This window comes from Amblyomma mixtum, chromosome 3, assembly GCF_055824585.1.
Source record: "Amblyomma mixtum isolate Tamu chromosome 3, ASM5582458v1, whole genome shotgun sequence".
In the NCBI taxonomy this organism is placed as follows: domain Eukaryota; kingdom Metazoa; phylum Arthropoda; class Arachnida; order Ixodida; family Ixodidae; genus Amblyomma; species Amblyomma mixtum.
In genome coordinates, this window is record NC_143014.1 from 395,410,916 (window position 1) to 395,525,591 (window position 114,676).

The 114,676-nt window shown below is 47.2% G+C and overlaps 2 long non-coding RNA genes and 3 pseudogenes across 2 annotated transcripts; all 5 read left to right on the top strand.

The window, feature by feature from the left end:
* The first annotated feature begins 29,799 nt into the window (after positions 1–29,799).
* LOC149357255 (aurora kinase C pseudogene) lies at positions 29,800–30,882 on the top strand (annotated as a pseudogene).
* Positions 30,883–40,508: 9,626 nt separating this feature from the next.
* Positions 40,509–80,795, top strand: LOC149357256 (uncharacterized; annotated as a pseudogene).
* Positions 59,296–61,549, top strand: LOC149357257 (uncharacterized). Its single transcript, XR_016291798.1, has 3 exons — positions 59,296–59,908; positions 60,131–60,220; positions 61,305–61,549. It is a non-coding gene; the product is annotated as an uncharacterized LOC149357257 (long non-coding RNA).
* Positions 80,796–80,987: 192 nt separating the features above from the next.
* LOC149357258 (uncharacterized) lies at positions 80,988–82,905 on the top strand (annotated as a pseudogene).
* Positions 82,906–92,275: 9,370 nt separating this feature from the next.
* On the top strand, positions 92,276–93,837 carry LOC149357259 (uncharacterized). The gene is made up of 3 exons (XR_016289895.1): positions 92,276–92,732; positions 92,959–93,069; positions 93,657–93,837. It is a non-coding gene; the product is annotated as an uncharacterized LOC149357259 (long non-coding RNA).
* Positions 93,838–114,676: the final 20,839 nt, after the last annotated feature.

A 114,676-nucleotide genomic window follows, 5' to 3' on the forward strand; every position in this document is an offset into this window, starting at 1 on the left:
GACGAAAGGAAATTGAGACAGCTATAGACCTTAGTCTATATCGAGTCTATAGACCGTCTATAGACGAAAGGAAATTGAGGTAGTTATAGACCTAAGTCTATTGGGAGTCTATAGACTGTCTATAGACGAAAGGAAATTGAGACAGCTATAGACCTTCGTCTATAGATAGTCTATAGACCGTCTATAGACGAAAGGAAATTGAGACAGCTATAGACCTTCGTCTATAGATAGTCTATAGACCGTCTATAGACGAAAGGAAATTGAGGTATTTATAGACTTTAGTCTATAGAGAATCTATAGACCGTCTATAGACTAAAAGAAATTGAGGCTGCTATAGACTTTAGTCTATAGAGAGTCTATAGACAGTCTATAGACAAAAGGAAATTGAGACAGCTATAGACTTTAGTCTATAGATTTTCTATAGACTGTCTATAGACAAAAGTAAAGGTCTATAGGATGTCTATAGAGTCTATAAAAAGTCTATAGAAAGTCTATAGACCATTTTTATAAGGGGAGCGCGCCACTGCTACTGCGTAGGCAATAACCATCCTCGCAGGCCGGCGTAGTCGCTGACCTCATGAACGCTGCCGACAGCTTTGGGAGGCGAGGGTTCCGTTTCAAAACTCGCCTCGTCCCCAAGCGTGCACGCACACACAAAAAAATTCGAGCAAACGAATTATAGCGGGCTGACTTTGCCCGCCAAAAGGTCGGCCGTTTGAAGAGATAGCGTCGCTTTTCGCGGTGAAAACCAAGAGTGGGGCTTAAGCCGCAACGGAAGGATTATGGGTCGCAGCCCATATAGACGCGGACGCTTTATCAGCCCATTGGCCTTCGAAATCATCGGCTATACATAAACGAAAAGCGACGACGCTCTCCGGAAACGACGCAACTAAAGGAATTGTTTTACAGAGCACCACAGGAAAGAGCGTTCGTTTGAGAGCTTGGTGGCTTTCATTGACGCGTCATTCAGTGCAGTTGCCGACATGCAGAGGAGGCAGACGTACGCTGCTCGCTCATGCTCAGTGTAGTAAAATGATTATGATAGATAAAACTGGTTTCGCAACGATATGACACCATGTCCTTTGCAAACAAGAGTGTCTGGGAACTAGCGTATTCGTGCACTGACAGAGCGGATAGATGGTGTTGTATAGATTTTAAGCTGGGCGCTATAAATGGGAATGACAGCTCGTAGTGCGCAATATGTCATGGCATTGCCACGAACGGTAGTTGGCAGAACTCGTCCCGGCTGGTGTCAGGTGGTATCGCGATAGTTCGGAACGTGCTGTACACAGTGCAATGAAATTGTGCTAATGCATTGCAGTCGCGCATGTTGTAGAAGCATTCACTCTCACTGAAATATTAGGGCGACTTAGCACGCAAAGATTCCGTCATGCAGTTATGCCGACAGTCAGAAAGTAGCTAAAAACCCCAGTTCTTAATTAATAATGGTATACACGCATGTGGCCTACTGAAGTAAGCGACAGCGATGGCGCAGCACTTTCTGTCATCCGGCGAAGGTCGCGTGTCGAAGCCTTGAAGTCCTCTGCACGAAAATGCAGGGAGCATACAACGCTCCATTTCGTCGGTAACCAATTATCCGAACGTTGCAGAGCGCCAGTCCACCGTTTTCTGGCTGCAGGGCCATTCAAAAACCTGCCGGGCAATATTGAAAAAAAAAAAACCCATTCGGCTCTTTTCTATCAGCGCATGCTGTCACCGCTGGCACTATTGAACAAATATTCACTCACCGGTGGAACGAAACCTCCGAAGAAATGATTTCTGTGCGTCTCCTGCACCCGGGCACACAGCACTTCATAATGCGGCGCACGCCTGAGCGCGTTCAGCGTTTCGAGAGATGGTTTGTTTACAAGCGCTGGTCCGCGCATGCGCGCGCGCGGTGCTGATAATTATCACAGCACGCCATCACGTGATATGGTCACGAGGGGTGCGGGGGGGGGGGGACTGTCTTCTTTTTACATGCTTTTTACTTTTTATGACTAGGCTTCAAGGTTCTCGCGGACGCTTCTTCAGTTTTTTTTTTCTCGATGCGTGGGAGGGCCGCGTCTCCCATCGGGGTATGCTCGCGGTCTACAGGGCGCCGGGTGTAATCCCAGACAACCTTACGGCCCTCTTGTAGCTTCTGCTGTTCGAATTCCTTTCCATCGCGCTTTTACCGGAGTGGTAAGGGAAACTCTAGTGTCGTCCTATGATGTTTCACGGGCGACTCGCGCGTCTTTTTCCTTCGACCGATGTAAAAGCGTGATGAAAAGAAATGCGCACAGCGGTGCGCCTAGGCTCCGCTCTGTTCACGTTTCTTTCCATCGCCCCTGTGCGTGAGATTCGGATTTTTGCGTTGCGTTCTTTGCATTGCTTGAGTACTATCGCGCTCAATATGACTTGCAACCTTAAGCAGCGTGGCCGGAACGCTCACCGGAATCATGGTGAAGCCGACAAGCGACGTGCTTGAAAACAAAACGAAAATAATTTTGCTGTTCCACAACTTAGTCTTCTCCTCTGTGCCGTCTGGTCTTGGCCGTATTGATTTTGTTTCATTCATTTTGCCTTCACCTGTCATGCCCGATAAAACCGTGGCCCAAATCGCGCTTCAATCACAGTACGGCTGGAGCGGTTTTGACGATTTCTGCCGGCGTTGGAGGAGCAGTGCACATTGCAGTTGCAAAACTCGGTGCTTCAGCTCATGTGTACGCCCCGGCCTTAGCATAAAGACGTCGGCCCCAGCATGAAACAACGCCTGCGCAAGGCTACACGCAAAGGCGCCTGTGAGTATTAAGCAGCTCAGATTTCGATGAGCAGACGACGCGGGGGATGCGCCTGGCTGCTGGAACAGCAGAATCCTTTCCACTTAGCTTTCAGGCGCGCCGCTTGTCGGCCCCATCATGCTTCCGAAAACCCTGCGGCCACACGCTCGCGGGTTGCAAGCCCTTTCGAGCGCGATAGTACGTAGCGCTGACGCTGACAACATGGCGGCGCCCTGCCCGCCCGCTTCACAGCGATAATAGCTTCGTCTCTAATCCCTCGATGCGATATCGCCCTTTAAACTGTTGTATTCGCCTTCATTTTGCCCATTCTTGCCCTCGCATAAAGTTTCAAGTGACAAATATATTTTGTTTTCAGATAGAAGGGCGATATTCCAGCTGTTAAGCCTGACAAAGTAGCGTTTTGTGCAAGTATAGCAGTGTTGTCGGTAACGCGTTACCAGTAACGGCGTTACCGGTAACGCGTTACTTTTTCGGTAACTTAGTAACGTACTCGTTACCTTTTCGGAATTGTAACGCGTAACGTACTTGCGTTAACATTTTCCGGTAACGTGAGGTGTCACGCTACTAGTTACTTTTTATTTCAATTGTCCCCCTTCGCCTCTTTTTCAGAAAAAAAAAATGCCGACACTGATGTTGAAAATAAACGAAACCTACGGGTGCTCTCGACGACCCTTGTTGCAGCTCGCATGAATGCCAGAAAACACCTGCCCTTGACGACGCACTCAACTAAAAAAAAAAAGCACGATCACGCATTCACACACTTGTCTTCACCCCCAAACCACACACACACACAACTCTCTAATCAGTGGACGCTTTCCCAGCCACCAATGGACCATTTGCAGAAATCTGTAAGTCAGTTTCTCGGTAAGCTTGTTTTCTAGCCAAAAGGTCTCGTTCCCAGGCGACACTCTCGCATTCTTTGTGGAAGAAGTTCCCTCTTCTGTGTAAACTCAGGAATGTCGTCACTTTACTTCAAGATGGCCCCAAGAGAGCCGTCGAAAGAGTACAATGGTACAGCACAGAAAAAGGGATTGCAGTCGACCGGCTGTAGCACCGAAGTAGAGGAAAAAAGGAAATGGGCCATTGTTAATTTCTGTGCCGGCAGCAGTGAGCTACCTCACACTAAACTTTCTAAAAATATTCTGCTGAACAACACTGTCGCTCCAACTTTCTCCCGTTATAGTAATACCCCCCCCCCCCCCCCCCCCTTTCTGCCCTAGCCAGAACAAGGAACAACGCACGCCCCACAGCACTGGGACTAAGGACGGCCTCCCTCCTTTTCCTGCCTAGACTCTGTTGCAAGCAGAGTGCGACCATCCGGAGTTTCCATTCGCTTGAAGAATATGAGCGTGTCGTCAGGGTTTGAGACCTTTTAGTTGGAAAACAAGCCTTGCAGAGAAGACGAGTTATAGGTTACAGTTACAGCGAAGACGCACTGATTAAAATTTATGGCCATGGAGTAACGGCAAAGTAACGTGCGATACTGTTTTTCGGTATCGGTAACGGTAACGTGTTACCTTTTTTGTAGGTAACGTAGGGCGGTAACGCGTTCTTTTTTTCTTAGCGTAACGAGTAACGTATTCAGTTACTTTTTTTTTGGTAACGCCTACAACACTGAATTATAGTGCCTAACAATGCGCTGACACCGTCCGACTGGCTTCGTTCTGACTCGTCTTGTATTAGAGTGGCTAAAGCAGCGTCTGTATCTGTTGGTAGGCGTCGCTAGGGAACAACGCGCGGCGTGCGTCGCGTACGTGTAACTAAAGGTTCCAAACGAGATGCGCGTTGGCTAGGTAGACTTCTCACGTTTGCGGACGTGAAGTCGTGAAACTAAAACAGCCTAATATTCGTGCGCGCCTCAGCGTGCGTGTGCTTGGTTTGGTTTATGGGGGTTTAACGTCCCAAAGCGACTCGGGCTATGAGGGACGCCGTAGTGGGGGGCTCCGCAAATTTTGATCACCTGGGGATCTTTAACGGGCACTGACATCGCACAGTACGCGGGCCTCTAGAATTGTGTGTGTGTCTGTGTGTGTGTGTGTGTGTGTGTGTGTGTGTGTGTTGTGTGTGTCTGTGTGTGTGTGTGTGCGCGTGCGTGCGTGCGTGTGTGTGCGCGCGCGCGTCCGTGTCTGCCAGAACTGGAAAGCTTTTTCGTCTGTGATGCTTCAAGTAGTCCCCTACTTTGTACGTTCGCCGTGTTAGCGGCTGTCTTATATCACATCTTTTTTGTACAATTCTACGTTCTACTGGTTCGTATTGTCGTGGTATCGAGGTCCTGCCGTGCTCCCACCGTTGTATTGCCGTAGCGCCGGCGCGGCGACGACGGCAGTGCATTCACCTGCGGTTGCTGTGGCCAGCAATCCTGTCAAGGCGGCAAGCAGCCAAACACTCAATCTTTACCCCACCTTGGAACACAGCTGCACCAGCGAGGGGATGAGCCCCGGTACTCGGCTTCTGACCCGAAAGACGCGGGTTAGACCCCGGCCGAGTCGGTCGAATTTCGATGAAGGCGAAACTCTATAGCGGCAGCAGGCGCTAGCAGTGAAATCGGCAAAGCGGACTTTCTGCGCTGCTATTAGCTTTCGTTAGTTGCTCTACCAGTCTCACCAGGTTCCACAAGTCAATATCTTGTGGGACCCATTAGGCGGCAGCGAGCGCATTTTTTCACCGCCATGCATCGAGTGCGAACGTCGGGCGATAATCGCCGACCTGCACTCATTGTTTTAGTGGCAGAAGCTGTGACTCTGATTCCCTGCAGTATCTTGGGGTTACTTTTATCAGGACCGGATTTATGGGTTTTACTGGGAGTCACAAATTCTCTGTGTGGGCCGCCAAACGCAGGGGTGAATGGGTCGGGAGCTCTCGAGTTTTGCTCGGGCACAAGTTTGCAACATATTGGTTGCAAAGCATGTCTGTGCTTTGCAAGAGATGCACTGTGCGAGGAACAAGCTACAAGCGCTGCACAGACTTTTCGCGACCTTTGCTTTTCGCTCTCAATAGGAGCCTATGCGTGGAGGCAATTCGTGTCTTTCGAGTCTGGAGGAGTTGACCTTGTTGACTTGTTTGTACAGCAGCTCGTTTCACAGTTTTCCTTCTTCAAAGCTTCAAGCCAACCCTTTCTGCTATGCTTAGAAGGCGACTCAGTTGTCGTCTGCCTTATCTGTTTGATTCGACTGGTCACGGCCGTGAGGCAGCTCTGTGGAGTTTCCCGTGGGTGGTTGCTGATACCTTTGATTTCCTGACTGTTCGCTACCCGTTGCAATATTTATTCCACCAGTCAAGAAGGCAGATGACAAAAGTGCTAATTGAATCTCTCTTCTCTGTGCTCGTATATCGGAAGCCTACCTTGGCTTTATGTATTCCTGTGCATTGAAGCAAGTTCAGCGAATGCATATTGAGTCAGTTGCAAAAACCTTTTTTTTTTCTTAAACACCATACTTCGACTCTACCCGTCAAGTCCTCGCTTCGCGCCAAGGGGACTTTTGTGCCGTGGTCGAAGAACTGCCGCCTGTGCGGCCAACCAGAGACGAACTATCGTTGCTTTGCGTGGTGGCGTTATGGAGTGTTACTCCGGGACATACTTCAACGGACAATCTAGAGGGACATTGAGATATCGCCTTACACTACAAGGTTCTTGGCTGTCCTGAGAGACTCCGGGATTAAGTGTGATCTGTTAATGCTGACTAGACTCAAGAACCACCTCGTTCATCTACGTCTCTGTTCACTGAACAATGCGCCCTGGTGCGGGGAGTTTATGCGGCGCATGGCCGGCCGCCTGAATGGTTGGTGGCTCTTGACGCAAGTGTATGTCTCCCACAGTTTTGATGTGCAGATGGAGTGCAGTGTGCGCTGACATGTGAATGTGCGTCTGCATTGTGGAATAGTATGTGCGTTCTTAAAGCATTTGCTAGCTCGGCGGGAATGGTTTCCGTTGCAATAAAGAAAAAAGGGGATGGTTTCCGTTGCAATAACGAAAGAAAAGTGTTGGCGTTGTGTAATGGTTGGCGCGGTGAGTTGGGGAGTTGAAGGTGTGCGGGTCGAATCGTCTGGCGTCTGGGAAATTATGTTTTTTTTTGCTTTTGCTTTACTTTATTTATTTGGGCTCTTACTAGGCACTACTGATTCCAATATTTGCGTTGGTTTTTGCAACGGGCAGTGCCACATCACAGAGTCAAGAACTCTCGTAAAAAAAAAACATTCACACAAGGACACAGAAAACACACAAGAACCACGCTGGCAAATTTGTTTCAGAAAGCCACTAGGAATGCATAAGGAAAGTCCACCAGAAAGTCATGAGAAAGGGATATTAGCCTAATATCGAAAGTCAGTTGAGTTTCTAAAAACAGTCGTTAGATGTCTTTTTAAGGGTGTGCCTCCAGAGCAGCTCAAAAAAGTGACCAACACAGTACACGTCGAGTTCAACGTCCGACGTCACGCTCGAATCAAAAATGTGGCAAGCAAATGCATCGCAAGAGGTAGTATGTTTCGTCCGCATGAGAGACGCCATACTGAAAACCGTGTCGGCCGGCCAAAAATCGCGGCAGCTCGAAAAAATTTTTTAACCGAAATGAAACATCCGTAATAAACTAATGACGATTTACATGAAATAGAACCGCGAATAAGATTCAACCCTCGGGGCCAGGGGAGCTCAAGCCTTGGAGAGGGCGCGCCTCCTATCCGGAAACCCGGGGCAGCAGTTTTGGGAAGTTGCCAGGACTAACCAGCGAACTGTATCGGAGGTTGTGAACTCAGCCGGTGGACACGTCCCCCGGTACCTCAGGGCCCATACGATCCGTGTTGCTGGTGAGGCGATTGTGGGCTCGTCCGAAACTAGTTTTTATTTATTTTTTTCAAGCGCGTTTACAGTGACAGATGTCTGCTCCCTTCCGATCACAACACTGATTTCAACAATGTTTCGAAGTATCGAATGTAGAGTGTCTAGTATGTGTATCAAAATCAGTTCCTGAAATGTGTCTTGCCTGCATTGCATTGTCAGGCTATTGGATGTCGGTACTGAACATACTTTTTTGAAGTATCGTGTCCATCCGTGCTCAGTGTGGACTTTAATGCCGAATGACGCGGCGCCCTGGTTTCATTTCCCACTCGCGCTTCTGCGGCTGTTCTTTGAGCGCGCGCTCCCGCCGTGTCGTCGTTCGTTGCTTCGTTTCGTTTCGTAACACGGCATGGCCGCTGTCTATGCACGTGACCATAGGAGATAAATAAAGAGGCGCACTTACAGCTGTGCTTGTTGCCACGTGTCATCAAAAATGAGTGTTGTGCCTTTTGTCTTTTGTTTTGTGCTGTGCATATACGTAAGCAGGCGGGAAATCCAACGCGCCCTGATTTTTTAAATCTCGCTCCGGTCATCCACGAAAATGGCCGTCCGAGATTCTGGCATTCTACTCTAAACAGGATATGCCCTCGCGATGCACGCCAACGTGTTCAGGCAGCCCTTCATGCCCCCGCCGCTCCTATCAGTGGTCGTAGTGTGTCGGGAACAGCAGGTGGAGCAGGCGACACGTGATCGCCGGCATGGAATGCATAAGCTTGTCTAACAATCGTAGCCGCGGGAACCCCGCACTTGACGTCACTCGCATCGCACTCTAGGCGGCGCTGTTTGTAGGGCGACTCATGTTCCTGTGTTCACAGTAGTGTCTTATGACTGTGCCATCTAATGATAGTGACTGGCGAGAAACGCAATGCTGCTGCTTACAAAGCAACATTGGCTAAATAACATCATTTTACGTGAAACATCATCAGGCCTGATGCCCTTTGAGCTGTAAATCCATTTTTATTGGTGAGTGGTGAATGCATGAACTTGACAATTTGATTTGGCTATTGGTTGCAGGATAATTTCACGGGAGGAGCTAATCCGCAACTCTTTGTCCATTGCTTCTCATAAATACCATGACTACACTTGATGCTGCTCCAATTTTTGCTGCACCTGTGTTGATGTATCGCAAGAAGGCTGGAATTGTGATAGTGTGTGCTTGTTACAACGAGAACACCACAATTACCCAAGAAATATAATGATGCAATATTAATTTATTTGTTATGTGCATTGCAAGAAAGTGTGGTAATTATGCATCATGAAGTCCACACAGTAGAAGTAAAGTTACCAGCGATTTAATTCTTAGTAGGTAAGAGATCAGGCCGATTGTGTTTAGATGTTGTATTTGATCTGCCCACCCACTCATCGCCACCCTCGATCCACCTTCCTACCCCTCTGCGCCCTCCAAAAGCTCCACCCGCCACTCATATAACCGCTTCCGCCCATTTTCGCTCTGCAGAACAATTCTCTCGTGTGTGTCAAGCCTCGGCTTAGAGTAAGCATTGATAAGAGTAAAAACATCAAAGTAACCATCCACGGAAAATCCAGCAGCTTTATAATTGTCGCATCATATGACGGGTCATGCCGCATTTTTTCCTTTTTTTTCCGTGTTGGTCACAGTGACAAAATAACTCTGCAAACATTTCAATAATTTTACAGAAAGTACACGTAAATCCAACCACAGGCTGGCTGTGGCTTCCGAACACAAGGCCTCCGTAAGTCCCGTATTAATCGCAACCACCAGTATTACACCAAAAGCGAAAAAAAAAACAAAAACAAATTCCCCTATGCTTTCCTTGGTTTGTATGACTTTTGGCTACCATATGTGCGATGTGACCAGTTCCTTGTTTCCCTCAGCATTTCTGCTCACTAGCACTTTTAGGCTCTCGATTCTGATAGTATTGGCACCTGTCTTGACAGGTGTAGCATGAGAGGGCCCTCACGCAGCTGTCCCCGACTGATGGTTCATTCGTTGTACATTCTCACTTTTTCAAGGTGCTTTGCAGTGTAAATGTGTGCCTAAAGGGAAACGGCCCAAACAACATAGCAGTTCTTGGTAATCATTGACGTGCTTGTTTCATTTCCTTCCCTTATGAAGTGAACTATGAGTAAATAAAGCCTGCACTTGAGTTTAAACAACTTCTTTAAACATGTAACCTTAGGAGCCGGTGGCAGCAATAGCAAAAGACGTCTATATTGGTTAAACAGTTTGATTTATTAAGAAACAACATTTTTTTGGGCCCCTAAATTCAAACGCGTGATGTCAAAAAGAAAACTCTGTGATGGCAGTTTGGAAGTGTGCGGAGAGTATGCGCCAGCCTCAGAAATCAGCGTTTAGTTTTTAAGGCGAAAGGCTTTAATCTCTCATCGTTGTAAGCAGAAGTTGTCGACAGAAATGTCGCGCTTTTCAGTTGGTCGAAACGGTCGTCACGTCACAGTGCGCCAATTTCAAACGGGGCCAATTGTACTTTGGCTAGTAACCATGCAACCAATTGATGGGATCATATAGTGCTGCTCCAGGTAAGTGGGACTAAGCTTAGTTAATTGCTTAATTACCAATTAGCCTAATTAACTTTTCTAGTCAGGCCATAAAAATAAATAAAACTCAGTAGGAAATTGGTCGAGCTCGGGAATCGAACCCCGGTCTTCGGAGTGCGAGACGAGCATGCTATCACTCCGCCATGCCAGCTCTTTTTTTTTCTTTCATGGTATTTATTTACATGGTTTTGTATACAAAGCATATAAATACATATGTGTGTGTGTATATACACACACAAAAACAACTATTTACAGAGCACCTAGGTAGGCGCTACGTGACAGAAACATAATAGTAACATATTATAACTAAAAGGCCGGTAAGGATATACAGCGCATCAGGAGAGGAAACCAATCCGGTACAAAGTCTAATTTTTTGTAAATGTCCGTTACCTGCAGCAACATTCGGCTAAAGTGAATTCTGGGCGAAACAACAGGTTCAACGTTGCGATCTTGCATGCGCGTTTTCCAAAGACTATGAAGTCCAATCAGAAGAATCATATCATAAGGATTCGAGTCAGGTTGGGAAACAACAAGGTAGCGCACACTGTAGGAATTTAGGAGAAAATCTTTCTGTAGCGTCCTTTGCAACACATCCCAAAACAAAATCGCGTCTTTGCAGTCTATAAAACAATGTTCAATTGTTTCAGGCACATTGCACAAGCGACAGTTTACAGAAGACACAAAAATGTTTTTCCTATCGAGCCACGTCTTGACAGGTAGAGTTTCAGCATGTAATTTATAGATAAATGTTTTGGTGCAAGGAGAAATTGGCATTTTACGCACTCGCTTTAAAACATCATGACCCATGAGCCCAACGTAGACGGAACGATACAGTGGGGGCGGAAAGAGCATGGATATCAAATCCCTGTACAGATTTTTGCGCGAAACAGAATATAAGTACTCATTTGAAAACAGAACTGTCAAAAAACGCACGGAGGCATAAACTTCCTGCATAAAGCCTAGTAAACGGGGTCGTTCAGTAAAATTGGAAGAAACTACTAAGTTCGGAAGTAGAGTCATGAAGTTAACCTGCAAGAATGCTCTAATAATCGGAAGGGAACAAGCACGAAAAAAGAAGAAACGGGCAACCAACTGTCTCACATACAGGTGCTCTAGACCCAGGCCTCCTGCACAAACAGGCCTGAAAAGGTTATCACGCCGCATGGGCTCAAATTTGGAGGACCAAATAAACGTCGCAAATATACGATGGAAACGCTGTATGTAATGTCTGGCGCAGTGAAGGACCTGGAGTACGTAATAAATCCTTGTTGCCAGAAAGGTGTTGCAAGCCTGGGCTCGACCAAAAATTGAGAGGCGATGCGGTACAAACGTCTGAGCATAACGCTCAACAGCCGGAACTCGCTCTCTCCAGTAATGGGCACTGGATTTGTAGGCATGAAGTGGAACGCCAAGATATTTAGGAGGCACACAAGACCATTCTATGCCAGCGTACAGAGGTGGAGTTGTGCCCCATGAACCAAACCATAGGCCAGAACTTTTGGAGCGATTCATTTGAGCACCAGAAACGATGCCGAATTGATGTATTGTGGACAACACGTCATCAATGCTGGGCTTGTCAATGCAGAAAAATGCAAGGTCGTCAGCATATGCCAGCAATTTGACTTCATTACCCAAAGTAGGGAACCCATGGATATTACTGTTACGCAAAACACTCAAACAAAGCGGTTCCAGGTAAAGAGCAAAAAGCAGAGGAGACATCGGACAGCCTTGCTTCACAGAAGAGCGGATTGGCACAGGGTTCGAGAGCTGGCCATTAATGATCAATCGTGTTGAACTGTTGCTGTAGCAAAGTTGCACCCCTTTAAGTACAGTAGAACCCACGTTTGCTCGCTCTAGAAGTGAAAACAGAAATGAATGGCGAACGCGGTCAAATGCTTTCGCAAGGTCAATCTGAAGGAGGGCAAGCTGCTCATGACAGCTGGAGGAATATTCAAGTATTGTCCGCGCAATGTGAACATTACTTTGAATGGAGCGGCCTCTCAAACCGCAAGTCTGGTGAGATCCAATGAGTACAGACATTGCAAATTGCAGGCGATTTGACAAGACTTTAGCAAAAATTTTGTAATCCACATTTGCCAATGTAATGGGCCGATAACCTTCTACGGAGCGCAGTTTTCCTTCATCAGTAGTTTTCGGAATTAGGACTGTGTGGCTTTTTGTAAAAGACTGAGGAAGGGCTCCTATATCGAGCCCCACTGTGAAGACCCGCAGCAGGACAGGAGTGAGAATAGATTTAAAATTAAGCCTTGTAAAATTCGCTTGAAATGCCGTCAGGACCAGGCGTTTTTGAGACAGGTAACTGATCAATTGCATGTTCCACCTCTTCCTGCGTGAAAGAGCCGCTAATAACAGAACAATCATCTTCTGATAAAGGGCTCACTAAAGTGCTGAAATACGCCAAAATTTCCGAATTATGCACATCAGGTGAAGCAATAAACAAGTCTGTGTAATAATCTACAAATACGGTCATCACCTCATTTGTACTGGACACTAGTGTGCCATTGGACATCATCCCCGAAATAAACTTTGCAGTCGCATGACGGCGCTCATCAAGCAAAGCCTGTCGTGTCGGGTGCTCACATTGCAGATCACGCTTGGTACGAGGTCGAGCACGGGCACCCCGGTAACATTCTGCATCAAATCGTTGTAACTCACTTTTGATACTAGCTAATTCATCCGTATATAAACCAGGTGCTTCGCATTCCATTTCATACAGATTGTACAAATTTTTCCGGTGTGTCTGCTCCTGATGTTTCCTGTGAAAGGACCGCACGGAACCAATTTCTATAGCTGTAGCACGCACGTCTTGCTTAAACATTTCCCAAGCGGCGAACAACGGCATCTTGCTCGAGAGACAGGATTCCAGTTGCGAGCGGACACGAATGACAAACTCTTCATCATTAATTACTGAAGAGTTCAGCTTCCAAAGTGCCCATTTCGGCCTAAATTTTGAACAAACACTGCCTCCGAGGCGAGCAACCACCACGCAGTGATCAGAGAACGAAACTGGTACAGTCTCACAGACCAATCCTCTGGAGACAAGTGAAAAAGATGCATAAATTCGATCTAGGCGAGCGTGAGAATGGCCCTGAATGCGTGTGAATAAGCGGAAACCAGGACATGAACTTCCGGTATCAATGAGCCCTGCATCTTCCGTAACAACAGACAAAAATTCACCGCTCCTATCCCTGGGTGTATCAGGACCGGCACGATCAGCTGGGTCGCACACACAATTAAAGTCACCCATTAGCACAACGTGCCGGTCACAGTCCAGTAAGCTGGCAATGCATTCAAAAAAAGTAATGCGCTGTGCCACAGTATTAAATGCATAGACATTCATTAGTCGCCATGGCTTTCCATAGAGAAGAAAATCGCAGCATATCAAACGGCCCTCATTATCGACATTATAGGTCAAGCCCGAACAGGGGAGTGTCTTGCGCAGAAACAACCAGCAACCCGCCGACAAGCCCACAGCATGCGTTACGAGAACATTATATTCTGATAAAAAGGGCTGCAAGGCCACCTCAGTATCCTCCTCACTTTCAATTTTCGTCTCCTGGACGGCGATAACATCAAGGTGCCTGCTGCAGAAGAGTCGGCGGAGTTGCACCTACCTCTGGCAACTAATTATGCCTACAGTTCCCTGCTCTTGTCGGTAGACGGCGATGCCGCCTGAGAACCACCGCCAGGCCTCCTGGACCGCGAACGTCGGCACTGCTCCTTGGGCCTTGACGCGCGACGCCGACGGCGATGAGTGCTGCGCACCGGGTCCTCATCGCCACTCGTTTCGGAAGCGCAGGACGCACGGCGCTTCTGAAGCGGCTCGTCTGCGGAACCAGGTTCAGCGTCCGCTGGAAGAAGGCCCTTATCCGAAAGCTGCTGGCCAGCATTGACAGGAGGAAGCGAAGTGTCCGCTGTGGTATCTGTAGTGGCCTCAAGGACGGCCACTGGTTCTCCACCAGCAGCAGAATCCGGCGCCTCACACCGAGGCGGCGTTGCATGGTCATCCGCCGGCTCTTTACACTCCGCGGCAGCACTTTGGGGAACAACCGGTGCACTGACACTCGAAGGCTCAGCTACAACGGCGGCTGGCAAGTCCCCAGTCGCGTCAAGTACTTCTGTAGCGTCCGTGATGTGCTCCTGTAGGGCGTCGTCGGGGGGCCGCACACGATGCCGCAGCTTGTCAGCATACGTCACGACGCACTCCTCCGTTGTGTGGCCGAAACGCCGGCAGTCGTCACACCGCGGCGTACGACAGTGCCGACGAATGTGGCCAACACGGTTGCAACGTAAACACAGAAGTGGTCTGCCCGGAATTAGAACAAGGCTCTGAACGCCGCACACAGTTAGCTGATGCGGAACGTCACTAACCCCGACTCCATCAGCAAGAGACGGGACGACATCACAGCTTAGAGTTCTCATCTGCTCCATGTCTGAAACTTTCCAATTTTCCGCCGAGATAGATGTCACCTTCCCGTACGCCTGAAGTGCCTCACGGATGAAGCAATCTTCCAAGCGCTCGGGAAGCCACAAAAGCTTAAGCTTCACCCCCTTCGGTTCCGGGTCAACAACAACGCAACGGCGGCTCTTCACCAAGAGATCGCCGCACGACACGAGCTTTTCTTTTGATTGCGCAGATTTGCAAGTCACCATCCAGATGTGAGACATCTGGAATTGTCCGATGGAGCTAATTTCTTTGAGGTCTATGACGTTTCGCAGCGAGTCTCTGAAATCCTGTGCCCTGTACGGGCGTCCGGCAAGATCTGCATGAAGGAAAACGGAGTCGGTCACAAGCTTACCGGTTGGGAGTCGGGGCAGAACGATACGGTAGTCATTACTGCCAGCAAAAGCCTGAGCAGTACCTCAGCCAGAGGCCGATTGAACCTTTTGTGCGGAGAACATCGAGGAACGCGTCCGCTTCGAACAACGTCTTCTTCTGGCATGGCGTCCGCCATGCCAGCTCGATGGTTTGGAATGAACAAAGGCGCGTCTAGTGAATACGGCGTCTTCGCTCACTGCCATCCTCCTCCCTTCTAGTTACGGCGAGGTTTAGATGTCCACCGAGATATGAGAGACAGATACGAGGTCTGTTAGAAAAGTATCCGAGTTTATTTTTTTTTGCGAACACCTGACGGATATGAAACAAGCGCGCTTACAGAAGCTGACCTTGAACCCTCGTGCGCATGTACGAATTTTTTCCCGCCTGCCGATAGCGTCAGTCGCTGGGAAGCAGCGTTTGAGTGAGGCAGTGCGCAGTGCTCTCGTCGGTTTTTTGTTGCAAGGAAAATGGCGGAGCGAGAGGAGTAGAGCTACTACCTCAAATTTTGCCAGAAACTTGGCGATAGCCGAGTGGAAACCATTCGAAATGTTCAGACGGCTTTCGGTGATGATGCTATGAGCAGCACACAGATTAAGCAGTGGTGCAACCGATTTAATGACGGCCGCAGATCCGCGGAGAGAAAGCCACGCTCCGGTCGGCCATCAACATGCCTAAATGACCAGGTAATTGCCGAAGTGAACGCTGTGGTGATGCGGGACTGCTGTGTGACTATCCGAGAAATTGCGGAAGAGGTGGACATCAGCAATATTTCTGCACATTCCATTATCCCCGAAGATTTGGCCATGGAGAGAGTTGCGTCGAAATTCGAGCCGAAGCTGCTGACGGTGGAGAAAAAGCAGCTTTGTGTTGAAGTCTCACAGGAGATGCTGAATTCCACAAACAGTTACCCTGACTTCACCGACGCCGTAATCACTAGTGACGAGTCTTGGGTGTACGGGTACTACCTGGAAACCAAATCCCAGTCGTCACAGAGGACGCATTCCACGTCACGAAGACCAAAGAAGGCCCGCCAAGTGCGCAGCAATGTCAAAGTGATGCTGACTGCTTTTTTGACTCCCTCTGTGTGGCACACCACGAGTACGCACCCCACAGGGTCAAAGAATGACTAAAGTACAACAGGGATGTCCTCAATCGCCTACGTGGTGCTGTGCGACGCAAGAGACCGGAATTGAGGTCAACAAGAAATTGGCGCATCCCTTGCTGCATTGCTCCTGCACATTCCTCGCATTTGATTCAGACTTTTCTGGCGAAAAACCAGACTCCTGTAGTTCAACAGGCTTCTTACTCTCCTGAGATGTCCCCCTACGACTTCTGGCTGTTTCCTAAAATCAAGAGGCCATTGAAAGGAGCGTGATTTCAGAAAAGAAAGGACATTATGGCTGCAACGACAGCAGAGCTAAATTCCATTCCGAAAAGGGCCTTTTCGGAATACTTCCAGCAACGGCAGCACCGCTGGGAGATGTATGTGGAGTCCCAAAGAGACTACTTTGAAGGTTATTAGGTTTCTAACGCTCCAGTTATGCGAGTTTTTTTTCTTCGGCCAAAGGTCGGATACTTTTCTAACAGACCTCGTACATTTCCTTTCCTCAAAAACCAATTTACCGACGAGCGAGGCGTAGAACCGAATGGGCGATGGCGTTCTATGGACTCCCTGGCAGCGTTGCAAGACGCTGTCGCGTTCCACTCAGAGGCGAAGCTTAACATCTTAACCACACATCACTGACCGCACTTTATGTCAAAAAAGTGCACCCCCCCCCCCTCCCTGAATTTTGACGGGTGTCCAGCGAGATATGTGAGACAGTTACTGCGTAATTTCCTTTCCTCAAATACAATTTTCATTTTCTTCATTACGGGCCATCTTTGTCTTTCTTCTTTCACTCCCACTTCCTCCCTTCCTCTACGGTGCGGTTGAGGTGTCCACCGAGATAACAGACAATTACTGCGCCATTTCCTTTCTTCAAAAAGCATTGCGTTCAAACGGCAAGGCATCGCGCCGAACGGGTGGTGGCGTTCCGTGGACTCCCTGGCAGCGCTATAACACGCTGTCGCGTTCCACTCGTAAAGGCGAAGATTAAGCGTCATTAATTAGCATTTAATTAGTATTCAGGCATTAATCAGTAATTAACCATTAATCAGTGATTTGTCATCACTTAGTGATTAGTACTCAATTTCATTTGACGCCACCAGTGCCACAGAAGCAGTCAAAGTGGTGCGGAAAACGCTTTCGCCTCTACGCACTTTAGACAGCAAAGTGCCCTGAATTTTTTGTTCCATAATCTATAATGTTCTATTTGTTTGTGAGAAAGGCCCTTGACGACGATATTTATTTGTTTATTTATTACCTCAAAGGCCCCGGTTTTGGGGCATTACATGAGGGATGGGCGGATTACATGCAGATTATATAAAGATTACAGAGTACATAAAGATTACAGGATACATAAAGATTACAGGATACATAAAGATTACTGATTACATAAAGATGGCCTCAATCTTTTTCTTGAAGTCGATGCAGTTGACGATAAGTACGGCTTCCGGCGGCAGATCGTTCCAGTCCCGAGATGATATGACAAAAAAAGAACGGAAATGAGATGTAGTTCTTGCAGCGGGTGGGTATACGGTCTTGATGTGGTTGTTGCGGCTAGAAGGACGATGAGCTGTTGATATGATAGATGATCCTAAAGGTGAATGATAGAACTTGTGGAATAGGCATAGTCGAGATATTTACCTAGTAAACTAGTAAACCTAGTAAACACTAGTAAACGTTGAAGAAGGTACCTTAATTTCTGGACTACTGTCCGCGGACTATACATGTTTAAAATGTTAAATTTTGCGTCACCGGTGCGGACTATGGTCTAGAAATTACGGTACTTTGTGCTCGCCCACCGTGCTGAATTAGAGCAGCTTCACCATTTCTTTTTTAGTTCATCATATCATCTTTTTGAATAAAATCTCCGCTATTAAATAACCTTTGCAAACAACGTTCGCCAATCGTGTCCATGGTTCAGTCCACGGAAAGGGATGGGACTGACCACCCTCCGTCAAACTTGCTCCTTGCTCTCGGCGTTGACCAAAAATCGTAGCCAGACGCATTTTGTCACTGCCTCATTTTACGCGACTCCTTTGAAATGATCCAAGCGTTCTCCAGCGAGCGGTGCAGTTTAAACGGAATTCGTCAAAAGTTTCCGCTTCCCTTGTGCAATCACTTAAGGTTCTTAGACCGCGAAGTGCGAGCTGAAGAAAAAAAAAATTGGCAGTGGTTTAGCTCTGCTTAAACCTGGAGGATTGCGAAAGCAACGAGGAGATAGAGAGAGAGGCGATGGAGAGCGCGCGGCGGCGGCGGCGGCACGCAACTCCACTGGCCTTGGCAGCCGCTCTAGCCTGCGCACTCGTTCCGCTGGCTAGAGCGGCTGCCAAGGCCAGTGGAGTATATTTCTCCTCGAGTCTTTTGTTTTCCTTGTCAATGAAGTCTTCTACTACTACGACCGGCATGCAAGCTATGCGCCGCTACTGCGCACGCGCAACTGGCGTGCGCGCCGGCGGCACCTCTGAGTCACCCGCGCAGCGACGGCGGCGGCGTGCCAGCTGTGCGCCGTGTGGCGTCACTGCTTCTCGCGCATGAGCAGTATGGCCTTGCCTCAGCTCCGCGAAATGCCTCGGCGACTCGCGTAGCGTTGCTTTCGCAAAAAAAATGGACGGTCGACGGTTGAGTCCGCCGCTTGGTTCTTCATCTGCATCCGACTATATTGTAAAATCATTCAATTCTGCAGCCGATGTTTCGATTCTCTTGTTCACGTTTCATTCGTCGGTGACAGGACGTTAAAGAACCCCAAGTAGCCGAAATTTTTCTTGAACCCTGCACTTCGACGCGTTTCTCTCTTCTTACATTCTCTCCTTGATTGCAGCCCTCACACAGCGGTTGAGGTGTCCACCGAACGCTTGGTGCTGAGTCCCAACTTCTACGCTGAGCAAGGAAAGACGCATAACTGCCTCAATTTGTAGGTGGACGGCACCGCCTAATCGCAGAGCGATTCTGGTGTCCACTGAACGGATTGGAGAAGCTTTACTGATCTCAAAGATCAATGGGGTGGGATTAATGTCACCCCTAACGGTGGGCGACCTTTCCCACCTAGTCCGCAAGTTTGGCTTGCGGGTTCCTGTACCGCTCCTTCAGGAGCCTAAGCCAGGCTTCCCAGAAGGGTGCCGGCAGAAGGTCTTTTGGAGGTGGATTTTACTCACAGTCCCATTGGATGCGTTCGTCTGTTGCTATATTGCCGCAATGTAAGCAGTTAGGATCGATGGGTTGTCTGGTAATTTTGGAGAGAAGATGGGGGTCGTGACTGTCTTAGCTTGAGCTGTACATAGGTTTCTGCGCTGTTGTCTGGTAAGGTCCGGGTGAGGTGCAGGGTAAAGTTTCCGCGCCTCACGGAGTTGATTGGTCATTTCCGGGTAAGTGAAATATTCGTTGATGTGGGACTCCGACACACTCCCGCGTCCCTCCCGGTTTGCTAGAGCTCGGGAATATCGGTTCACCTTCCCGTTTCCCGCATTTCCCTCGTTTGCAGGGACCAAATTATTTTCTGCGAGGCTTATCCTTCGCCTGTGTTTGATCAGTCCTGCGGCTGCAGAGCATATCAGGCCTTTGTTGTAATTTTGGGTCGCAATCTTAGACTTGTTAATTATTGTGTCTGCGCTTTCGTCCTTGAGAGCGAAGGCAGTGGCTACTTCTTCGGCCTATGTTGCTGAAGTTACTACTGGTCCAGTCATCCAGTTACAATTCCTAATCAGAGGCTTTGCGCAGACGGACACTGCTGAAATCCGAGGAGTGCGGCTAGATGTCCTATCGCACTAAAAGTTTAGCGCCTGGGAAGGAAATAGAGACGTCGGTTATTGACTCTTGCAAAAGCGCTCGTCACTCCTTGGATAGGAAAACCAACCGGTCTAGAATTTTGCCTGCCTAGTGCAGCTTTCCAGTTTATTTTGGTTGTCTTGTTCGCGTTTCATTTGACGCTTATAGTGCGTTGGTAATCGGAATTGATCCCGAGCTCTGCACTACGGCGCGCTTATCTCTTCTCTCATTCCTCCCTTCACTGCGATTGAGGTGTCCACCGAACGCTTTGTGCGGAGCCCTGACCACTGCTCATACATCGTGCATCTTCGCGTTAAGATCAAGGGATCAAAAGTGAAACATTTTGTACTTCGAAACGCTTTGTAGGGTTTGCACTCAAGAGATCTTTTTGCTGATAACTACTGAATAACCTGCTTTCATACGAGCTTTGTAAATCATACTAGTAAAATTAGCACATTAGTTTTTGTGCGCTTAATAAGCAAATTAATGAGTACCACGGAAAGCGCGTAAAGAAAAATTGTTCGCGCTTCCCTTCTTGACGATTAACTTTTAGGTTCCATCAAACTTTTAATTTATTGTATTCTCAGCTCTATAATTACAGAATAAAAAACGAGCATTTTTGTTCATTAATGACTGACCACATTCAAAGAGGGAGCACTCTTTTCAAAACCGACTAAGAATCCCCTATGACTGGCTACAAATCCAATCTTAGAGCCCTCCATCACACTGGCACAGAAGCGCTGAATTTCTCGAATAACTTTAACCCATTCAGCACGCGAAAATTTCTTCTGTGTTCTTCGTACATTGTTCCAGCGCTGCGATTAGCAATGTTGAACACTTAACAGACAAATCCTATCATGCCGCCGCAGCCAAGACGTGTTTACGTGCACAAAAACAACTGCACTTAATAACAGGCGCCTTCACGGCCGGAAAGGTCGTAATGGGAGTGAACGTTAATGCTGAAGATTCAAGCGGGGAATTCGACCTCTGTGTTGAAGTTAGGAGTGTCGTGAGTTTGACTCTGCGTTCCATCGCAAATCTCTACTCTATTCGCAGGAGAAATGCTTTCCGATTGCCCGTGGCTCCCGTAGCACCAGCAGTCACGAAAGTTGCATTCTAAATAAGAAAAAAAAATATTTATCGTGGTCCCTCTGTTTTAGAGGTGAGTAGCTATTTAGATTAATGAACAACATGATACATCTGCGGAGTGCCAGTGGTGAAGGCGCGAGCGGGGTGTTTTGAACTCTCCTAAACAGGCACTTTAGATATGCGGCTGTCTTTTTATTATTAATTTATTTTCAACACCTCAAATGGCCCCGTGCAGGGGTTTTACATGAGGGGTGGGCGTTCGTCATGAGAGATTAGTTTTCAATGAAACTCTTGAAGTGTAGCTTGGTAGCTTAGTAGATGTGCGAATTGACTGTCTTGGAATTTAGGTTCCCTACTATACTCTACACATTAAGTGTCTAACGTTCTTCCGATTTTTCCTCCCAAACTCCAAACTTATATGGTATGTATGAGCCATCACCTAGAATGTTTGAGTATTTCGCATACGATCACTACATGGGGTTATTCTACTCCAAGCCTCTGATCCACCTTACTCCCCTACGAAACCGATTTAGAGGGCAACAGCCGCGTTTTTTCTACCTTCTCTTATTTTGCTGAAACTTTTTCAGTCCGCTGTACGCAGTTTTCTGGTATTTGTGCGGAATTTCGCAGCGGGGACAACAAATTTTTAAATTTCCGGCTTCGTGGCCTCAACCGGGGAGATTTTGCGGGCAACCATGTGTGTGTGACGTCCCTGGATGGTGGTGGTGGTGGTGGTGGTGGTGGTGGTGGTAGTGGTTTATTTAAAAAAAAAATAAAAAATAAAAAGTGAAGCAAAAGAGTGTTGCCGGCCGCGGCAATTGCTATCTAATATCTTAAGCACCCGAGCTGCAGCCGGCGGAAACGAAACGGAAAGGGAGAGGATAGTGAGGAGAAGTATAGAGGGGAGCGACAGCAAGAAAGGACAGTCCTGGATGCATATGCTGGACAGAATTTCGAGCTGGTTTTTCGTCATTTCAGTCAACTAGTGATCTAACCACTCACCTACAGTCGCCAGTTTGGCCAATCAACGCGGACACGACAGGTTCTATGAAAGTATCACAGACGTTCATGCCACAGACAGTCGTGACGTAATCTTTTTTGGAAACTCAGTTCCGGTTTCGGTTTCCTGGATTTTGCTCTCTTTAACACTCCTACTTGCTATTTTGAAAAACCGTTTTCTCCACCAGAGTGAGGGCACCATATGGAATGGGCTGCGATTATCAATTTAGTTTATTAAAAACAACGGAGTTGACCTTTAACCTATTTTCTAGGGTTAGCTGACTTGAATACAACTTTCAAGTTTGGCTGCGCCCTGTGATTATTAGTCTATCCGTTAATTACGTCACGATTCTCTCGATCGCATTCATAGAACGCAGGGAGTCCTCATACCACTGCTTGCGCAGTGGTGCAGCGGTTAAGCGATTCGCCACCGCCCGGCAGGTGAGTGCTTCAAGCAAAGCCATTCGCCGGGCTTGAGAGACCCAGGTTGCTCTTTCCCAGATCCCGCACGGCTAATGCACAGGCCACACGAGCATTAGCCAATTGCATCGAATTTATTTCAATTTACTTCACAGCCACTTACCACGGGCGGCAGGTAACCCACAACCCAGCAGGAGGGTGCCACGTGCCATAGTGCCCAGGTTTCGATGACATCACAAGGTCACGGGACCTCTCTCGACCAATCGGAGAGTTTCGTGACAGAACTTCTTTGCGAGATGAGAACCTGAATGCTGTCGCATTAAGATTGGTTGTATTGTTTTGTTTTACTGGGGTTTAACGTCCCGAAGCAACTCAGGCTATGAGGGACGCTGTAGTGAAGGGCTCCGGAAATTCGATCACCTGGGATTGCTTAACATCCACTGACATCGCAGCACAATGCACGGGTCTCTGGAATTTCGCCTCCACCGAAATTCAAACGCCGCGGCAGGGATCGAATCCGCGGGTTTCGGGTCGGCAGCTGAGCGCCATAACCACTGAGCAACTGCGGCGGCCTCTAAGGGAAACTCTAGCAGCTACGGTAATCGGCCCAATATTGGAAATATATTGGCAAAGGCCGGTCTTGCAAAGGACGTGGGCGAAACCGTCCACTTTCAAATTCAAATTCGCTTTATTTCTGGTAGAAAGCAAGTGTACATCATGAGCAAGAGAGTTTAAAAGAGGATAAGTCTACCTAGGAAGACGAGGCAAATATTTTGGCAAATACTTTCAATATTGGGCCCATTACCTTGCATTTGCGAATGTAGTTTTTACTTGGGAATGCACATGGGAATAATGTAACGTTGCATAGCACAGGGAACTCCAGAAGGGCGTGTAGGACCCGAAAGGGAAGGTCCTCAATCTGCGGCTCTAGCACGAGTAGAAGGAGGTTCATGTACGTGCAATACGCATGGCCTATTCTCAGTCTTCAGAGTTTCCTCTCCATTCTGAGTCAGGCTAACAGGGCTTCCGCTTGTGCATGTGCATCACGAGTTTCCTGTATCTGTCCGTTCAGGTTCTCAAACGAAACATGTTCTATACCTACCGTGTCTGAAAGAGCAGCTGAACAGAGATGTTGCGATGATGAGAAGCCCTGCAGAGTGTTATTCAGTCCCTGCAAGTAAGTATAGCCAATTCAGTTGATTTAATTTGATTACATAAGCCGAGGCACCGCCGGAACGCATGAAACAATCATTTCGCGTTTCGTTTATTGCATTGCATTGTGTCTGAATATCCTTTCGTTTTCATGTTTATTTGAATGTTGCAACTTGGTGTGGTACGCGGTGGTGCGCAGGCGAGTCATGCCGAGAAGGGGAAGAATCTCATCAAAGGCAGATCACTTGAACAGCATGTCGAGCTCCCTGATGATTGTACACGGACATCCAATAAGGGCCACGAAGGTAGAAAGGAAGGCAGATGCGGCGGCGGAGGCAGCAATACCGCGGAGTGGTGTATATTCTGGCCTGCGGATGTACCTACGCAGGTAAGTAAATAACAGTGGCCTTGCAGGGCGCAAGTGGTGCGAGTAGATAGAGGCGGACGATATCAAGGCGTGCGCCGCGTGGAAGAAAGAAGTTGCTTTTATGCGAAGCATATTGCTAGAGCTACCACTCACGCCGTCGGCGTGGGACCCCTAGACGTCACACCACGTGACACCGTGACGTCACACTACGTGACATCGGATGAGAGAGGCGGCCTCATGGAGGAAAGAAGGAAAAGAGGAGAGGCTGCTACGTCACATTTTTTGAAGCCGGAAGCGAGGGCTCCGCCATGACACTTGGCCGTTTTCTCAGCCAATGGCATGCGAGCGCCGCGAAGATCACCGCGAGCGGCGCGAGCAGACGATTTCGCGCCGCGCCAGGCTGTCGGCAGCTGTCAGACACGGCGGAAAGTGAGACTTTGCTCCCATTGACAACAAAGACGCTGCGATGCCCAGCTGCTGCGTTCCTGGATGTTGGTCGCGCACGCCAGGACAAGAACCGGGCGTCACTTTCCACACGTAAGTATACTGCATTTTGTTTTCGTATTTAATTGACTGCGTAATGAGTAAAATGCATTCTCGCAGAACATAACGCACGACACGGCGTGAACGTGGTATTCGTACCGCCCCGGCCTTATTGGTGGCTCTTTGTCCGAGTGCAGTGAATAATTGTTTTCAAACAGGTTTCCGAAAGATCCAGAGCGAAGGAGGCAGTGGACTGAGGCCGTTAGACCAGGCCAAAGCGACTGGGAACCAGCAAAATGGACCTGCGTATGTTCAAAACATTTTCTGCCCCAGCACTTCGATCGGATGTCGCCGCTCGTAGTTCGTATACGTGCGGATGCCGTCCCCCTTCAGGTGAGGAACCACCTCGATACATTCTCAAGAGATTGGAAAGAAATGCTCTTATTGAGAAGGTGTATAGCTTGACTGCATGTATATATGCTTTCAATATGACGTTGTAGGTGTTCAAGAAATAGAATGATTTGCGAATAAATGGCTTTAGCTAGACGTTATGATCGAGTAGCGCGGCTACAGTATTCCCGCACTGATAAAAAGTAATTGTGTCATTACTGCTAAACTGGCTGCGGTTTATATATGGCTCTGATGAAATTCTGCTTACTGTACATGATTATTTATTTATTAGCTTACGCACTCCCTCATTAGAAGAAAATAAAAAGAGATACTTGTCATCTATAGCATCGAGCGCACCAGAGTTTCTTTGGGGCATCATTTCCATTTGATATTATTACTTGTTGTGTGAAAATGTTTGCGCCTAGCAGTAATTTGTATGGCGGTGCATTTTTTTGTTGTTATCTCGGCCATAGCGCCTGGGAAGTGTCACTGTTTTATAACTAAGAGAGCACTGTGATTCCTTAAAACTATAGTTCGTTTACAAAGGAGATCATAAAGAAGTTCCATAAGGCATAGAGCACCGTACGTATTTGCTCGCGTAATTTGCGCACGTTTTTTCTTTAATTAGGGCTCCAAAAAAAGGGTGCGCAATTTACGCGCAAGCGAGTCATCCGAACACGTCCTAAAAGAAAAAGGTTGGCACCCCTCGCTGGCAAACAAAAAGGTTGACTCGTCCGCCCGCCCACGCTATGTAGCTCCCCGCGGGGTGGCATGACGGCACGTGCTTAGCTCAAAGCAATAAACGCGCAAAGATTCAATCGCGAAGTCAGCAGTGGGAGGAGATAACGGGCAATAAAACGAAAACGGGGGCCCTTGCGTGTGGCCCGGCTGACTAGCGGCAAACCGTATAGCAAACGGTACGGTAGAGTTTTGGATTTGGGGTGCGCGCAGCTGTTCGTCCGGGATAGCGACCGCCAGCGCGAGCAAGCCGGGTAAACGGCGCAGAGTTCGCACCCGCGTATACATGCTGGTGGTCTGGCTCAGCATAGTGCGCAAAATGTGCGAGTATTTTTTTTTTAATCCGGTTAAATGTTTGAACTTTTTGGGGTGCACAATCTAAGTGCGGGCGCAAATTACACGAGTAAATACTGTAAATGTCTGACTTTGTCAAAATAAAATTCTATTCAAACGGCCGCTCACAATTTAGAGTACATTATAACCTGTCATACCGAGTATTGAAAAGAATAGCTTTGTAATGTGAATGCGTCATGTACACCACCGACTTAGGCTCATGCTTGATGGCAGTCACTGTCAGTTTTTTCAAGAGTAATCAGGGCTTTGATTTAGGTTGATTGCTACTGAATCAACCAGAAATTACCTGCTTCCTAAAATCAGATTTTTGTCTTTTGTGGTAAATGAACGATACGCACATTTTCAAAAAGAAGTCAGTTAAGTAACATCAGCAGTACATGTCCAGAGTGCAAATGCTAGTTCTTGTTCATGAATCTATATGCTGTAGCTTCACAGATGGACATGTACTATTGGTCACTGATGTTCAAGAATAAGGGCTGCAGTTAGCAGCCTCCTAGAGCTTTCTTTAGCGTGCCTGCACTACTGTCCTTTAGGGTACAGGGTGACTGAAGTATCGTATTTTGTAAAAATGTGGAGTGCATGTTTTTCATACTATAGAAGCCGGAATAATCAAGAGAGTAATTAGTGTACCATACTTACAATTTTAGTTCTAGATATTCAACACAACTGAAGGTGATTTTGGCCTTTCAAACTAGTAGTGTCAAAAGGGGGTGATCATCCCACTGCACGCAGCAACAGAGTAAGCACTAGCATATAAGTTCTAGCATATAAGGGGATTCTTTACCACCCAACATTTTTAAGAGCAAAGATTTTGTGAAAGGACTAGAAAGCCATATTTTGCATACTTAACATATCCTGTTTTCCTTCCAGAAGAGTTATTTGTCATGCATTTTGCATTCATGTCATACATGAGGTGTGTAGTTGCCATTTATTACCCAATGTTAGTTTTATCATATAGTTGTTCTTTTAAGAAATGTGTTGTTTCCCATGGGTTCTTCCTCGCATTGTATATGTTCTTCTTGTTGTATGCTACATTTGTATGCCCATCCTGCTTGGGCCAAAACATTGGCCTGCAGTATATGTAAATAAATAAAAAATATAAGTTTTGCAACCTGCAACAAATTCATGTTCTTAAATGATGAAAACGCTTTTCCACATGCACTTGGTACATATGCATACAGAGGAAAACCTTATCATTCTACCAGCCGCAATTTGTACACTATATTAATCATTCTTTAGCTGTCATCATGCCTTAGTTGTGCACAGCTCAAATGCCGGTCTTATGTGCAGACTATGTTGGTTGGCTCGTGGTTTTGACAAGTATAAAACAACATGTGCACACAAGTACCACATAGCACACAACAAACAGAACAGAAAACTATGCTATTTCTATACTGTTCCAGGCTAGGCTGATAAGAGTTGAATACAACAATGCAACAATAGAAATAGTGTCAGCAGGGTACTCTCTTTCTTTGCATATATTACAGAAAGGAATACATGAAGCAGAAGGGAGGGAAATGATTCACTTTTTCCACCAGCTGGGACAACTGTTACCAATTTTTCAAGTCACTTCCACACAGTGCTCCAAATACTTTGCATTTACATTGCTTAAATTTTATCAACTTTGTGATGCAGAAACAACTACTGAGAAATGAAAGCTTTCACACAATTTGGCAAGATCGGTCCACAAATATTTTTCTGTCTCAAAGCCCTCATTTACTGCCTTCCTATATGTTTTTACTCTCTCTGAGATTTTGCTTGCTTCACGTAGCAAGCTATGTTTTGTAATAAGTGTTATGCTGTATCAAACCTTTTTAAGGCTCATAATTTGATTTTCCAATAAACTACAAATATTGGACTTCACTAATGCGTTTAATCAGCTGAATGCAAGAAACTGCAACTCGGCGAGGTGGTCGCAGGTCGACTCGGCATCTCGGTAAACGGTAAGTTGCGAGGTACAGTCTTTGTAAAAAGTTTAGAGCACAGGGGGTTCACTTCCAAACTTTATAATGGGACTCCAGGAGCATTCATGGATGTCCTACCTATTGCAGGAGGCAGTAGCAGAAATCTTCTTATGCCCAGGAAATTTGGAGCGCTAGATATCCATTAAGAACGACAGAGTGTGGCTAAAAAGAAAACCCCCCTGAGCTCCAAACTTTTGACAAAGGCTGTACACTCAATCTTACAATGGCATGGCCTTACACTTCACCACCCTTACGCGCAAATGTTTTAAACCTAACACTGCGCATCCTAAACCCGGCTATGTGTCCTTACGCTCGCACAACAGCACTCGATCGACACAGCCGCGCGGATCGGTCGATCCACAGGGTCCATATCGGAGAAAACTTGCACGCAGTTGAGTATCGCTCGCACAGCGTACAGTAAACAGATATGGTACGCTTCAGACTGCTTCGCGTATCGCTTTGCTGACGGATACCATCGGGTGCGTCGCGGCTTTCTTGGCACTGCACGCTTCGGTGAGCGCAGCGCGGCCCACGCATATTGGTCACCAACAATGACCGTCATGCATAGGGGAATGTAGACGCAACGAGTATACTTACAAGGGCACGGTCTGGACGAGTTTGTATTTATTCGTGGTTAAAACAGCGCGGGAAAAATACACAAAAATTAAGGAACACGCAGAACACGTATACATACACAAAACAAGCGCCGACTCGCAAATGGCTTTTTCTTCCCTCGCTGCTGTAACCATATAAACCAGCGCGTCACCGTCGTCTATTGCTTTATGAGCCGTCGGCACTGTCAATTTCTCCTTGGAACAAGACTAGCAGCGTTGAGGGACGCAACCGCACAAAATGCGAAGCCGAAAAAGAATAGCGAAGCTGCAGCGCCAAGCCTTTTCAGAGAAAGCTGTCGCGGGCTTCCAAAACAACCGCTTTCGTCAAGACGGCATCCTGAATGAACTAAGCGCACAGCAATGAAGACCGGCACCGACTACAGGCCTCTGGAACTTTGTGTCTCCCGCGGACCACAACGATTGAATAAAAATGCGAATTTCCAACTCTACTCGACCGGCGCTGCCGACATGGGTGATGCGTGAAGCAGACGACGCCGCTGCGCCCAACGCTGCTATTGGCTGCGCCGTTGGCCAAGAAATCCCAGTAGGCCTTGCAAAACCACGTGACTTCCTGCACGTTTTTTGTCACGCGGCTCGGATAGCGAGGGCCTCTCCTATGGTTTCCTTCCTCCATGGGCGGCCTCCACCTCGCGCCGTCGCCGTGGGACCCCTAGCCGTCACGCCACGTGACACCGTGACGTCGTAGTGACGATGCCATCGCAAAGACGCCGGAATGTCATCGAGCGGCATTCCCGCGCATTTCGAATGCGCGTTCACACTCGGTGTAGGTGAAACGCTCGCTCCACCGGGCAGGCAGACGCGGCTCCCGTGGCAATCCAGGCGCTCACCCAACGCGCGTCTCGGGGTTAGTCGGCGTTCCGCTGTAGCCATGCCGTTGTCCTCCCCCACGACGAATGCTTCTAGTGGTTGTATTAAAATGACCAAGTATGCAACCAAGGAAAGCCATGTATTACCAAGCCTAGCCACCAATATGCTTCGCATCTGACTAGGCTTAACCTTAGCTAAGCCTCAGCCATAATTTTTTCATTCAGATCTCGAAACGACCCTTTCGCTTTACTTTCCTCTCAAATTTATATAGTTATGCTGATTTTTAAATATTTTATTTTACCCTCACCTTTTGTTTCCTCAATTTTCATTCCAATCCCCTCAAAATCTCTCAAAATTCGTTGTTCACTTCCCGAGTTTCTTCCATTTTTATTTACTAGCCGCTTCAGACAAACCTGAAGGAAATTTTTTCTTGTTTGGGCCTGCATTAAACCTCGGCCTATCCCCCACCATGGGTATGTGCTACCGCTTCAGGGGCAACAACAACAACAACAACCCGAAGACCGAGCCTTTCTTCCACGCGGCTCGGGATGCTTCCTCTTCATCGCGCGCTCCCATCGTCCAGAGGTGGCGCTGCTACGGAACATTCTGGGCCGCTGCTTGAATGCTCTGGTCAGGACGAGGAGACGACCGGCAAGCGCATCCTGACTCACCTCGAGGATCCACGCATCTTGCACCGCCTGCTGGCGGGAGCCCGGGGCGTGCAGATGCCCATCTCAGTGCTAGTGGCAGTGTGGCACGACGTGGCGGGCATGGTGTTCGACCACCTGCCGGTGCTGCTCCTCCTGCTGCGGTCCGGGGTGCTCCCAGACCACCGGGTGAGCGACGGCTGCCTGGCCTACCCGTACACCGCCCTCCACAACTTCGAGTTTGGGACACCCTTAGGCAAAGGAAAGTTTGGAAACATATACCTGGCGCAAGAGGAGAAAAGTAAATACGTCATTGAATTGAAGATTACGTTCAAGTCCCAGCTGAAGAGCAAGAATGGTGAGCACCAGCTTCGAAGAGAGATCGAATTTCGGTCACATGTCAGTCATCCTCATGTCCTGAGGCTATATTGTTACTTCCACGATGAGACTAGGGTTTACCTTATTCTAGGTTGCGCACCTAAAGGAGATCTATACAAGGAGCTCACCAAAGGAAACATGTTTGACAGCAAAAAATTCGCGACTTAAATCCACCAAGTTTGGAAGGCACTCCAGTCCTTCCACACCGAGAAAATCATGCACCTTGACATAAAACCAGAGAATATCCTGGTAGGTTACAACGGTGTGCTCAAGACAGCAGACTTTGGCTGGTCCGTCCATGCTCCATCTTCAAGGCGTGAAACCCTGTGCGGTACCATGGATTCCTTGCCACCCGAAATGCTTGAGAACAGCGTCTACGACGAGAAAGTGGATCTCTGGGCTCTAGGTGTTCTAATCTATGGGTTCCTAGTCGGAAAGCCTCCTTTTGAATCGATCTGCGCAAAAACTACCTATGACAGGATCCGACGTCTGGACCTCCAGTTCCCTGCTCATGTCTCCAATGAAGCTAAGGATCTCATTTCTAGGCTGCTGCGGAACGAGCCTAAAGAAAGGGCAAGCCTAGAGGAAGTGATGTCATACCCATGAATCACAAAGAATGTTGAGTGTAGTGCCTTATAGATGAACCTTTCTAGTGGACTTGTACATGAGTGCTTGCCCAGAAGACTCCTATATGCTGCATGCGCCTGGGGATAAGGCATCTGGCGACAAGGAGGCAAAGCATTTAAAAGGAACATTCTAAGACAAAAAGGAGGATGCTTTGAAGACGAATCTGTATCAGACAAAGTGACTTTTAGCTTCGTTCCAATTGTGGACACTCGTCGACGATACATATCGAAAGCAATGTTTTTAATATACGTTTGGAATTGATACATTTGTAATTTTAAACAAAATCTGTATTCAGTTATTCACTAAAATTTCAGCACGATTTATGCAACCCTGCTATGGGAGCGTGCACTGGTATATACTTCGATATTTAAAATGATCGAAATGGCCAAAACAGTTGGAGACCTTCGTTACCTCATTCTTAATGAACAAAGTTCGGTAGCATAGAGGTTGCCTGCTATGCTCTATACAATAAGTGTCTAATATGTTATTGCATTTTCCCAGCGGAAACCCCAAACATATCGTATGCATGCGTGCGTTGCATTGGATTATATGTGATTATACTAATCCAACCACTCAAATGTAGCTTAATTCACTGACTAAACTGATTTAAACGGCAAGTACAAAGTTTTTCTATCTCTTATGAATTTTTTTAAAACTCTTATGGCACTTTCTGCGCAGTTTTTGGTTATTTGTGCCGAATTTGTTATTTGTAAAAACAACTTGTAAGCACTACATAACTCCCGATCAGAAAACAAAACTTGAGCAATTGATGCAGTGTATTTGTGAGGGAACTGCGTGCGTCAGACTGTAGCTTCGGCAACTGTGCCTCGCTAGAATGTGGCAGGCTCAGTGACAGCTGGGTTTCGCCGTTTTAGACATCGGCTTCAGGACTACAATGGTGCCAAACATAGCGGCAGTGCGACAAACTTTCCCATGTTTGTTTCATCCCATTTTCCACGGCCGGTGAGTGAGCTGTGGAGAATTCGCCCTCGGACGGGAAGTAGGCCGCCTCAGGCGTACATTTGGGGCATCAGTTTCTTTAGGCGTGGCACTGAATGTCATCCCAGCGTGTGCCAAAGAAGCTGTGCTCAGGGTTAGACGTTCCTCCTTATTTATTTGAAGGAAAGATGACCGCTAGAAACAACGATAAGTGCTTCTCTTGTCGTCGGTAACACTGTCCTTGTTCGTTGCGCCACCTTTCCTTACGAAGTTGTTTGCTTTTGTGTGCCACTGATGTCTGCCTGCTGTACTTGCGATAAGTGGTTGCGCCAGAAAGGTGATCTTACATTATTTTGTTATCAGTGCTTGTCACACCGCCGCAGCATTTTGTGACGCTTTTTGTGTCCCATCGAATCATGACGAGAAGCCCTCAGTGTTGGTGTTTTTGTGAACGTACAGGTGTGTTGCAGTGATCGCACTAGACGCAAATACATTTTACAAGAGAGGAGCGATGCGGTTGATGCTCAGCTTAGGAGAGGCAGGGACATGGCTGCATGGTATTAGTGGAGATGTTTTTCGTTGTACTTTAAATGTCGCCTTCATGTCTGACTTTTGTTTTTAACAAAATTTTCCTACGAGTAAACAGCCAAACAGCGAGAAGATGTGGACGAAAAGCTGTTTACCAACTTGTGCTTGAAATTAGACTAAATTTGATGCACGTATGTAACAAATTCAGTGGCGTGCCATGTGAGGTAATTTTGTTTACTGCAGCGTGAGAACGACAATAAAACACCCTGCTGTGGACTGCGGTAGGAAGCAGCAATAATTCGCGAGCAATGCGACCTCCTGTACCAAGATGTGTACCTTCTCTGGTTATTCTAGGAGCACCGACTAATTGCACTGGAGACAGTGTGGCCACTCTGCGGGCAAAAGTGGGGACGTAGAGTGTGCAGTCCTGGTTTTAACTTCCCTGCACATTTTTTCCGGCACCTTGCTCAACTTCATTTTCTTTGAAAGGGGCTCGCAGCACTGATAACCGTTCGCAACTACAGATGAAGCTTTGGGAAGGCTCCGTCCATGGAACTCAATTTCACTCATCGAAGAATTGACTACGACCAGATCTCGCCTTGACGACAATCCGGCAGTGGCTGTCTTGAAGGAGCTCTTCCATCCGCGATAAAAGAGAAGAGCTTCCATCATAGATTACGGTCATACGAACAGCTAACACGAACATGACGTTGCCACGGTTTAAAAATAGCTGAGGTCTTTGAATTTCTGTGAAGCTATTTCCTGACAGATATTGCAAGGCTCCAGCCACTGGAGGGCTTCAGTTGACATCTCAGTTCGACGAGCAAACCAAGAAAAGCTTCATTAGCCCAGTGAATCAAGGTCACTTTCGAACGACGTCATGAATAGCTATTAAAATCACATCCGAACTCCGTTGATAGGGCGAACTGGGCAGACACCTTGTGCAGACACTGTGCAAAAAAAAAAAAGAAATCGGTGAAAACTGGGCAGACACCTTTTAAGCAGGCACTGCAGGAACCGCGAGTCACTGCTCCAAGGTGTTCCTTTTTTCTGCAGAAAACAAACGACAGGGTTTATCTGTAAACTTTCTTGCTCTTTTTGGTCTCATGAAGGTGTTGAAAGCCTTTGCAGGAGACGTTTTCAGAATATCACCATGACGCAAGTGCAGGCATGTCCACGGACGCCTGAAGACCGTTTTTGTTGCCTTTCGATTGCATGCCCTTGCCAAGACCATTTCTTCCTCTGGATTTCGTCTCGGTCGTCAATAATCTGCGTTCGTTCCTTGTCGCACTCTGCCCCCTTGCTGTCTCTTAACGTTAGAGAGGTCAATCATATTCCTTTCCACAACACGCTGTGTAGTCCTTAACTGAACTTGAATGCTTTTCGTAGTTCTCCACGTTTCTCCGCCGTAGGTGATTACCGGTAAGACACAGCGGCTATATACTTTTCTCTTGAGGGATATCGGCAAACTTCCATTAATGTTCATAGAGAACCTGCTGAATGCTCTACACTCCGTTGTTATTCTTTTGGTTACTTCTGCCCTGTGGTGCGCATTTGCGGTCACTACGCGCTCTAAGTAGACGCACTCCTTTACCACTTCCAGCACCTCTACCAATTGTAAAGCGCACTTCCGTTCCCGGACTGCTGAAAACTGCACGGTATCACCGGTTTTTCCAACGGATACAACATTTCTTCAGGCCTGGTGCTCGGCTCTTGTGGGGTGAAATGTTTGGAAAAGGGCATCTGGTGACGTCACCCTCCCTCGATGGAAAATCTATCCGCATTGAACAGAACAGAAAATGAGGGGTTACGCACTAATGGAAATGTAGATTTTGTACTAGAAACGCGGGTGTACTTTTATCGCACAAGGAAAGCGAGAACTAGAGCCAAAAGTGTAACAATAAGAGAAGCAATGCCCCAAGCTGGTTCGATGTCATCACCACAATCGTGAGTTTGAACCGTGGTACTGGCGAAAGGAATTATTAGGTCCGAGTTTTCGAGAAATGAAAGTGTCTTCCACCGCCGAAGAAAAGTCGGCGGAGTCACAAAAGGACCTCCTATCGCCCTGTAGACAAAATGAAAACCTCGTGGCACTGTGCTCCATTTCCCCCTTTAAACTCAGTACGACACTGTAGCGCCTTTTTGTGCACCCGGACAACCGTTAGCGGCGCTGCAGGTTTGCAGCCAGCCGACGACCCGAGAGCGGAACAGAGCGTCACGCCGCAGTAGTGCACGGGCTCCGAGCACCTGCGCATGCGCGCAGGAGCCTCCGAGTTCTCTGCGCGTGCGCTGTGGTACTGAACTGGGGTACTGTGGTACCTTACAGCAGACAGATGCAACAACAAAGACACACATTTCAGTGGCTCATAAGCGATTAAGGCTAACAAAAAAAGGCCAGAAATTGGCTGGACCGCACACGGCGGATTTAAGTTGTTTGACGGTGAACCGAGTCACTGAGCTGTCTACGCAACTGTATGGTCCAGGACCCTCTTCCCAACCACTTCTCCCGTGTCAACCATGGACACAATTGGCGAACGTTGTTTGCAAAGGTTATTTAATAGTGCAGATTTTATTCAAGAAGAGGATTTTACGAGCTGAAAATGAAATGGTAAAGCTTCTCTAATTGAGGTCGGTGGGCGAGTACAAAATACTGTGATTTGCAGACCATAGTCCGCCGCGGTGACGCAAAATTTAACCTTTTAAACATGTGTAGTCGGCGGACTGTAGTGCAGAAATTAAGGTACCTTCTTCAAAGTTTACGTGGGTATCGCCGGCAGGGGCCTTTGCCAAAACAAATAGTGGTTGTATAAAAAAAATTCAGAAGGGTAGCGGATCGGGCTAGTTGGTGCACTTTTGACAATTTTCGAAGCGCTAAAACAACATCGTCCCTGCGCTCTCTCTGCGTCCATGTTGTTTTAGCGCTTCGAAAAATGTCAAAATATAAAAAAAATAAAACGCTGATCGCTGAGGCTGGCGCTTACTCTCCGTACTCTTGCAAACTGCGATCACAGAGCTTTCTTTTTCACATCACGCGTTTGAATATAGGGGCCAAAAAAATGCTGTTTCTTAATAAATGAAGCTGTTTCACCAATAAAGACATATTTTACTCTTGCCGCCACCGGCTCCTAAGGTTACGTGTTTAAAGAAGTTGTTTAAAGTCAAGTGCAGGCCTTATTTACTCATAATTCACTCCATAAGGGAAGGAAATGAAACAAGCACAGCAATGATTACCATGTACTGTTATGTCGTTTGGGCCGTTTCTCTTTAGGCACACATTTTCAGTGCAAATCACCTTGAAAAAGTGAGAATGTACAACGAATGAACCATCACCAGGGGGCATCTGCGTGAGGGCCCTCACATGCTACACCTGTCAAGACAGGTGCCAATACTATCAGAACCGAGAGCCTAAAAGTGCTAGTGAGCAGAAATGCTTAGGGAAACAAGGAAGTGGCCACATCGCAAATATGGAAGCCAAAAGTCATACAAACCAAGGAAAGCATAGGGGAATTTGTTTTTGTTTTTTTTTCGCTTTTGGTGTAATACTGGTGGTTGCGATTAATACGGGACTTACGGAGGCCTTGTGTTCGGAAGCCACAGCCAGCCTGTGGTTGGATTTACGTGTACTTTCTGTAAAATTATTGAAATGTTTGCAGAGTTATTTTGTCACTGTGACCAACACGGAAAAAAAAGGAAAAAATGCGGCATGACCCGTCATATGATGCGACAATTATAAAGCTGCTGGATTTTCCGTGGATGGTTACTTTGATGCTTTTACTCTTATCAATGCTTACTCTAAGCCGAGGCTTGACACACACGAGAGAATTGTTCTGCAGAGCGAAAATGGGCGGAAGCGGTTATATGAGTGGCGGGTGGAGCTTTTGGAGGGCGCAGAGGGGTAGGAAGGTGGATCGAGGGTGGCGATGAGTGGGTGGGCAGATCAAATACAACATCTAAACACAATCGGCCTGATCTCTTACCTACTAAGAATTAAATCGCTGGTAACTTTACTTCTACTGTGTGGACTTCATGATGCATAATTACCACACTTTCTTGCAATGCACATAACAAATAAATTAATATTACATCATTATATTTCTTGGGTAATTGTGGTGTTCTCGTTGTAACAAGCACACACTATCACAATTCCAGCCTCCTTGCGATACATCAACACAGGTGCAGCAAAAATTGGGGTAGCATCAAGTGTAGTTATGGTATTTATGAGAAGCTATGGACAAAGAGTTGCGGATTAGCTCCTCCCGTGAAATTATCCTGCAACCAATAGCCAAATCAAAAGGTCAAGTTCATGCATTCACCACTCACCAATAAAAATAGATTTACAGCTCAAAAGGCATCAGGCCTGATGATGTTTGACGTAAAATGATGTTATTTAGCCAATGTTGCTTTGTAAGCAGCAGCATTGCGTTTCTCGCCAGTCACTATCATTAGATGGCACAGTCATAAGACACTACTGTGAACACAGGAACATGAGTCGCCCTACAAACAGCGCCGCCGAGAGCGCGATTCGAGTGAAGTCAAGTACATGGTTCCCGCGGCTACGATTGTTAGACAAGCGAATGCATTCCTGGCCTTCGAATGCAACCTACGAACAGATTGCCAAACTGTCGCAGCTAGTCAATACTATTAAATCATTTTGTGAAGGGGGGACTTCAACCTGCCTTACATTGACTGGTTACACAATGATCCCAGAACTACTGCTTCTGGTAGTTTATATTTTGCTTTTTTGACTTTCTTCATGACCATACGTTTCAGCAAAATGTTTGCGTGCCATCACGAAACGATGGCACCGGTCATGTGCTTGATTTATTGTTGTGCAACACTCCCAATATTGTATCAGATGTGCACGTCTTGCCTGGTATTAGTGACCACAATGTATTTGTTGCTGACATTCATGTTGAATATTTCCAATTATTAAGAAACCCACTAGAAAAGTGTATACGTTTACAGTAAAGGCAACGTTGATGCTATTAATTCAGCCCTTGAGTGTTTTTATCCAACCTTTGGTGCGCTAGCAGACGACCTGAGCACTGAACAGCTATATAACATCCTTAAAGAAAAGCTGTTTACAGTCAGTGAAACTTTCATCCCGACACGGGTCTTGTCGAGCAGGCGGTGCAGAGATAAACTATGGTTTAATAAAAAACTGCTTATTTTTCTTCGTAGAGTGCGGCATGCGTATCGCAAGACAAAACGAACCGGCTGCGCTAAAGCACACCTTGAGCTTAATAAACATGCACGCGAATTCCGAAACATGGCCATTTAGGCAAAGGAATCCTATATTCAGGACCTTGGACTGAAGCTAATTGAAGATCAAAAAGAATTCGGGAGATTTGATAGACGCAATGGTAAAGACAGTGTCTCTATCCCTCCGCTAATAGATCATGGAGTAATAGTTAATGATGATGCAGAAAAAGGCTCAGCTGTTCAGTAGTTACTTTTCTTCAGTCTTCAATCTGAGCTTCTCGCGCACGGTTGATGTGATTTCCCAGATTGAAGTAGATTTAATGCCAGAAGTCAATTTTAGTGTGATGGGTATTAGGTTTGGTTTCATTTATTACGGTTTAACGTCCCGAAGCAGCTCAGGTTATGAGGGACGCCGTAGTGAAGGGCTCCGGAAATTTCGACCACCTGGAGTTCTTTAACGTGCACTGACATCGCACAGCACACGGGCCTCTAGAATTTTGCATTCATCGAAATTCGGCCGCCGCGGCCGGGATCGAACCCGCGTCTTTCGGGTCAGCAGCCGAGCGCCGTAACCACAGATCCACCGCGGCGGGAATGATGGGTATTAGAAAACTTCCGGACGGCATTAAAGCAAACAAAGCATGTGGTCCAGACGACATTCCTGTCGCGTTAATCTCTAAATGTTCAGTGATATTGTCCAAATATTTTCTGCTTTTATTCCAAAAGAGTTTGGTTGAAACTGCATTAGCTAATGATTGGAAGATGGCGCGTGTTGTTCCCGTAGATAAGAAGGGACCAAAACACCACGTGGAGAACTACAGACCGGCGTCACTAACAAGTGTAGTGTGCAAAACAATGGAACATATTTTTTATAGCTGCATTATGTCTCATCTCACCAAGTACACTCTTATTCATCCTAGTCAACATGGATTCCGTCAAGGGTTTCCTTGTTAAACGCAACTAGTTGAATTTACACATGACTTAGCAGTAGCTGTCGACAATAGACAACTGATTGATTGTATTTTTCTCGACTTCAGGAAAGCGTTTGACGTTGTTCGTCATGACCTTCTCGTCTCCCAATTGCGAACGTATAAACTTAACGAAAGTATCATTATGTGGATAGCAGAATACCTTTCCCAAAGGCGGCAGACCGTGGTTGTTATTGGATGTTAATCTGCTTATGTTGATGTGACTTCAGGAGTGCCCCAGGGTTCAGTTTTGGCTCCTCTTTTGTTTTTGCTTTTTATAAAGGATATTGCTGAAGGTATTCAGTCATCTATCAGAATGTTTGATGACGACTATGTGGTCTACAGGGTGATTGATAATGCACGTGATCATGAGCGTTTGCAAAATGATCTGGATACAGTACTGGAATGGTGCACTAAATGGAAGATGTCTCTTAACGTGGAAAAGTGTGTACACGTCACTTTTACAAGAAAGAGGTCCAATCAAATAAACACTTATACATTAGGTAGCGCAGATTTAAAAAGCGTTTCAGAACATAAATACCTGGGAATTCTTTTTACGTCAGATCTTAGATGAGCAAAACACATTAACTTCGTAAAGACTAAAGCTGCTCGGGTGTTGGGATTCTTAAGACGCAATTTCAGTCAGCTGCCAAGTAGTCTCAAAGAAAAGTTATATTTTACTAATGTCCGCTTGTTATTAGAATAGGCTTGCGTGTGCTGGGATCCGTATACTGCCGAATTTGTTGATGGAATTGAGACGGTACAAAGCAGGGCAGTGAGGTTTCTTCACGGTAATTGGAGTAGAAATCTTAGTGCGCGAGAAATTAAAACTAAACTGAAATGGCAGGAGCTGAAGGAGCGCAGAAAAGATTTGAGGTTAAAATTTTTTCATAATATATACCACTGTAAAACCGGTATAAGTAGGGATCTATTCATAAAACCTCCATCTTATATATAAAAAAGGCGTGACCACTCTCTGAAAGTTCGTGAACTTTCTTTTAAAAGTGACCTCTTGCGTTATTCTTTTTTTGCACGTACGATTAGAAACTGGAATGCTTTGCCACCGAATGTTGTTTCAGTGCTAGCAAGTGATGCTTTTTACCACGTTTTGCGCATGTGATTTTGCGAAGTGATTTTTGTTGCGATGATGTCCCCCCTGCTGCAATGCCTAAAACAGGCGATGCAGGTAATAAATAAGTGAATAATAAATAAATAAATAAAATGCCGGCGATCACATGTCGCCTGCTCTACCTGCTGTTCCCGAAACACTGCGACCACTGATAAGAGCGGCGGGGGCATGAAGGGCTGCCTGAACACGTTGGCGTGCATCGCGAGGGCACATCCTGTTTAGAGTAGAATGCCAGAATCTCGTACGGCCATTTTCGTGGATGACCGGAGCGAGATTTAAAAAATCAGGGCGCGTTGCATTTCCCGCCTGCTTACGTATATGCACAGCACAAAACAAAAGACAAAAGGCACAACACTCATTTTTGATGACACGTGGCAACAAGCACAGCTGTAAGTGCGCCTCTTTATTTATCTCCTATGGTCACGTGCATAGACAGCGGCCATGCCGTGTTACGAAACGAAACGAAGCAACGAACGACGAGACGGCGGGAGCGCGCGCTCAAAGAACAGCCGCAGAAGCGCGAGTGGGAAATGCAGCCAGATCGCCGCTTCAGTCGGCATTAAAGTCCACACTGACCACACGATACTTCAAAAAAGTATGTGCAGTACTGACGTCCAAGAGCCTGAAAATGCAAGACACATTGACAAGCCACCGCCAATTTCCGTCAGTATTGCTTCAGCAGAGTTCGGTGCGCCATTGTGGCCCATCGCGTACACGCGGCACGCGCCGGCGTACACCTGCGGCTCAGATAGGGTGCAAGACGCGGACTCCTGGTGTTGCTCATGCCCTGATATCCCTGAAAGCATTCCACTGGTGTAGCGAGGGCGGTGAGCGCAGCCATGGGGTGGCGGTGGAAGCGTTCCATTCGGCTATTCGTCTCGGGGTGGTACACGCTGGTGCGCAGGCGAGTTGCGTCGAGAATGCAAGGGAGCTCAGCAAAGAGAGACGACTCGAACTGTCCGCTGAGGCTCTGGATGATTGTAGACGGACATCTAAAATGGGCCACCAAGGTAGAAAGGAAAGCAGACGCGACAGCAGAGTTAGCAGTACCGGGAACTGTGGTTGCTTCCGGCCAACAGGTGTGCAAGGTGAAGCAAGGTAAAAGTGGTTCGCCTTGTTCAATGTTGACTTGTCACAGCGGACATCTGGTGTAAACAAAGAAATATTTTTTTATTCCGTTCTCGAGCCGATCCGGAGCCCGAGCCTTTCTGTCACGGGGTTCGCGTTGCTTCTACTTCCTCGCGCGCTCCGAACATCCAGAGATATTGCTGCTACTGGACTTTGCGGGCCGCTGCTTGATTGCTTTGGTCAGGACGAGGTGATGACGAGTCAACGCATCCTGAGTCACTTCGAGGAGCAACGCCTCTGGCACCGGCTGGTGGGGGAAGCTCGAGACAAGCAGATGACCAAGCCAGGCCTGCTGGCAGTGTGGCAAGACGTAGCGCGCCTGCGGCTCGGCAGCGTCTCGGTACTGCTCTCGTTGCTGCCGTACGCGGTGCTGCCCGACCAACCGATGAGCAAGGGCTCCTTGGCCTACCCGTACACCACCCTCCAGACCTGGTGCCAACAGGCCAGGAATGACCGAGGCAGGAGACTGCTGGTGAACATCGTGCTGGTAGAGGCGGGCCTGGGAGATGCGGCCAGCTACGGCAGTCATCTACGAGTGAGCTACCTGTCACCAAGCATTCACTGCGCCACCGATATCCGTCTTATACGTGGTGTCGAGGCTTGGCCGCCGCACGTCGTCACGTACTACCTCCTACTACACATCTCCGCCTTCGCCATCCACGACTATCTACCGGTAAAGGAAAAGCTGAAGCCTTTCCTGTCTACATTTCTCCTGAGCTCTGACGTGCATAGTCTTGTCCAGAATATCTGGCACCTCGTCCATGGCAACTATGAGGAAGGGATGGAGAGTATGCTGCAGGGACAAGACAGGCCGGTGCTGAACTGCGGCCGCTTCTGGGCGCCCTCTGGGGCCCCGCCGAGCGCCTAATGATTCAGTGCCAGCACCGGCTGGCCCTGCGCTGCCTCGGCCACATGGAGGTGGCCTCCACGCCTAAGAAGATGACCCTGAAGCTGGACGTGCTGCTGGCCAACTCTCGAATCATCTACTCCCTGGAGCTGATCAGCGGGCACGGTCACTCTTACAGCCTGGAGCAGCTACTCGGATGCGTTATAACACTGGTCATAAAATCGAAAGTGCGTGAAGCCCGTGAGCAGCTGGAGCCGCTTCTGCAAGTGCCGCTGTCTTCCACGGAGGAGGAGCAGTTTGTCAACTTCTTCTGCGAGCTGGTCGAGCCGACCTGGATTTGCTACGTGGTGCTGCACTTCCTGCAGGGCGTACGACCCCATGCTGTCCTGCCGCTGACCGGCTGCCTTCAGGAGCTGTTTCAGAAGGGGAGGATGCAACACTGATGCGTTCGCGAGATGCGGGAGAATTTTTCCGCCTCGCAGGAACTCATGCAGAGCTTCGCGCGGTCAATGCCCCTGCCGGAAGCGCAGCTCAATCTAGCGTCAAGCTGGCGAAACCAGCCTGCCACACCAGAGCAGTACCCGGGGTTTGTGCCAACTCGTGTGCCGCGCAGGGGCATCACGCCTCGCCTGCCAACGCAGGTGGCTGCAGTGAGGGCCACTGTGGGTGCTGCAGAGGCGTCAAAGCCACCCGGTATGCCTTTTGCTCCCGACAAGACAGCACTGAGTGAATCGTGTGCCTCAATGCCTGCTCCGGTTGCCAGCTACTATACCCCGCAAAGCAAGCCGGAGGAGGATGCAGTATCGATCCTGTGCACGCCTTCCGTCACTCTGTGGGAGGGCCATCTTCAACGGACAACCTCCGCGGCACACCGACCTACAAGCGCACCTGCGTCCCTTTTGAACCGGCGACTCGTGAACCTCCCACCTGTTACTTCCACGCCAGTTGTCCTTCGAAAGGGTCCCGACAAGAACATGCTCGCACATGTCCGACGCCCATAGATCTCGACGAGGAGGTGCAGCGAATACCTGCAGATCCATCAGGGCGGAGGGTCACATTTTCCACACCACATTCGAACAGTTCGGAAGCTAGCCCTGACCTTGGCACCACTGGCCAGATCCTAGAGGGCACCTTCATGCAGTCTCATCCTGAGGAGCAGGCAAATGGCGAAGTGGAGGCATGCCATTCAGAGCAGACAAAAATTTACAGTGACCGATCCAGACAGTTGCCGACACCCACGGACACTGACAGCGACCACTCTGGCATTGATCTGCAAGACAGCACTCCAAGTCCGGTTCGCTCTCCACAACCGACGCCACAGCAGCCTGATCCCAGTTTGCAGCCCAGAAGTGACGACCGGTATATAGATGGGAGCAAGGTACCGGGACCGTTAGCTGGACAGATATCTTCCCCGAGCGCAATGCACTGCTGCTGCCACAGTTCCTGGATCAAGAGGCTGCCGGGTGCCTGCACTCGCCCACTGCAGACGATTAATCTGTTGCCGGGCTTGCTTAGCGAGGTCCCAAGGAGTCAACATCTGAGCCAGCACCTGTAGCTGCAGCATCAGGCCTTGCATAGACTGAGGCGACTTTGGATGAAGAGGACCTGGATGGAACGCCGCTAATGGACAGCTATGAGGACATAATTCCTGAAAGCAAGCATCGGCACATTACCCGCGACATGGAGCCTGATTTGAGCAGGTGCCGTGTGGTTATGGCACCTGAGCAAGAAAAGACGCCAACCTCAGTGAAAACAAAGCTCATTCATGTAAGGTAGAAAAGAGTACGAACAAAAATACAAATACAGGTATCGCTGCCACAGGTCAATCTCGCAAGAACACGTATGATGATAAAATAGGAGGAAAGAAGCCACGAATCTCTGAGGCTGACAAACCATACAGAGGCTTTACAAAACTGCTTCGGAGTCCAGGCTGCCTGTAATTCGAAGTTTAAACAGGTCGTCGTCTCCGAACACTCTGAACCGACAGCAGTACGAGTTACGCGGTTCAGTGTTAAAGCAAGTTTTATTTTGAAACCGCAAGTGCGCTTTTATCCCACACAGAAAGCAGAAAAAAGACAACCTGAATGTTGGAAGCCAAAGAAAACAGATACATGCCGGCGCCACAGGCGGCCAGGTGAGTTTAGGCACGTTTTGGGGCTTTGCGGCTATAGGCTTTGTGTGCCCGCGTGGCTTCGTTTTTGACGCCCCTCGATTTACAAGCGCGGAACCGCCGAGAAACTCTAAGCACCCTGCAGGCGCTAGTTAACTTTCGAAGGAGCATGCTAAGGCTGGTCAGATGATCCCCGCGGTCGATGAAGGATGATGATGGCACGATGGTCAATGATAGTATAAGGCAGTTGCAAGTATAGAGAGCACCTTGAGTCTCCGTACGCTAGCCTGGCAAAACGTAGCGGGTTGGGGCAGTCAACTTCGAGCATCTTAACAAAAATGGGTTATTAGGGATGGAAGACAACATGCAAGGCAGTTAAGAAAAGGCGATTTGAAAGCTGGCGAAACAGACTCCAAACGCTCTTTCCACTCGGTCCTTTGCCGCTTCATTCACCAGCTCCGGCAGCTCCGCGGAGCTGTAGATACTATTTGTGCTTTCGTACAATTTAACCCATTCGTAGTGCACATTGGAAGGTATATGCAAGTGGGCGGGGCCTAAGGCTCGCCAGGGTCGGGCTTAGTTGACCCCGTATCTCTGGAGACGCGCCGGGCGCGCGGTTTCGTGCAAAGTAGGCTTTACTTTCCAGCCACTAACTTTAATTGCGAGCGCCCTTGACAATTCGTTCGTTTTTTGGGGTAAAATTGGTCTTCGGCCCTTTGCGACCATGAGAAACCTCCTCGACGCCGCCTGCTGAACCGTGCAACTAACGGCGCTGGTCAACGAATCACAATCGGAAGGGGGAAAACGACCCGCCGGTGCCTAACCTAACCGATCGCGTCGAACGAACCTGCTCGCTACATTGTGCCTGCCTGTGCGCTGCGCTCACAGCCAGAGTACGCGGACCTACTGCGTCGTCGGTCCCCTTTTGTTCGACAATTGAGCGTCGTAGTAGCAACGCAGATGGAGCCTGCTGTGCTGATCAATCACGTGTGCTGCTGTGCTTGCACTTATGGTAGGGATGGCGAGCTGCTTGAGGCAGCATGGCATAGTCTAGTGAACCATGTCAGTAACATCCCCGAAGGGCACAGCCAACTCTGCCCACGCTTTCTACAGAGGTCTTGGCCTTTCAGCAGCTCTGCATCTCTCAGTGCTGGAAAAGTACAGTTCACTCCTCTACTCAGCTTTCTCAGGACTTAAGTGGCGTCTTAGAACATAACTGGTCTACCAGTAGCGATCTTGTCTGCTTAACCGAAAACAGTCAAAGAAAATAATGCCACCCCTATCCCTACTATTCCATTAGAGTTAGCAGTACGTAATGCAGATTTTTTTTTGTTTACTTGCGTAACAGCCCAAAAGGTTTTGCGTGCTTTTAACCTGGTTCTTTTTCACATGAGGAAGCGGAGGGCATTGTAACAGCACCAGTGCTTCCAAAAAAAGATTCAGCGGCTGTCACCATGTGTAAAGGCATACGGTCTCGAGCCGTTTCACATCCTGTTGAATGTGTTCGCCCCCAAATCAACCGTATCTACATACAAAGGCATCAGGGCTCTTTACGTCGGCATACGGATACATACAGAATATCAACTATCATGTCTTAATAGTGCAACACAAAAAGCATAAAGAAATTTTTTTGCAACGCGGTGCAACATCCAGCTTGTTTCATACAACTTTGTTTTAGGCGGATGGACTACTATACATTTCGAAAATTCAAATGGTGCTAAGGGTCAGAAACCTTGGCGCCCTTGTCAACCCCATTATTAAAGATGAAAATGCGATAGTAATTAGGTTCGCTACTGTGCTCTATACAATAGGCGTCTAATGTTCTTGCGATTTTTCCGCCAAAACTCCAAACTTATATGGGACGCATTAGTCAACACCTGAAATGTATGAGTACTTTTCATGCGAATATCATATCGAATTATACAACTACGAGCACCTAATCCACCATAATCCGCTATTAAACAGATTGAAAGTGTAACTGTAATGTTTCTTCTACCTCCTTTGATTTTAGAGAAACTTTAACAGTCCGTTCTACTTACTTTCGTGGTCCTTTGTGCCGAATTTTGCGGCGAAGAGGTCAGCGGGGAATTTCCAAATTCCCCGCTGACCTTGCGTGTGTGACGTCACTGGATGCACGCCCGTCGATATTCGCTTTCCGTTTGCTGGACAGAATATCGAGCTGCTTTTTAAGGCGGAAACCTTTAATGCCTGATCGCAGTAAGTAGGAGTTGTCGACAGAGGTGTCACGGTTTTCAATTGGTCCAAACGGTCGGGACGTCACAGTGCGCGAATTTCAAACGGGGCTAATTTTACTTTGGCTTGTGACCATGCAACCAATTAATGGGATGGTATAGTGATGCTCCAAGTTAGTGGGACTGGGTTTAGTTAATTTGTTAATTAACTGATTAACCTAATTAATCTTTCTACTCAGACCAGATAAATAAATAAAACCGAGTAGGAAATTGGTCTAGTTGGAGAATCGAACCAGGGTCTATGGAGTGCGAGACAAGCACGCTAACCACTCCGCCATGCAAGCTCGATGGTTTGAAATGAACAGAGCCGTGTCTAGTGAATACGGTGTCTTCGTTCACTCCCATCTTCCTGCCTTCCCGTTACGGCGAGGTTCAGGCGTCCACCGAGATGTGCGAGACGGATACATTTGCTTTCCACAAAAACCAATTTACCGACGAGATAGGCTTAGAGCCGAACGGGCGATGACGTTCTGCGGACTCCCTGGTAGCGTTGCAAGACGCTGTCGCATTCCACTATTAATCAACACTTCGCTTAAGGCTTCCGCCTCATCGCACTTTAGGTCAACAAAGTGCTCTCCTGAATTTTTTCCTCATTTCAGTCAACTAGTGATCCAAGCTCTCACCTAGATTCTCCAGCTTCGCCAATCAACGCGGACACAATAGGTTCTGTGACAGTATTCCTGACGTCCATATACGGTCGGCCGTGACGAAATCGTTTGGTGGAAACCCAGTTTCGGTTTCGGTTTCCCGGTTTCTGTTCTTTTTAAATACTTCTAGTTGGTATCTTGAAAAACGGCTTCTCCACCGCAGTGAGGGCTCTCTATTGTATGGGCTGTGATTACCAACTAAACTATACAAAAAAAAACGTAGTTAACCTTTTTTAGTTTTTCAGGGTTGGCCAAATTGCAATATTTTCGATATCCTGGGATTTAAAAGTTGGGCTGCGCCCTATGCTTAGTCTACTGAATTAATTACGTCACGACCCTCTAGATCGCATTCATAGAACGCACGGAGTCCTCACATCACTGCTTGCGCGGTGGAGCAGCGGCTAAGCGATGCGCCACTGCCCGGCAGGCGGGTACGTCAAACAGAGCCACCGGTGGCGCTTGAGAGACCCAGGTTTCTCTTCCCCAGCTCCTGTACGGCTCATGCACAGGCCGCACGAGAATTAACCAATTGCATCGAATTTATTTGAATTAACTTCACAGCCACGTACCACGCGCGGAAGGTAACTCACAACCCAGAAGGTAGAATGCCACGTGCCATAGTGACCAGGTTTTGGTACGTCACAAGGTCACGTGACCTCTCTGGACCAATCGGAGAGTTTCGTGACAGAACTTCTTTGCGAGATGAGCACCTAAATGCCGTCGCATTGACAGTGTCGAACGTTAAAGATTTTTAAAGCTTACCAATGGTGATCTGTTGTTTGTCCAGCAGCTTCACTCGGCCCCTCTTAAGTTGCGCAAAGTTACTGAGTCTCTGGGTAGATGTCAGAGCCAGCCAAGCACCTTTCAGAGAGAGAGAATGACGACACTGATGAAGCGCTGTGTGTCGATGGACAAGTGATTTAACTAGGGCAAGATGTGCTAAATGAAAAAAAAAATACATCACGCAAAAAGAATTACACACGATCTAAACCGGGTGATCACCTGTGGTGGTGTGCGCTGAAAACTGCTATATGCACATATCGGAAATATTTTTGGATCGCAGGTATTTAATGTCAGAAAGTGACTCAGACTATGGGGGCGCCGTAGTGAAGGCCTCCGGAAATTTCGATCACCTGGGAATTTCTAACATGCACTGACATCGCACAATACGCGGTTCTCTGTAATTTCGCCTCCACCGAAATCCAAACGCCGTGGCTGGGATCGAACCCGCGGGTTTCGGGTGAGCACCTGAGCGCCACAACCACTGAGCAACTAAGGCGGCCTTTGGGGGAAACACCACAAGATAAGGTATTCGGCCCAATACTGGGAATATATTGGCAAAGGCCGTTTCTGGAAAGGACTCGAGTGAAACGATTCATTTGCAATAATGAGCCGATTACCTTGCATTTGGTAATGTACTTTTCACTTGGGAGTGCACTTGGGAAGAATGTCACTTTGTATAGTACAGGGAACTTCAGAAGGGCGTCTGGCATCCGAAAGGGAAGCTCCACGCTTTGAAACCTGCGGTTCTAGCACGCCTAGAAGTAGGTTCATGTGCGTCCAATATGCACGGGCTATTCTCAGCCTTCACTCTTCAGTGTTTCCTGCTCATTCTGAGTCAGGAGATCAGCGCTTCCACTTGTGCAAGTGCATCCCGAGTTTCCTGTATCTCTCCGCACAGGTTCTCAAATGAGACATGTTCAATATCTACCTTGTCTCAATGAGCGGCTGATGCTGCATCGCGAAGAGGTACGCCGTCACCTACTATAATACGATGACGAGAAGCCCAGATGAGTGTTATTCAGTCTCTACAAACAGCTATCCCCAACTCAATTGATTTAATTTGATTCATGAGCCAAGAAAACGCAGGAAACCATCAAACAACCACTTCGCGTTTTGTTTATTTCCTTGCGTTGTATCTAAATATCCTTTCGTCTGCATATTTATATGAGTGTTGCAATTTTTTTTCGTCCCAACGATCCCGCTAATGTTTATTATTTTATTCTACCGGATTTACGATAATCTTGTTTTAGCACAATGCGGAACGCTGTTGTGGCCCACCGCGCGCAGGCGGCACTGCGTCGCCGCACACCTGTGGTTCAGATAGGCTGCATGACGTGGACTCTTGATGTTGCTGATGGCCTTTTAGCCCTGATCGCACTCAATTGCTGTAGTGAGGGCGGTGAGTGTGGTCTTAAGTTTGCTGTGAAAGTGTTCCACTAGGCCGTTCATCTGTTTGTGGTGCGCAGTGGTGCGCAGGTGAGTCGTGCCGAGAAGGGGAAGAAACTGTTGACGCTGCCACCAGTTGGCGAAGATGGGTCGGTTCGGAGCCGTTGCTAGCTCCCTGCTGCTGCTGCTGCTCGCTGCTTGACGGAACCGTGGTCAAGCTTCGAACCCGTTCCCACCACCATCAGGACAGGAGTGCCGCCAAGTCAAAGAGTTAAGTGATGGGAGGAAGATTACAAGAGGGTTTATTTACATCTTTTTACATCATGGTTAGAAGTGAGGTTCCAAATGAGGCTCTATGGGAGGCTCTAGTGAGAGCTGAGATGAGGCTCAAGTGGGGCTTGAAAAGAGGCTGTCCTGCCGCATTCGTTGGCGACTTTTATACTGTTCTCCCTCCCTAAATTCCCTAGGTTGCGGACGCCCACGCCGGGGTGGGAGGGGCCCAGATCACAAACAACACAAACTTGTGCGCACAAACACACCACTGCACTTAGGGCCACGCCCCCGTCACATGTTGAGTCTGAGGGAAAGAAGGTTGTCGTCGAGGTAGCGTCGACTGCGGTAGGTGGTGGCCCCCGGCCAGCCGAAGGTTTCTGCGGGTCACTGACATCTGTTGATCATCAAATGCCACCCGCCGCTCGAGGCCAGAACGCGAGGTCACGAAAAGGCCGAAAGTGGTTCCCCGTGCTTGCAGATGTTCGCGAGGGTCGGAGATGATGCCCGCCGGCTTGTCGCGGTGCCTGGCACGCCAAAGAGCCACAGGAAACGAGGCCCTTTGTTCCCCGGCATGGCCACGGCAAATGGGGAAGATAACGTTCGTCTCCCCGAGGCGGCGGCGGCGTTCTACACGTGCAGGCACTTCGGAAAGGGGGCCTGGTTTTGCTTAAACTCAGCCCCTTCGTTTTGGTCCTGTACTCCGACCGGGCAAACTCCGTAATTGAAGTCAGCTGTCACCTGGGTCCTCTCTGTGCGTGCGGTCCATGGCGGCAGGCCCGAAAGTAATCACGCTGAAGTTGCTCGCAGCTATATCTATACAGTAGAAACAGGTGTGCTGGCTGGCTCCAAACGAGACCCGCTGACGTCGATCTTAATAGCTCCTCCGCGGCGCGGAAAATCTCGAATGGCCAGCGATCCCCACCGCTGGGCAGGAAGAGATGGGCTCGCGTCCACGTTGATATCTTGGCTTGCAACATCAACTTCCAAGGCAAACCCAAAACACCAAACCACCAACAAAGGAAAGCACAGATGGGACGTTCCAAACAACAAAGCGCCGCTCCACGCGCAAGCGTTCGGAATTCACTCAAGACCCACCAGGCTTCCTTTTAGTACCACACAAAATCCTGCTCCAGAATACTGATCTCGCAATTTTGCCCACATTTAGGGTCAAAGCGAGCGTCCGCGTCACATCTGAGGTCGCCAAAGACAGACTGCCACGTTGTACAATAAGCGGTGGTGTGTCAAAGCCTACAAATTTTGAATAGAAACTCCATTCCTTATCAACCAAGCTCTGATCCCCAATACCACCCGAATATCGAAAGTCTGCTTAAAATTTGGCCCACGCTCAGTTTAATCCCCTGGCTCTTCTCAAAGAACCTTGATCGCTCGAGACTGAGAATCAACTGCTCCAGTTAACCTCACAAAGATACGACTGCTCATCAGAATCCGTACTCATTCCAGTACTGGCGCAATACTTATACTCATTATGTCAGGCACCATAACCTATACACAAGCTGCTACAATGTTCTACACAAAATTCTGCACCTTCACTTCATTCGGTTAATATCCGAATACCGCAATCGGATAACTAACCACGCGCCAGTAAACACGAGTACGCAAATGAGCACAAATACACGCACTTTCTTTGCCTTCGCAAGGCATTAGCTACACTGCCGTTAATGTAGCTACAACCGCCATGTACCTCAACCAAGTCTGACACGGCTGAGTCTACTATCGATACAAAAGAAACCTGTGCCAACCTTCAAACACAGCAAAACTTGAATGCTCTGAACGGTTCTAACTATGCAAACAGCACATGGCCTACTCAGGAATCTTCGCTACACTCCTTTTAGTGCTCTCATAACTTGGTAGCATGTCAAATTGAACTCTCATTTCTAACTCAGAGTTTAATCTTTCTCAATTTTAAGAGAAAACACAGTAACGTCCGATCACTCTAAATCTTTAGCTCAAAACAAAGTAGCCCTTCCCTTTTTGATTTCGCACACACAAAAAAGGAACAAAAAAAAGCTACTTCGAATGGCTACGCGGGGGTGAAAGCTGACTCACCTCCGCCGCGTTGAAGGGATTAGCCCTTCAGACGCGCCCGCTGGGGTCGCGCTTTGACTGATGACACTGTAGTCATTTCGTTACAAAAGGCCACTGAAAAAAGCCATCTACGACTCCCTCTGTCGTCTCCGCGCCCCCTCGACACACTCAGAAAGCCTTGGTAGCGCATGCAAAGTCGAGAACCGGCTTTTGGCGACGCACAGCGACCAGAGCGAGAAGCTGTTCTTTGTTCTCGCCCCCAGCACTGAGCTCGGCTACCCTTTCGCCCTGCGCGCTTCCCGGAATCCAGTGCCGAAAGTGAAGGACGCATCCTTCTTTTCAATTGCGCACGCTGGACACGCCTGCGTGCGTGGCCTCTGTTGCTAAATCCCTGTGCTCGCATGCGCTTACGGTCGCGCAACTTAGCGCCTTCCGGTCTCATGGGTGGCTTTGCCTTTTCCCTTGCCGCCTTTCTGTCAGGTAGGGGTGGCCTGGGCTTTCCCGCAGGCCGATGCCCTTTGAAAAAACCCCCCTCCTGCTCTGCTTGGAAGATGCGGTCTTCCCTTTCTGTTGCTGCGGTCAGGTTTAGAACAATCCCCGCGTATCGCCTGACCAGTAACTTTAGCCGCAAATTTGCCAGCTCCAATGCGGGAAGGTTTTTCTTTCCCTTCTGCCGCACTTCCATCTGTGCTAACACTAGCACCTGTTCGCGCACGTGAATTTAGGGCCTGACATTTCAACCGTTTCCTTTTGGTTCTTGCCCTTTTCCTTTTTCGCTTTGATCTTACCGCGTGCACCGCCTGAACCCAGTCTGTCTCCTCCAGCCCTTGACATGCATCGCGTGATCCTTCATTAGGCACAAAATTGACCTCTTTGCCTTCGCAACAGATGGTCATCTCCACAGAGCTGACAGACGGACCTTCAGCTGCCCCGGAAATGAGCAGTTCGCTCCCCTGAAGGTAGTCCTCCGCAGCTGGCTTATCGTTCTCAGTGCTTTCCTCTGAAATGCACTGCTCATCTATAATCGGGCTCTCGTCCTTTGTCTCAGCGTGGCGTTCGATACTGCGTTCTATCCCAACAGCAGCTTCACGCTCTTTATTCGCCAGCTTCGCCGAGGTAGCCACAACCCTGGCTTGGTCACTGGCACCGCAGTGACGCCTCAAATCTGAGTTGCCACGATTCTGAGTACACCTAGTATACTGCATTTTTCCTCCTTATCAACATCCTGCAGCATAGTACCATAAGTTATACTGTTTACAATTCTTTTAATTATGCGATTTATGGATCCCATTTTGTGATCAGAGCAGGCGCCATATAATGTAATGCCGTAGGATATAATAGATTCAGCTAGTGCCTTGAATATGACGCGCCTTAAGTGCATCGAAGTCTTACCTCTGAGGTTGTACATCATCGCGGACACGGCTCTAAGCCTGTTACATATATACTGCACATGATTATTCCATGTCATATGCCCATCAAATATTATTCCGAGATATTTTACTGAAGGTTCAAATGGTATGACATTACATGTGCACGGATCACAATGCGAGCCATGTAAAAAAAGTGACTCATTTAGGAGTACTCGCTTGTGCGGGTTTCTAAAACAGAGAAGTTTCGTTTTTTGCTGGTTTAAATAAATTGAGTTTTGGGCAAGCCAGTCTATTACCTTGCATATATCCTGCTGAAAGCTTTTGCTTGCAAAATGAAGATCAGTGAATTCTAGTGCTAGTGCTATGTCGTCTGCATACTGAAAGATTCTCGACGTTAATTCCAAAAAACCGAGTTCAGAGACGTACATATTGAATAGTAATGGGCCCAGTGTACTTCCTTGTGGAACACCAAATTTGATCGCCCTAAATTCACTGTATTTATCATCAATTCTAACGCACTGTGCTCTATCCGTGAAATAGCCCTGAAAGAATTGATGAAATCGTCCCCGGAAACCCATGTTTTCTAATTTTTACAACATTAATTCGTGATCAATAGTGTCAAAGGCTTTCGATAGGTCTAAAAATAGTGCTAATGTAAGATGATTGTTTTCAATTGCGGTGTTATCCGAGAATTCTTCTAAGAGCGTAGTTGTGTTCCGGTCCTTTGTAAAGCCGTATTGTGCCGGGTTATTTAAAGAAAACTTCTCGCAAAAAGACTGCATAACTAATCCCACGTGTTTTTCCAAGATATGCGCAAGAGCAGATATAATAGAAATCGGTCTGTAGTTTGCGCAGTCATTTCTTTTTCCGCTTTTATACACAGGTCTCACTATCGATATTTTCAATTGTTTGGGCATTATTCCGGTTTCTAATAAGCCGTTTAGTATTTTGAGTATCACGCCTTTTAATATGTTAAAGTTGCAGTACAGATCGCGCACACGGATCTTATCAAAACCTGGCGGCTTAAACATCTTCATTCTACGTATGATGTTCCACAACTCAGCCTCTGTTAACTCGGGAAGGTACGCTGTTTGTGCGCATGTAAGTATTGGCTTGTATTCTAGACGTTTTGTTCCATGAGCGACGCGCAGCTTATCTGTTGCGTGAATGAATGTGTCGTTAAACAGTTCACACATGACTGTGTTTCTTCCTTCGGAAAGTTTTTTTCGATCGTCTCCTCAATCGTAGACTGTTTGACCCGGCCCATTAAACTGTTTGCTAATTTCCATGTCTTTTTTCCATCGTTCTTGTTCAGTACAAACTGCTGGGATAGGTATCTTCTTTTAGCCAGTAGCGTTTTGGCTGTTACAAGATTTCGCAATGTGCGAAATTGCTCTCTAAGTGCATTGTTTTCAGGGTCCTTCCTACAGTTTTGCCAGGCTTTATCCTTTAAGTAACACAACTCCATAATTTCCTGCGTTATCCAGTGGTTGTCTGGTTTTCTTTGTTTAATTTTGACAGATTTGTATGATGTCGAGTATATTAGGTGCAACTTTGCAAGAAATGTATTATACAAAGTCATGTGATCCAGAGATAACATCGCATCCCAGTTTGTGTGCTGAATTGCATTGTCTACACTCCTGTCGTCTAAAATTTTTCTAGCTATAGGTCTTATGTTCGCACTACCTTCGTAGTTGGAAGTTTCTGTCATGGTTACTAGTGCCACAAAGTAGTGATCTGCGAGTTTCAGTTTAATTACTCCTGAAGAGCAGTGTTTGTCTGCCATGCGAACAACTACTCGTATATGGTCGATGCACGATGTCGTTATCTTGGAACCTAAAAATTCCTCTCTAGTACATTTATTAATAAGGTTAGCTAAGCCAAATTCTGCCAGTAGATCAAGATAGTCCCTGACTACTCTCTTTGACCCTTGCATTATATCTATATTTAGATCTCCGGCTAAAATAAAATGCTTCTCGTTCATATATGTTTTTACTAGTGAGCTAAGTTCTTCCAGGAATAAAGTGGTGTTCTTGCTGGGTGGTCTGTATATTGCACACACAGTGTAAGTTACATTCAATTTGTTAAGAGAAACAACAACCATTTCTGCGTTGTCTATGGATACCTGAATTTCGTATGACAGCCAGGTATCATTTACAAACAAGATCACACCTCCTCCTTTTCTGTTTTCTCGACACCAAGTGTAATGAGAGTAACCAACAAGGCTGTAAATGTTTTGTTGGGTTGCGTCTAGATTAACCTCGGTTAGGACAATTACATCTTCTTTCTTCTGCCGGCTATTCACATAAGCACATAGCTGATCCCAGTTTTTTTTATGCTACGTATGTTTACATGCAATAAACTTAGTTCCTGAATCAACCCTTCTTCTTCTGCAACCTGTTTTACATGAGAATCCCGCTCAAAGAAAGACATGAACTCAGCCATTAGTTCATTTTTTCCAAATCACTTTCCGTTGCAATCTTGATAGCAGTACTTCCTTCTTGCCGCCTTGCAAAGATTTTGCCATTGCGCATCCAGACAAACTTGTAGCCCTGCTGTTTGCCCCTCTGTTTACTCTGCCAAAATAACTTCTTTTGTGCTCGTGTCAGATTTTCATTGATGCAAATGTCATCAGACTTCAGTGCATACTTCTTCGAAATCCAAAGGTCACGATCAGCCAAGTCCTTAAATCTGACAATGATTGGGGGTATCTTATCTTTCTGCTCTTTTAACCTGTGAACGGCGTCTAGTGAGTGACGCTCGACTGTCGCTATTTCTAGCTTTGCGCTCAGTTCCGCTAGAACTTTGTACAGATCTTCGCCCTGCTTATAGGGAACGCCATGCAGCTCGACGTTTTTCCGCCTTGAGTACTGTTCAGCACTCTCAACGTTTTCCTTCAGTCGTGCGATTTCAGTGTCCTTTTCTGAAATCCTTTGCGTCAGCTCTGCTGAAGTGGTTTTTAGTTCAGCAATATCCTTTTCTTGCCTTGCCATGGTGGCGATAACTTCGTCATATTTATGCGACAGGAGTTCCATCGATGCTTCTATTCCTGCTGTTGTCGTGCATTGGCTGTCTAGCTTTCTTTCCAGCGCTTCCAGCCGAACCAAGACTGTAGCCATCTTTTGGCTAATCTCCTCAATCAGTTTTGTTACATGACTCATTCGACTTTTCTTTTCTCCCCTTCCTTCTCTACTTAGTTCTGTGTCACTGGTTTCTGATGTTTCTTCCTCTGTGTCCTTCTTTTTACAGCTCTCACACATCCAGCGGTCGATTTCGCGTGCTGTCATGTTTTTGAAAGTTTTTTTAGTCATTCCCGCACATTTACCTGCATGGTATACTTTTTTGCATTTAGCACATGATACACCCTCTTGACCGTTTTCAAGCAACTTTGAACATTTCATGCAATCTCGCGGCGGCATGGTTCAATACAGGAATGCAGTCCAGTGGAGCAAAGAAAGATGTCTGAACTCAGCTGAAAGGCCTCTTACCTAGAAGTAAGCAGCAAGATCAGCACGTAGCTCGGTGCTCCACCGGACTGCACCCCAGCATCGTTTGGCTCTTCCTTTTGTAGGCTTCAGCTCCTTCCAGACCCCTGACGTCACCGCTGCCGTTGAACATCAAGCGATGATGTTATCGCTGGCCCGCCCACGCTCTTGGCTTAGATGTTGCGCCGTGCGTATTCCGTTGCTCGCTCGTTGATCAGCCGGGAAGTAGCCGGCAGGCGGCCAAGTGAACGGGGCAGCAGGCGATCGCGAAAACAGGACCTACACTCTAAGAAAAAGGGTGTAAGAAGGGTGCATCTTCACGACTTATGCTATCTGAAGGCGCATGGACTAACGATGCACTTTGCAGAGTGCATCGTTACACCCGTGTGGAGGTGGTGGAGGCCGTTAGTCTCTTTCAGAAAACTTACCCCCTTTTTTACTCTTCAAACCAGCTGTGTTCCCTCTGCGCGAAGACGCTGAACAGCAAAGTATGCAGCCCTCACCGCCTCCCCTCCCTCTCGAAGATGGCCCTCTCCCGAAAGCGGGGTGGCGGGGTTATTTTGAGGACAATAGTTGAAAGCTACGCTGGCTCACGCTCCCCCACTGCATTGATCCTTTCACCCGCGCTGGCGACACTGACCGCGCCTCCTCGCTTCTTCAAGGGACCAGAAGCTATTTCTTGGAAGAACATGTACAGCGATCTTCTGCCCATCTCCGCCTGGAGGCGGCTTGGCGGATGCACAGAACGTTACTGAAAAAAGGTGCATTGGCCGCGATCGGCCACGACAACCATCACGCATGCAAACATGCTCTTGGTTGCTAACGACCAAAATAATCACTAATATTCGGTGCATGTGCTTTCATACTCATGACTGGATATCATTTTAAAAAGAAGTAAGTCAGCAAAGACAAACGGCATGATCGGTGCTGTGCTACTCCTCTGACCAATCGCAGCTCTGAACGAAATCAACAGTTTAGCGCTTCAACACACCAGAGGCATGAAAATTATTGCGCTTAAAATTTCGGCTTGTGGTTAAGCTTTTATTAAAGCGGTAATAAAAGCTTTAAAAGGAATAGTTTTGCTTCACAGCCAGCGTAAGCTCTATTAGTCAGCGCTGTTCTTCATTTTCTAATAGCGTACGATAAATACCAGGGCGGTTAATTCCCTCCGTACAATTTCGAATAACGTGCACTGCTTTTCGAATAACCCCTCGTTGTGGCACATGTTCCTGAGCAAATAACAGACGATATAACAGAAAGGGTCCAGGTTAACATGCATACAAGTTAATAAATCAAAATCAGACGAACGAGCGAGATTGTTGACGCAGTAATTTTATGCTGGCTGAACATGCAATGTGACGCAAATCCCGAATAAATTGCACTCTCATATTTCTGCTCCATTTCAACAACAAAAAAGAGCCCTACTCGCTGATAAACGCGTGATATTCACCACTAATACTGACAACGCTGAAAAACAAAAATGCAAGAAACTAGGGAAGGAATAATTCTGCATCTGAACTGAGTTGTGAACGTGGCCTGACCATTCCATATATATAGGTACTTTTTTGTTTAGAGCACTTTTACCAAGACACGAGCCAGGCCTCAGAGTCGCACTTTTGCTGGTCTACTATGTGATCACCAGCATTTGTACATCTGCTCGGAAACTCCTCAACGCAGCGTAAAAGGCATTTCTACGTTTCCTTTCCAACAAGTGTACGGATCTTTTCTCTCGGCACAAGATAGCGAAGCCCATATAGTAATCAGTTTTCGAGATAGCTGCATTTCCTGATCATGTTTTGGCGCGTACAAGTGTTTCACATAGAAGCAATTCAATTTCAGCTTATTTTAAATTGATAAACAGGGAGCGAGGCGACCAACGCGATTTAAGTCTATTCGAACTTCTCTTGCGTATGAAATTGTGCTGCACGCCTACAAGAGCAGAAATTAGCTTAAACTCAGTGTACGTCTACGTAACTTTTAGCTTTTAGGTTGTTCCGCGCAGCTTTAATACAGTCAAGTAGTACTGATAGTCAGAAATGAAGGTGACTGCCTCCAATTTTTTTTTTCGAACTGTAGCGCTATGGAAGCATCGAATTCCGCAACAAACCGGGTGCCAGAGGAAACAGTAATCAAGGTGCTTATATTGCGGCAGTGCATTGTGAATTCTTATGGAATGGTTCATGCGTCAGGAAATAACTCTTTCTTTTAGAGGCTAATGATAAGCACTAAACAGTGCATTGCAATAGATAGACGCAGCCCGAAGACCCAAGCTCGAAAATAAATGAAACTACGGCGTATAAACCGGCAGGTTTTCCTTCATCATCGTAAGTTGCTTCGGATGACTGAGACTTTTGTCTTGTACGCACAAATAAAACTGAGCTAAAGGACATTGTATCGCACTGACAAACCAATCTTTAACAAAAGCACAAATTCAGCGGTGGCAACTGCCTATATTGAATAAAATGAAAGCGCGTATAATAGACGGAATCGCCCGAATAACCAGTCGGTTGAAGCGTCTTAACGGATGCTTGCTGGCATAGCGCTGGCAGTGCTCCATTTCTGCTCTGTTGACCCATTTTGAAAATATTTTGAGAACTTCGCGAACACTGGAACGATGAGAGGTGAGAACTGCTGCATCAGCAGTGGTCGACTGTCGTTTGAACCCCTCTTCTGCGCCATCTTCCTCAAATGTTCAAATGTTGTGAATCCCCTTTGTTTGCCTGACGCTTCTGATCACTCGATGCGGCTTTATTAAATCCATATTTATACAGCTGTATCTATTTAGATTGAGTTAAACTATGTTTGAACAGAGCGGTTTTTTTGCTTTCTTCGGATTCTCCTCACACGTGCGGCCCCTTCAGCACAAAAGAAAGTTGAAATTTCTCGCAGCAATATCACGCGGCAATATCAGTATTTAAAACTGTTAGTGTACCTGACATTGAATCAATAATGCTGCAGCATTTACGTCGCTTTTTTAGCCGGTTCTATGAATGATTTAGAAGTACAGGAAGGGCAGTTTATTGATATATATTTCGCAGTGCCTCCTGTACGCGGTAGTAAATGAGAGCTGACGAGAACTTCCGAATGATGCTCGTAACTTTAAGCTGCAGCTGCTCTGAAAACTATTCTGTTGCATACGCCACACACTTACGGCAGCATCTGCGTAATTCATACTGCGTAATAGCTGGCTGCATTAAAAGCTTCAAAGGGATACTGCAAGGACTGACAAGACGAGTCTCGCCGCGCTCGTTGTCTCCGATAATGGAGGAGTTGTGCGCACGCCGAAAGCGCGGAAAAATACGTGCCACAAGGGCAGAGAGGCGCATGCAAAAATAATAAGCTACCAGCACATTGCAAGGACCAAAGGTTGTCGCCCCGCACGCGGGCGGCTTGACCTTGGGACACTACTGGGAACGCAGACGTTCTTTCAGTCAGCGGAGAAAAGGAAAAGAGGGGAAGCGCGGGGTCCGGCGGAACGAAAGAAAGGCACGAAGCATGGAGGAAGGAAAACCTCCTCTGTAATTCCTCTATGGCGCGAAGCAAGCTTTGGAAGCGATGGCTGGCGATGGGTTGTAGTTTCTCCTGGTTGCTCCCTTCTCGCTCTTCAGGTCACGTGCCTGTCTATTTGGATTGGCCGCTCGCCTAGAGTCGAAGACGAAGCCGCTGTTTACCGCGCCTAGGTGCCGTGCGTGCAAGTCGCGACGCGCATTCCTCTTTTTATCTTGTAGTACGGGCCTATGTGCGTTTAGGTTCTGTTCAGCGATTACTTCATCGTGCAAGCTTCATCGATGTGTGACGCTGCAGTGGGCGACATCTTCGCGAAAGAGTCAACGTCTGAAAGAAACAGCGCACGCCAGATCGTCGCGGCGCCCTCATCGTACGGATTCTTTGCGCCCAATTTCAACCGTACAAGTAAGTGACATTTTCGTTTGGTCATACGGGTTGTTTCCTGCCATCAAGTTATGGTGTGTTCAGTACAGATTTTTTATCATGGATTGTGTGCGCGAGCCGCTGCTTGTTGCTATTTCTTGTTTTGAGCCGGTCGCGTGCGGCCGGAGGGAGCCGATCGTGTACAACACACGATCGCAGCGGCGCAATCTGCAGGCGTCTTTCTCATGCTTTTTTTCGCTGCAGGCTCTGATCCTTCGTCTGCCGTGCGAAAGAACATTGCCGGTCGTCTCTTCGACGCCAAGTATTTGTCCCTGCTCACGACCATTCAGTAAGGTAAGTCCAAACCGCAGTCTCCGTTCAGAAAGGGGCGAGTAAATTAGTGTGCGCGCTTCTGTAGCACGTACTGCACGCAGTGCTCACATCTACTGCAGCACTGTATGTGATTCTTATTGGACAATAATCCCTTTATAATTTTAGCGCGGCAAGGCAACTCCTTCTGCCAGGCCGCTTTTTTTGCGAATGGACGGCGTCAATTTTTTTTTTCTTTACCACGGAGTAGCAAGCAGACGATAAAACAGTAAACGTGAAATTTATTTATTCATAGGCAAGAAATTAGCAGCTCATTTGTGCTCTACGCTTCCTGGCATGCAACCGTTTTCGCTTACACCTTGCAATATTTTTGCTAACCCAGAATGTGACTTATCATGCCAGCAGTTTTACTGCATTCGAATGGCAAGATGCGCTTGCTAATGGTGTTAAGTTGATATGTAACTGGCTCTTCACTCAGGCTGAGAACTAATAGAGAAAAGTGAACTTGTTTAGTTCTTTTTACTAGTGAAAAGGTCGGGGCTAGTGGGTGGCCAAACATTAGCTCACAAAAGCGTACAGTCTATGTCACCTCTTTTTGTGCTCTTGTATTCTCTTGTGAAAGAGTGAGACTTTAGGTTTGATGTCGCTCTAAGAGGTTGAATAGAAGAATATGCTAGTATCTAAGCTTTTCTGTGTAGAACAATAAGGATTTCAGTTGCACTGCGGCAATCTGTCAACGAAAAAAAAATTCTGTAATGAATACTGTGAATCTCGTAAGCAGTAACAGTATAGTTCTTTCTTTTTTCTGCAGTGGCTGTTAGAAAATATGTTAATTATGTTAGGCACTTAGTGACAATTCACTGGTAATAGGCCATTGTGCTGTAGAAGTTTGTCCAGGCTTATTGTGCCAGTGCACTGCGTCAATTATGCCTGTTATAAATATGTGGCAAGTGCTGCAATGGATAAAATCTGGAATAAAAAGTTGTTTCTCGTTTTCAAACTATTCCTGTCGTTTTTTGAGCATGTGTACTGCCATTACGTGGTTTAATAAACATATAAGTTATCACTAGCCATTACACTAACGCTATAAATGACGCCTCTATTGCAGTGCACCTGGGAGAAGGAGGGATGCAAAGGTGCACAACCATTGTCACTCCTAGCACCGAAGTTCAGCCTGGATTCTTAAAAACCCTACAAGTGGCCGGGACTAGATGTGTGTGGTATGTATGTTTTTATGTAATTGGGACATTGTTGCAAGTTCATCATCACTTGATGTCCATCCGTGAACATAGTATGCTATGTTGCGCAGCTGCAGCCATTCTATTACAGAGATTTTGGAGCTTTTCAATGTTTTCGAGGACTTAGTTATGAAAGAATTTCTGAATAATGGTTCGAATAATTGTGACCACTTTTTATGGCATGAAGTATAAATGCAGTTTTTTTTCTGCAAAACTAGGCTGGACTTCAGCAAAGATTTCATATTGAATTAGTTTGAGAGGCGCTGCCTACAATCCATGTTGCTTGGCGTCAGAAAAAAATGACACACAGTTATGGTAATGCTTGGCAGGGTGGCATGCTACCAAGCTAATATGACTAGCACCGTTTATGCATGTGAAGCTTAATGTGATATGCAGCTATGTGAGGCTGTTAATCTTCTTTGCACTGTTCACACTTTCTTTTTGAGTAGGAAGGGGCTGTTCACTGATGTGAATAATTTCCAATAACTCACATGAATCCATATTAGTTTTATTTCACATCGGAGTGAACTTAAAATTTAATTAAGCTCACGTGCCCTGCATGTGACAGCAGATATGGAAGGCAGCTGTTTTAATAGCCATTCTTGCATGCGGTCAGTCAGTGTTTAAAATTTCATTATGCTAAGCATCTGAAAAGATGTGTAAAGGTAACATTCTATTGTGCCAGCAAAATGTAATTCATGAGAATTACTGCTGCTGCATATGCTGCAAGCATTGGATGAAGCAGCACTGTCTAAATAAAAAGATGAGATTTGTAATTTCCTCAAGCAAAAATACTGCTTTAGTAGGAGACTGTTCTATGCTGCTTATGTAGTTAATGTAGTCTGTCAGTGAAGGCCTGTCCATAACCAAACCTTTTTGCACAGGCATAATGTAGAGGTGTAATATGAAACAGGCTATGAACGTGAATAAAAAGTATCTTTATTATAATGTTTTCCAAATAATATTTTTGGTATGACGTTACCTCATGCATCGAGACAACTCTTTAGATGTGTAAGTTGCCCTTGCTATTATTTCACGTTTAGCCGAAAGCTTTTCCTTGTTTTCCAGGAGTGATACACTAAGATTTATAGTGCATACGCCTTTGTGCATAGGCCTTTCACCAGGTATTTAAACTGTATCGAAAGGCTGTGACAATGGAATGCACCCAGAAATGCCATCACAGGCACAAGCTTCCTGCTGTTTGCTAATCGGAAATGAATTCACAGGTAATATATGCAGGGAAAATTACAGTTGAAGTATCACTCATTGATGTTCAGATAATCACCTACACTTCCCTTTTAGGAAGAAAATTCACTGTATGGGCAACAAAACATATAATGGCATCAGAGACCAGAGACATATTGTTAGCAAGGGCTGCATGAAACCTTAACCGCTCTAGATATGGAGAAATAAAAACACGAGAATGGAGGGAAGGATTTGTTAAACGGCATTTCATTTTATCACCTTTTAGTAGCTTCCATTTCATGCACATGTTTTTCTGTTTCTTGATATGACCCTCTTCTTAGTCTGGCATCCGGGATGCCTACAGCCTGACCGTGCAGCTGGGCACAATGTTCTGGATTTTTGCTGAGGAGCCAGTGTGCTTGTGATAATGTCAGCATATGTGAGTTATTAAGTAGCCGCCATTTAGGACATGTTTTGTTTTTCCTGCATATCTTTTCTGATTTTGGTTCGCATTAATAAACAGAAGCCTACACTTGTGGCATTGTTTTCATGCATCTCCCTTTATCCCTGCCGTTTGTGTGGTTTACACTTTTAGACCTGAATTAACTAAGCCCATGGTCACGTCATCTGAGCCTTGTGGTTGCAAAATTCATTATATGTTTTCTTTTCTGTGCAGGTCAAGTACATGGTACATACTGCCTCCACCTGTATGAAGAAGACTGCCAGGGTCATTGCTGTAATATGGTGTAGCATGTGACAAAATAAATATGACGGTATGTTTCTTTATCCGATTCGTTTATGAATTCTTTGTGTACATTCTGCAGTAGTACCTGCACCTGAACACACAATGACACAGATCATCTCACATGAAAGATTCGTCGCAACATTTTGACACTGCCTGCACTTCCAGAAAGACTCAGGCTTCTACCATATGGGTCAACTTTAGTTCTGCATTCAGTGGGCAGGTTTACGCTACAGAAGGGTAATAATGCTCTCGTGTGGACAGTATAAATACACCACCGAGTAGTGTATAGATACCCTTTGCAGTAGGGCATTACTTTGTACCACTAGAAGGGTAACTTTATCCATCATGTAACGGTATAAGCTTGCACCACAGGGGTGCAAACTTTGCTCTGTTTATGACGGTATAAGTTTAGTCTTTGACAAAGTAACTTTGGACTTCTATACATAGCATAAATTTACCTGCTAAAGGTGCAAACTTGCACCTCGCATGCTAGGATATGTTTATGCTTTCCTCAGGCTAACATTTACCCCTTTTAGAAAGGCGTAATGTTATACCTAACTGGTTTAAAGTTACTCTTCTTATGTCAGTGCAAGTTTAGGCTATTAGAGCGTAACATTACTCTATGTGCGAGAGCATAAATACTTAGTCTCCAAGAAACAGCGTAACCTTACCCCCAAAAAGGTGTCAGCTCAGCGACAAGTGTTTTACCCCCCAAAAAGACTAAGATCACACCTTTTTTTCTTAGAGTGTAGAAGTAAGCAGCAAGATCAGCACGTAGCTCGGTGCTCCACCGGACTGCACCGGAATTGAATGGAGAGAACTACGTTCGAGAGCTTTAAAGTCGCTGGTTACTGGGCGGGTGCTTTCGCCGATATGGCGGCTCGCTGAAGCTTCCGTTCTTATTGGCTGAGCATCCTTCATATGTCCTGAACTCCTCTACGCGTGCGCTTTGCACCTTAGAGCAGCGCATAAGCACTTCCTCCTGACGGTGTAATGGCCTTTTATTGGAGACTTCCCTTTTCTGGTTCGCCCCAGCGTGACAACACATTTCAGGTTAAGCAAACAAGGAAAGGAGCACCTTTTGGTGACGGAACTGGCATTTACTGCGGAGGCGAATAGCGGCTGTGTCACGTTTTAGATTGCCAAATGTTCCTCTCGTCTCAGCGTTTTGTTTCTGTTTTTTTTTTTCTTATGTGATGCACGCAGCATTTGTGGAATATGGCCTTGCTACCCAAATGTCGATCAGCGACATTGGTTTTTTGGGAGCAGAGATAAGGTACTACGCGAGCACTTATCTGGTCCCCACCCGTGTCAGTCATAGCGAAGGTCATTCCTACTGTCACGGCGTGGTCGCAGCGTCGAGATAGAGAGACTTCTGGCTTCTCCGTTCTCATGCCACGAACAATGATCCTGGATACCTCGCGACCGCGTACCATTGATCCAGGCCATCGTGTAGTATCATGTGAGCTCAAGAAGTACTTTGATTTGGGCTAGTTGGCTCATATCTTGAAAGTAGTTCGGACGGCGCGAAAACAACAAAGACAAAGGAGACACGAACACAACAGGACGGGCGCCAACTTGCAACTGAAGTTTATTGCACCAGACCCCTACATTTTATGCATCACCCCAGCCATATCTCGCAAGCCTATCACACATCAAAACGAAATTGTCATCAAAAGTCCTAACACCGGAAGTAGGCGCAACTATTCCAGACAGATATGCATTCTGCACTATACACATGATAACATTTTCCTTATTTTATAAGTCTCAAGATTAGAAGAGCGCGCAACCCACATGAAAGCAATTCATTCTGAAAAAGAAATACAAACGCTTGAACAAGGCAACCAGAGCGCAAACTCAACAATTTAACACAAATTGTCATAATGAAAGAATGACCAACAACAAACGCGGAAAATTTTTGGTGGACATGAAAACGTAAACCTTCGGGGAAACCTCCCAGCGTCAATGAACTATTTCTAGCGTCAAAATCATTGAGAAAACCTCCCAGCGTCAAAGATAAAACGTAAAATCTAAAGACAGCCTTCGAGAAAAGCCACCTCAGCGTCACTAATTGAAATTGAAGGCCTACTCACGCATGCGCTTCCCGCTTTCTTAATAAAAAATGCCTCCACTACTTCCCGCTCAAATCTGTCTTTACCGCTCTTCAAAAAAACTGTTTTGCTCAAATCCGGACTACACCCTTTGCAAGTCTTGCAGTGGTCAGCAAGGAAACTTCCATGTTGTTGGCGCACATTCCGCATGTGTTCGCTGGCCCGTTCATTAAAACATCGACCGGTTTGCCCTATGTACACAAGACCACAGCTTAGAGGAATCTGATATACCACTTGTGATCTGCATTTCGTGAACTGTTTTTGATGTTTAATGTTTTTGATGATGTTGATGTTTTTGATGTGGAAGTTTCCTTGCTGACCACTGCAAGACTTGCAAAGGGTGTAGTCCGGATTTGAGCAAAACAGTTTTTTTGAAGAGCGGTAAAGACAGATTTGAGCGGGAAGTAGTGGAGGCATTTTTTATTAAGAAAGCGGGAAGCGCATGCGTGAGTAGGCCTTCAATTTCAATTAGTGACGCTGAGGTGGCTTTTCTCGAAGGCTGTCTTTAGATTTTACGTTTTATCTTTGACGCTGGGAGGTTTTCTCAATGATTTTGACGCTAGAAATAGTTCATTGACGCTGGGAGGTTTCCCCGAAGGTTTACGTTTTCATGTCCACCAAAAATTTTCCGCGTTTGTTGTTGGTCATTCTTTCATTATGACAATTTGTGTTAAATTGTTGAGTTTGCGCTCTGGTTGCCTTGTTCAAGCGTTTGTATTTCTTTTTCAGAATGAATTGCTTTCATGTGGGTTGCGCGCTCTTCTAATCTTGAGACTTATAAAATAAGGAAAATGTTATCATGTGTATAGTGCAGAATGCATATCTGTCTGGAATAGTTGCGCCTACTTCCGGTGTTAGGACTTTTGATGACAATTTCGTTTTGATGTGTGATAGGCTTGCGAGATATGGCTGGGGTGATGCATAAAATGTAGGGGTCTGGTGCAATAAACTTCAGTTGCAAGTTGGCGCCCGTCCTGTTGTGTTCGTGTCTCCTTTGTCTTTGTTGTTTTCGCGCCGTCCGAACTACTTTCAAAATCATGTGAGCGCCTGCGCATCCGCGACCGCGCTGTTAAACGCACGACCGCGGGATACTGGAGCCATGTGAAGGAAACAATGCGTAACGCCGTGCCACTTCACACCAGGTCGATGGTAGTGTTTATACCGAATGCCTGACGCGGGCGTTTCGGCATGCAGTCAGCCTTCCCTTTTTAGTTAGCCTTCCTCATAGCAGTGGTAACGTTACAGTCGTTGTTTTTAATTTGAGTAGCGTGTAAGCGCATAAGGCTACCATTCGTTATACGAGGCCTAACTGCAGTAGAGACTGGTGGATCCGCTGTCCAGCCCATTGTGGAACATACCAGGTGCAGCCATTCCGTACCACAGCGCATGCGCAGAGAACTCGCAGGCTCCTGCGCGCATGCGCAGGTGCTCGGAGCCCGTGCACGGCGGTGGGACGCCCTGTTCCGCTGTCAGGTCGTCTGCTTGCTGCAAACCTGTAGCGCCGCTAACGGTTGTCGGAATGCACAAAAAGGCGCTGCCGTGTCGTACTGAGTTTAAAGGGGTTAATGGAGCACAATGCCACGAGGTTTTCATGCTGTATACGGTGCTGTAGGAGGTCTCTTTGTGACCCCGTGGACATCTCTTCAGCGGCGGGAGACACTTTCATTGCTGGAAAATACGACGTAACGTTTTTGACCCCCGCTGCACCGGTTCAAACTAACGAGTGTGGTGACTACATCGAGTCGTCTGGAGGCTTTGCTTTGGTTTTTATTAGATTTTGGGGTTTTGTTGTCTTCCTTGCGTGATAAAAGTGCACACGCGCTGTAAACTGCAAAACCTATCTTGATATCTCTGCGTATCCCTTCATTTTCTTTTGCATGGAATTGAAGAAAACAGGGCTCTAATGAGTTTTACCCCACAAGGCAGGTTATGGTTCCTGGCGCATAGATTTTCCATCGAGGACAGGTGTTGTGACGAAAGGCCATTTAGCAAGCATTTCACCCCAGGAGAGCCGAAGCACGAGGCCCGGGGTAAATTCTGAACCCATTAGAATAGTGGAGGGACAGTAATACGGAACAGTCTCGGAAGGTGACTGCAGTTCACTATTGGTAGGGAGGTGCTGGAAGCGGTAACGGAATACGTGTACTTAGGACAGGTAGTGGCCGCCGATCCGCATCACGAGATTGAAATAACTGAAATAATAAGATTGGGGCCGAGCGCATTTCGCAGTTTCTCTAAAAGCATGAATGAAAGCTAAGAATATTCATTCAAGAGAAAGGTAAATAACAGCTGTATCTTACCGGTAGTCGACTCTGGGGAAAAAACCTGGAGGCTAACTAAAAGGGTTCAGCTTGCAAAAGTGTGGAAAGGAAAATGATAGGTGTAACGTTAAGACACAGGAAGAGAACGGAGTGGGACTGAGAACAAGCTCATGTTACGGGTATCCGAGTCGAAATCCAGAGGAAGATATGGGCTTGGCCAGGGCATGTAATGCGAATGCAGGATATCCGGTTTCCAGGTGGCCGTGGGCAAACGTGCGCTTGCGTAACGGTGACGCTCTTAATACGTCTCCCGCAAAGGCTGTCAACGCCTTTGTGAGACCAAAAAGAGCAAGAAGTTTTGCTGGTAAACCATTTCGTTTATTTTCGGCACAAATAAAAGAATGCCTTAGAGCAGTGACTCGCGGTTCCTGCAGTGCCTGCACAAAAGGTGTACAAAATAAAAAAAACTGTGATCGCTGTGTTTAGTGTTCCGATAACAGAAGAGAAGTTAGTTTAGCGATTTCGCAGGAAGCAAGCAGTACCGCTCTGTGCTGACCGAAGGTCGCCGCTGCGCATTGCTGTTTCAGTACGACAGCCTGCGTCCACCACTCGTGTAGCGAGTGAGTGCACGCCAAATTATCCTCTCCCGTCCTCTTTCCCCTCGAGCTAAATGTAAAACGCCGGGCTGGACGAATAATCTGGCCGGCTGTGGTTTGCCATCGGCGATCGGTGGCTGCAGCGGCCGCCATTTATCACTGTTTTTGGCTAACCAGTTGCGTAATTCAAATTTTTATTTAAGTATATATCTCGCAAATACAAAGTGCAAAAGGTGTGCACGAAGTATTTTTTTTTTTTTGAGGAACACTTCGCGAATGGTGCATATTCACATTGCCTCTTTACTGTGGCGTCTGATGCCCAAGATGCCAGTTTTTTTTTTGTCTTGTTCTGTTTTTCGGCAAAGGGCAAAAGCGTCGCCAAGCCTTTTGCAGCTCCCGGCAGCGCAGCTTCCAGCGCCCTCACTTCTGCCCCCTCAATGTCGCAACCCAACTGACCACCGCACCCGGCGTTTCGGCCAATCAGCTGTCGTCGAAAGGGACCTTTTTTTTAGAAAAATAACTGAAATTTGGACATGTGCGCAGGTAGCCAGACCAGATTAGGAATTTTGTAAGAATAGGGTGCATAAGGTTAATGGAGGAATATGGGAGAGTCCTCGGTGCTGCAAGTGGATGCACTTGGGCTGAAAATGGCGACGAAGCCACTCAATGTGTGGGGCGAATTAGGAGGCTGCAAAGGGACCCAGATCCTAAGCACTGCAATGACACCAGAAAATTACAACACACGACGACGACTGCGAGGAAATTAAGGAACAAAGCATATGGTGTACTAACTACCTAATTGTTCCGAATGATAGGCTGGATTATTATGGGTTGTCATCGCGCACTTCAGGCTGTTGTTCTGCGTACCCAACCTCGATTTATACGATACCAGCTGATCAAATCTAAAGAGGGAGACGAAGACGGAGAGCTGATGGGAGTGGTCACCACCGTACCTTGGCCCAGCCTCCCGCGTGGCTATTTAACCTATGTTTACTGAGGGGAAGAAGAAGAAGTAGAAGTGGACGCGCTTCGCATGGGCTCTGCCAACAAGGCAAATTTCCTGCGAAACATCCCTCCAATCTAGGAAATCATAATTCGAAGAGTTTTGCGAAATCATCTGGTATCCATCGACGATTTTATCAAGCCTGTGAGCGTTTTTCCGACATTTCTAGGGAATTGTGAGGCTTCGAGGCGGTGGCCACCACGCTAGGTGGGGCGAGGCCTAGTGCAGTCTACCCAGTCAGCATGATGCCTAATGGCAAACATCTCAAATTAAAAACAAAAAAGGATACATCAAACCAAAACGAGGTGGTTCTCAGTGGTCTATGCTTACCAACCACTCACCCAGCTAACTCTACGAATGCCAAGGAAATGCATTTAGACGCCCAAATCCAAAATCATCCAGGTGGTGACGAAGGCCGTGCCTGATCGCCTGACGGCCTGCACTGCAACTGGCAGGTAAACATATGCAAGAAGAATTGTAAAAGATTAGCAAAGTGCGTGCAAGTCGTGAACGCAGGAAAGACTTATGCTGCCCCAACGCACCTACTTCAGAGCGCCGTAAAACCGCAAAAGCCGTCAGTATCGCTAGCCCAGCCGGCAGTGCGTCACACGACTCAGAAGAAGAGGAAGCTACCACCGCCTACTACAGCTGTCTACAAGATAAGTGTAAGACCCAAGAAGGGCATGGACGTCAAGAAATTCGTGCCAGCCCAGTTTTCTAGAGCCATCGTGGCAGCCTGCAACAATTACTTACCATCGTGCGACCGCATTATTGTGCGAGCACAAACCGTATCAAAAATCATCATAGTCAGCGCTCCCTGTGAAGAGACCACGGATGCCGTACTGCATATCACGAGTCTGTGCCTGGAGGGCAAGACTAACGCAGTAAACGTCTATCTGGCGGCGCCTGAGGATGCCATCAGAGGAGTTATTCATGGAATGGACCCAAACACTCCATGAGAATGATTCTTAGCCAACCTTTGACTGCGCACCCGGCTAGGTAGAGATCGTTCAAGCACGCATGTTTGGAGGGTCTCGCACAGCAGTGCTAACCTTCCTGAGGCCCATCCTTCCCCGTTACGTCATCTACTACGGAGGATAGACGGCGTGCTGCCCATGTAGACCGACACAGCAGACCTGCAAATTATGTCTCAAAGCAGGCCACATTGCGGACGTGTGCCCAACCCCGGGGATCAACCTGTGCCGCGACTACGGACTTCAGGACCCGGAGGAAAACCACAGCTGCGAGGCTGAGTGATTGGCGTGCCAAGAAAACCATGCAACGGGAGACAGAGACTGCGAGGAGCGCCTCAAGACAGTCAGTGGACCAAGGCACAACAACACCGCCGTCCAAAAGGACAACAAACAACAAAAAAACCCTTCAAGCCAACACGTCAGCAGGAAGGATCAGCAGTTCAACCTGATGGAGTACCGCTGGTTCGCTTCGGAGGAACAGGAGCGGCAGCCGACAGGGATGCCCGGGCCACAGTCTCGCCCTAGTCGTAAGCAGTACCACCTAGGGGCTCCCCTATCAAGCTTTCAGAATCGTTGATAGAAGGGCCACTGATACCATCATAAGGGGAGCCCATAAAACTGCCTAAACATCCAATGAACGACAATAATGGAGCGTATTTGGGAACTCGGAGTACACAGCACCTGTGACGACCTCAGGGAAGCGGTTCTACAGGGTAAAAAAAAAAACGCTTAACCACAAAACAAGAGGGTAGGGATATCCTGACGACACCGGCGCTATGGCAGGCACTACGAACTAGCGGGATCAAGTCCTAAATTCTGACACCTTAAAGAGAAAAGATCTATGTAAACCCGATAACAAGGCACATGCATCCCTAACGGCAGAAGGATAGAAGGAGCGCGAGAGACAAAAAGATGGCAAAAAAAATTGGCTGTGGCTTAGTTGAGGTTAAGACTGGATATGTCGAAGCGAAAAGCTGCGGCGAGGCGGAGGAGGAGCCGCGCCTGTAGTGTTTACGGTGCTGTCTTAGAAGGTTGCTTCTGAGACATGTACTGTGGTGTGCATTCCTTTCTGGTGTACGCCAAGATATGAGAGACAGGCATTTGCTTTCCTTAAAAGCAATTTTCATTTCATTTCATTTTCCTTAAGGCACTTACGGCGCGGTTCGGGTATCCACCGAGATATGAGAGTGACAGGCGTCGTTTGCTTTCCTTAAAACCAATTTTCTTTTTATTTTCCTTCCCTTACGGCGCGGTTCGGGTGTCCACCGAGATATGAGTGTTTCCTGGCGCACTGTCGCTTCTTGTTCTCCTTCCGTGGCGACTGTCGGCGCCTGTTCTATGGGCAAGCGCGCCTTATATACCCCTCCTTTCAAATGCGCACTGCGCAAGGCTGCGGCGAAAGGTCAAACGGTGGCGAGGAGGAGAATTGGCCGCGCACATGCGCAGTGGCCTGCGCCGTGCGTGACTTCAGTCCAGGGGATACAGCTCACGCGAAGCGTGGTGTTGACGAGCCTAGCAAAGCTTTTCGGTAAAAAACTATCAAAACAATCTGAAGCGGTATACGTGGACATCGGTGCCTATGCCGTGCCAGACAGGTTCGCGACTGCTGCGGTCGACGACAGGGCTTCATTCAATACCGAAGATCCTGCGGAAGTGGTATCACTAGCCATAGCCATCACAATCAAGACTCAAGATCAACAGGTGAAGTCATCGCACATAGTGGCGGACTCCCAACAAGCTTACAGGATTACCTTCCTGGAAAATATGACGCAAGGGCGAGCACACTATTAAGTACACTTTCACTCTCAGGAAGATTAGCATGGACACCTGGTCATGGTGGCCTAGCTGGAAACGAAGTAGCGAGTGATCTAGCCCGAGCTCTCACAAACAGGGCGGATCCCCATCCCTACCCCACCTAGGGGCGTAGCCAAGGGGAGGGGGGGGGAGGCTTATAGGGCTTCAGCCCCCCCTCCCCCTCGAAATGTTTTCGAACTGTCACCAATCGCAGCGTGGCCCAAGTCCAAATCGCGACTTCTGCTATCAAAGTACTGTTCTTGCTTGGATGGTCTCCCTTTCCTTGCGTATGATTGCGCAAGATGTTTATTTGCCTCATTTGACGCGTTATATAGTGTGACGTTTGCTTAGATACGTAGATTTAATGGAGACATGTGTATTTAAAAAACTTGTTGCGAGGTTTTGTGTATACATACAGTGACTTTGTTTGCGTTGAAACTTTTTTGTTCTTTATCAAGTTGTATTTCCATTTTATCTGCGAACTTCTAATGTATATTTTGCAGAACTCCTCGTTTATGCATGTGCTCGCTGTTGCGGCTGAAATATCGGTGAAATTACTCGCAATACACGCCCGGTGACAGCTGCTGCTGCGCAGTACACTGGAACGAAGGACAGCGTCATTGAGATTTTTCCCTGGCCGTTGCATATGCACAGAAATGTAAAGGTTCTTGAACGACAGAGATTCATTAAAATATTTGTCCTCGACTTGCTCATTTCATGGCCTTTACGTTTTTTATATTAGCGGCATGCACTTCTTTGCTGGTTTCGGACTGATATAGTTCTAGACTTCATGTGATATTTTTTTTACTTAATAAATATGTAAAAACATGGAAGCACTGGCATCAGTTATGTCTGCTACGATTTTTAAGACATACGAATACATTCTTTGATTTAAAAAAAATACATATTTCACTTGCCTAGAGAATGCGTAGCGTTACCTAATACTCAATGACATTGTCAATGACAATGCAGTTATTATTATTTCGTTTGACTCTCCACAAATTCTGTGAGGAGGCCGCGCTGCAACATGAGCCCCCTCCGAGCAAAATTTCTGGCCACGCCACTGACCCTTCCTCCCTCTTAGGACCTTACGGTGACTGGCTAGAACACTTTATATAGAAAGAAGACATTTCTCACCGCCCCTCACCCCCTTCCCCCCGTGTAGGGTAGCAAACCGATTATTATTTCGGTTAACCTCCCTGCCTTTCCTCTTCTATATCCTCCTCCTCTCACCGCCACACAAACAACTCGGATGCCAGTGACTGGAGGAGAATACAAACAAACAAACACATATCTAAGTCTTCACATTTTACACAAGCGAAGACCCACGCAATTCCCGAGTTACTGTCCTTGGTGCGGAGCAAGCCCCACGCTCTACCATGCTATGCAAGGTCAAACCGGATAAAAAGTCACTAGCGCCACACGCGACACACGAGCAGTGGGAGGAGGCTCTGACCAGCGACAACCTGGACCAGTAATCCTGGATCATCCAACCAGTACGCAAGTCAGCAGCCGCCTGCGAAGCCCTGGACAAGGGGCCCCGACCACACGGCTCCTGCGAATTAATCTATGCTACCTGAAAGTTTTTTCTCAGACTCAAATTTGAAGAAGAAAATGCACACTCACGGCCCTGCGCTTCAGCCGCATTGCTATCGCCACGTAAGTCTGTGCTCGCCTTTCCTGACCTGGGTCTCTTTTGGCCGTTGTTTCCGTCTTCCCAGCTCCTTTCAATAAACACCCGTCTTACACAAAGGGTTATCGAGTGATTTGAGCACAAGTTGAAAATGAAATAAATAAGGAGAGGGGGAAAGCGACTGACGGCCTGTTTTGCACATCGTTTTATACGAAAGGGACAAGTCATTTCTCAGGTTGTTTGTTTAGTTTATGTCACAGACCTGAAACATACTATCCCTATGCTCTGTCAATGTGCTTGTTCTTGTTGTGTAGCCATGGAGCTGAGTGGCCAGCTCTGGACTGACGCGTTGTGCAAGGGCACGGGTTTCCTTTTTTACCTCGTTTTTGTAGCGCTGCCAACTTGGTATTCCGTGTCGGGTTTTAGAAAATGAATTAGGGTTTTAACGAAGTTAAACCACGTGGACGCGCGAAAGCGTGTGTTTACTCTGACTGGCTCATAGTTTTGCTTTGCTGGGTCGTCGGCACGTCTAGCGACGATATTAGGCTAGGGTTAAGCTCTATTGTTAAGATGTGATCTGTTCGCGCCGCCTATTTAACTTGATGAAGACGACGATGTGCAACACACAGTGCGAGATTTTTTTTAGCCGTATTTTGAGATTTTTTGTCCCACCCACTTTAATGCAGGTCCGTTTTGTTTGGGTTCTAGGACATGTAGGTATTCATTCAAACGAGGTGGCTGATTACTTAGCAAGGTCAGCTCCTCACGGATCAGTGATTTATGCCGTCGCGAATTTCAGTCTGCTGGCGGTTTCCAGGTATCAGTGGATCCAACACATATCAGCCAGGTTACGCGATCCCTTGCTAAATGCCACCGATTATCAGCACTTAGCATACAATTGGAACGTCCGTTCGTGTAATCTAGCCTGCGTGAGGTATCAATGACGCGGTAACGGTGCAGGATTCCCAGTTTAAATTTACATCTATACACATGGGGGTGGCCACCGACAAACCTATGCGACTATGCGACTCTGTAGACCATTTTCTGCTTTACTGTCCAAAGCTCGCACTTCAGAGAAAGATTTACCTTGAAGTCCCTCTCTTCAGGTTAGGGCTCTCGATAACTCTGCCAGTGTTATTATTGTTCGGTGCGAGGGATTTCCATTGGATTCAGTTTGTGGGTTTCTCCATGATTTAAGGAGAACTAAGGAAAGCCAAAGTGCAGTACTTTCAGCAGCTGATTCAGGATGCCTCGACATCTCGTCCTGATCGGATCTGGAAGATTGTGAACGACGCACTCGGCCTGCGTACAGCTGCGCCTAGTCAGTTTCAGATGACTGTCGAAGGTCAACTGCTTACTGAAGGTGCTCTAGCAGAGCATTTCAACACCCACTACATAACTGCCATGACTAACAATGCTGCTCCTTCTGTAACGTCTTGCGCCCTTGACGACAACCTCTTGAACACTGTTTTTATGGTGCCAACTAATACAGCTGAGGTTTACAACATATTTACGTCACTAAAGAACAGTAAAAGCCTTGACATAGATAATATCCAGGTCCGACCGGTCAAATACGTCCTCGACGTCATCTGTCCAGCCCTCGTACACATTTATAACCTTGCTTTGGAGACGGGTTTTTTTCCACTAAACATGAAACGCGCAAAAGTTTCAGTTATATATAAAGGCGGCGACAAAAATGATGCTGCCAACTACCGACCAGTGTCAGTTCTCCCAGTGTTTTCAAAAGGTCTTGAAAAAGTTATTCTGTCTCGTCTCGACCCCTTTTTTACCAAGCATAAACTTCTTTCTGAATGTCAGCATGGGTTCAGAAGAGGGTGCTCTACCGAGTCTGCCCTTTTGATTCAAAAGGAATTGATACTCAAAAACATGGATGCAAATAAACTAACGCTTGGGGTGTTTGTAGATTATAGCAAAGCTTTCGACTGCCTCAACCATACTGTTCTCCTTAATAAACTGTATCACTATGGCATTCGGGGCGTACCCCATTCACTCTTAAAGTCATACCTTGCAACACGCATGCAGTCTGTAGTTATCGATGGCAGTCTGTCTTCCTTTAAAGAAATACCATGCGGCGTCCCTCAAGGCAGCGTTTTGGGACCGTTTTTGTTTAATATCTATGTGAACGATGTGGTTCGTATTGATAAGCATGTCAAGTTTGTTTTGTACGCTGATGATACCAGCTTGTTTTTCACATCAGATAATAGTTTTCACCTACTGCATACCGCTAATGAAACTCTCTGCAAATTGCTTGATTGGTCGAGCAAAAACTGTTTAAGAATAAATCCTAAAAAATCAAAAGCCATTCTGTTTGCTTCAAAAAACAAACCAGTAAGTTTGATTGGCGGGCTCCGCTTGGGCAGCTCTACAATCGATATAGTCAAAGAGCACAAGGTTTTAGGAGTGGTACTATCGCACCGTATGACTTGGGATGCGCATATACAGCAACTGGTGAAAAAACTCTCTTCCGCTGTTGGCTTAATACGTCGATCTCGAGATATTTTTCCAACTAACATTAAACTTCAAGTTTTTCACTCCGTCTTTCGGTCCCACATTAACTACTGCACGTTAATTTGGGCCACGACTACTAAAAAAAACATAACTATACTACATAGGCTCGAAAAGAAAGCTGTTCGTTGCATTGCTAATGTTTCATACTTTCACCACACTCGTGACCTCTTTACTCAGTTCAAGTTGGTCAGTATACAACAGATTTACGATTACCGTCTACTATACCTGCTGTACTTCTCAAGTGTATCTTACCAGCAGTTCCTGAAGGAGCTGTGTACTCTTACTTTGCAAACTCGCACATATCGAAACAGAGCGTCTGAGGAATGGTTTGTACCGCGGCCACGCACTAATTATCTTCTGCAAACATTAACGTACAACGTACCATTTCTATTAAACAAGATTAAAACACAATTTTCTGGTTCCATTGCCCTAACGCGCACCGCATTGCGCAGCATGTTTGTTTCTGGGCAATTTTCTAAGACTGTTTTATGATTTTGAGTGGTAATTGTGAAATTGGGCATACAGAGTGAGTGTGTGTGTGTTTGCCTTCTCATCGGGATCTCATGTGTAAAACGCTTTATGGTACTAATTTTTATTTGTTTGTTGCGTAGTTTTATTGTAGGGCACATTGTTCTTTTGTGGCGTAGTTAAGTTGATGAATGAAGTCCGTGTATTCCATTACAATATTCACTTGCATTTTAACTAATGTACTCAGTAAGACAATGTATGTATTCTGTTGCACATTTCATTTGTATTTGAATTACTGAAGTGTATATGAAGTCGCTGCTGCCAAAATGGTTCCCTGACCTAGTCAAGCTGTCCTCACAGCTTTTTGTCACGGAAGCCATCAACATTGTATCAATGTTGAAAATAAATTTGATTTGATTTGATTTGATTTGATTTGATTACATAGTTGCAACTGGTAGGTTTATTTCCTCTTTTAAAATTCTTCGACCTCTTCTTTTTTCACCAAATGCGGTTTTGTATTTCGCTTTAAATATTCTTCTGTCGGTTTTCATCGATACATTTTTCAAAACTCACTCTTGGCGCTGATATCTCACCGTAATCGCTTATGCAAATTTCCTTCTTTAAGCTACTACACCTCGACCAATCCCCCCATGTGGGTATGTGCCATGTTTTCAGAGGAAAAAGAAGAAGTAGTGCAAGGGTATGTTACAGTTTAACACATGACACGGGTTCGGCGGCAGCAACAGCTAACTGCTCTTGTACAGTTACCAGCGAGCCTCATGTTTCAGCGCCGCGGCTGGTTCGAATGTCAGTCGCGGGAATATTTATTTATTTATTGAAAATCAAGGTGAAGGCTTCAGCAAACCGGCTTTTGCAGCTTTAGATGTGCAGTACAGGAGTTCGTCTAAAATCACAGCGATATTTTCAAAACAATAGATTAGGAACGTTAAAACCAAAACTGATAAGAAGAATAAAAAATGACTGCTTGCTTCGGATTCATGCAGTGCCAACATTCCAGTACGAGGTATCCCAGATCCCTAGTAATTTCTGGTGACGGTTGGGAGTACGAGACCCACTGAGACCCTCCTGACCTTAAGCACTGCATTAACGAAGTGCGCAGTGCCGGCAACAGGTGGGATGAAAATTTGTCACAATCATTCTCTTGCGCAGCCGCCGTTCGGACGTGCTCCGAGTTTGTTGTATGGATCAGTCAACCTTCACTGTTGGTTATTTTGCGTCACATGGTGTATAATCTGAATAGTGGAAACAAAAGATGTTTTACAAATTATTTTGCTGTACATTACAAATGTAAACGTCTTTAGCCTAACGTCAGGGTAAGTTGGAAATAGTGGTAGCTAAGGTTGATGCATCAACTTTCTCTGCGTGGCCGCAAAAGTGACAGGTACCACTGGAAAAAAAAAGAGCAAAATCATTTTGGCCTCGACAAGAATCTTTCTTGTATGCTTTGAGTGTCATCAGCTCCAGCGTAACAGTATTTGAATTTTGCGTTTGCGGTAATCTAGATGGAAATGTTCGCCGTTATAATGTTTCTTGTTTGAACCTTTCGAATGTGCCAATATTTTGATCAATTTATTGTCATACTCCCTCCCTATCGCGACCCTATAAAGAGGCTAACAACATGAAAAATACATCAGTAAATAAATAGTCATGAGCACTTTCAATACCGCTATCTAAGAGCTAATTCAAGATCGCTGCCAGATTAAGCAGTTCCCTCAATTTAGCTATTGGATTCACTTGCAGTCAGGAAATTAATGACTGTCATTGGCAGAATCTACTTTCCGCCCCTTTGTATGGGCAGTGGTTAAGAGACGCATTAATTAATTTGGTTCGTTATTTCCAGGATAACGATGTAATCTGTGGGCTTCAATGTCAGTGTGTTAGCCTCAAGGAGCCTCCCATAACCTTTCGTCGACGCTTGCTTTGCGTCGTGTCTCCGCGCAGCTTAGCTTCACAGCAGATCAAGATGTTGTGAAGTCGCCCACACAACGCCCATGGCAGGATTCTCAGCCACTTAAATGGTATGGCACTGCGTTTCACAAGCCTGTTTTTCGCCCATGCGGTCACGAAATGCTCACTGTCAAAGAGAAAGTTCCGCATCCCTAAGAACACAACCAATGACGGTACGTATTTTCCAGGGAGGCAGTATGACTATCTCAAGAGCACCTCCAAGGGGCTGCCCTTCCTGCAGGGCGTACGACTCCATGCTGTCCTGCCGCTGACCGGCTGCCTTCAGGAGCTGTTTCGGGAGGGGAGGATGCAGCACTCGTGCCTCCGCGAGATGCGGGAGAATTTTTCCGCCACGCAGGAACTCACTCAGAGCTTCGTGCGGTCAATGCCCCTGCCGGCAGCGCAGCTATATCTAGCATCAAGCAGGCGAAACCAGCCTGCCAAACCAGAGCAGTACCCGGGGTTTGTGCCAACTCGTGTGCCGCACAGCGGCATCACGCCTCGCCTGGCAACGCAGGTGGCTGCAGTGAGGGCCACTATGGGTGCTGCAGAGGCGTCAATGCCACCAGGTATGCCTTTTGCTCCCGACAAGACTGCTGTGAGTGAATCGTGTGCCTCAATGTCTGCTCCGGTTGCCGGCTTCTATACCCCGCAATGCAAGCCGGAGGAGGATGCAGTATCGATCCTGTGCACGCCTTCCGTCACTCTGTGGGAGGGCCATCTTCAACGGGCAACCTCCGCGGCACACCGACCTACAGTCGCACCTGCGTCCCTCTTGAACCGGCGACTCGTGAAACTCCCACCTGTTACTTCCACGCCAGTTGTTCTTCCAAGGGGTTGCGAACAAGAACATACTCGCACATGTCCGACGCCCACAGATCTCGACGAGGAGGTGCAGCGAATACCGGCAGATCCATCAGGGCGGAGGGTAACATTTTCCACACCAGATTCAAACTGTTCGGAAGCTAGCCCTGACCTTGGCACCACTGGCCAGATCCTAGGAGGCACCTTCATGCAGTGTCATCCTGAGGAGCAGGCAAAGGCGAAGTGGAGGCATGCCATTCATAGGAGACAGAAATTTCCAGTGACCGATCCAGAGAGTTCCCGACACCCACGGACACTGACAGCGACCACTCTGGCATTGATCTGCAAGACAGCACTCCAAGTCTGGTTTGCTCTCCACAACCGACGCCACAGCAGCCCGATCCCAGTTTGCAGCCCAGAAGTGACGACCGGGATATAGATGGGAACAAGGTACCGGGACCGCTAGCTGGACAGATATGTTCCCCGAGCGCAATCCACTGCGGCCTCCAGAGTTCCTGGATCAAGAGGCGGCCGGGTGCCTGCACTCGCCCACTGCAGCCGATTCATCTGTTGCCGGGCCAGCTCAGCGAGGTCCCAAGGAGTCACCATCTCAGCCAGCGCCTGCAGCTGCAGCGTCATGTCTTGCAGAGACTGTGGCCACTTTCGATGAAGAGCACCTGGATGGAACGCCGCTAATGGACAGCTATGAGGACATAATTCCTGAAAGCAAGCATCGGCACATTATCCGCCACATTTAGCCTGATTTGAGCAGGTGCCGTGTGGTTATGGCACCTGAGCAAGAAAAGACAGTACGCAGCTCGGCTGCTGCTGCACTCGTTGGAAATTTGCACTTCGGCACTGCACCAGTCGGCTCTGCCCAGTATGGCATTGCACACTTCGGCATACGACCGGTAGACACTCCAAGCATTACTACTTCACACGTCAACACTGCAAACTGGTATTCCAAACTTCGGTACTGCAAACATCGGCCCTGCAAACTTCGGCCCTGCACATGTCGGCCCTGTATGTGTCGGCACTGCAAATATCAGCACTACAGAATTCAGCATGTCTGCTGAAAAAGAACCCACTTCTCTTGGCGACAACGACGGCACTGAGCTAGTAGAAGACCCACCAAGCAGAGCCTGTTCTCAGGCGTCAACAGTCTGCCTCCGTGTGTCAGCATTCGTACTCAGTTGGGAACAATACGCTGCAGGTGAAGAAAATCAGCCTGCTGTCTGCTTTCTGGAAGAGAGAGACCTGTCCTCTAAATCTGACGCTCTCCACTCATAAGGTGCGGTGAAGACACCAGCAGAAGAAACACACTTTGAAAAATCTGCACCAATCAATGTGTCTTTCGGCTTTGTTCCAAATCTCGACAGACCTCTTGTTGAAGTTTGGGGAGGACCTTTAACGACAATTGATACGTTTGTAATATACGATGGGTTATTTGTAATGTATTTTAAACATAAATTGTATTCATGAATGCTCGAAAAGTATGTAGGAAATAGGTTCTTGAAATTTCTCGCTCGGTATTCGATATTTATTCGTAAAATTTGTCTGGTATGTTTCGCACACGTTTAAAATGCGAGAATAAAGGTATGTGTTGGTTTAATGTGTTGACAGCACAATAAAAGTGTACTTTAATAAATATTAAATTCGTTCGTCGAGATTATTCATCAGTACTAACAAATAAGCAGTCCTCGCTAAAATTGTAGCAGGAATCTTCATGCTCCCGTGGAGCAATCTGGAGCTCAAAATCGGTTTTCGGGGAACAGTCAAAACGTCATTTTCTCCCTACTCTTCGTGTTTATGATACTGGCAGAGAGATAAGCACCACTTATTGCATTACGTGTGGAGAATGTGATTATATTAGACCGGGAAGCGCGGGTTGGGAATCTGCGGACCCGTACAATCCAGGGAAAAGGACTCCGACTCGTAGGACCGTATTTTTTCACTAGACGCCTAAGTAAATTTTGTTTGACAGTTCGACTCCTGGCGGACGCCTGACGTAAGTTCCGCTGAGCAGTTCGGTTCTAGACCATCCGCACTTTCGAACGGAACGCGACTAGTTCCGCACTAGAGCAGCAATTTCGAGGCCCATAGTCCTTGTGTCGGGAACGCCTCACGGGGCGAGATTATGTGGCGTCTCTCGGAAAGTATTTGTATGTAAAGGCAGCTACTACACGCGTTAGAATGCATCAAATTTATTGACATAACTTTCCGTCGCCATTCGTGGTGTGGCGACATCTCTCACGGCTGAGTGACGTCCCGCGACCTCGCTACCTCATCGATCTCTTGATTTATGACAATGCCTCGTTTTCTTTGGAATGTGACTCCTAATGGTTATCACAATAATGAGTCATGACCGCACTGTTGCGTCGGGCAGTCAGTGATATTTTCCGTCGTTGGACAACCGAAATACGTCTAATGCTGTAACAGCAATTTGCGGGCTGTTATAAGCCGTATAGAATATAGTAAATTTGCAATATGTCAGAAATATACTAAGCGAGCAAAAGGTGCAGTTCTGACATCTTCTGCGACGGTAAAGTTTTATTCAATACAGTAAAAGCATTCATTTTGGTTTTACCTATGGGGACAAAATAACAGAAAATCAATATTCTATTAATAGAATATGTCCGAAATGGATTTTTAACACAGACTTTATGCCTTAAGAGTCCTCGTCGCCGCAGGGAAGGCGCCCCCTGGTGCTGCTGGTGTTTCTCTTGCTGTGGCTCCGATCATCCCCTTGGATCGCTCACCATCGCCGGGTGATGCCAGAAGGATGCAGGAGACTCCTGCGAAGCCATCTCCTACGACTACGAATTTGGAAGACTGAACTCGAAAACGTACAGAACCTGAAGCAAAGCGCGATTAAAGCGGCGCGGAAAAAGGTGTAAGAAAACCTGAGCGTTCAACTGAACAACTCTAGTGGCATAGAATTCTGCTCTTTTCCTACAACCTCATGGAAAGGTGGAAGGCTGCTTCCAGTGAGGAGGAACACGGTTTCGAAACAGTGGCAACACGTGCATCAAGTAGAAAAAATGGCTCTGTCCCCAGATCGCCAGCTACCCTGACCAGGGCTGCGCGCAGCAGGGAGTCGAAATGGAGGCCCACAAGTGAGACATCACCAGCGCCCAAGACAAGGGCTGCCAATGAGAAACAAGTGTCAGCACACAGCTGCACCAAGAGGAAGCCATCGGAAGTCTCCGCTAGAACCACATGGGCAGCCAGAGAGAGCGAAGGTAAACCCAGCACCAAGCGTGCAACACGAAGTCCAAGGCTTAACTCGGAGGTGCCCAGCTCTAGAGCATGAAGCAACGTGAAAGCCACTTTGGCTTCTGAACGCAGCGCAGGCACAGTCCACGCTGACAATCAAAGACGCCCAGTACGGGAAGGGTAGGGGTAGCTAGTCTGCAGCGGCCAACGCCAAACGAGAGCCACAAACAGGCCCTGGAAGGAGCCTGCACAATACATGAGGGGGCAGTACAGAGCAGGCACAACCAAACACAAGGTGGCATTGACGCACAGCCTTCGAAAGCCGACTGCTTACACACCGAGCTCTGAAAGGGAACCATGTCTGCGCAATGTTGCCAAGGGCAAGACTCTGAGTCGTTCGAAGACTACGAGAGCCAGGCGGCGTTCTTCCGCAAGCATAGGTAAGGTGCTACCAGTTTGAAGGCCCTTTAAACGGACACTGAGGAGAGATAGAAGTTGGCTTGTATCCATAGAAGACTACCAGCTCCTGATTAAAAAACGCCAACCTTACTGAAAACAAAGCTCATGTAGGGTAGAAAAGAGTAGGAACAAAAATACAGGTATCGCTGCCACGTGTCAATCTCGCAAGAACACATGTGATGATAAAACAGGAGAAAAGACGCTACGAATACCTGAGGCTGACAAACCATACAGAGGCTTTACAAAGCTGCTTCGGAGTCCAGGCTGCCTGCAATTCAAAGTTTAAACAGGTCATCGTCGCTAAACACTCTCTGAACCGACAGCAGTACGAGTTACGCGGTTCAATGTTAAAGTAAGTTTTATTTTAAAATCGCAAGTGCGCTTTTATCACACACAGAAAGCTGAAAAAAAGACAACCTGAATGTTGGAAGCCAAGGAAAACCGATACATGCCGGCGCCAAAGGCGGCCAGGTGAATTTAGGCGCGTTTTGGTGCTTTGCGGCTATGAGCTTTGTGTGCCCGCGTGGTTTCGTTTTTGACGCGCCTCGAATTACAAGCGCGGAACCGCCGAGGAATTCAAAGTACCCTGCAGGTGCTAGTTAACTTTCGAAGGAGCATGCTAAGGCTGGTCAGATGATCCCCGCGGTCGATGAAGGATGATGATGGCACGATCGTCAATGATAGTATAAGGCAGTTGCAAGTATAGAGAGCACCTTGAGTCTCCGTACGCTAGCCTGGGAAACCGCTGAGGGTTGGGGCAGTGCACTTCGAACATCTTAAAAAAATGGATTATTATGGACGGAAGACAACATACAAGGCAGTTAAGCAAAGGCGATTTGAAAGCTGCCGAAACAGAGACTTGAAACGCTCCTTCCACTCGCTCCTTTGCCGCTTAATTCACCAGCCTCGGTAGCTGCGCGTAGCTGTGCATGTATACTATTTGTGCTCCCGTACAATATAATCCACTCGTAGTACACTTTGGAAGGGATATGCAAGTGGGCGGGGCCTAAAGCTTGCCAGGGTCAGGCTTAGTTGACTCCGTATCTCTGGAGACACGCAGGGCGCGCGGTTTCGTGCTAAGTAGGCTTTACTTTGAAGCCACTAACGTTAATTGCGAGCGCCCTTGACCATTCGTTCGTTTTTCGTGGGAAAAAACGTCTCGGCCCTTTGCGACCATGGGAAACCTCCTCGACGCCGCCTGCTGTACCATGCAACAAACGGCGCCGGTCAAGCGATCACAATCTATTTGGCCCCAATCCCTCGAACAGCCTCCGACACGCGCGACGCGCCAACCTTGTTCTCACCCCTTGGGACTCCCGTCGCTGCCGTTACATTAATTCTTAAACGGAGGCCAACGGCGGACGGGGGAAACGACCCATTGATGGTGTTAATGAAACTGATAAGCCTTTTGGTGCGATTTTGGATTCCATAAAGGTCTACGATTTTTCATAACTTTAAAAAAAATTGTTTATTTTAGGAAGGCTGTCGGTAGGGTGACAAAGGGAGAGTCGTCCGCCTGCTCACGCGGCGTGAATATCATTGCTGACGAACCCGCCCTGATGAGCCACAGCGCTTTCAGAGATCGTAGCGAGACAGAGGGTTAACCGGTCGCCTCGAACGAAGCTGATGCACCGGCAACAATTTGTTCGCTTGTACCGCAGTTTACCATGCGCGAGAGGAAGGCTCGCTACTTTGTGCCTCCCTGTGCGCCGCGCTCAGCCAGAGTACGCGGACGTACTGCGTCGTACTGGCAACGCAGATGGAGGCTGCTGTGATGATCAACCACGTGTGCTGCTGTGCTTGCGCTTGTGGTAAGGATGGCGAGATGCTTGAGGCAGCATGGCAGAGTCTAGTGAACCATGTCAGTAACATCCCCCGAAGGGCACAGCCAACTCTGCCCACGCTTTCTACCTAGGCCTTAGCTCAGTGCTGGTAAGTACAGTTCACTCCTCTACTCAGCTTTCTCAGGACTTCAGTGGCCTCTTAGAGCATAACTGGTCTACCTGTAGTAATCTTGTCTGCTTAACCGGAAACAGTCAAAGAAAATAATGCCACCCCTATCCCATAATATTCCATTAGAGTTAGCAGTACGTAATGCAGAATTTGATTTTGTTTAGTTGCCTAACAGCGAAAAAAGTTTTGCGTGCTTTTATCCTGGTTCTTTTTCACATGAGGAAGTGGAGGCCATTGTAACAGCCCCAGTGATTCCAAAAAAAGATTCAGCGGCTGTCACCATGTGTAAAGGCATACGGTCTCGAGCCGTTTCACATCCTGTTGAATGTGGTCGCCCCAAATTCAACCGTATCTACATACAAAGACATGAGGGCTCTGTAAGTCTGCATACGGATACATACAGAATATATGTCCTAATAGTGCAACAGATAAAGCATAAAGAAATTTTTTTTGCAACGCGGTGCAACATCCAGCTTGTTTCATGCAACATTGTTTTAGGCGGATAGACTACTATACATTTCGAAAATTCAAATGGTGCTAAGGGTAAGAAACCTTGGAGATCTTGTCAATCCCATTATTAAAGATGAAAACGCGATAGTAATTAGGTTCGCTACTGTGCTCTATACAATAAGCGTCTAATGTTCTTGCGATTTTTCCGGCAAAACTCCAAACTTATATGGTGCGCATTAGTCGACACCTAAAATGTTTGAGTACTCTTCAAACGATTATCATATCGAATTATACAACTCCGAGCACCTAATCCACCCTAATCCGCTATTAAACAGATTGAAAGCGCAACTGTAATGTTTCTTCTACCTCTTTTGATTTTACAGAAATTTTAACGGTCCGTTCTACTTACTCTCGTGGTCCTTTGTGCCGAATTTCGCGGCGGAGAGAGCTAAATTCCAAACTCCGCGCAGACCTTGCATGTGTGGCGTCACTGGATGCACGCCCGTCGATATTCGCTTTCCGTTTGCGGGGCAGAATATCGAGCTGCTTTTTAAGGCGGAAGCCTTGAATGCCTCATCGTTGTAAGTAGGAGTTTTCGACAGAAATGTCACGGTTTTCAGTTGATCCAAACGGTCGCGACGTCACAGTGCGCGAATTTCAAACGGGGCCAATTATACTTTGGCTAGTGACCATGCAACCAATTAAAGGGATGGTATAGTGATGCTCCATGTTAGTGGGACAGGGTTTAGTTAATTTGTTAATTAACCGATTATAAAAAAAAACGTAGTTGGCCTTTTTTAGTTTTTTAGGGTTGGCCGACTTGCAATATTTTTGATGTCCTGGGATTTTCGAGTTTGGCTGTGCCCTATGCTTAGTCTACGGTGTTAATTACTTCACGACCCTCTAGATTGAATTCATAGAACGCAGAGAATCCACACAACACTGCTTGCGCAGTGGTGCAGCGGTTCAGCGATGCGCCACTGCCCGGAAGGCGGCTGCTTCTAACACAGCCTCCGGCGGGGCTTGAGAGACCCAGGTTTGTCTTCCCAGCTCCTGTACCGCCCATGCACAGGCCACACGAGAGTTAACCAATTGCATCGAATTTATTTGAATTAACTTCACAGCCACGTACCACTCGCGGAAGGTAACCCACAACCCAGAAGGTAGGGTGCCACGTGCCATAGTGACCAGGTTTTGGTACGTCACAAGGTCACGTGACCTCTCAAGACCAATCGGAGAGTTTCGTGACTGAACTTCTTTGCGAGATGAGAACCTAAATGCTGTCGCATTGACAGTGTCGAACGTTAAAGATATTTAAAGCTTACCGATGGTATTCTGTTGTTGGCCCAGCAGCTTCAGTGGGCACCTCTTAAGTTACGCAAAGTTACTGAGTCTCTGGGTAGATGTCAGAGCCAGTCAAGCACCTTTCAGAGAGACAGGATGATGACACTGATGAAGCGCTGTGTGTAGATTGACAAGTGATTTAACGATGGTAAGATGTGCTAAATGAAAAAAAAATACATCACGCAAAAAGGATTACACAGGACCTAAACAGGGTGATCACCTGGGGCGATGTGCGCTGAAAACTGGTATATGCACTTATCGGGGAAATGTTTTTGGATCGCAGGTATGTAATGTCACAAAGCGACTCAGACCATGGGGCGCCGTAGTGAAGGCCTCCGGAAATTTCGATCACCTGGGAATTTTTAACATGCACTGACATCACACAATACGCGGTTCTCTGGAATTTCGCCTCCACCGAAATCCAAACGCCGTGGCTCGGATCGAACCCGCGGGTTTCGCGTCAGCATCTGAGCGCCTAAACCACTGAGAAACTACAGCGGCCTCTGAGGGAAACCCCAGAAGATAAGGTATTCGGCCCAATACTGGGAATATATTGGCAAAGGCCGTTTCTGGAAAGGACTCGAGTGAAACCATCTATTTGCAATAATGGGCCGATTACCTTCTCCATTTGGTAATGTACTTTTCACTTGGGAGTGCACTTGGGAAGAATGTCACTTTGTATAGTACAGGGAACTTCAGAAGGGCGTCTAGCATCGAAAAGGGAAGCTCCACACTTTGAAACCTGCGGTTCTAGAACGCCTAGAAGTGGGTTCATGTGCGTCCAATACGCATGGCCTATTCTCAGCCTTCACTCTTCAGTGTTTCCTGCTCATTCTGAGTCAGGTGATCTGCGCTTCCACTTGTGCAAGTGCATCCCGAGTTCAATGTATGTCTGCGCTCAGGTTCTCAAATGAGACATGTTCGATACCTGCCGTGTCTCAAAGAGCGGCTGATGCTGCATCGCGAAGAGGCACGCCGTCACCTACTATACTACGATGACGAGAAGCCCAGCAGAGTGTTATTCAGTCTCTACGAGTAGCTATCAAAAAATCAATTGATTTAATTTGATTCATAAGCCAAGAAACCGCAGGAAGCCATGAAACAACCACTTCGCGTTTTGTTTATTCCCTTACGTCGTATCTCAATATCCTTTCGTTTGCATGTTTCTATGAGTGTTGCAATTTTTTTCGTCCCAACATTGTCGCTGATGTTTATTATTCTATTCTACCGGATTTACGATAAGCTTGTTTTAGCATTATGCGGAACGCTGTTGTGGCCCACCGTGCGCAGACGCCACGCGTTGGAGTACACCTGTGGTTCAGATAGGCTGCAATGACGTGGATGGATTCCTGATGTTGCTGATGGCCTTTTAGCCCTGATCGCACTCAGTTGCTCTAGCTAGGGCGGTGAGTGCGGTCTTTAGTTGGGTGCGGAAGTGTTCCACTAGGCCGGTCATCTGTTTGTGGTAAGCGGTGGTGCGCAGGCGAGTCGTGCCGAGAAGGGGAAGAATCTCAGGAAGAAGATACGACTCGAACTGTATGTCGAGGTGCCTAATGATTTTAGACGGATATCCAATAAGGGCCATCCACGTAGAAAGGAGAGGCAGATACGACGGTGGAGGCCGCAATATCGGAGTGTGGTGTAGCTTCAGGCGTGCCGGTGTACCTACAGGCAGGTAAATAACAGTGCACTTGCAAGGTGCAAGTAGTCCGGCTAGATTGATTTGTACCATATCAAGGCGTCCTTGGGGGGAGAAGAAAAGAAGTTTTTTTGTTCTGATCTCGAGCCGACCCTTTTCCTTTACGTTTCTCTCAAAATGTATTTATTTATGCTTAATATTTTCGAGTAATTTCTTTTAACAATCACCTTTTTGTGTCCTTAATTTTCATTCAAATCTCCTCAAAATCTCTCATAATTCGTCGCTTGTTTTCAGCAGATTCTTCAATTTTTATTTATGAGCCGCCTGAGCTAAGGCTGAATGAACCCTGTTTTATCCTGCTTGGTTCTGCACGAAACCTTGGCCAATCCCCCACCGTGGGTATGTGCCATGGCTTCAGAGGCAACAGCAACAACAACCCGAAGCCCGAGCCTTTTTTTCTACGCAGCTCGTGACACTTTCTCTTCATCGCGCGCTCCCATCGTCCAGAGGTGGCGCTGCTACGGAACATTCTGGGCTGCTGCTTGAGTGCTCTCGTCAGGACGAGGAGACGACCGGCAAGCGCATCCTGACTCAACTCGAGGATCCACGCATCTTGCACCGGCTGCTGGCGGGAGCCTGGGGCATGCAGATGCCCATCTCAGTGCTAGTGGCAGTGTGGCACGACGTGGCGGGCCTGATGTTCGGCCACCTGCTGCTGCTGTTCCTCATGCTGCGGTCCGGGGTGCTCCCAGACCACCGGGTGAGCGACGGCTGTCTGGCCTACCCGTACACCGCCCTCCACAACTGCTGCCAGCCGGCCACACTCCAGTACTGCCACAACAACGATTTCATACGCCGTGACATAAAACCGGAGAGCATCCTGATCGGTTACAGAGGTGTGCTCAAGACAGCAGACTTTGGCTCGTCCATCCATGCTCCGTCCTCACTGCGTTAAAACCTGTGTGGTACCATGGATTACTTGCCACCCGAAACTGTTGACTACAGCGTCTACGACGAGCAAGTGTATCTCTGGGCTCTCCGTGTTCTAATCTGTGAGTTCCTTGTCGGAAAGCCTCCTTTTGAGTCAAGCTCTGCAAGAACTACCTATGACAGGATCCGACGCGTGCACATACAGACCCCTGCTCATGTCTCCGATGATGCCAGGGAACTCATTTCTACTCTGCTAGGGAAGGAACCGAGGGACAGGGCTAGGATGGAGGAAGTGATGTCGCACCCATGGATCACAAAGAATGCAAAGTGTAGTACCTCATAGATGAACTTTTCTAGTGGACCTGTACATGTGTGCTAGCCTAGCAGACTGCTCCAAGGTGCATGCGCCTGGGGAGCAGGCATCTGGCGAAGCGGAGACAAGGCATTCAAAAGGAAGCACACTTTAAAGCCAAATCTGTATGAATCGAAGAGACTTTTGACTTCGTTCCAATTGTGTACACTCGACGGGGATAAATACGGAAACGAGTACGTTTGTAATATACTTCTGTAATTAATACGTTTGTAATTTTAAACATAACTTGTATTCATGTATTCAATAAACTTTTAGCCCGATTTATGAAACCTTGTTTTGCGAGCGTGCACTGGTCTGTACTTTGATAATTAAAATGGTCCAATGGGCCTAAAAACTTGGCGACCTTCTTAACCGCATTCTTAATGAACAAAATTCGGTAGCATGTGGCTTGCCTCCCAGGCAGCACAAACCGTTGGCCCAATATTGGGAGTCTGTTGGCTATGTGTGGCCCTATACAGGACCAATGTTGCCTTCATTGTCCCCATATTGGCACTGCCACAATGTGCCATTTCCAACATTGGCCCTACTTGTCCGATGTTTTCCCCATATTGGCACTGCCACAATGTGCCATTTCCAACATTGGCCCTACTTGTCCGATGTTTTCCCCATATTGGCAATGCCACTTAGTTACACCTCCAACGATGGCCCTAAATTCCTGCTGTCGTCCCCATATTGGCAGTGCCGCCTCATTACACCCGCTATGATGGCCCTACTTGTCCGCTGTTTTCCCTGTATTGGCAGTGCCGCTCCACGACACACCAAATGATGTCCCTGTGATTATATGTGGTTATTTCTCTCAATCCGTTTTTTTTAATATTCGGACTTGTTTATTTATTTATTTTTTATGACCAACAACAGCGCTAGCGTCGAACTCTGACGCGAAATTACAATAAAAAGCGCGATGTAATTGATTGCGCGAAAGTGAGCAGAGGTCAGATTCATTCACGAAGGTATACGAATTTTGAAAAGCGGAGTCTTTTGTAATTATGGTATGCAAAAAAAAGAAAGAGAGAAAGAGGTGCCACAATCAAGAAAATGAAATTTCGATTCGAGGAATGGTATAATAACGCACTAATTAACGTACTGCCTCGCATATCTCTCGCATACCTCGCATACCACAGTCCCCGATTATAGGTTGCCGGTTCAAATTCGTGTCTCAGGATATAGGCTCAACTTAACTAATAAGTTTATGCTGCACGAAACGCTGAATCGTATTACACAATCCGGAATACAATGCCTCACCCACAGGATGCTCACCCTAGAAAAAAACAAATAAATCGCTTTTTCCACTAGGTCACAAATTATTGCGTGGCGCATTTTGAGAGAAGAAACGATGTGAGTAAAACGGGATTTTGGTTTTATCGCAAATAAACAGTTGACGTGAACAACTTGCTGCGCATTTACTGCGTGAAGAAGCAGCAGACGAGAAAGAAAATGTAGATGTTAAATTAAAAAAATAATAATAAGCGAACAAACGGCTCTGCTTCCTGAAGCCGCGAAGCTAAGGTGGCTAGGTTTTTTTAATGTCGCAAATTGTTTTGTTATTCTGCTGTGATTTTTGGGTATTCTATAACGACGGCTCTAGCATACGTTTTTGCTTTAAATTATCACGTTTATCAAATTAAAGATCGGAACTTTTTCCCGGTCGCATTTCGACTAGTTTTTTTTTTGCCTTTTCTTTGCGCGTATCCTTAATACCAATGAGCCATAACAGGTGCATTGCTGATTAGCGCGCCGCGTCATTTCGAGCTAGCGCAGACACGCACGGGTGGGCCGCATGACGGCTTAGACCGACCTGCCTACACTGGTGTGTATAAAATGTAGAGTATTCGTCGCTCTAGAAGCGAATCATTGGATTATATTGATGAATGGTGTTGCTTGGACGTATGTCATCCTACTTATTCCGCCACAAGTATCATATATAAAACACTCAAAGAACACGCATTGTTCCCGCTAATTTTATTTATTGTTTTATATTTCCGGTATTTTCATAGTAACACGTTTATCTCAGCTTCAACCAAAGAGGCACACGACCGCAGAGATTACGCTAATGTTTGGAGCCGTTTTGACGAAATTCATGCCAAAGCTCCACGTTTCCACTTCCAACATCTCCGCATTGTCGTTTCCTTGCCGCTTTTCACGTGCTCAACGCCTATGGCGCACCCTCCGGACATTCCTGAATTCTTTCACTCATTTCACCCCCCCCCCTCTCCACCCCCTTTTTGAAGTCCCATACAGCCGCCTTTTGCCGGGCCGAGCCTCTTTGTTGGAAGAGCGCTGGCCCTCACCATGCTAGGAGTTTTTTTTTTCTTTGTGATTTTAGGTACACTGACCTCTTCTAACCTGTTTTCCCCTCGCGCCCAACTAAGCGCAACCCCGCTCATCCACCCTCCCTAGATTTTCTTCTACCCCTTTTCCAGCTGCCGTTTCTCTTGCTGCAGCAAATTCTCCGAAAAATATAAGAAACCTGTCCCATCGTCGTCTCCTCCTTTCCCGAACACTCGCCCAACGAGTATCGCCTGTAGCTAGCAAGGCGGCGAAAAGCCACACAACCAGCGTGCCGACGAAGCATGCGCGCTCAAGCTGACGCCGTTCGTTGTCGAGAATCCGCACCCGATACGATTTGACAATTATGACGGAATTCAGTAGCCTGGCCTGCAAGATTCTATTTGTGAGTACCACCATACTTTTATATTGAAATGTGTTCGGAAATGAATATGGTTCTTGGCGTAATTGCCGCTTTGAATCAGCGCCGACCTTTTTTTTCTCCGGCAGGAAACGAGAAAGCGACAAAGCACTGGCGCCAACTTCTGAATGGCAACTTTCACAGCGAAATGTCTAGCGCAAAGGCATGCACAGAATGGTGAGAACTTTATTTTTCAGCTTTGAAAAAATGGATTTACCGAACATTGACTATCTCTTCAATCACCGTGGCGGAGTGTCGTGTGGCCCGACTCATGTTGCGTTCATTACGACATTGGAAGTCTATCGTTTGTGCAAGATGAGTACCAGAAGCGCTTATTCTTTCACTGCAGCAGTTTTCTGGCCGCGTGTAATATTCCCGTGCCGGGTGCCCTTGTCTTGGCCAGTTGCAGGCGTACGAGAAAAGCGGAATTCCTGGTCCCAGCGAACTTTATCCATGTTGTCTCGGAATTAATCACCCATGGACTAACGGAAGAGTGATTTCGTGTGGTTTTCAAGTAAGATTTCCGTCTGCCCCGTTACATGCATGCCAAGCGGCATCGATAATCTGCTTACTTTAAAAAAAGTGTATTCGGTCTCCTGCGTTCAGCGCATTTCGCAAAACTGTGCAAGCCGTCTTTGCATGGAATATTATATTTCATAGCGAAAAAAAAATTGCTCACAGCTGTTCAATAGGGAGGAGCTGCTACCACCTGTGCCATACTTTGCTGGAACAAAAAGGCAAACAACCAGCTCGCAATAGACATATAATTTTGATAGGAAATATAAAAATAGATTGATTTGTATTAAACACTATATTTATCTCTTTTTGTGACTTTTAATATGCATTTGAGGGTGTGACACGGCAAATTGGGATTAGAAATTAGCAATACGGTGGGAAAAAATTGTTAAATTCAATTCAACATTTTGCTATTAGTGTGGGGATTTATATTAAGAGTCATTTAGAAATTAGACTTTCAACATATGTTGCGAGTACCTTCTCGCACACTGCGCGCCACTAAGATCAATGTGTTATTTTATTTCTTGTCTTTTTTCTGCGATGGTTGTACTTACACTCATGATCACATCATGCACCTCTTTGCAGCTGCGATGTACAGCCAGGTCATCGTGCAAGAGCTTGGCGAGGAATTTGTTTCAAGGCACTGCAAAAGTTCTCTTACAAGAGGAGTGCAACGATTAGTGCCGATATGACTCATCGATTCAGCGGCTCCGGCACAATGCATTTCACGATGTACTGGCACCGTAGATGCAATAAATTTTGTTCTTTGAATCCATTCTTTCTTTTTTGTATGTCTGCTGACTGCTCATATGTAAAATGTTACACATACATGCTCCGGCTGGTGGAAAACAAGCGGTATATGTCTGCATTGTTGCTGGCCAGCAAGAGGTGTGGTACAAAACTAGGTGGGACCCCCGATCGCGTACAATTTCCCACTGGCCTTGCAATTGATATGCCACCTATAAAAGTTAGATCAAGGGTGGAAAAGTGGGCACAAGTCGGAGCAAACCTGGGGCTATTATGGATACTGGCGGAATGTGGGCATACTATTGGCGCGAATTTCGGGCCATTATTGACAGATCGACTGAATGTGGGCATACTATTGGCGTGAGATTGGCTGAATATGGGCATAGTATTGGCACGAATGTCGGGCCATAATTAATAGATTGGCTGAACATGGGCATAGTCTTGGCACGAACGTTGGCCATTTGTGGATAGACTGGCTGAATGTTGGGTCAATGCTGGCAGCTAGACTGGCTGAGCATAGGCACAATCTTGGCATGAATGAAGGGCCATTGTTGGAAAAAGTCTCGGATTGCTCAAATGCCAGTGTAGGACCAATATTCATGCCAATTTCCGCCACTCTTTTGCCACTGTTGGACCAATCAATTTGTGCTGCTTGGGCTGCTATGATTTATGCAATAAGTGTCAAATGTTATTGCGTTTTTACAGCCAAAACTCCAAAAATATGGCATGCATGAGTCACTGCATTGAGTTTGAGTAGGTTCCATTGGATTATCGTAGTAGATTATACTAAACCAGCCACTCTAATCCAGCTTAATTCACTGACTAAACTGATTTAAATTGCAACTACAGCCTTTTCTGCCTCCTATGAATTTATTGTAACTTTTATGGCACTTTCTCCGTAGTTTTCTGGTCCTCCTGGGCAGAGTTCATGAGCAGGGTGAACGAATTTTAAACTTGCCCCATTTCCTGGCCTCCATTTGGGAGGTTTCGCAGATAACTGTGCCTTTGTGACGTTGCTTCTGCCATCTCCATGGCCATCAATATTATTTTTGTGTTTCCTGCTCCGAATTTCGAGCTGGCTTTTCGTCATTAGAGACAAATACTGAGTCGATCTCTCACTTCAAGTCACTAGTTTGGGCAATCAACGCGCACACGATATCTTTTGCGACAGTATCCGCGACTTCACCCGACGCTCATTCATGACGTCATCGTTTGGTCGAAACCCAGTGTAGCTTCCGGTTTTCTCATTTTCGCTGTTTTTATATACACATACTTGGTATTTTAAAAAACGTTTTTTTTTACGCCGGACCAGAGGGAGTATGGACAGTTGTCGAGGAAACGTATCGAAATAATACGTTTGTAATATACTGCGGGAGATCTACACTGAATTTTAAGCAGAATTTGTACTCACGTACTCGCGGAGTTTCCTTTTAATCCATTTTCTGGTGTGGGCATACTTCCAAAATGTTGGGATTCCTCAGATTTATATTTGGCGCTGTTTTATAATTAGGCTACGGTTCGGGTGACGTCACAGCCCTCTCAATCGCATTCATAGCGCGTAGGGAGTCCTCATAGCACTTCTGCCGCAGTGGTGCAGGCTTTTGTGCGATGCGCCACTGCACGGCAGGTGACTGCTTCAAACAGATCCACCTGAGCGGTTTGATATACTCAGGTTGCCCTTCCCGAGAACCCGTAAGGTTCATGCAATGGGTCACGGTAAGAATTCCACTATTTCATGGAATTTATTTGAACTTCATGCCCGCATACCATGGCTGCTCACATCCAGGTACGTAGGTCGCCATGCGCCATGGTGGCCAGGTTGTGATGACGTCGCAAGCTCACGTGACCTCTCGAGGCCAATCATTATTTTGCCACCTGACACGATGGGCCAGTTAAATGCGGTGGGCAGGTTTGGATGGCAACACAATAACAGGTGAACTCTCCTGACCAATAAAGAAATTTCGTGACCTAGAAGCCGTAACTTTTTTTGTTAGACGACAAAACAAATGCTATCGCAATAAAAGTTCCTAACGTTAAATGATTGCTAAATCTACTCGATTTTGAAAGCTTTACAAGACACCTCATAGTTCCACAAAGTTGCTGAAGTTCTTGGCACCTCTAAGTGTTATTCATGCACTTTACTGAGGAGCAGATTGATGACGCTGATGACGCGCTGAGAATTGATGTACAAGTGGTTAACGATGGTAACATGTACTAACAATAAAGAAATTATAGCAATTGAAAAGGATACCCCACGGTCTAAACCGGATGATGATCACGTGTGTTGGTTTTGGTGAAAACAGCGCGAAAGAAGAAGCCCGAAGGCGAAACGAGGAAGTGACAGGAAAGAGCGCTGACGTCATCCTCGTTTCGCCTTCGGGCTTCTTCTTTCGCGCTGTTTTCACCAATGTCAGAATGGACCAACTAGCCCAGCAAAAAGTTCTGCTAGATTACGTGTGTTGGTGTGCGCTGAGATCTGGTATGCGTTCCTCTGAGGGAAATAGCTTTCTAGTCTTGCAGAGTAGAAGGCACTTCAGAAGGACGTGCAGCACACAAAACGGAAGCACCGAACTTTGAAACTCGTGGTTATAGCTCGCAGAGTAGGAAGTGCATGCGTGTGTGTGTAATACGTGCGACCTGTCCTCAGTCTTCAGGTAATCAGTTGCTTGATGACAGTGTTCCGTTTAAAAGTCTATGTCAAGCTGTGATCGCTTCCACTTATACCCTTGCATCCCTAGTTTTTTATATCTGCGCGTTCAAGTTCTCAAAAGAAACATCTTCAGTATCTTCCGTGTCTCAGAGAGCAGCTCATAATGTGTTGAGAAAAGGTATCTCGTCACCAACTAAACTATGATGACGCGAAGTCCAGCAAAATGTTATTTATTCCCGTGCTTAATCTCAGAAAATGCAATTCATTTCATTTCATTATGTGAGGCGAGACAATAGAGGAAGCCATGAAACAATCACTTCGCGTTTCATTTACATCCTCGTATTCTGTCCTAATTTCATTTACTTGGCTTGTTTATTTGTATATTGGAAATTCTTCGTCTGGGCGTTGTCGCTAAAGTGGATTATTCTAACCTGCCGGCAAACTGCGTTAACCTTGTTTCAGCGCAGTGCGGAGCGTCTTTATGGCCCACCGCGTGGCAGGCGTCGGGTTAAAGCTGTGACTCTGATAGGCTGCAAGACGAGGACTTCTGACGCTCCTCGTGGCCTGATAGCTTTTTCGGAAAAATTTGATTCGTTGTATTGGAAATGTAAGTTTTTACGCCCATACTCAAGGACTATTCTAAACTTCTAAAGTTTTTGTGCATAAAGGCCAATGTTCCCACTTAAATGCTTAGAGAGTGAGAATTTTGGTCGTGTTCCAAGTTTTGGAACTCGAATCGGGCTCGAGATGTTGTGTTATACCATGCCGCGACTTTTAACACCCTTATGCCTTTAGCCCTTAGCCCTTAAACCCTTAGCCACGTACAGGTAGAAACAATAGTCTGTGTTTCATCAAAGCTATGTTCTTGTAAAAACTGGTTAAATATTAATGGCGCTAACGTGATGCTGTATAATGTGTATTTATTGTTTTCTTTCTTGCTTTCTTGTTTGCTTCCAATTTTCAGAGTATTAACAGGTATGTAAGTAATTTTGCACGCTGTATGTTCGCTATCTCTCATGTCGAGGGGGCTAGGGTTCCATTCAAGTGAAAAGAATAGATCGTTTTTTTTTCGCTTGCGCCTGCCTACATCTTTATGATGTCAATAAAAGTGAAATCAATAAAGAGGTCCCTCAGAGATCTGCCAATACTTCAGGACCGAATGGGCTACAGCAGGTGTGCAGAGTAGACATGCAGCCTGCCCGCGGCTTTGAAGTCTCTTGTAAAACGTTTTAACAGCAAACCAGTTCTAAAATCTACTTACATCTTTGGCTTTTAAACACAGAAAACAACTTTTAAGCACTACTTACTCCTGCTCAGCAAAGAAAGCTTGAGCAACTGATGCACTCTATTTGTGTTGGAACTGCGTGTGTAAGGCTGCAGCCTTGGCAAGTGTCCTTCGCTGAATGTGGCAGGCTCAGTGACAGCTGGGTTTCGCCGTTTTAGACATCGGCTTCCGGACTACAATGGTGCCGACCATAGCGGTAGCGCGACAAACGTTCCTTCAGCTGCACCTCAATTTCCACGGCTGGTGAGTGAGCTGTGGAGAATTTTTCCTTTGACGGGAAGTAGGCTGCCTGAGGCGTACATTTGGGGCATTAATTTCTGAGGGCGTGGCACCGAGTGTCTTCGCTGTTTCTACCAAAGAAGCTGTGCGCAGGGTTAGCCATCTGGGCCTTTTTTTCTTTGAAGCAAAGATCAGCGCTACAAACGAGGATAAGTGCTTGTCTTGTCGTCGGTAACACTGTCCTAGTTCGTTGCGCGCTTTTTCTTACGAAGTTGTTTGGGTTTTGTGTGCCACTGATGTCTGCATGCTGTACTTGCGAGAAGTGGCTGCGTCAGAAAGGTAATCTTACATTATTTTGTGATCAGTGCTTGTCACTCCGCCGCAGCATTTTGTGACGCTTTTTGCGTCCCTTCGAATCGTGATGATGTTTTGTGTTGATGTTTTTGTGAACGTACAGGCGTACTGCAATGATCGCACTAGACGCAAATACATTTTACAAGATAGAAGCGATGCGGTTGATGCTCAGCTTAGGAGAGGCAGGGACATGGCTGCATGGTATTAGTGGAGATGTCTTTCGTTGTACTTTAATTGTCGCCTTCATGTCTGGCTTTTGTTTTTAACAAAATTTTCCTACGAGTAAACAGTAAAACAGCTAGAAGATGTGGGCGAAAAGCTGCTTACCAACTTGTGCATGAAATTAGACTAAATTTGATGCACGTATGTAATATATGTAACAAATTCTGTGGCATGCCATGTAAGGTAATTTTGTTTACTGCAGCGTGAGAACGACAATAAAATACCCTGCTTTGGTCTGCGGTAGGCAACAACAACAAGTCGCGATCAGTGAAACCTCCTGTACCCAGATGTGTACCTTTTCTGGTGATTCTGGGAGCACCTACTAATTGCACACGGGACAGTGTGCGCACTCTACGGTCAAGACCGGGTCCATCGAGTGTGCAGTCCTAGTTGCAACTTCCCTGCGAATTTGTTGCGACAACTTGCTCAATTTCATTGTCTTCGAAAGGAGCTCGCAGCACTGACTACCGTTCGCAACTACGGATGAAGCTTTGGAAAGGCTCCGTCGATGCAACTCAATTTCACTCATGGAAGAACTGACTACGACCGCATCTCGCCTCGACGAGAATCCGGCAGTGGCTCTTTGGAAGGCCGCTATAAAAGAGAAAACCTTCCATTTTAGATTATGGTCACACGAATAGCAAACACGAACACGACGTTGCCAAGCTCCAGAAATAGCTGAGGTCTTTGAATTTCTGTGAAGCTATAACCTGACAGGTATTCCAAAGCCTCAGCCACTGGAGGACGTCAGCTGACATCTCAGTTCGACGAGCAAGGCTAGAAAGGTTCCATTAGCCCAGTCAATGAAGGTCACTTTCGAGCGACATCACCAATAACTAATAAAATCACATCCGAACCCCGTTGAAAGGGTGAACCCGTTCTGGCGCTCTGACCTTGCCGAGAGGTGCTGTGTTCGATCCCGCGTGCTCCCGGGTACTCAACGGTTTCCAAATGGCTGCAAGATTTCCCCCTGTCGGGTGCTCGGCTTTCCTGGGGAAAAGTGGTTGGGAAAAGGGCGTTGTACCAAACAGCGACGTAGACAGCTCAGTGACTCGATTCGCAGTGAAACAACATAAATACGCCATGTGCGGTCCAGCCCACTTCTGATCCTTTTTTGATAGCCTTAATCCTTATGAGCCAATTAACAGTGTGTCTGTGTTTGTGCGCCTCTGCACGTGAAGGCGTGTGTGCGTGCGTGTATGTGTGTGCGCACGTTTGCCTGTGTGTGTCTGTGTTAGTGCGCGGGTGTGCGTGTGCGTGCATGTGTGTGCGTGCGCGTTCCTGAATGTGTGTGTGTGCGCGCGAAGGCCTGTTCGTGCGTGTATGTGTGTGGGCGCATGCCTATGTGTTTGTGTTGCTGCGCGCGTGTGTGTGTGCGTGCGCATGCCTGAATGTGTGTTCGCGCGTGCGTGTACGTGTGAATGTGCATGTGCTTGTGTGTGTGCTTGAAGACCTGTGAGGGCACGTGTGTATGTGTGTGCGCGCGTGTGTGAGTGGGTGCCTGAGTGTGTGTGAGGGAAGCCGTGTATGTGCTTATATGTATGCGCATGCGTGTGTACGCGTGCTAGCCTGTGTATTTTTGTGCGTCCGCGCGAGTGTGCGTGCGCATGCCTGAGTGTGTGTGCGTGCATGTACGTGTGATTGTGCTTTGTGTATGTATGTGCGCGCGTGTGTGTGTGCGTGCGCGTGCCTGAGTGTGTGTGTGTGTGCAGGAAGTCATGTATGTGCGTCTATGTATGCGTGTGTGTGTGCGTGCGAGCCTGTGCATGTTTGTGTTTGCGCGCGAGTGTGTGTGTGCTTGCACATGCCTGAGTGTGTGCGCGCGCATGCGTGTATGTGTGAATGTGCTTGTGTGTGTGAGTGCGTGAAGACCTGTACGTGCATGTGTGTGCACGCGCGTGTATGTGTGCGTGCGCGGGAATCTGTGTATGTGCATGTATGTATGATCGTGTGTGCCCGTGAGCCTGTGTTTATTTGTGTGTGTACTTGAGTGTGTGCGTGCGTGAGTGCACCTGAGTGTGTGCATCCGTATGAATTCGTTTGTGCCTTTTTGCGTGTGTACCATCGCGACCTGAGTGTGTGTGTGTGGGTGCGCGCGTGAATTTGTGTGTATGTATGTGCCTGAGTGCGTTTATCTGTGTGGGCGCGTGCATGTGTGCGCATGTGTGGCTTTGTGCATGCGCGTACCTGTGTGTGTGTTTGGGAGTCTGTGAATGCTGCCTGTGTGCCTATGTGTGTGTTTCTGTGTGTGTGAGTGCTCGCGCGTGTGTGTATGTATACGTTCGTGTGCGTGCGCGTATCTGTGTGTATTTGTGTGCGTTAATATGGGCGTGCGCGTGCCTGAGTGTGTTTTTGTGCGTGCGCACCTCTGTATGTGTGCGCGTGCGCGTGCCTGAGTATTTCCGTGTGTTTGACGTGTGTGTGTGCGCGCGTGCGGGTGTGTGCGTGTGCGTGCGCATACCTGTGTGTCTTTCCGTGTGTGTGCGCGCCTGCGCGTGTGGGCTTCAGTGTGCGTGCCTGTGTGCGTTTGTGTATGTATGTTTGCGTCCTGTGTGCGCTTGTGTGTGTGTGTGTTTGCGTGAGTACCTGTGTGTGTTCCTGTGTGTATGCGCGCGTGTGTGTGAGTGTGCGTGTGTGGGTGCGCTTGCCTGTGTGGGATTGTGAATGTGCGTGTGCGCGCGCACCTCTGTTTCTGTGTGCGCGCCCGTGCTTGCGTGTATGTGTGTGTGAATATGTGCCTATGTGCGAGTGGGCTTGTGTGTGCGTTGGCCTGCCTGTGTGCGTTTGTGTGTGTGTGCGCGCGCGTACCTCTCTATGCTTGTCTGTGCGCGCCCGTGTGTGCATGCGTGTGCTGCGTGCGTTGCCGGGCCTGTGCGTGTGTGTGTTGGTGTTGGGAGGGGGGCAAGCGGTATCAAGAATGGTTTAAGTGAGTGAACGGGTGGAAGCGTACGTACGCTCGCGGCTGCAAGAGAAGGAGTTGAAATGTGCAGGCCTTCAATTTTTTTTGACGTCCTTTACCTCGCGCCTCGGGACGAGTGAGCTTGGTGCGTGAACCCGCGCAGGCCATATGCAGCGTCTATCTATTCTTCAGCCCGCGCGAACGCAAGCGAATGGAGAGAACCACGTTCGAGAGCTTTAAAGTCGCTGGTTACTGGGCGGGTGCTTCCGCCGATATGGCGGCTCGGTGAAGCTTCCGTTCTTATTGGCTGAGCAGGCTTCTTATGTTCTCAACTCCTCTACGCGTGCGCTTTGCACCTTACAGGAGCGCATAAGCACTTCCTCCTGACGGTGCAATGGTCTTTTATTGGAGACTTGCTCCCCCAGAGTGGCAACACATTTCAAGTTAAGCAAACAAGGGAAGGGGCACCTTTTTTTGACGGAACTTGCATTTACTGCGGAGGCGAATAGCGGCTGTGTCAAGTTTTAGATTGCCAAATGTTCCTCTCATCTCCGCGTTTTGTTTGTGTTTTTTTTTCTGATGTGATGAAAGCAGCATTTGTGGAATATGGCCTTGCTACCCAAATGTCGATAAGCGGCATTGGTCTTTCAGAAGGAGAGATAAGGAACTACGCGAGCACTTATCTGGTCTCCACCCGTGTCAGTCATGGCTAAGGTCATTCGCACTGTCGCGGCGTGATCGCAGCGTCGAGATTCAGAAACTCTTGGTTTCTCCATTTCTCATGCCGCAAACAATGCTCCGGGATATCTAGCGACCACGCACCACTGATCCAGGCCATCGTTTAGTACCACGTGAGCACCTGCTCATCCGCGACCGCGCTGATACTGGAACCATGTGACGGAAACATTGCGCGTCGTCGCGCCACTTCACCCGTGGTCGATGGTAGTGTTTATACCGAATGCCTGACGCGGTCGGCGTGCAGTCAGCCTTCCCTTTGATCGGACGCAGTTAGCCTTCCTCATAGCAGTGGTAACGTTACAGTCGTTGTTTTAATTTGAGTAGCGTGTTAGCACCTAAGGCTACCATTCGGTTTGGTTTGGTTTGGTTTGGTTTATAGGGTTTAACGTCCCAAAGCAACTAAGGCTATGAGAGACGCCGTAGTGGAGGGCTCCGAAAATTTCGACCACCTGGGGTTCTTTAACGTGCACTGACATCGCACAGTACACGGGCCTCTAGCATTTCTCCTCCAAAGAAATTCAACCGCCGCGGCCGGGATCGAACCCGCGTCTTTCGGGTCAGCAGCCGAGCACCATAACCGCTGAGCCACCGCGGCGGCTAAGGCTACCATTCGTTATACGAGGTAGAGACGTGTGGATCCGCTGTCCAGCCCATTGTGGAACATACCAGATGCAGGCATTCAGTACCACAGCGCATCCGCAGAGAACTCGGAGGCTCCTGCGCGCATGCACAGGTGCTCGGAGCCCGTGCACTGCGGTGGGACGCCCTGTTCCGCTGTCAGGTCGTCTGCTTGCTGCAAACCTGCAGCGCCGCTAACGGTTGTCCGAGTGCACAAAAAGGCTCTGCCGTGTCGTACTGAGTTTAAAGAGTGAAATGGAGCACAATACCACGAGGTTTTCATTCTGTATATACGGTGCGATAGGAGGTCCCTATGTGACCCCGTCGACATATCTTCGGTAGCGGGAGACACTTTCATTGCTGGAAAATTCCGACCTAACGTTATGACCCCCTCTACCCTGGTTCAAACTCACGAGTGTGGTGACTACATCGAGTCAACTGCAGGCTTTGCTGCGGTTTTTATTAGACTTTTGGCTTTCCTTGTCGTCTTCGTTGTGCGATAAAAGTGCACTCGCGCTGCTGCTTCAAAACCTGTAGATATTTTTGCGTACCCTTCATTTTCTTTTGCATGGAATGGAAGAAAACAGGGCTCTGGTGGGTTTTACCGCACAAGGCAGGTGCTGATAGATTTTCCATCGAGGAATGGTGACGTGACCAAAGGCCCCTTTTCAAGCATTTCACCCCAGGAGAGCCGAGCACGAGGCCGGGGAAAATTCTGATCCCTTTAGAAAACCGTTGTTAAAGTGTATTGTAGAACAGTCTCGGAGGGGAACTGCAGTTCTCAATTGGTAGCGAGGTGCTGCTGGAAGTGTTAAGGAAATAAATACGTGTACTTAGGGCAGGAAGGGGCCGTAGATCCGCATCACGAGATTGAAATAACTGGGATTATAAGATTGGGGCCGAGCGCATTTCGCAGTTTCTCTAGAAGGATGAATGAAAGCTAAGAGTATTCATTCAAGAGAAATGTATATAACAGCTGTATCTTACCGGTACTCAACTCTGGGGAAAAAATCTCGAGGCTAACAGAAAGGGATCAGCTTGCAGAGGTATGGAAAGAAAGTGATAGGTGTAACGTTATGAGACAGGAAGCGGACGGAGTGGGACTGGGTACAAGCGCATGTTATGGGTATCTGAGTCGAAATCCAGAGGAAGATATGGGCTTGGCCAGGGTATGTAATGCGAATTCAAGATAACCGGTTTCCAGGTGGCCGTGGGCAAACGTGCGCGTGCGTCACGGTGACGCTCTGAAGACGTCGCCCGCAAAGGCTGTCAAAGCCTTTGTGAGACCACAAAGAGCAAGAACTTCTGCAGAAAAATCCTTTAGTTTATTTTCTGCAGAAAAAAAGGAATGCCTTAGAGCAGTGTCTCGTGGGTCGTGCAGTGCCTGCATAAAAGGTGTGCAAAATAAAAAAAAAACTGCGATTACTGTGTGCAAAGTGTTCCGATAACAGCAGAAAAGTTAGTTTAGCGATTTCGCATGAACCAAGCAGTACCGCTCTGTGCTGACCGAAGGTCGTCGCGGCGCATTGCTGTTTCAGTACGACAGCCTGCTTCCACCACTCGTGTAGCGAGTGAGTGCACGCCAAATTATCCTCTCCGGTCCTTTTTCCTCTCGAGCTAAATGTAAACGCCATGCTGGGCGAAAAAACTGGCTGGCTGTGGTTTGCCATCGGCGATCGGTGGCTGCAGCACCCGCCATTTATCACTGTTATGAGGTGATCAGTTGCGTACTTTACATTTTTTAATTTAAGTATATATCCCGCAACTATAAAGGTGCAAAAGGAGGGCACGAAGTAATTTTGTATTTATTTACGACCACTTCGCGGATGGTGCATATTAACATTGGCTCTGTACAGTAGCGTCTGATGCCCTAGATGCCAGTTTTTTTTTTCGTGTTGTGTTTCTCGGCGAAGGGAAAAAGCGTTGCGAAGCCTTTCGCAGCTGCCTGCACCACATCTTGCATCGGTCTCACTTCTGCGGCCGCCCACTGTCGCAACCCCATTGACCATCGCATACGGCGTTTCGGCCAATCAGGTGTCATAAAAAGGGACGTTTCTTTTAAAAAATGGCTGAGGCTTAGCTAAGGTTAAGCCTAGTCAGATGCGAAGCATATTGATGGCTAGGCTTGGTAATACATGGCTTTCCTTGGTTGAATACTTGGTCATTTTAATACCGTGGGGAAGACAACGACATGGCTACAGCGGAACGCCGACTAACCCCGAGACGCGCGTTGGGTGAGCGCCTGGATTGCCACGGAAGCCGCGTCCGCCTGCCCGGTGGAGCGAGCGTTTCCCCTACACCGAGTGTGAACGCGCGTTCGAAATGCGCGGGAATGCCGCTCGAGGACATTCCGGCGTCTGTGCGATGGCATTGTTCTCCCTCTCCCAGCGCGTGACGGCGATCTGTCGTGACGTCATCGTGTCACGTGATGTGGCATCATCGTGTCGCGTAATTTGGAGGCGCACAACCACAGCGACGGCGCGAGGTGGGCCCCCGTTTCTCCACTGTCGTGACGTCATCGTGTCACGCGGTGTGGCATCATCTTGTCGCGTAGTTTGGAGGCGCACAACCACAGCGACGGCGCGAGGTGGGCCCCCGTTTCTCCACTGTCGTGACGTCATCGTGTCACGTGGTGTGACGTCATGTATCGCGTGATTTGGAGGCGCACAACCACAGCGACGGCGCGAGGTGGGCCCCCGTTTCTCTACTGTCGTGACGTCATCGTGTCACGTGGTCTGACGTCATGTATCACGTGATTTGGAGGCGCATAACCACGGTGAAGGGCTGAAGTGGTAGCTAAAGTAGTATGCTTCACATGAAATAACTGAAATTTGGGACATGTGCGCAGGTGGCAAGACTAGACTAGGTATTTTGTAGAAATAGGGTGCATAAGGTTAATGGAGGGATATGGGAGAGTCCTCTGTGCTGCATTTGATGTACTTGGGTTGAAAATGACGACGAAGAAACTCAATGTCTGAGGCGAATTAGGAGGCTCCAAAGGGACCCAGATCCTAAGCACTGCAATGACACCAGAGAACGACAAGACACGACGACGCCTGCGAGGAAATTAAGGAACAAAGCGTATGGTGTACGAACTACGTAATTGTTCCGAATGAGAGGCTGGATTATAATGGGTTGTTATCGCGCACTTCACGGTGTTGTTCTACGTACCAACCCTCGATGTATACGATATCAGCTGATCAAATCTAAAGAGGGAGACGAAGACGGAGAGCCGATGGGAGTGGTCGCCACCGTACCTTAGCCAAGCCTCCCGCGTGGGTATGTACCATATGTTTACTGAGGTGAAGAAGAAGAAGTAGAAGTGGACGCGCTTCGCATAGGGCCTGAGGACATCGTCATCATCATCATGGGCACTGCCAACGAGGCAAATTTCCTTCGAAAGATGCCTTCAGTCTAGGACATCATAATTCGAAGAGCTTTGCGAAATCATCCGGTATCCATCGACGCCTTTCTCAATCCTGTGAGTGTTTTTCCGATATTTCTAGAGACTTGTGAGGCGTCGGGGCGGTGGCCGCCACGCTAGGTGTGGCGAGGCCTGGTGCAGCCTACCCAGTCAACATGGATACATCAAACCAAAACGAGGCGGTTACTTGTGGTCTACGCTTACCAATCACTGACCCAGCTAACTCTACGAATGCCCCGGAAATGCATTTAGACGCCCAAATTCAGTGATCCGGATGTGGAAGAAGGCCGTGCCTGGACGCCGGACGACCGTCATTCCAACTGGCATGTAAACATATGCAAGAAGAATCGTAAAAGATTAGCAAAGTGAGAGCAAGTCGTGAACGCAGGAAAGACTTATGCTCCCCCAACGCACGTACTTCAGACCGCCGTAAAACCGCAGAAGCCGACATCATCGCTAGCCCAGCCGGCAATGCGTCACACGACTCAGAAGAAGGGGAGCTACCACCGCTTAGTACAAATGACTACAAGATAAGACCCAAGAAGGGCATGGACGTCAAGAAATTCGTGCCAGCCCAGAGCCATCATGGCAGCCTGCAACAACTTAACATCATGCGACCGATTTATTGTGTGACCACGCTTTCTATCAAAAATCATCATAGTCAGCGAGAGACCGCGGATGCCCTACTGCATATCACGAGTCTGTGCTTGGAAGGGAAGACTTACGCAGTAAACGTCTATCTGGCGGCGCCTGAGGATGTCATCAGAGGAGTTAATTCATAGAATGGCCCCAAACACTCCATGAGAGGAACTCCTAGCAAACCTTCGACTGCGCACTCAGTGGGCACAGATCGTTCAAGGACGCATGTTTCGAGGGTCTCGCACAGCAGCGCTAACATTCCTGAGCCCCATCCTTCCCCGTCATCCATCCGTTACGTCATCTACTACGGAGGAGAGACGGCTTGATACCCTTATAGACCGACACAGCAGACCTGCAAAGTATGTCTCAAACCAGGACACAGAGCGGACGCATGCCCAAGCCCGGAGATCAACGTGTGCCGCAACTGCAGACTTCAGGAGCCGGAGGAAAACCACGTCTGCGAAGCCAAGTGCCTGGCCTGCCAAGGAAACCATGCAACGGGAGACAGAGCCTGCGAGCAGCGCCTCAAGGCAGCTAGTCACTGGACCCAGGCACAACAACACCGCCGTCCAAAAGGACAACAAACAACAACAAAAGCCTTCAAGCCAACACGTCGGCAGGAAAGATCAGCAGTTCAATCTCATGGAGTGCCGCTGGTTGGCGACGAAGGAACAGGAGCGGCAGCCGACAGTTACGCCCGGACCACAGTGCCGCCCTAGTCGTAAGCAGGATTACCTAGGGGCGCCCCTATCAAAAGATCAGAATCGTTGATAGAAGGGCCATTGATACCATCATAAGGGGAGCCTATAAAACTGCCTTAAACATCCAATCAACGACAATAACGGAGCGTATTTGGGAACTTGGAGTACACAACACCTCTGACGATCTCAGGGAAGCGGTTCTACAGGGTAAAAAAACACCTAACCACAAAACAAGCGAGTAGGGATATCCTGACGAGACTGGGGCTATGGCAGGCACTACGAACTAATGAGAGCAAGTCCCAAATCATGACACCTTCATGAGAGAAGACCTATGTAAATCCAATACCCAGGCACATGCATCACGAACAGCAGAAAGATAGAAGGGTAGAAGGAGAGCCAGAGTCAAAGCACTAGCAAAAAAATAACTATCAAAAGAACTGGAAGCGGTATACGTGGACATCTGTGCCTACGCCGAGCCAGGCAGGTTCGCGATTGCCGCGGTCGGCGATGGGGCTTTAATCTATGCCAAAGATGCTGCGGAAGCGGAATCACTGGCCATAGCCATCACTATCCAGACTCAAGATGAACAGGGGAAGTCATCGCACGTAATGACGGACTCCCAATAAGCCTGCAGTGACAACATTGCTGGAAAACATCACGAAAGAGAGAGCACACTATTAAGTACACTCGCACACTCAGAAACAGTAATATGACCACCTGGTCACGAAGGCCTAGCTGGAAATGAGGTAGCGAATGATATAGCCCGAGCTCTCACAAACAGGGTGGATCGAATTCTTATCCCCCCCCCCCCCCCCCCCCCGTCTTGGGATCGTATCGTATGGTGACAGGTTAGAACACTTTAGGCTAGAAAGAAGACATTTCTCACCGCCACACAAACAACTTTCCTCCTCGGATGCCAGTGACTGGAAAGAAAAACAAACACAAATAAACACATATCCAAGTCTTGACATTTTACACAAGCGAAGACCCACGCAATTCCCGAGTTACTGTCCTTGGTGCGGAGCAAGCCCCACGCTCTACCATGTTATGCCTTGTCAAACTGGATAAAAATTACCGACGATTACGTTACTTCCTAATGCGAAATTTGAGCGCAGCAAATAAGCTGTTTCACCTTTTCGATAGATTGAGGCAAAGAAATCGAGCAACACATGTATGCGCTATCACAGAATTTTTTTTTTTATTTTTCACACGTATTCCTTTAACAAAGACTCCACTAACAGTTCTTGACAGTCATGAAGGAAGCTTTGTGGTCGGAGAAATAGACTGATATATGTTCGACTTGGTACACCAATGCTTGATTCTCAAAGACGAGATCTATACAAGTGCCTCGCGAGGTTGTCACAGCCGTGGGACGCGTTACGAGCGAGAGGAACGGGATGTTCTCCCGCATAAGTGTTAGGAAATTGCTGTTTGTCTTTATGTCAGCAATAAAGTCCCCCGATACTAACATCGGTGTGGATCGATGGACGGTTAATGCGAGTTGCAGGAAGTGCACGACGTCTTTCGTGAGTGCGGTAGGGGCGAAGTAGGCAGCTACTACCAGCAAGCCGTTGGGCAACTTTGCGGCGCACAGTTCGCCAACTTCATGTGACGTGCCAAACATTTCGACTGGTATTGCAGAGAGACCTGTGCGCAAGTAGATAGCGACTCCCGCCGCTCTGTTGTGGTCTCTGCGAGCACCACAGCAGTATAGGAAATCTATGATTTCGAGAGGCTCTTCGGGATCCATCCAGGTTTCAGCAAAGCAAAGTACAGAGGAATGGCGCAGAATGTGATCGTGGTGTACGTACTTGGCATGTGCGGCAAGGGAGCGTACGTTAAGAATGTGGTTGTGAATGATGAATGAAGTGCTGCCAGCGAATGACGCGTCCATTGGCTGTCTGTGTGTGTTACTGATGTGTGGTTAACATGTTAAGCTTCGCCTGAAAGAGTGGAACGCGACAGCGTCTTGCAACGCTGCCAGGGAGTCCACAGAACGCCATCGCCAATTCGGTTGTACGCCTTGCTGGACGGTAAATTTATTTTTTGAGGAAAGGAAATGTATCTCTCTCGCATATCTGGGTGGACACCTGCACCTCGCCGTAAGGGAAAGGGGGAAGATGGGAGTGAACGAAGACGCCGTATTAGCTAGACGCGCCTTTGTTCATTCCAAACCATTCAGCTGGCATTAGGAGTGGCTAGCGTGCTCGTATCGCACTCCGGAGACCCTGGTTCGATTCCCCAACTCGACCAATTTCGTTCTCGGTTTTATTGATTTATGCGGTCTAACTAGAAAGGTTAATTAGGCTATTTCATATTTATATTATTGTATTTCTATCCATCGTGTTCTGTCATTAACCTGTCAATTGTTGGAACTGTCTAGGATGTTCGACACAACGTATATGAAACGAGCAACGTCTTAGTGAGTGGGGAAGTGCGTGGTGGTGGAGGGAACGCGGCTTCGTACTTATCTGTTTTTTTCAGCAGCGTCTCCTTCCGCGGACGCTGTTGTCGCTGCTGCGCGCGTCTTTCTTTTCTTTTCTTCTGACCTCTTCATTCTCCTCTATATTAATTAGGCTAATTGATTAATTAAGCAATTAACTAAACTCAGTCCAACTTAGTTGCAGCATCACTATACGATCCCTTTGATTGGTTGCATGGTTACTAGCCAAAGTACAATTGGCCCCATTTGAAATTCGCGCACTGTGACGTCACGAGCATTTCGACCAATTGAAAAGCGTGACATTGGGGGCGGAGCTGGTTACGAGGCCGACGCCGACGCCGACGACGACGCGAAACCCAGGAACGGACGCCAAAGAGCTGCGCTCTAAAAAGTCACTAGCGCAACACGCGACACACGAGCAGTGGGAGGAGGCCCTGAGCAGCGACAGCCTGGACCAGCAAGCCTGAATCATCCAACCAGTGCGCAAGTCAGCTGCCGCCAGCGAAGCTCCGGACTAGGAGCCCCGACCACCCGGCTCCTGCAAATTAATCTATGCTAATTAAAAGTTTTTTCCCTCTCTCATATCTAAAAAGGAAGATGCACACTCATGGCAAAGACGAAGATGGCCATGCACTTCAGCGGTGTTGCTATCGCCATGTATGCCTGTGCTCCCCCTTCCTGACCTGGGACTGTTTTGGCCGCTGCTTCCGTCGTCCCAGCTCCTTTCAATAAACACCCGCCTTACACAAAGGGTTGTCGAGTGATTGGAGCACAATTGGGAAATGAAATAATGAGAGAGAGAATGCGACTGACGGCCTGTTTTAGACATTGTTTTATACGAAAGGGACAAATCATTTCTTAGGTGGTTGTTTGCCCAGTTTATGTTGTCACAGACCTGAAACAAACTATCCACACGCTGTGTCATTGTGCTTGTTTATGTTGTGTAGCCATGGAGCTGAGTGACCAGCTCTGGACTGACGCGTAGTGCAAGAGCACGGGTTTCCTTTTTTCCCACGTTTTTGTAGCGCTGCCAGCTTGGTATTCCGTCTCGGGTTTTAGAAAATGAAATAGGGTTTTAACGAAGTTAAACCACGTGGATGCGCGAAAGCGTGTGTTTATTCTGACTGGCTCATAGTTTTGCTTTGCTGGGTCGTCGGCACGTCTAGCGACGATATTAGGCTAGGGTTAAGCTCTATTGTTAAGATGTGATCTGTTCGCGCCGCCTATTTAACTTGATGAAGACGACGATGTGCAACACGCAGTGCGATATTTTTTTTAGCCGTATTTTGAGATTTTTTGTCCCACCCACTTTAATGCAGGTCCGTTTTGTCTGGGTCCCTAGACATGTAGGTATTCATTCAAACGAGGTGGATGATTAAGTACTTAGCAAGGTCAGCTATTGACGTATCAGTGACTTATCCCGTAGCGAATTTCAATCTGCTAGCGATTTCCAGGTTTCAGTGGTTGCAACACATATCAACCAGGTTACGCGATTCCTTGGTAAATACACCTATTATCAGCACTTAGCATAAAATTGGAACGTCCGTTCGTGTAAAACCAGCCTGCGTGTGGTATCAATGACGCGGTTGCGGTGCACGTTTCCAGGTTTAAATTTATATCTATACAGATGTGGGTGGTCACCGACAAACGTATGCGACTGATGCGGGGACAATGAATCTGTAGACCATTTTGTGCTCTACTGTCCAAAGTTCGCACTTCAGAGAAAGATTTACCTGGAAGTCCCTCTCTTCAGGTTAGGGCTCTCGATAACTCTGCCGGTGTTATTATTGTTCGGTGCGAGGGCTTTGCATTGGGTTCAATTTGTTGGTTTCTCCATGTTACATAGTTGCAACTGGTAGGTTTATTTGCACTTTCAAATTTCTTCCAGCTCTTCTTTTTTCACCAAAATGTGGTTTGGTATTTCACTTTAAATATTCTTCTGTCGTTTTTCATCGTTATATTTTTCAAAATTCACGCTTGGTGCTAATATTTTGTAGTAATCGCATATGCAAATTTCCTTCTTTAAGCCACTACACCTTGGCCAATTACCCCATGTGGGTATATGCCATGTTTTAAAAGGAAAAAGAAGAAGAAGTAGTGCAACTGTATGTTACAGTTTAACACATGAGAAGGGATCGGCTGCGGCAGCAGCTAACTGCTCTCGTACAGTGATCAGCGAACCTCATGTTTTCGCTCCGCGGCTGGTTCGGAAGTCAGTCGCGGCAATATTTATTTATTTACTCAAAATCAAGGTCAAGGCTTCAGCGATAGCCCTGCTTTTGCAGCTTTAGTCGTGCATTAGGGGTTTTGGTCTAAAATCACTGAGAAATTTTCAAAACAATAGATTAGGAACGTTCAAAAGAAAACTGACAAGAATAAAAAATGGCTGCTTGCTTCGGATTCATGCAGTGCCAACATTCCAGTATGATGTGTCCCGGATCCCTTGTAATTTCTGCGGTGGAGGAAGGGAGGGGGGGAGGACGGGTGCGAGACCCATCGAGACCCTCCTGACCTTAAGCACTGCTTTAAAGAATTGCGCAGTGCCTGCAACACGCGGGATGAAAATTTCTCAGAATCGTTGTCTTGCGCAGCCGCCGCTCGGACGTAATCCGATTTTGTTGTCTGGGTCAGTCAACCTTCACTGTTGGTTATTTGATCTTTGCGTCGCATGGTGTATAATCTGAATGATGGAAACACAAGCTGTTTTACAAAGTATTTTGGTGTAAATTACAATTGTAAACGTCTTTAGCCTAACATCAGGGTAAGTTGGAAATAGTGGAGCTAATGTTGATGCATCAACTCCCTCTTCGTGGCCGGAAAAGTGGCAGGTCCCACTGGAAAGAAAAAAAAGCAAAATCATTTTGGCCTCGACAAGAATCTTTGTTTTATGCTTTCAGTGTCATCAGCTCCAGCGTAACAGTTTTTGAGTTTTGCGTTTGCGGTAATCTAGCTGGGAATGTTCGCCGTTATAATGTTTCTTATTTGAACCTTTAGAATGTACCAGCATTTTGATCAAATTATTGGCATACCCCCTCCCTATCGCGACCCTCAAAAGAGGCTAACAGCATGAAAAATACATGAGTAAATAAATAGTCATGACCACTTTCAATGCAACTGTTTAAGATCTAATTCAAGACCACTGCCAGATTGAGCAACGGCCCCAATTTATCTATTTGATTCGCTCGCAGTGAGGAACTGAACGACTGGCATTGGCAGAATCGACTTTCCGCCCTTTTGGTTGGACACTGCTTATGAGACTCCTTAATTTGCTTTTTGCTTTCCATGATAACGATGTAATCTATGGGCTTCAATGTGAGTGTGTTAGCCTAAAGGAGCCTCCCATAACCTCTCGTCGACGCTTGCTTTGGGTCGTGTCTCCGCGCAGCTTAACTTCATGGCAGATCAAGGAGATGTTGTGAACCAGCCCACACAACGCCCATGGCAGGATTTTCACCCACTTAAATGGCATAGCTCTGCGCCTCACAAGCCTGTTTTTCGCCCATGCGGTCACGAAATGCTCACTTTCAAATAGAAAGTTCCCAATCCCTAAGAACAAAACCAATGACGGTACGTCTTTTTCAGGGACGTAGTATGGTCATCTCAAGAGCATCTCCCACAGTTTATTCACTTGTTTTCTTCAGATGTGTATAGTAATGTGTGCCAGTTTTTATATCCATGCTCTGCACCAGTAGTCAACCATTCAATTTCTTCAACTGGGTGTGTATTACATTACATGTGCTCTCCGTGACGCGTACACGGTACCATTGATGCGCAACTCCACGAAAGAGAAAGCGAAGAGGGCCGGTTCCAAATAATTCAAAGTCTGGTGAAATAAATCTTTGACGAAGATGCCTGTTCTCTCTTAAAATAGAAATCGAAGAGGCAAAGATTTCAAACAAATCGAGTCATTGATCGTCCTTATTAGTCATTGGCGCAGTTGTGTGCGAGGTATTTTAGCTTAGTTGACAAGTTCGGGAGATTCTCTCCTGAAATAAACAGGGCTATATTACAATCCAGAAAACGGAAACCCTCTGCATAATTTCCGCAATTTCAATCAAATTATTGTTTCGCATTCTTGACTCGTCACATCAGAGTTATTTTGTTTCAACTTTCTGTTCAGCCATTTTTCATAAACGAACGGACAGGCTAGTTGTTGAGCACTTTTTATGAGAAACGGCTCCTAAAGACGGATGGACAGAGCTTGAATGAACACGCAGAAACCGATCGCTTATTGTCACCTGCTGTCATCATCTTCAGCCCAACTACGTCTACTGCACGACAACGGCCTAATACAGTCCCCCCCCCCCCCCCCAGTTTATCCTGTCCTGCGCCTGTTACATCATCCGCGAAAGCTTCCTGTTTGCCGGACCGTGCTGTGATTGCCTCATTTTGAAATGAATTCGACTATCCCAAAGGGTCACGGATTACGTTTTCTCCGCATTGCATGTCTTGTTCATGTGCATTGTCTTATCTTGATTTCGAATATATAAACCACCGTTTGTTTTCTGAACCACTCTGTTTTCATCCGGTTACTTAAGGTTAAGGTTACCTTTCGCCGTCCTTTCCGTAGGTGGCTGCGTGGACCTCAATTTCATCAAAAATCTATTTTTTAGCCTCCAAGTTTCTGCCCAGTATATCAGAGCTGGAAGTTTACAAGTGTTACTTT